The sequence below is a fragment of the Podarcis melisellensis genome (assembly GCF_964234715.1).
Source record: "Podarcis melisellensis genome assembly, chromosome: 13".
Classification (NCBI taxonomy): domain Eukaryota; kingdom Metazoa; phylum Chordata; class Lepidosauria; order Squamata; family Lacertidae; genus Podarcis; species Podarcis melisellensis.
In genome coordinates, this window is record NC_138545.1 from 23,820,534 (window position 1) to 23,939,698 (window position 119,165).

The following is a 119,165-nucleotide window of genomic DNA, read 5'->3' on the forward strand; positions in this document are numbered from 1 at the left end:
CAAACAGTGACTTATAATGTTGGTATTTTGGTTACTTTGCTTAAAGACTAAAACATAATTCCCTGGATGCTGGGATCAATTGGGGCATATACTCTTTGGTGAGAGAGCCCCAGCAGAGATTTAAAATTACAAAACATGCAGCAAAGTTAAGTGTGAAAATATAGGCTTTTAGAACTTTAAAATAGCCACTTCTGATTTTATTCCAAAGTTTCCCACTTTCCCTTACAGGTAGCATAGAAAGAGAACACACGTTAAAATATGTTTACTCAAAAACTTTTCAAAGGTCAGATAAGATTCATGTGTTTTTCCATACAGCAGCAAGACAAGACAAGCAGAAAAATAGGCCAAAAGGGTTCAGTAACAATCTGGAGCCTAGCATTCATAAAAGGAACCATCTTTGGGCTTATCCACGTTTACCTTTCCTCTGATTTTTCCATGCATGATCTGCGATTTAAAGCGCTTTGTCCCAGTGCTCTTTTCCTTTGCTCCGATTCAGCTTGAAAGAGCCGGTTTTCGGGGGGGGGGGAGCCCCTCTGACATGGAGTGTCTGTCTGGAAAGAGCGGGGCAAAAGAAAAGTGTGGCTAAAGCCCTTTATTATGTCTAAAATAGGACTACTAACCCTCAGTTAGTGCTAAAAGTGGTACGGCATGTGTGTGTGTTAATATCTATGTAATATTTCAGTTCATATTCCACCTGTACCCAAAGATGCAATGGAAAAATAGACTGAGGCACCAGTGTCGAGTAAGGAATTTGTGGACCCTCCCTGGCTGGAGGCGGGAGTAATGGGAAGTCCCTCTGCATTCTGCTCAAAAAGGTTCACTTTCGCTTTTGCTCCGCTGTTTGCAGAGCAAGGCGAGGGGGGAAGGACGTCGAGTTTGGGGGGCGCTTTGAGGTAAGAAAATGATCTACAGCAAATGATTTATGAGTGGGCAGAAGGAGAGGTCAAAGTTAGAAACAGAACTGTTAGAACCCAATACTAAGAATTTGTCTAGAATGTATAACTTGCTGTTGAAATGGAATACACAGGATGAAACGGTGAAATCAGCTATGATTAAATGGGCACAGGATATCGGTCATGACATTATGTTTGCTGACTGGGAACAGTTATGGACCACTGGTGTTAAGTTTACGGCATGTAATGCCTTAAAAGAGAACATAATGAAAATGATTTACAGGTGGTACATGACCCCAGTCAAGCTTGCAAAAATTTACCATTTGCCCAATAATAAATGCTGGAAATGTAATGAGACTGAAGGTACCTTTCACCACCTTTGGTGGACCTGCCCAAAGATTAAAGCCTTTTGGGAAATGATCTATAATGAAATTAAGAAAGTCCTTAAGTGGACGTTTCCTAAGAAACCAGAGGCTTTCCTCCTGGGCATGGTTGGCCAATTGGTGTCAAAGAAGGATAGGACATTTTTTTATGTATGCTACTACAGCAGCAAGAATTCTTCTGGCAAAGTATTGGAAGATGCAAGAACTACCTACTCTGGAAGAATGGCAGACAAAGGTGACAGACTTTATGGGATTGGCAGAGATGACCGGCAGAATCCGCGACCAGGGGAAAGAGACAGTGGAAGAGGACTGGAAGAAATTTAAAATATATCTTTAAAATTGTTGTAAAATTAAGGAGTGTTAAGATGTCAAGGGGTAAGAACTAGAGAATTACAGCTGTAACTAATAAGTTTAAGGAAAATTAATGGAAGGGAACTAGTAGATAAACTGACTAATGGGTTGCTAAAGAACTGTAAAACAAGGATGCAGCGAAAGGGAGGTATGGGGAAGTCGAAGGAAAGAAGGTGCATGAAAATAACATTATGATTTAAATATTTTGTATGTATTTGTTTTTTTTGTTTTTGTTTTTTGTCTGTGTGTTTTTATTATGTTTTTAAAAAATGAGTAAAAATTATTTATAAAAAAAAGAACCAACTGATATACCCAGGCAAGGTAATTCCAGTGACTACGGTCCTTTCACATGTACCATTGCCCATCTGATTGCTTCTGCTACCCAATTACAGTTCATACAAAAGGATATGGCTGCCATTAGACCCTGGATTGCAAAAGAAATAATACAGTACTGTGGGAAAACCTATTTTGAAGGTCAAGACAAATATTTTCAAGTGGAAATTGATGCTGTTCCTCCCAAGAAGAGACAAATCTTGAACAAGAGTTACATTACTGTGTCTCGATCATGCCCAGAGGGATGGAAGGATACACTAACCTATTGCTCAGATATTTTACCTTCCTTGTTTGAAGGCTGCTGGTCACTATATTTCTTGAAGGAAGGGTACAGGAGGCCCAGTGGTGACCTAACTATGGTTTACTGTGAAGGAAACTGCAAGGACTGGTACCACTGCTTTCGCATAGGCATTGATTCAAAAGATCTTCCAGAGGTTTTCGTGTCCAGACTGTCAATCTACTGTGGCCAAATAGATTTTGAAACTGCGAACTGTCATATTCCACAGGTTGGTATAATACAGCAAAATCCAAACATATAGTTTTCATCATTATGGCAGGGATGGTCCTTTTCCACAGAATTCTTATTTATGGAGTTAGTTTTTATATCCTGCTTTTCTCTACTTGAAGGAGTCTCAAAGTGGCTAAAAATCTCCTTTCCCTTCCACCCCCACAACAGACACCTTGTGAGGTGAGTGGGGCTGAGAGAGTTCAGAGAGAAGTGTGACTGGCCCAAGGTCACCCAGCAGCCTGCATGTGGAGGAGCAGGGAAGTGAATCCAGCTCACCAGATTAGAGTCTTAACCACTACACCACAGAAACGTATCTCTTAAAACTCTGGAGCAAGCTGTTCAGTTCAGCCTCATAGTGATACTGATTTGTGGAAGGAAGGTTGGTGATGAGCAAGATCTGTTCCCATTTCCCAGCACAGAGACCATAGAGCAGTTTCTTTTGGGGGCTGAACCTGCAGAGTGTTTCTGTTCAGAATTTCTGTGGCAGAAATTGGCTAAGTGCCTTTATAAACATTCAGCTTCTCAAATAGAACTCCATCATGAAACTTTCAGGTGTAGCTGTTGGAGGTGGAGGGCAGAGAAGGTCCTAGTGCTTATCTCCCTCCTCCCAGCCCCATGATCAGTTGCCCAATGGGCTGAATTTCAGGGCTTTTGCATGTAAAGGGCAAGCTTGTTCTTTACTTGTTTAGACTCTTTAAACTTGGGAACAGATATTTGGCTCCATGACCAAAATGACCAAAAGGGTCAGCTTCTAGAGGACTGGAAAGATCATGATTGTACTTCCCCTACCCTCAGCCCTAACCCTGTTGAGTATTTTTTGTTATGAGACTGAGTGTTTGGGGCTGATGCTGTAGCATTCTTGTCTGAGGGCTTGATGGAAAAACAGAAAAGTGTCCCTCACCTAACTCTCCAATGCCCTTCAACAAGAATGCTGTAGGAAATATTGCTAAGCCCAAAGGGAGGCAAGAATTTGCTTCAGCACACCTTGTTAATGGCAGAGCAAAAGCTATGCATGTGTCATTCTCAATCAATCTACTTTCAGGACTGATTTTAGAACCCCATCATGCAAACATGACTATCCACACAGGGACCATCTATTTTTATTTTTTTCTGATACTGGATTTTAAGTTACAGTTACATCTTTTAAAACAGCTGTCAGTATATCACACTGTATTCCACTTGCCTTCCAAAGGAACACGCGGCTCTCCCCACATAGTGGGTTAGGTTGAGACTGCTGATCCAAAGTGATCAGTAATTTTTACGGTAATTACAATCCTGCTTTCCCTTGTACCAGCTTACCTTGACTTCAGTAAGGCCTTTGAAAAGGTCCCCCATGATATTATTGCAAAAAAACTAGTAAAATGTGGGCTAGACAAAGTTACTGTTAGGTGGATTTGTAATTGGTTGATGGGCTGAACCCAAAGAGTGCTCATCAGTGGCTCACCTTCATCCTGGAAAAAAATGACTATTGGGGTTCCACAAGGTTCTGTCCTGGGCCTGGTGCTAGTAAATATTTTATAAATGATTTGGATGATGGAATAGAGGGCGTGCTAATCAAATTTGCAAATGACTGCAAACTGGGAGGGGTTGCTAATACACCAGAGGACAGGGTCAGAATTCAAAATGACCTGAATAGCCTAGAGAGCTGGGCCAAAACCAACAATATGGAGTTGAACAGGGAGAAATGTAAGGTACTGCACCTGGATAGAAAAAATGAAATGCACAGGTGGGGGACACTTGGCTTGACAACAGTACCAGTGAAAGGGATCTGGGAGTCTTAGGTGACCACAAGCTGAATATGAGTCAAAAGTGTGATGTGGCAGCTAAGAACAACAATGCAATTCTGGGCTGCATCAATAGGAGTATAGTGTCTAGATCAAGTGAAGGAATGCCACCACACTATTCTGGTTGGTCAGACCACACCTGAAATACTGTGTCCAGTTGAAGAAGGATATTGTCAAGTTGGAGCATGTCCATAGGAGGGTGATCAAAATGTAAAAGGTCTGGAATCCAAGCCCTATGAGGAGAGACTTAGGGAGCTGGATTTGTTTAATCTAGAGAAGAGAAGATTAAGGAGTGACATGATAGCCATGTTTAAATATTTGAAGGGATGTCATGTTGAAGAGGGAGCAAGCTTGTTTTCTGCTGTTCTAGAGACTTGGATGCAGAATAATGGATTCAAACTATGGGAAAAGAGATTCCACCTGGGCGCGGTAATCCAGTCAGGGAAAAAGGGAGGCATACTATGTTTAGGGCACCATTTCCAGCCCCTTCCCCTTTTCGGGGTGAGCATAGTGGATCCTAAAAAGGGCTGCTCAGTCATGGATACAGCTGCTGAGCTGCTCAACTGCCTCATTCCTTGAGTCAGAACGACTGACTGCCCATGTGTCGGTTCATGACTAGGGACTTCACATTCCCGCCCCTGTAGCCATTTAGTGATCGCCATGGAGGGAGGGTTTGGGGGGGTTGGGTTGGGTTTTTGGAAGACGCCTGTGCATGAATTTGTTTTATGTGTGTAGATCAGTGCACGCTGACCAACGCACAGCCTTCGCAGTAGGGCTCTGTTCTGATGGCATGAGTAGTCACAACGAACTGGTGGATCCTATCTGCTGCAGCCTTCATCCGCCTTCAGAGCTGTTGTGACACACTGCTTGTTATCACCCACCTGTTCTGCCGTTGAGGACTTCTTGGATCATTCTTTGTCTAGCTCCTTCCCTGTTATGTACTAAGCTTGGATCCTAGAACAATAGGCAAGTAGGATCCTAGAATGCAAGAACTGATTGGCTTGCAGGAAAAGACCAATCAGGATCCAGGAGAGAAGCAGAATCAGCCAGTCAGACGGGACTCATTGTGTAAATAATGTATATAAAAGCCTGAGGTTTGGGGGGAAATTCAGTCACTGTTTTACAAGCTGCGATAAAGAGCATGAAATCACTACAGGACTCGCTTCACTCACAAGGGTCATAGGAATGTGCAAGCCCATTCACCATGACAAGCGAGAGAACTGAGATAGATTGCACTGAGCCCTGGTCTCATTAGACAAAGTGTTCTACCAAAAAGGCTCTGGCTCTGGTTGAGGACAGCTGGATATGTTTTGGGCCAGGGACCACCAGTAGGTTGCTGTTAGATGAGCGTCACACTCATGGGGGGGTGTATTGGAAGATAATTCCCACAGATAAGAAAGGTCACAGACTGTTTAGGGCTTTAAAGATTAGCACCAAAACATTGAACCTGATTCGATACTCCGTCTGGAGCCAATTCAGCTGATGAACAACCAACTGAATGTGGGCTCTCCACAAAGTCCAAGTAAGAACTCATGCATCTGCATTTTAGACCATATGGAGTTTCTGGAGCAGTCTCAAGGGTAGCCCTGCATCTCTCTCTCTCTCTCTCTCTCTCTTTCTCTCTCTCTCTCTCTCACTCTTTAGCACATTTATACCCTGCACTCCCCGGCTCAGGTGTACAGCAAGTTAAAGTAGTCTAGTGTGCAGGTGACTACTGCATGGATCACCATGGCTAGGTTGGAAAGGGACAGGTACAGTACCGATTGCCTAACCTGACATAGATTCAAAAATTCCAGTTTGGCTGCATTTGTGACCAATGCCTCCATAGAGATAGAAGCATCCAGGATCACAAAGGGACTCCTAATGGCGGCTACAGGTGACTGTTTCACCCCATGAAGAGCTGGGAGCTGGCAAACCAAACTGAAATCATTCTGGCCCAGCCATTGGGCACCCATCTTTAATGGATAGAGATTCAGCTGACTCCGTTTCCTCCATCCAGACACACCCACCTAAAAATTGGCCAATATATCCAGGGTAGCATCTGGCCAGGGCCATGAAGCAGTAGATCCATGATGTTTGTGGTCAGATCTGTGGTTATGTACAAGATATTTGAATAAAGGGTGAATTTGGGGTTCCCTGTCCATGAGGATCCATGCTTCAAAACCACGTTTTTGGGCCATGGTATGGCCAGGAAGCCGTGGATCCGTGATTTTTGTGGTGGATGCTGTGCCCATGGCCATGATGTTGGATCTGATGGTGACTTTGGGCTGATCTTGTGCAAAAATCATGAGGATCCATGAGGATCCATGCTTCGGAACCACGTTTTTGGGCCACGGTATGGCCAGGCAGGCGTGGATCCGAGTTTTTTGTGGTGCCGGCTGTGCCCCAGGATATGATATGTGATTTGACAGTGAGTTTGGGTTAGCCCAATGCAAAAAGCGTGAGGATCCATGAGGATCCGTGCTTCAAAACCACATTTTGGGGCCATGGTGTGGCCAGGATGCTGTGGATCCGTGATTTTTGTGGTGCAGGCTGTGCCCCTGGCTACGACGTGTGATCTGACAGTGCGTTTGGGTTGGCCCAATGCGAAAAGCTTGAGGATCCATGAGGATCCGTGATTCAAAACCACGTTTCTGGGCCACGGTATGGCCAGGCAGGCGTGGATCCGAGTTTTTTTGTGGTGCAGGCTGTGCCCCTGGGTATGATATGTGATTTGACAGTGAGTTTGGGTTGGCCCAATGTAAAAAGCGTGAGGATCTATGAGGATCCGTGCTTCGAAACCACGTTTTTCGGCCATGGAGTGGCCAGGAAGCCGTGGATCTCAGTTTTTTGTGGTGCAGAATGTGCCCCTGGCCATGATGTCTGATTTGACATTGAGTTTGTGTTGGCCCAATGCGAAAAGCGTGAGGATCCATGAGGATACGTGATTCAAAACCACGTTTCTGGGCCACGGTATGGCCAGGCAGGCGTGGATCCGAGTTTTTTGTGGTGCAGGCTGTGCCCATGGACACAATGTGTGATTTGACAGTGAGTTTGGGGTGGCCCAATGCAAAAAGCATGAGGATCCATGAGGATCCGTGGTTCGGAACCACGTTTTTGGGCCACAGTTTCACCATGAAGCCATGGGTCCGTGATTTTTGTGGTAGATGCTGTGCCCCTGGCCATGATGTTTGATCTGATGGTGACTTTGAGCTGGTCTTGTGCAAAAATCATGAGGATCCATGAGGATGCGTGTTTTTTAACCATGTTTTTGCACCCCTGCGGCCCCACGAAATAGTGGATGCATGATTTTTTTGATGCTATCTACAGAGTAAGACATGGTCTACAGTATCATGGTGGTTTTGTTTAATTTGAATGAAAAAATCATATGAATTCACGAGGATCCGTCTAGATCCGCCTTTTACCTTTTTCCAACAAATATCCTTATAAGAGCAATTGTGTAATAATGTTGGGTAAACAGTATTATTTTAAATGGGAACAATATTCCATACAAATAAGTGGGGGTTACCATTTCCATTAAATCAAAGGAAAATAAAATACAGAGTTGTTGTACGTATGGTTCCCCTCTAGCCAAAAATTAATCTCTGTTTTCTGCAGTTGGGGTAAATCTCTGGGAAACCAATTCCTCCGCAAAGACTATTGCTGTTGGCCATGACTGTCTGTGGCCTTGTCACAAACTCTCGGGAACCTGGTAAGTTACCTGCATACGGTTATTCAGCTAAGTGAGTGCAAAATGGCAATAAGCCACATACTGCTATAAATTTCCAAAATATAGCTTTCTTGTTTATGGTATGTAACCGTGTAGGTTGGGGGGTCCTAAGTAACTGGCAGGCCTAGCAGTGGGGAGCCAAGATGACTGGAGAGGGTTTCTCCAAAGTGTACACAGGGCCACACACTGAGCCTTCCTTGTTCTCTCCTTGCCCCAGTGCCCTTGAAGAGCATCTCTGTGGATGTGGTGGTCCGAGGCTTTGTGGCTGACGTGGTGTCTGAACTTCGCTACCACAATGAGGAGAAGTCCCCAGTGGAGGTGGTGTTTGTCTTCCCTCTGGATGATGAAGCCGCCGTGTATGCCTTCGAGGGCCTGATTGGTGGGACGCGGATTGAGGCCCAGATCCGAGAGAAGAAACAGGTATGGAAGGTCTGAGGAGAATCAGGGCCTTTGGCATTGGGTGGCCAGTTTCAGAAGGGAAGCAGAGACTTCCCTAAATAGGGCTCTGTGCCTACAAGCAGATTTTGTGTTAAGAAGCTCACATGTTGTGCTTAAAAGAAAGAGTGCCTAACAACACCCAGTTGCTGTAGTGGGGAGCCTGGCTTCCTGGCCTCCTCTGCTGCAGCTTGGTGTAATTTTAACCTAATGCATGAATTCTAAAGCCACAGTGTAGATACTACAGTGCTTATAATTTACTTTCACAAGGTAAAATTACAAAAGCATGGAAGCTTCACTGGTAGGTAACCAATTGGTCGACAGCTGTTTTTAAAACGGGAATCCTTTCTTGGGACCACACCTGCCTGTGTCCTTGCCTTCCTCACTCCTGATGTTCTTCTCTCCTCTTCACCACCCAATGCAGGCAGAGCAGGAATATGAGGATGCCTTGAGTGAAGGCCGGCAGGCTTTCCTGCTTGGAAGAGAAGAAAAGACCAGTGACATTTTCACCTGCAGCCTGGGTAACCTCCCTCCCGATGGGGAGGCCACGCTGAAGCTCTCCTACGTCCAGGCCTTGGCTCCGGAGCCCGACGGGGCCATCCGCTTTGTCCTGCCCGCTGTCCTCAACCCCCGCTATGCACCTCAGGGTAAGCTCCTGCACCCCCAAACACACTAACCAGCCCCACATACAAGCCTCTTGCAATGCTGTTTTGTTATACCTAAGCTCTGTGGATTTAGAGCAACAGAAGCGTTAATGCATGCTCATTTCATATGTACAACCTTTACAGAGATGAGCAAAATAGATTATTTACTCCCATCCTACCAAATTGCCCAGGAAGGAGCTTTGAATTGGGTTTGTCCTACTTATCAACTAACACAAATAAAATACTAAAAGAAACGGTTCCTAGATTCCTCTTTTCTGCTGGAAAGGCCCAGGAAGGTATTTTGTTACATTAACTCAATTGGAGAAGTGCCATAAGTGTGTTTGTTAGAAGTGGTGATGTAAGTGAAAGGAGGGTTGGTTGCATTTTTTGGCAAGGGTTTCTGGTAAGATGGAGGGGGGCTGAAGCCATGTGGGCTGACATGAGGCAGCCTCAAGAAAGGACCCCGAGAGCAGGGCTGATTTCTCTTTGAATTGGCGGCTGCAGCAATGGAAGGAGCAGGACCCTCTTGGGATGTGAGCGCTGGGATTTTCCTCCGTCCAGACTCAGGTTGTATATATGTGTAAATAAAACCACATATCATAAAGACACGACAGTCCCCACTGTGTCTCATTTCCAACAGGAAACTCGAACCCTGGGTAATTGCCTGGGGATTGGGGGTGGCGTGTTGTACATTACTGTTTGATGGTGCCTTTGCCTCCGACAGCCTAATTCTTCCTCCCACATGGGGTTGTGTTACAGTGTCTTCCTCCTCATGAGAGCTTGCCCACTGTGTTCAATAACCATGGTGTGCTGGATAGCTTAGTTGGTTAGAGCATGGTGCTGATAACACCAAGGTTGCAGTTTCAATCCCCATATGGCACAGCTGAGCATTCCTGCATTGCAGGGAGTTGGATGAGATGATTCTCATGGTATTCTACAATTCTGTGGTTCTATGATTCTCTCGCTCTCCCATGTACAGGTTCAGAAGGGGGCAATGTCACCAAGAGCATACCACGAGTGCCCAAGGGGCAGCTTCCCTACACCCTCGGCCTCAGTGCTACGCTGGAGTCGCCTTACGGCATCAACCGTGTGGAGTCCAAATGCACCCTTGAGCCCTTGCGCTACAGGGCAGAAGACCGTACGATTGCCCAGGTACAATAGTGAAAGGAACAGCTTCTGAAAAGGGGTGTATTTGTCATTCTCCATTTGAAGTTGCACACACATCCCAAAATCTGTGCTTAGGTCTAATGGCCGACATAGACGTGCTATTTGCTTTCTTTTGTAAACAAATAACTGGAAAGGGAAGAGTAAGCTGGATTGGGGCCATGGCTTGGGAAGGGGAGCATTTGACTCTTGTGACCCCCTACAGCCCTGTTTGGAATCTCCCTCCCCATGCTTGCAGTTTGTGAGAGGGGAGCTGTCCTTCCACTGTGAATAGCCACCAGGTATTATATTTATTATTATTTATTGAACTTATATACCACCCTGTACACAGAGGTATATTGGCCTTGCTTGGCTGGTTGAACAAATAAGGTGAAGGGGGCAAGCTGGATCTTGGCTTTGGTGTGGGAGAGGAGAGTTTTAACTCTGTTGCCTCTACCAGAATCCCACTCCCATGCTGGGCATTACTGGTAACAAGGGCAGGTGGGAGCCTCCCTCCCACTACGAATAGGCAGCCTAGGGGCAGGATTTCTATTGAGACCACTGTTTGTTTGTTTATATTTCACAGAATTTATATGCCACTTGATTGTAAAATTAAAATAAATACACACACTCAAAGCGGTTTGCAAAAGGGAAAGCAGCGATAAAATTACCACCAGCAAAGTTTAAAAAACAGCTATTTAAAACATTCAGGAATAGTTAAAACCAGGGATTTAAAAATTGATTAAAACATATGTCAGTACTCTACATTCATGGATAGGCTTGCCTATGCAGAAATGTTTTCAGCAGGTGTCCTAAAGCATATGGCGAAGGAGCCTGCCTGATGTCAATACATAGGGAGTTCCAAAGTGTGGCTGCTACCCCACTAAAAGATGGACTATGGGGGGGCGGGAAGGTTTTTTAAAATCTTTTGCTACCCTGCAGCTTAAATATGACTCTTCGTCACATTTGGCTATTGGTTTACAAATAAAACCAGTCATGTAAAACCAAACAGTAGGGTTTGGTTTTGGCCTCAAATCCTTTCCTTTTGATCAGTAATAATGTGGATATGCTTACTCTAAGGGCACATTTTAATAATATCGACTAACTGTGAGCTATTGGGACCCAAGAGAGCTTCTCTCAGTATCTCAGGTTCTACATTTGGCAGGGGAGGTCCTGCAGTTGATCATTTATTTTGCTGCCTGTTATTGAATCAAATGGCACAACCTAGAATTCTCTCATTTTGCACAGTTTTGGAATAAATGGCCAAATTCCATAGCAACGTTTTCGAAAGTGTTACACACATAAACATCTTTGGGAGGAATAGGAACAGAGCTCCGCATTCAAACTCTGCTTTTCCTTCTAACACCAAAGGTCTCCTTGGCCGAAGGGCACCAGTTCGACCAAGACGTGGAGCTACTGATATATTACGAGGACATTCACAAGCCCAGCACCCTCCTAGAGGCTGGGAAGCCTGGGGCTGCCCCAGGTGAGGAAAGCCTAAGGCAATAGTGGACATGGGGGCAGAAACACAAAGGGTACTGGGAGGTGAAAGGGTGCTGCCTTGGGTGAAAATGCCTAATGGATCTCCTTTCCTCCCGCATTGCACAGGCTCTCTGATGGGGGACCTAGCACTCCTGCTCACTCTGTACCCCAGTGTCCCTGCCCCCAAACCAGGCCAGAAGGCGACAGGAGAATTTCTCTTCCTGCTGGACCGCTCTGGAAGCATGGGTTCCTGGACCGATCGGAACCCTGATTCCCCAACGCGGATTCAGAGTGCCAAGGTACCCAAGGGGCAAACCTGTTTTGAAGAATAGGATGGAGTGGTAGAAGGGAGGGTAATTGAAGACGGCAGATGAATGGTTCCTTGAAGGAGGCTGGGCCTGTAATGTTGAAATAAATGCTAGAGGTTGGGCTGGGGCACCTAGGGTGACTCCTGCTTTTCTCTCCCCCCTCCCCAACTCCACATTTCAGGAGACCCTGATTTTCTTGCTGAAGAGTCTCCCTCTGGGATGTTACTTCAACATCTATGGATTTGGATCGACCCATGACTCATTCTACCCGTGAGTGTCAAAAGAGTGTCCAGTATTGTCAGACTCGTTACTTCTCTGCTCCTCCATTTGCTCCTATGTTGTATCACTGGCAATGGTTGACACAGGAATCTGAACACACTTCTTTATCTTCAGATGTTGCTGAACTACAGCTCCATAATCCCTGGCTCTTGGATCATTGCCTGCTAGGGCTGTCAGGACTTGTAGTTCATCAACATCTGGAAGGCCAAAGGTTCCTCACCCTTGCTTTTATAGGTCAATGAAATGGAAGGGTTTTTAAAAGTGTCAAGAGATTTGACCCAAGGAGTTAGAAGATCTGTCCAAGCTAGATGGGGTATTTTCACAAGCTACCTTCCCAGCATCTCCTGCAAGGCACATTCTGGACCCCTAAACATTTTTCACCTCCTCTTCCCTATTTGTTCTGCTATTACCCTTTCCTCCTTGTTACCTGCACAGTAAACATAGGCTTTTTCTATCCTTGATGTGGCTTCACGCATTCTGAGCACTGAATGATGAGAAGAAGAGAAGTTTGAATCTGACTGGATGAGTTTTAGGGGAGCAATTAGACCATGTAACAAATAATAAAAGGGTGGTCCTAGTGGAAACGTGGAATGTTGTGGGAGGTTTACAAAATAGCCTGATGGGGAATTGGCTGAGCTTGGGAGGAAAATAGGTCCTTTACTTCCTTGACTCTCTGAAACTCTCTACAGGCAGAGTGTAGAATACACCCAGGAGACCATGTCCAAGGCCCTCCAACGGGTGAAGGAGCTGCAAGCTAATCTGGGGGGTACAGAGATTCTGCAGCCACTGAAGGCCATTTACAGCCAGCCGTGCCGGGAAGGATATCCTCGCCAGGTATCAAGAGTAGGGTTTTTAGTGACCTGCAAAGAGTGGTGGAACAAACATGAAGTTGGTGTTTTTTGTGAAGGTTTTAAGTTATGTGCATTGTGCTTTTTCTACATAACACCCTGATGTCCATGAGGATACAGAGCAGTCTAAAATTATTTTGAATAAATAGAAAAATGTACAACCTCATGGAAGATACTTGAGTTGAGACGAGACCTCCCTTTGGAAGTGGGAAGGGGAACAGTTATTGGGGCCAACTTCGTCTGTTTGCAGATGGACAGTGAATGCAATCTTTGCCTGCAAACGGATGTCAAAGAAGAGAGGCCCCCCACATGTCAATCACCTGCCATTTAAGTTAGCTTGTACGGTATGGAGGAATTAAAGAGTCAGTCTTCCACTCCCTCACACACTTTATACAATTGCACCACCACTAGGATAGGCATTTCCCCCATTTATATGTGGGGTTTGAATGCAATTAGGGCCTGCAAATGGACTTCAAAGGGGAAATAGGATAGGTTTTGATACCTCTCTGTTCTCCCTCCCTCTCTCTATCTAGCTCTTTGTGTTCACGGATGGAGAGGTGTCTAATACAGATAAGGTCATTGCTGAAGTTCAACATCACAGCAGCTCCCACAGGTAAGGCAAGGGAGAGGGAAACCTTAATCTCACAGCTTTCTGCACCTGGCCTAGGTTCACCTCCTCTTTCCATGACAGGTGCTTCTCCTTTGGCATTGGCGAAGGGGCCTCCACAGCCCTCATCAAAGGAATTGCCCGTGCGGCCGGAGGAAGTGCTGAATTCATCACAGGCAAGGAGCGCATGCAGGCCAAGGTGAGGCTCAGGAGCTCCACATTCCTCTTCTCCTGGTCTCCACCAGTTTCTCCTGAGCTGTGGGTAAACTGCCAGGTGCCCCCTGACAATCCATCAGAGCATGGAATCCCAGCTCTCCCACGCAGCACAACCACTAAGTTTTGGAAAAGATCCATGAAACCTTAATACATAAGGACTGCACCCTCAGAATGATCATTTGGCTCACCCTTCTACACTTCTCCTGAACTGCATATGGAAACTTTGCATTGCTAGTAGTGCCCAATAGCTATACTTTCTTTAAGGGACATTTTAAACCACTTCGCTGGAAAGAAACATTGGTTGCCTTCATGATTGCCTAGTTTATTGAGGATTCCTCCTCAGTTTATAGGGAGGTTAGATGACGTTGCATCAAGCAAGGGTTATTTCACACTTTCCGGTGCATTTTCCTGTTGCTTCCCATTCTGCAGAAAGTCTTATCCTTTGGGGAGGAAGCTTCAGTTGCACAATCTGAATCTTCCAGTGTCCTGTGGGATCCTACCTGGGAAGTAGCAAGTCTGGAAGTGCCTATATTTGCATGTTTCTGCTTGACCAAAAAAACACACCTCAGTTTCTCATAGCACCCGTCATCTGCTTATGAATTCGAATATTTTTAGTGCCCCCTATGTGGCACGCGGGTGGTACTGTGGGTTAAACCACAGAGCCTAGGGCTTGTCGATCAGAAGGTCGGCGGTTCGAATCCCCATGATGGGGTGAGCTCCCATTGCTCGGTCCCTGCTCCTGCCAACCTAGCAGTTCGAAAGCATGTAAAAGTGCAAGTAGATAAATAGGTACCGCTCCAGCGAGAAGGTAAACAGCATTTCCGTGCGCTGCTCTGGTTCGCCAGAAGCGGCTTAGTCATGCTGGCCACATGACCCAGAAGCTGTATGCCAGCTCCCTCAGCCAATAAAGTGAGATGAGCGCCGCAACCCCAGAGTCAGTCACGACTGGACCTAATGGTCAGGGGTCCCTTTACCTATGTGGCACAGTCATTGTGTTGCTCAGAGACTATCCAGCAAGCTTCTATTCTATATTCAGTGGCTTTTGGAGAAAACAAGATGGCATCTCCACCAGCCCCTCTCCTGACTCCTTTGCAAGCACTGTTCACACAGTTTCAAAACAATCTCACATAGAAACTTATTTTTAAGCGATAGTTGAACAGGAACTTTGATATTCTCTTGATGTCATTGCAAAATTCTTGCTTTCCCATAGGCCCTGCAGTCTTTGAAGAAGGCCCTGCAGCCAGCCGTGACCAGGATTTCTCTGAGCTGGGACTTGCCTCCTGGTCTGAAGGCTGAGCTTGTGGGGTCAGGCCCACAGGTCATCTTCCAGGGGCAGCGCTGCCTCATTTATGCCCAGATCCGTGGGCAGGACCAGGCAAGTAACCACCACCAAGACCTTAACCAATGAATAATCCCTCTCTCCTATCCTAGATACCAAAACCTGCCAGTCTTGGTGTTTTATAATACCAGAATGTATTGTTCCGAAGGCTTCTTACCCTTTCCCAGTTCTGATGCTTTCTCTTCTGCTGCAGTCTTCAGGCTCCACAGAAGGGACTGCTGTTCTTCAGTACCAGTTCCAAGACCAGACTTTCAAAGAAACAATGAAGTTCTCACTCCAGGCTCAGGATACTGACAGGTAGTACTGTCACATTTTGTAAGTCTTCTCCCCCCCCCCAACCTTGGACAAACGTGATACGATTTATTTAATTACAGATAGCATTTGGAAGCCATCAAGTTATAATCCAGATTTGCTAATAGTCAAGGAAGATTGGATTTGGATGGCCTATATTAAGGGGTTGACATTATTCCAAGTGGTCCCTGCATTTATCTCCCCGCTGCCCCCTTTTCCCCATACTGCAGGCTTCCTGTTCACCGTCTGGCAGCTCAGACCCTCCTAAAGGAACTGGAGGGGACTGGGGAGAAGGGAGGAGAAAAGCAGCACCTGGCACTGGAGACGAGCCTGAGCTCTGGGGTGGTGTGTTCACAGACGGCCTTTGTGGGAGTGAACATGGAGCTGGGCACAGCACTTCAAGGGCCCCTCAGCCGCCGAGACATTCCCCATGCATGTGAGTTCAAGGAGATGTGTTTGGCAATGACCATGGATTCCATGTTGGATTCAGTGTCACTGCATCTGCTCAGTACCTTCTAGAAAAGACTGTTGGAGTGACTTGGAGTTGGTTTTACTCAGCCTTCACTAAGATAATTTTGAGATATTCGGTATCCCACTCTAAGTGTGTGTGTGTTTCAAATCTGTTTCTGTCTAAATCTTAGCTTACTTCTACAACATTCCAACTTGAACTTTCAGATCCAATTGGCATATTTTTGGCTCTTTTAGGAAAGTTCCATCACTTGGTGTTCTCTAAATATTAGAGTTACAAGGTAATGAAGCAATATTAGCTATTCCATTAGGGAAGTACACCTGCCTGGTTAATTGTGGATTCTGGCAGCCTTTACACTGAAAAGAAATAGTTACGGCAAAATATTTCATAAAAGATCATTAGAAAAAGCTAATATGCTTCAAAATATCAAACAATATTTAAATAATAATATACATACAGAAGTGAATAGTGGAAGTTGAATGAGCATAAGAACATTTCAAATGGTTATCAAGAATTCTAAGGAGCCAGAACTCACCTTTTATTTAAAAAATAATTCATCCATAGAGTATCTTTCTGAGTTCTTCCAATGGAGAATAGAAGAAGCCGTGATGATATGATGAGCTGAACTTTAACCCTAAGGCATCAAAAGTCTCCTTAAAATATTTTCCTCAGCTGTGCTCAAACAATTATGTATAACTTTAAATTCATTAGCTTTGCTAATAATATGTAACTTGAAAAGGTTTTTGATAAGTACTCCTTAGCAATGGTGTTACTTAGGAAAAAACTGAGCTAAGAGTTCAGTGTTGAAAACTACCAGGTGTCTTGAGGTGAGAAGTTACCTATATCAAGCTATATCAAGAGTGAATATAACTCACATTTTCATTCTGTCTCAGTAGGTCTTCTAGATATTCTAGGTCTTAGGCAACAATCCATTCATGAAGCAAAGTTTAATAACAAAGTGTTAAGACCGCAAGAACTGACAAGTTTTGTTTAACCTAGGTAAAAGAATGCTTTAAGTGCCAGAGCAGAGTGATATGTGGTCACAATATCAATGCATTTCCCTCATATCAATGAGTTTCAATGTCACAACCCAAGAAAGCCAAGATGGTGCTTGGAGAAGGGTTTTCTATTATTTGTGCCCTTAACGTTTAGCATCTTGAGCAGGAGGAGGAGGGAGTAATAATCTTGGTCCAGGATGTGGCTTGTGCTTCCTTGAGATGGCTTGGCCCTAATTTATGTGAAGGAAGCCATTGAGAAGACTTCTCAGGGAACTTCCTTCAGCCCTGCTGATGTGTTTATCAGCCACTTAAAACTCTCTTCCCTTCTAAATCTCTCTCTCTCCCTCCCTCTGAATGTTGTTGGCCTACAACTTGAAAATGTGACGATTGTTGACTGAGGCAGATGGATGCTGGAGTCAAACAAAGTGGGAAAGCCACTTGCTCCCTGGCCGAGAAAGGACTACAGTATTTTTTAAACAATGGAGGTCCAGCCTTGGCTGCGGGAGCTGCAGTCCGAATGGGGAGCAGATAGCAAGGCGGCCATAGGAGCCCACTCCTAGGGGCTTTGGGGGGATTCACCCTGCCCCAATAAAATATCTGAAGGGTCTGGACCCCTGCAAAGTTGATGGGCATTGCCATTCAAATTGTTTGTGTGAACCATGTCATATGATCGATTAAGCGGGGTTGGGCTTACCTGGGCCCCCCATATATTTTATTCAAGTTGGCACCCCTGAAGGCGGCAGTTCTTTTGCTGTAGAGTCAATGGCTGCATACACGCCATTTGTCTAAAGCACATTTCCCTCCAAAGAATCCTGGGACCTGTAGCTTGTTCAAAATCTCATTAGATTTGTGTGTTTTTTCCTCCTTGGTCTAGTACAAGGTAGAATGGCATTGTGCTATGCACAATCTGCATCTCTAGGCTCATCATTTTCACCAATGCCGACGGTGGGTTGCAGCCCGATGGATTTCTGCTCTCCTGCTCATGGTAGAATGGCATTGTCCGATGCAGAACCTGTATTTTCATCAAGGCCGACAGCGTGTGGCAGCTCAATGGTTTCCTGCTCTCCTCCTCCCACACAACAGTCTCCCTTGGCTAAGTACTCAGGTAATAAAAACACTGCCACCATCTCAACTCTGTTCATGTTCTGCATAGAAGAGTTAAAACACTGAATGCATTCATTTTGTACATAGGCCTTATCTGCAATACTTGTTCCCTTAACTTTTAATCATCTGGGTTAATTTGAGACATGGCTTGGCCCTAATCTCTGTGAAAGGGAGCCATTTAGAAGACAATTCTAAACTTTTATAAACTACATAAAAACCTCTTCCCTTCAAAATCAGTCTCTCTGGCTCTCCAGATGTTGTTGGGCTACAACTTGTACATGTGACCATTGCTGACTGGGGCAGATGGAAGTTGGAGTCAAATCAATTGGGAAAGTCACTTAAAAGGACTACGGTCCTTAAAAAACATGGAGGTCCAGCCTAGGCTTTGAGAGCAGCAGTCCTAGGCAGGCATAGAATAGGGAGAAGACAGCAGGGCGGCAGCTCTTTGCTGTAGAGTCAATGGCTGCATAAACACCACATACCTAAAGCACATTTGCCACCAAAGAATCCTGGGACCTATACCTTATTCAAAATCACAATAGATTTCTGTGTCTTTTCCCCCTTGATCTAGCCGGTCTATTCAAGGCCAAACGAGCTATGAGAAAGATGTGTGGCTTCCCGCTGCAGTCATCACCTCCTCCTCCCATTCAAAATTCTTACTCTGCTAAGTCCTCAGGTAATAAAAACACTGCCACCATCTTGAATCTGTTTGTGTTCTGCATAGAAGAGTTAAAACACTGAATGCATTCATTTTGTACATAGGTCTTGCAATAAGTATGTAACTGAAATAATGTGAATGGGATATTGAATTGCATGCTTGGCTTGAGTTGCACTTTATTTTTTTAAAAATATATATATATTTTAATATCACCAGTCAACAGTAAAACAAATAACATATATAAAAGAATACAGTTCTATACTTAACAAATTCCTTCTACCTATTATGATTTCCAATCTCTCCATCATAGGTTCCAAGTTTTCTTTATCAACTGCATATTATTTATTACCTAACTTCAGTTTACCCAAAATATCTATGATTTGTATAACTTTGCAGGAGTCATTCAAAACATGCCAAAGATTTCATATGATTACAATGTTCTTTTAAGTATAACCTTATTTATCCCATTCTCTACTGAATTGGCAAAAATGACAGGGAGAATTTGAAATCAATCTGAGTTGCATTTGTCAGTTCTTCTGACTGGGAGATGGAGGCAGAAAGGGAGGTTGATTGAGGGGGAAATAGTAGAGACCAAAGTGGGCATGGATCCTAGGTAAGTCCCTCCCCCAATTACGTAGTGTTATTCAACCCCTTCTGTATTTCCAATCGGGTACCAGCAATTCAACTTTCAGTGTGTGTGGTATTGGTTTTTGGACCCTGTGAGGTCTAGAAGCTTGCACTTCAGGACTTCCGGGTCGGCGCCATCGCCAAATGGCGGGCTCCCTCCGAGCTCCGGAGGGAGCCTGCTCGGCAGGGGCTGGGTCCTACCGCACCGGCGATGCGGGGACCCTTAAAAACCACGGCCACGGAGGCCGTGGACATGGAGACTCGGCTGGCACCGTCAGCGCCCTCTCGATTCGTGAAGGAGCCTTTTTAAAGGCTACGGATCGGGTGCCGGGGAGGAGCGTGGTGCTTTGAGTCCTCTGCTATCCCTGCCGAGCGCAGCCGCATGCCATCCGGCGGAGAGCGCTGACTTCTTCTATTGAAAATTTGGACCCAAAAGAAGAACCCGTGAGTAATTGGAATATGGACTAAAAAGAGGGATAAATTTTTAGAATTTGGAGCGAACGGGGGAGGTGGAAAAAAGGAAGTCAGCCCCCCCCCCAAATTGTAGAAGAGCCAAAACAAAGGACTGGATAACTAAGATCGAGAGGAACCTTATCTTGCCGAACTAGCAACTTCGCGAGGGAAATTTATAAGATTGAGCTGGAGGAGAAAAGTGGAATTCGTATTAAAAAGCAACCCCCCCGGAATCCCTGGAGCGATTCGTGAAAATGCCTGGAGAAGAATAACGGAGGTTTTGACAGCTGTCAAAGAGCTGTCAAAACGGAAGAATGAAATTGAGACTTTGTTATGAGGACTTTGCCGGTTACATTTGTTATAAATTGGAGATAAATTGTTTCAAATAAGGATTTATAAGTTATTTGGACTGGCGGATGTGATCTGGAAGGGAACTTTGTTATTGTAATCCACCTAGAGGAGCTGAGGGACATTGCATGTGTTTTCGACGGGAAACTTGAACAGTTGGATAGAACCTTTAATCTCCTGGGAAACTGCAGAAATGGAACATTATTTTGTCTACAGAGGCCTACACTTTACTGGAAACAATGGATTATGTTTTGCTCCTGAATAACAAGCCTCTGTAGAGACACTAGAAGCCTTTGGAAAAAGAACATTTCTGTGAGGGAACAGGGAAGTAAAAAGGAGGAGAGTGATTGACAAGAACAAGGAAACAACAAGAACTGGACAGAACTGGAGTGGGAACATTTGGGATATCCAGATTTGACAAGCTTATGGATATAAAATTGGAGTTTATACTCCTGGATATAAAAATCTGGATAGAAGAAATGGGCCCCCTTTGATAGACTCCTTCTATGATTGGACATCTGTAATTTAAAAAAAAAAAAAAGACCGGTAAAGAACCAGAGGGATGTGGGTTTAGTGAAATGTGGGATCATCAGGAAGACATTAGAAGTGGAGGGATAGGAGGAACGCAACAGGGAAAGAGGGGAGGGAAATTTGGAATCCAAAGGTTGTAAAATTATTGTTTGTTTTTATTCTATTTTCATCTGTACCATATTTGAAAGGGGGGAACTCGTGGAAGGGAAGAGGTCGACCTTAGGGGATGGAAATTTGGATAAATTGAGTTATTGATGATGAGTGTATTTTGGGAATAAGAATTTGTTGAATATTATTGCTTTTTTGGGAAGATTTGGAACACAAGAGGGGGTGGGGAGGGGAAGTCCTGGATATTGGAAAAAGTTTATGAATTGGATTTTATTTGTTTTAATTTGGAAAACCTTAATAAAAATTATTTAAAAAAAAAATAGAAGCTTGCACTTCAAAACAGAACTTTAAACCTCTTGAATGTGCCATGTCAGTACTGGTGCTCACATGAAAACCAGGGAACAGGACTATGTTGCTGACCCCATCCTCAGATGCCAATGCTTTTTAGCATGGACGTCTATAAACACAATATTTAAGCTGCTGCTTCTGCCTGGGCTCAGGGCCATCTTAAGCATATGTGGCGCCGGGGTGCAAAGATCCGCCCAGCACCCCCAAAGTTGTTGACCTTTTTTGGGGGGAAATCTCTCTCTAGCAAACTTGTTGGTCATAAAACGTTGATCAATGTGGAAACGAATCAACCCACTAAAAGTCAATGTATATCAAACATTTTCTCAATTGGAGGCACGGTTAGTTTGCTTTTATCTCATTAACACATACTGTATGCTTCAAATACCAGTTAAGAGATTTTGGTACTACTGGTCAGATAAAGTTGTTAACATCAATAGAATTCACAACAAAAATGCTTGCCCCTAGAACATTTCACAGCTCTTCCCATTCCCAGATGACTCCAACTCAGCCCCGGACTCCCCAACCCGGCGCACTCAGGAGCATGGTGCCCGAGCGCCCCTTGCACCCCCTGCCTGGGCTCCCATCCTGATGATGTGGAAGTCTCCTTGTAAGAAGCTACTCATGCATAGGCTCAGTCAGCGTAAATGTTTGTTCCGGTGCAGTACCACCTCACCCACCATGTGTGGTGAATTTATGAAGGAGGCTTTGCTGCCAGGAGAGGGAGATCAAGTGAACTACAAGCCCATTGCCTTAATTACTGTCCTGTGTAAATTGACAGGGATAAACTTGCCCTACAAGCACTTTTCTCAGTAACCTTGAGCTTTAAGTTTGATGGGCACACTCTGAGGCTGAGAAGCATCGGCTGGTGCAGAGTGCCGCATCCTGATGGAAACTAGACATAACGATAACATAATGTACAGCAACTGCACTGGTTCCTGCAAGTAAACCAGGCCCAAGTATTTAACCCATCAAGCCCTTAGAATATATGAACTGCCCCTCTGTGTCAGACCAAAGTTCCAGCATTTTCCCTTGTGCAAAACTGGCAAGCAGAGTTTAAATTGCAATCACTCTCCCTTTTCCTTTGTTTCCTTGTGTCAGCTATTCAGGGCAGATTCCATTCAGCTGACACAACCACTGTACTTTTCCATGTGTAAGACGAGTATTTTTTACATGAAACTAATGTTTTAAAATCGGGGTTGTCTTATGCACGGGTAGTGTAGAGGGGGGACAGGTGATTGGTAGCTGCGGCAAGGTTTTTATTTGATTCACTGTTGCTGCGGCAATTGGGCAGGCGACAGGTGGCTGGTGGTCAGACGTTTGGTGTCTTCTCCATTGCATGTGATAGGAAGTGTTCAGGCAGGTGAGTGATTTTCAGCATCCCCCTCTCCAGAAAAACTCAACAAGTCTTCCCCCATTTTTTAAATTTTTAGTCCCCCAAAATAGGGGGTGTCTTATACACACAAAAATATGGTATATAGCTAGCTAATTCCTACATGGATTTGGGTCTTTATTGTTGTTTTTAAGCTATTGGGGGGAGGAATACTTTGGAAGAACTCACTGCAGAATCAAATAATATGAAAATACAGGAAGGGGGACTCTGTCACCGGATGGAAGATCTTGGGTTTCAACCCCCATCAGCCCCAGATAACATGCCTAAAGGACAGGGGTGATGGGAGCTGTAGTCTTTCTGGTTTTCTGGTTCAGCAATTTTTTTTTAAAAAAAAAAATTATAATCCACACAGTCATAAGATATATGAAGGCAGCTTACAACATACTAATTATAATAAAATCAGTGTTTAAAATATCCATAAACCATAACAAAAAAACACCAATAAAACTTCCTTTGATACTAGTTTGTTTAAACAAAGAGATTCATACATGAAGACTTGTCTGAACAGTACAGTTAACAGAAGATATCCAAAAAGATATCTTCTCCCTGCAAACTGGGAGGGAGTCCTGTGGGGCAGAGCATGCAACGCTGAAGGCCCAGTCTCTACGGAAGTCCAACCAAACCTCGGGGGCATGGGGAACTACCAGAAATGCCTCTTGAGAGGATCTCGGTGATCAAGGTGGAGGATATTAGGAAGTACCACTCTTTGTATCATCATGACTGTCTATTGAGAGCTTTGGAAAATCTAGCTAATAGTGTAGATGGGAGAGTTCTGAATGTGGTGTGGAGGCCATGAGCTGTCTTAATTTATCTTCTTTTTATTGCCCCTTGCAGAGCCCACTCCCAAGGAGAAGGAATCGCCTCTCTTGAGCTTGGTGTATCTGCAAAATGCTAATGGCTCTTGGCCACTTGATTCTGGTCTGGCCACCATCCTAGGCCTGAGTGAGGCTGAGATCTCAAGCAAATCACCTGCCCAGGTAAGGTCTGTGGCAGGATCGGTGGCATTGTCCATTGTAATAAAAGTTCTGTTAAAGCGATTGTTGGAAGCAATTAATTAAAAACTTCTCGTGCATCGGAGTTCCTTCTGTGGATATTTTCCCACTATGGCCATGTTTTATGCTTTCAACAAGACAGGGAGAGAAAGTAGATCTGCAAAAGCAGATGGTTCATCTGATTCATGTGTTTATTTCCCAGATTGTGGCCAAACTGTAACCAGGTACTGAAAGGTCACACTCAGCCTTTGTTTTGTTTTTCTTTAAGAACTGTCAAATGTAATTTCTGTACAGAGCCAGTGAGGGAGCAGGGCTCAGTGCATGTCTGTCTTTTGACTCCTGCTCCATATTGCCAGGTGACTCCAGATGCATGGGCAACTGTGCTGGCCCTTCTCTGGCTCCACTCCAGGGCCACAGACCAGAGGGATGAATGGGAATTACTGGAAACTAAAGCTCTCAGCTGGCTCCAGGCGACTGCAGGTGAAAAACTTGTTTGTTTGCTTAATGTATTTATACCCCATTTTTCTCCCAGACTGGGATAGAAGGTGGCTTATATTTCAAAACACTTTAAAACACCGAGCAATAAAACAAAAATAATTAAAATGCATTAAAAATGCCTTTGAAACCACCATGGAAGTTCAGCTTGTCCTAACCAACCCATTATTCCACATCACCTGCGCCTTAGTTTTCAAAGGCCTGTCTGAATAAAGGTAACAAAAGAGGGAGCTAGTTTAACTTCTCTTGGAAGGGAATTGCACAATATGCTTATTGTGCTTTTATTTATTTAGAGCATTTGTACTCCACTCTTTGAGGGACGCGGGTGGCGCTGTGCTCTAAACCACTGAGCCTAGGGCTTGCCAATCAGAAGGTTGCGATTCAAATCCCTGCGACGGGGTGAGCTCCTGTTGCTCGGTCCCTGCTCCTGCCCACCTAGCAGTTCGAAAGCACGTCAAGTGCAAGTGGATAAATAGGTACCGCTCTGGCAGGAAGGTAAACAACATTTCCGTGCGCTGCTCTGGTTCACCAGAAGTGGCTTAGTCATGCTGGCCACATGACCCGGAAGCTGTACGCCGGCTTCCTCGGCCAGTAAAGCAAGATGAGCACCGCAACCCTAGAGTCGTCTGCGACTGGACTTAACGGTCAGGGTTCCCTTTACCTTTACTCCACTCTTCAGTGAAAAGTGACTGTATATAAGTCACTCTTCAGCATGACTTAAATACAGTCAGCTAAAGCGAGATGCGGATGGCGCTGTGGGTAAAACCTCAGTGCCTAGGACTTGCCGATCGTATGGTCGGCAGTTCAAATCCCCACGGCGGGGTGAGCTCTCGTCGTTCGGTCCCAGCTCCTGCCCACCTAGCAGTTCGAAAGCAGCCTTAAGTGCAAGTAGATAAATAGGTACCGCTTTATAGCGGGAAGGTAACGGCGTTTCCGTGCGCTGTGCTGGTGCTGGCTCGCCAGAGCAGCTTCGTCACGCTGGCCACGTGACCCGGAAGTGTCTCCGGACAGCGCTGGCTCCCGGCCTCTTAAGCGAGATGAGCACACAACCCCAGAGTCGGTCACGACTGGCCCGTACGAGCAGGGGTACCTTTACCTTTACCTTTAAAGCGAGACAGTGCTTACCTACAGGCTTGCAACATCAACACAAGGGGGAAAAGGAAAGGGAGAGAAAAAGGGAGGAATCAAACTGGCACGATTTCCTAAACTGTTGTTCTGATAATGACCAGCTGGCACAGTTTAGGGGTCGAACATGCCTGATGGAGCAGGGCTTTCAGCAAAGCTGATAAGAGTGAACTCTGCTTCCCAGCTCTCTTGGAGGCAGAAAGTTTTAGGCAGCTGGATGACAGTAAGCTGAGGAAGAATGAAGGAGTGTAGACAGAGGCTGAAGTTTGAAGATGAGTCTCCAACAGGAGTCTAAACTATGCTGTATTTCATTTGAGGTGCTGGGGTTTTTCCACCCCTACTTGACCCCAGACCAATCAAATTTCCCAACAATTTACTGTGTACATTAAAAAAAAAAATCCTGGCTCACTACAGGGGTTCCAGTCTGTTAAACTGGGAGGTACAACTGTCTCCAGGTCCTGCATTAGAGATTTCTTCAGATTTTGGCTGAGGAAGATGGTGATTCCTCTATCATTCCAACTAGGAGAGCATAGAATGAGGATGACTTGCAGGGCAAAGAGCACACCTGTTTGGAACTTGCCTATCCAATTCAAAAAGCAGCGCTTCCTGCTTGCAGTCACTATGAGGAACATTTGTGCTTTGAAATAAGAGCAGTCCCCCCCCCCAAAAAAAATCATTTCTGCACCATCCAGTGGTCTCTGATTGCCTTTCTGCCATTCTGTTAATTGCACTTCAAAATGTTGCCCCTTTGTGTGCATTTGTGATTGGTTTCCCCTTCCAGGCCTTTGAAAAAAATGTGTTGCAGCACACTCAGACTTCGCTTTAAAAAATGAGTAAAAGATGGAATGAACAGCAGCCTTCTGTCTTCCTCCCCATCGCACATAGATGGAGTGATCAGTTATTGGCCCTGGAAAATAGTTGGGCGCAGGCTGAAAAGTGATATTTGGTGCTGGTAGATCCTAACTCTGCCTCTTTGTTTGTCTGCAGGGTCCCAGCTGGCTCAGTGCGTGAAGGCTGGCAATGAGATGCTGGGCAGCAACGTGAGCCCAGAGGCTTTTGGGATCTGAGTTTGGCTCTGTAGCCTTGTGCTTTTTAAAACAGGAGTTTCTGCTGCACTCTTCTTTTCTTCTCCTGCCAAAGTATAGCTGGCTGCCATCTCACAAGGCTCTTGTCAGTCCCTAAGCTGTGCAGATCCTTCTGATTCCTCCATGTCTTCACTGCAAGAAGTGCTGGAGTTTCCTCTCATATGGAGATGCCTTATATTGGTCTGCTGTGCTTTAAGCAAGCACTCTGTGCTAGTGAGGGTAAAAAAACAAAACTAAAAAAACCAATTACCGTACAAACTGCAAAATAAACAACCATTCAGTACTTAAATGAAATTTTATTACAAACCAGGTTTGACCACTTTTCTGCTTTAACCTGAAACCCAAATCACTACCTAAATTTTGAACACAATCTATACTGTTTGTTCCAGCAGATTAAAACAATAGTTTATAATCTACCTACATCCAAATGCATGCTGTCAGCAGAAAAGGGGAGCAAATAGTTTGAGAGTTAATACTGGACAGGTGGGTTCTGAATATGTCTTTTAGTGGAAAGCCACATTTCTCTTCAGGGTTCCAGACCTTTAAAAGCTCAGATGGATAAAAGCCTTTACAGCTCTGCAGTTCCAGTCTATGCACTCTGCCAAAGCTGAAGAATGCTATCACCCAATTCCTTATGAAGAGTTTGCCAATTTGCCTGAAGATTTATCCTACTGCCTACTTGTTTGTCCAATCTACAAGGACTTAAGATCAGTCTTGTTCAAAGATTTAAAACTCTCAGTTGAGAGATCTGTTGGGTATCCCATTAACTATTTTTTTAGGGGACAGGTCCCCCTACACCTTTGAAAAAAGTGGACTGTTTTGCCTTGAGAGCAGCAATCCTAAGAAGAAAAGTTTGTGCAAATGGCTGACACCATAATCATGTATTTTATATTATTTTATATAATTTTTATTTTCCATTTAATAATATACATTCACATCATTATTATCCACTTTACCTCCCTGGCTCTTTAGATTCTATAAACTTTTTCCCCTCCTGCCTCATGGTTTTCAAAATTAACCTTTGTATCATTGCATTTTGTATGTTTTCCAATTCTAATTACTCATCACAAAATAGCTCAAAATTTAAATAAATATAGAAAGGTAGAAAATTTCTCATTATAAGTCTTCAGACACCCCTGCTAGTGATGTTAATTGAATACAATAATCTTTCATATCATATAAATTTCATATATATCATATATATATCATATAAATTTACTCCAGTCCTTTTGGAATACTTGATCATGTATTCTCATTGTTCCCCTCTTAAGTTTGCATTTCAGCATCATGACAGAGATGGTACAAATCACAAACGGAGTAAAGGAAAAAACTGAAAGTGTCTAGCCATGACCTTTAAAAACAAGTGCAAAACAGGAAATGTATGCCTTGCGGGCAGGCTGACAGGTAGACCATAACAGGTTTCTGGTTGGTCTGACCTAGGTTTGACCTATCTTTGCAGCTTTATGGTTTATATTTGTGTAATTGGGGATCAGGGTTCAGCCTCTGATTGCCTTCTCTGATTGCTTGCTATATTCTGCTGGAGCAAGAAATAAAACTGCTTTAAAGAGAATTCTTGGGTGTCACTTGGTTCACTTTTGAATAAAAATATATATGAAATGGATTACAGAGTTGATTGGAGGTTGTGTGTATATATATACGGCACTTTATTTTAAATATTATAGTCACATCTTTTAAAAAGTAGTTAGCCTTGCCCAGCAATCAAAATAGCTTGGCCACCAACACTGCCTACATGCTCAAATGATAATCTCAAGAATGGTAGGACAAGAAAACACTAGCCACGTATTTCTCTGCTAGACCCATATTAAATTTGGTTTCCTGGGAATCACATAAAATAGATGGCCAGTGGGGTCATCAAGTGTTCCAACAGTGTTTATGAAAATGTTATAAGAATTTTAAGGTCTTATAAATATAAAATAGATGTTCATAAATGTACCAAGCAAGCACATACATAAATGTATAGACCACATGTCTTGAGACCCACAGACAAAGTCCTGAAACCATTTGTCTCTTCCAAATTGACCTCAAATATTTCTCTGCAAGGTCAAAGGAAATGGGGAGTCTCTCCATTGTCTCTCTGCTCACAAATCCTGTCTCAAGGGCACAGTTAAGATATGAATAGGATGAGCCTGTGACCTGTGAGCTGGATTCAGTAACTGAGTACAATAGTTATCATAACCTGGCAGACAGGATAAAAACAACGCACTCAGATTTCTGTTGTAGTCCTCCCCTTCTCTGATGTACGCATGATGTATTGGGGGGTGGTCTTGGGCTACACCCCTTCTGTGATGTATGTATGTATGTTTCTGGGGGTGGTCTTGACTCTCTGACTCCAGGGCGGGCAATTCAAAAGTCTATATAAGGGCTTAGAAAAACCACCCTGCCACATTCCACGATTACAACTGCAGAGAAGAATTTTGCACCAGGTTCCCAGCCATGGCATAAAGTCCATCTAGGTGCATGTCATACGGTTGGCTATCACTTGAAGCCCTGGACGGTTCCTGATATATTTCCTCCACTACCCTTGGGGCACCAGTTATTAATCCGTGGACCCTGGTGTCTTTTGCTAAGGCAATTGGGGGGTCTTCATCGAAGACAATTAGATCTGTCTCTGTTTGTCTGTGTGTCGCATTTCCCTTGGGAGGAGCGTCACTTGGCGATGGCTGATTGGGTTCCAGCCGGGGTAATGGATGGTGAATTTTGAGATCAAACAAGGGACTACTGGAGTATCCTGTCTTTGACTTATCTAGATTGGGCTGGCATTCTTTATGTAACTGGCCTTTTTGCTCTAAAGTTTTCCTCTCCAAGGGAGTGTTACAGCTGGGTGCACCACACATATCCATCCTTAACAGCCCTGCCGAATGAACCAAAGTGGGGCATTGATTGCCTGGGGTCAGTCTGGCAATACAGCAAATTTGGCAGTAGTTGTTTTCGTTCCGTGTCTTTAAAAACTCCCCTCAACTCAGTATTATAGTCCTGTAGGAGGGCCCTATATTTCAGGAGCTTTTTAGGAGTAGTTGAGTTGGAAAAGGTTAGCATGAGTCTGGTGTGTTGGAAATCCGTGCAAAGCAGGTTTATTGCAATCAGATTGTCGCGCTGGATATTTAGTAAAAGCTTAAGGTTTCTCTTCACACTAGCGATTGATTTCCAGTAAGGCAGCATACCGTTGAAAGGATATACTGTATATTGAGAGCTACTTGGGTGTTTTGTAGGATCCAGTCCCTACTTTCACTTTTGTTACTTTTGCTATTAGTAGTCTCTCGGTTGTCGGATCCAGACCGGTTACACCCCTGTGCACAGTGGTCTTGGAGGGCAACGCTACGGTCAGTCTCTTTAGTATTTCTGGCCGCCAAAAGCACCAACTCAGCCTTGAGTGATGTTACCTTTTCTAGTTTGGTGTTAATTTCCTCCACTGTTCTTGCAGTCAGCAGGCAGTGGTCCGCGAGTATTTCCACATAGAGTGGTTCATGGGTGCTCATCTCAGCGTTCTCCCCTGGGTGGTCTCCACCCATTAAGCATCCCCACATACCTGCGAATGAACTCTGTTTGATGTGGTAGGTTCTGGATTCTGGGCTCTTACGAAATCATCCAGTTTGCTCTGCTTGCACTTCTGCTATGGGCTCACTTTGTGGCAATGAAGCTGATCACTTCTTTTTCCTAGACATTTTCATGGAGATGCAGTTGCTACTATTTTCAGCTGTGAATCAGGAAACTCGATGTTCTTCCACGAGATTAGGGCGTTTGATATCCTCTCCTCCTGATAATTAGTTGGTAGATTGAGTCGAGCTGGAGCTAATTAAGGCTTTCTCCAAGACTTTCCAGGGCTTTCTCTAAAACTTTTAGCTTAAACTTGTGATTATAATAATTAAGAAAAAGATACAGAGCGATAAAATACTAGAACTGATAAAAGCTAATAAAAAGCTGCTAAAACTAGTGAAAAACTAATAAAAAACCACACAACTAACACAGAGCTCAAATCGATGCTTCCTCTAGCAACACCATCTTTAATCCACGTTCTAATATTGCAAGATGGTTGGATAGTGTTTTCGAGGCTACCAGCATGGGTTTGACTAAACTGCGGGAGGCAGTAGAGGACAGAGATGCCTGGCGTTCTCTGGTCCATGGGGTCACGAAGAGTCGGACACGACTAAACGACTAAACAACAACAAAATACTGCAAGTCCTCCTCCTCTCTCCTGCGTATGGGAGGAGCACCCTGTTGCAACAGCTTTAATAAAGATCAGGCTTACTAGCTGCTTTGCTTCTCAATATTCTCTGGTTGGCCTCTGTTATTTTCTCCTACCGATGGAGAACCTACAAAGGACAGGGCTCATGTGTACCCCATAAGGGAAAGGTAGCAGTTTTTGTTTACAACAAAAACAAGAGGACACCATGGCTTTAAGATTAATGGCCTAAAGATGGAATGGAAAAATTCGCACCAGTATCTAGTAAGGAATTTGTGGACACTCCCTGGCCGGGGGAGGGAGTAACGGGAAGTCCTCTGCATTCAGCTCAGAAAGGTTTACTTTCGGTTTAGCTCCGCTGTTTGCAGAGCAAGTCGAGGAGGAAGGACGTCGATCGAGGTCTGCTGGCGCTTTGAGGTAAGAAAATGATTTACTGCGTTTGATTTCCTCATAGCATCGCTCTCTCTTTCATGTAAACAAAAATTCAGCCCCGACTAGATTATCTAGATCCCCGTTACCTTAAGTATTTGCGTCTGGATCTGTTTGGGACTCAAATCCCCTTTTGCTTCCCCCTTCCCGCATCTTTGTTCCCTCCGAACAAACACTCACCCGCTCTTTAACCCTGGCGATCAATATTCTATCATATATTTACTGCTTCTTGAGCCTTTTTGCCTTATTACAGCCAGCGATTGCCTTCTGCCACTAGGAATCTCCCTTCCTGCAATACAGTGGTACCTCGGGTTACATACGCTTCAGGTTACATACGCTTCAGGTTACAGACTCCGCTAACCCAGAAATAGTGCTTCAGGTTAAGAACTTTGCTTCAGGATGAGAACAGAAATCGTGCTCTGGCGGCGCAGCAGCAGCAGGAGGCCCCATTAGCTAAAGGTTAAGAACAGTTTCAGGTTAAGTATGGACCTCCGGAACGAATTAAGTACTTAACCTGAGGTACCACTGTATTGAGAATGTGGTTGGTAGGTCTGATCTCTCTCCTCCTGTTTTATTTTCTAAGTGTAGCGTGTGTGGACAACTCTGCCTAGAACCCTGGAAATCTCATCCTAAAACTCTGCGTCCTAAGAAAGCTGGTTGCACCAACGGGCACTCTGCATGTGCTCAGAGGTGCATTCTGTGTTGCTGCTGCTGTGAAGAGATGTTTTGGGACTGTGATGTAGTCGAGTGAGACTTCAGAAGTTCTTCATGGCCTCTTCCTCTCCTGAGCTTGTGGATGTTTTTCCTGTGGTACAACCAGGGTTAGACACCTATGCCCTGCAGTGGCGGGGGGGGGGGGGGAGTTGCAGAGTGGCCCTACCTTTAGGCAGAGTGAGGCAGGCACCTCAGGCAGCTGGATTTGTGTGCCATAGAAAAACAGCAAGTTGTTAGCTTTAAAAAAAAATGGCCAGGGAGAGACTGCAGCTGCACCAATTTCTGCTTATGCGGTTTTCTCCTTTTGGGGCCACAGTACCTTACCTGGGCAATAGCACATCTTGACTAAGGGTGGGGAGTGTTTGTTGCAGCTCCACCCAGGAACCTAAACACTTTTGAACTAGCTCTTCTATGGAACAGTTAATTCTGTCGTATTGATCTCAAGGGTGACTCAGTAGTCATGAGGCGTGCCTGTGGTTTTGCATTATGGAGTAGTTATTTGGATTAGTGATTTGCATTGTTCCGTAGCTGACCCCAAGCCCTACCTTTCCTTGTGCATTGGAAATTGGAAGGCATTTCCCAACACTCGCTATAATCCAGTGCTAATGCTACTGGCCCCTCCAGGGAGCAGGCAAGAAATCTCAATAAACACAGAATCTCATTGTAACCCCTTGAGGTCCTTTACCCTCCCTAGACTCACAGTCCTGTGTTTAAAGAGAGGTAAATGAGAACGTGGGTGGCGCTGTGTCCAAACCACTGAGCGGTTCGAATCTCCACGATGGGGTGAGCTCCCGTTGCTCGATCCCTGCTCCTGCCAACCTAGCAGTTCGAAAGCACGTCAAAGTGCAAGTAGATAAATAGGTACCGCTCCGGCGGGAAGGTAAACGGCGTTTCCGTGCACTGCTGTGATTTACCAGAAGCGACTTAGTCATGCTGGCCACATGAGCTGCTTCAGCAAGTGGTACTATGATTGTATACATCATGTGAGTGTCTTAAGAGAACGTGAGAAAGGAAGTCTGTATTATATCTTTCTTCCTTCCTGAGTACTGTTGGAGGTTGGTTTCACTTCTGTGTGTGTCATAGGTTCTGTACTGGTGTTCAGAGAGCACAGACATACTGATGGAGTCTCTGTATATAAGACTGTAAATAAAGTAGTTTTAGAACTACGATTGAGTCTTTCTTCTGCTATGATATGCCAGAAGACTGGTGTGCTCTTTTCAGGAGAGAAGGGTTGCTTATTACCAGTCTCTCTGGACTGAAGAAGATTTACAACCAGAGAGGACCACTGGAGAGACACTCCGAAGACTTGGGAAGTTGGCAGCCTTCCCAGGACATTTTTCCAACAGAAGCTGTACGTCGGCTCCCTCGGCCAGTAAAGCGAGATGAGCGCTGCAACCCCAGAGTCATTCGCGACTAGACTTAACTGCCAGGGGTCCTTTACCTTTAAATGAGAACTGAGATGCACATTGCATAAAATGTGGCCTGCGATCTGTAAGTGAAATTGGCTGTAGAATGTTACAGAGTGTGGAATGCTGATCCTGGCTAACTGGTTGGAACTTAGTCCTCTTACAGGATTGAGAGCCACTCCAGTCTTTATTGGGTGGAAAGGGAGAGTCCTTCCCCTAAGCACTCTCTCCTCTAAAAAGCTTGGTGTTTTGAACTTCTGCAAACCTTGAGCTTCCCTTGCATCTGTTGACACCTCCCTTTTGAGCACAGAGGGTCCCATTTTGGATACATAAGGACCAGAGTCTTGAGAAACAAGATTAGTGTTAGGACAGATGATGATAGTGTTTGCAAGAACCAATAAGAGTGCTTATTCCCAAGTAATGAATTCACAACGAATGCCTTTTCTTATTTGTGTACCACTAAAGGCTAAACATTTGTACCATTTTTTCCAGAATTGTATACAGCATTCTCTTTCATCCAACAGCATTATAATGTTTTAAGTTTCCGTACAATTTTTGAGGTATTTTCTGCTGGTACAGTATAAAAATGGCCATATTGAAATAATAAGAGGGTCCAATTCGCTCACTTGAACCCTTTCCATTTTAGTTCCTCGGGATAAACTCCCACCCGCTCTTTAACCTTGGCAACCTGTATTCTATCATATCTTCATTGCTTATTAATCCTTTTTTCCTAATTACACCCAGCAATTTTCTGATAGAGGGTCAGCTTCGCTCACTTGAACTTTCCGTTGCTTTAGCCAAAAATGCTTTGTTTTCTACAGTTGCACTGAATTGTTGGGAAACCAATTCTTCCACAAAGATCATCGTCGTCATCAGTCATGATTATCTGTGGCCTTATCACAAAGTCTGAGGAACCTGGTAAGTTACCTTAATTTGGTTATTCAGCTAAGCAGGTGCAAAGCAGCCAGAAGTCTAAATTGACAATATATAGCTTTCTTGTTTATGGTATGTAACCGTGTAGGTTGGGGGGTCCTAAGTAACTGGCCGGCCTAGCAGTGGGGAGCCAAGATGACTGGAGATGGTTTCTCCAAAGTGTACACAGGGCCAGACATTGAGCCTTCCTTGTTCTCTCCTTGCCCCAGTGCCCTTGAAGAGCATCTCTGTGGATGTGGTGGTCCGAGGCTTTGTGGCTGACGTGGTGTCTGAGCTTCGCTACCACAATGAGGAGAAGTCCCCAGTGGAGGTGGTGTTTGTCTTCCCTCTGGATGATGAAGCCGCCGTGTATGCCTTCGAGGGTCTGATTGGTGGGACGCGGATTGAGGCCCAGATCCGAGAGAAGAAACAGGTATGGAAGGTCTGAGGAGAATCAGGACCTTTGGCATTGGGTGGCCAGTTTCAGAAGGGAGGCAGAGGCTTCCCTAGATAGGACTCTGTGCCTACAAGCAGATTTTGTGTCAAGCTCATATGTTGTGCTTAAAAGAAAGAGTGCCTAACAACACCCAGTTGCTGTAGTAAGGAGCCTGGCTTCCTGGCCTCTTCTGCTGCAGCTTGGTGTAATTTTAACCTAATGCATGAATTCTAAAGTCACAGTGTAGATACCACAGTGCTTATAATTTACTTTCACAAGGTAAAATTACAAAAGCATGGAAGCTTCGCTGGTAGGTAACCAATTGGTTGACAGCTGTTTTTAAATGGGAATCTTTTCTTGGGACCACACCTGCCTGTGTCCTTGCCTTCCTCACTCCTGATGTTCTTCTCTTCTCTTCACCACCCAATGCAGGCAGAACAGGAATATGAGGATGCCTTAAGTGAAGGCCGGCACGCTTTCCTGCTTGAAAGAGAAGAAAACACCAGTGACATTTTCACTTGCAGCCTGGGTAACCTCCCTCCCGATGGGGAGGCCACACTGAAGCTCTCCTACGTCCAGGCCTTGGCTCCGGAGCCCGACGGGGCCATCCGCTTTGTCCTGCCCGCTGTCCTCAACCCCCGCTATGCACCTCAGGGTAAGCTCCTGCACCCCCAAACACACTAACTAGCCCCACATACAAGCCTCTTGCAGTGCTGTTTTGTTAATCCTAAGCTCTGTTGATTTGGAACATTGGGAATACTAATATGCTCCTTTGTATGCAACTTATATAAGGATGAGACGAGTTATTTTTTACTCCCATCCTACCAAATTACCCAGGAAAGACCTTTGAATTGGGTTTGACCTCCTTATTGGCTGACACAAACAAAATAATAACAGAAACGTGCTAGATTCCTCTTTCCTGCTGTAAAGACCCATGAATGTGTTTTGTTACAATTACTTGTGGCATGGTTTATGGAGGTCACCATATATTAACACTGTGTTTTAGAAGCTGCATGATTTCGGTGTTTTAAGTTGTTTTACCAGGTCTTTGACTATATAGTAAAATTTGTACTTCATCCCCAGCTGGGCTTTATCTGCCAACCTTTCTCTTTCATGTACAAGCCTCTTAAAAATTATAATGATGGATGGATGGATGGATAGATAGATAAATAAATGGGGAAGAACATTCAGATTGGCTGCCTGAAGTTATACAGTACACACTCAGGATTCTGAATCTTCATTCTGCTGCATATGTAGACTAAGCCAAAGTGTAGTGTCACACTTATCCCGGCTGTGTTCCCACTTCATGGTGACACTTCTAGCAGCCTAATTCTTTCTCCCTTGTGTGCTATAGCACCATATCATGTAATGGTAGCTAATGTTGTTTTTGCAACATTTTCCTCATGAGAGCTTGACCACTGTGTTCCATAACCCATGACACTCTCGTTCTCTTGTCTGCAGGTTCAGAAGGGGGCAGTGTCACCAAGAGCATACCACGAGTGCCCAAGGGGACGCTTCCTTACACCCTCAGCCTCAGTGCTACGCTGGAGTCGCCTTACGGCATCAACCGTGTGGAGTCCAAATGCACCCTTGAGCCTTTGCACTACAGGGCAGAAGACCGTACGATTGCCCAGGTGCGATAGTGAATGGAACAGCTTCTGAAAAGGGGTGTATTTGTTCCCTTTCATTCTCCACTGGAAACTGTACACGAAATCTGTGGTTAGGTCTAATGGCTGACGTAAATGTGCCATTGTGCATATGCAGCCTCGCACGACAGGTTTTCTTTTGTAAACAAATAGCAGGAAAGGGAGGAGTAAGCTGGATTGGGGCCATGGCTTGGGAAGGGGAGTGTTTGACTCTTGCAACCACTGTTGCGAAGGGTTAAATGAATACCTGATACCTTCAAGGTGTGCTCAAAAATCACAGACACAGCAATGGAGAAAAAGAAAGTAAAGTTTTCTTGCTGGCAGCAATAAGACCCAGCGGAATGGTTTCCAAAGACTGGGTGTGGAGCTCTGGGGCTTTGGGTTTATATACCTTTTTCCAAACAGCATTAAGCATTACATATTCATAAACGGCAGCAAAATCAAACCAATTTGCTTGGTCACAACCCCTCCTAAATCCTCCTATGTCCATTTAAAGATCACTGCTTTTAAAGATCCATTTAAAGATCATTCTGCTTTTTCCATATATGTACTCAGGATATTACTAATTGCTTCTACCTTATTATCAGCAAGCAAGCTAAAAAATTCCCTTTTGGCAGGCAAAGCCAAAATCCCCCCTTTTGTTATCAGTCATCTGCGTAAAATGGAAAGTATCCAACTTCGGACATTCTGCTTTGTCAGGTCATGGTGACCATCGCATGAGCACGAGGAATGTTCTTTACAGATTGCAAACGCAGCTTTCTGCTTTCTGCAGGCACAGCAGCAAGAGAGAGACACAGCATTTGATTATTAGCATTTGAGCACTCAGCATTCACATTAAGCATTATTAAGGGACATGGTAGCATATGAGGCACAATGGTATACCTGTTATACCTTATTCAGGTGGCCTTGCCACACCACTACAAGCCCTCTTTGGAATCTCACTCCCCATCCTTGCAGTTTGTGAGGTGGGACCTGTGGGCAGGGGCCAATTTTGACTGAGACCACCATTTGGCAGGAAACAGTATTGTTTTTGTTTGTCTGAATATGACTTTCCTTCAACACCACTGGCTCTTTCTTTGGCCTTGCATGGCTGGTTTTATTTTTAAACAATGTGTATAATGCCATGTCTGGTGCGGCCTTGAATCCTGAATGAGCTCATGATGAACCTATAATCTGAATATATGTACTATTAAGTGCACCTTTTAATAATAATGTGTGAGTCACTGACTGCCAGTGAGCCCCTGAGCCTAATTCAAAGTGTCAGTATTAGCATACAAAGTTCTTCACAGCTTAGGACCCATGTACCTAAAAGAGCATCTTGCCCAATATGGACTACCTCAGGCGCTGCTGTTGGCCCTGTTGGTGACATCATCACCCTGACCCATGACAAAGTGTTTTGTGTGGTGGTTCCTCATTTATGGAATTTCCTCTCTGGTGAGGTGCATCAAGTCTTCCTTGCGATTAACATTTAGGGTTGCTTGCTACGGGGATATATAACTGTTTTTAGATGCTGTTAATGCTTTTAAGTGTTCTTTGTTTTTCTAATATTGCATTGTGGCTTCATTTCATGCCCTCAGCTCCTTTTCAGGGAAAGGGTAGGATAGAATTTTAATGAATAAAAACATGAAAATACATAACATGGATTGGTGCTCTTGAGGGCAGGATGAGGAGATCAGGTGGGGCATGCTATGGTGGGGTGTAGCCCTTTCTTTCATTGTCATGTGACAAGGCTAGCTCAGTAAGTCTGGCCACTTGTCTTTAAGCAGAAATTCCCACCCACACTTACTGTGTCGTGGGGTGATAACCTCAGTGGATGCAAGCGTTAACTTGCTATATGCATAAGCAAACTTTACTGTAGTGTAACCAAGGGATGGAACACAAGCCTTACAGTGCAAATAAAAGGGGGAGAGAAGGCCTGATCCTTGAGTGCATTCCTGTGGCTTAAGAACACAAGCTGCAGGCATCTTCCCCTGCAACCCATGTTTCAAGCTTGGAAAGCGGACTGGGAACTGCAGTTTGGTGCCCATTTTGTGTGCTTTTGCCTGGCTGAACTATGCCCTTGAACTGTGATGGATACATCTGTGTGCGTGTAATTCCAGAGATATACAGTACATTGATCAATCAAAAATGCAAAATACAAAATAATGACGATACAAAGAAAACAAATAATACACCCGTGTGACTTCCCTCCCCCAATACTCATCATCTCTTAATCTTTGAGTTCTTATTAACATTGCGTCTTTGGTGTTTCATCCTTAATATTCTTAATATATTACTTTTTTCTAGTTCTACTTCACAAATTTAATCTTACTTAAGTTTGTGATGGATACATCTTTGTGCACACATACGTGCATATATATTGTGAGATCTCTAGCTTTGGTGCCTAATGTACAAAGAGAAGTTGACAATGGCTGCCTTGGCCACTTTTGCCTGGTCTGCTATTCCCATGTTGTCTCCCAAACTTGAAGGAATACATCCTTCTGTATTCCCCACTTCCTCACAAGCTGGTCTTCCTCTTTAGCCTAGGTTCTGGCCTTCACTGTCAACCTGAAGAGCCAAACTCACCACAAACAACAAGTCTCAGCATTCCCCTTAGGATGGGAAAGTTTTTTTTACTCTGTGTCTATAGTGGGAGTCACTGAATGGTCTCTTTGAAACCAACATTGAGAGGAAGATTTGAAAGGAAAGGAAACAAGAGCTTTCCCTGCATGAGTAAAAGCAGGCAGCTGTCTCTACCAAATACTTACTCCACCATCTGTTCTTTAATAGATTATTGTAACCTCAGTGATCTCTCATGACACACTATTTTAGAATTAAAGATCTCAGTCGGTAACAATATTTTAAAATGTGTTGCACACATAAATATTTGTGAGAGCTCTTTAGAGGTGGGTGGCTTAAACTCTGCCCAGCATTCAAGCTCTGCTTCTTTTTGCCACCCCAAAGGTCTCCTTGGCTGAAGGGCACCAATTTGACAGAGATGTGGAGCTGCTGATATATTACGAGGATGTTCACAAGCCCAGCGCCCTCCTGGAGGCTGGGAAGCCTGGGGCTGCCCCAGGTGAGCAAAGCCTAAGGCAACAGAGGACGTGGGGGCAGAAACTCAAAAGGGTGCTGAGAGGTGAAAGGACCGGATGTGAGTCATAATATTAATTATGTGCTATGGGAGAATTTATGGACAGTAAATATGAACCGTACGCCGTGTTAAGCATTAAAAGAAAATACGACAAAAATGACCCATAGATGGTACTTAACACCTGCCAAACTAGCAAAAATGTTTTAAAAAGAAAATGGCAAATATTGGAAATGCAATGAAGTAGAGGGATCTTTTTTCCACATGTGGTTGTCCTGTAAAGTAATCAGGGAATTCTGGGAAGTAATTTACAATTAATTAAATAAGGTATTTTTTAAAAAAAAAACCTTCCCTAAAAAGCCTGAGACATTTCTCTTAGGAATTGTAACAACAGAAATCCCTAAAAAACAAAAGAATGTACAGTGGTGCCCCGCAAGACGAATGCCTCGCAAGACGAAAAATCCGCAAGACGAAAGGGTTTTTCGGTTTTTGCGACGCTTCGCTAGACGATTTTCCCTATGGGCTTGCATCGCAAGACGAAAGCCCATAGGGAAATCTCGGGGACCTTTTTTTAAATGCTGGCAGTGGGGAGCAAAGCCTTTCCCCCCCTCCGGACTTCAGAAGAGGTCCAGGAAGGCCGGCGGGGGCGAAAGGCTTTGCTCCCCACCGCCAGCATTTTAAAAGCGGTCCGGGATAGCAGGGAAGCGCTTCCCGCTATCCCGGACGGCTTTTGAAGGCAGGCAGCGCTGCCTTTTCCGCTCTCCCGGAAAGGCAGGCAGGGGGGAGCAAAGACTTTTGCCCCCCGCCCGCCTTCGGAAGAGGTCCAGGACCTCTTCCCAAGGCGGGCGGGGGGCAAAAGTCTTTGCCCCCCCTGCCTGCCTAACCGGGGGCTTTTAAATCGCCCCGGGACTGTCCGGGGTGATTTAAAAGCCCCCGGACGGCTTTTGAAGCCTCCCCCCGCCGCCCGGCTTCGGGGCATCGTCCCGATGCCGGGCGGCGGGGCGAGAAAGCCTCCCCCCGCCGCCCGGCATCGGGGCGGCAAAGCCTCCCCCCGAAGCCCGGCGGCGGGGCGGGAAAGCCTCCCCCCGCCGCCCGGCTTTGGGGCATTGTCCCGATGCCGGGCGGCGGGGCGAGAAAGCCTCCCCCCGCCGCCCGGCATCGGAACGATGTCCCGAAGCCGAGCGGCGGGGCGGGAAAGCCTGGGCGCGCTGGCAACTCTCCGCAAGGAGCGCTCCCGCTGCTTGCGGAGAGGTCCGCGCCTGTCCTGGACCTCTTCTGAAGGCAGGCGGGGGGCAAAAGTCTTTGTCCCCCCTGCCTGCCTTCCCAGGGGCTTTTAAATCGCCCCGGACAGCGGAGAAGTCCTCCGCTGTCCCGGGCGATTTTAAAATGCCGCCCGCCAGAAGAGGTCGGGGGAAGGCGGTTTCCATAGGAACGCATTAATTGATTTTCAATGCATTCCTATGGAAAACCGTGCATCGCAAGACGAAAAACTCGCAAGATGAAGAGACTTGCGGAACGAATTAATTTCGTCTTGCGAGGCACCACTGTATTACAATATGCCACCACTGCGGCTAGAATCTTATTGTTACAAAGGTGGAGAACGAGTACGGTACCCACTAGGGAAGAGTGGCAGATTAAAATGCTTGAATATGCTGAATTTGCAGATATAACTAATAGGATAGGATAAAAGGATGATAAATGAGGATTGGAAAATGTTTATTGAATATTTTAAGAAGCAGTATAAACAAGTAAATAACCTAGCAGGTTTTGAGTAAATCCAGCAGAATTAACAGAGAAAGAAATTTGAAGATTAAAAATTTGGAATAATACATGATTTAGTAAAAAAGTAAGTAAACCAGGAAAAGCATAGAAGAGGGAGTCATTAGGTATTTAGTTGTATGTTGTGATTTATATGAAAGTTGTATAATTGGTGGGTGGAAGGAAGGGGATGTAGGATGTGTGTTTTTTTGTTTATTAAAAATGCAAATAAAATTATATTAAAAAAAGAAAGAAAGAGGGGGTATTGCCAAATACCCATTGGATCTACTGTTTTCCAATGAACACAGCCTCGCTGATGGGGGACCCGGCTCTCCTGCTTACTCTGTACCCCAGCGTCCCTGCCCCAAAGCCAGGCCAGAAGGCAACTGGAGAATTCCTCTTCCTGCTGGATCGCTCTGGCAGCATGGAGTGCAACACCGAGTATAGCTCTGATTCACCTGATTCACCTACGCGCATTCAGAGCGCCAAGGTACCCATGTGTTTGGATGCATAGGGAGGGACAGTGCTGTGCTTTAGAGAAGACAGGGTAATGGAAGCCTGGAGGTGGGTGGATCCTTGTGGGAAGGCCTGTAATCATAGAATTATAAAGTTGGCATTTGACAGTGTCTCCTGGGATTTAAGGTTTAAAGATTTGGAATTCATGAGTTGTGGAAACACTCACATAACTGAAAACTATAAATAAAGATTATATAAAAAAATAGAATTGGAGAGTTGGCAGGGACCCTAAGGGTCATCTAGTCCAACCCTTTGCAAAGGGTGGGTTGGGATATCCATGGTAACTATATCTTTTATCTTATTTTAGGAGACCCTGATTCTCCTGCTGAAGAGTCTCCCTCTGGGATGTTACTTCAACATCTATGGCTTTGGATCTACCTATGACTCCTTCTACCCGTGAGTGTACTGTCACAGACCTTTTACTTTCCAACTTCTCCACCTGTTTATATGTTTGGCCACTAGTAAAGAATAAAGCAGGGTGTTAGATACATTACTTGATCTTTTGATGTCAATGAGAATGATTATTAATGTGTGCGTGCATGTGCACCCCAAGAGATTTAACCAAGGAATTGAAAAAAATTCTCCCAATCAGAAGGGATGTTTTCGCAAGCTGCCTTGTAAACGTCATCTGCAAAGCAGTACATCCTGGACCCCTAAAAATTCTGTCCTCCTCTCTGGCTACCTCAAATCTTCCTCTTCCCCAAGTCCTGCTGTTTCTCTTCCTCCTTGCTAGCTGCAGAGCAAACATAGCTTTTCTCTTATTTTGATGAGGCATAGCACAGTCTGAGTACTGACAGATGAGAGGAGGGGTATGCATCTGAGTGGGTGAGTTTTAGGGGAGCAATTAAACAGCTGGTTCTGGTGGAAACGTGGAGTGATGTGTGAGGTTAAAAAAAAAAAAGCCTGGTGGTGAACTGGCTGAGCTTGGGAGGAAAATAGGTCCTTTGCCTCCTTGACTCTCTGAAACTCTCTACAGGCAGAGTGTAGAATACACCCAGGAGACCATGTCCAAGTCCCTCCAACGGGTGAAGGAGCTGCAAGCCGATCTGGGGGGCACAGAGATTCTGCAGCCACTGAAGGCCATTTACAGCCAGCCATGCCGAGAAGGGTATCCTCGCCAGGTATTGAGTCCTGTAGTTATTGGCGTTGTTCTCCTGTATTCAGGGCTGGCCTGGGAATAGAGTTACTGAAATGAGCATTTTTTTTGCCTGATCTCAGAAGTTTCCTTTATGGCAGGGGTGAAGGAACCCTCAACCGGTGCATCTCATTCCACCCAGCATTGCCACAATTTGGCTCCCAATGCCATTTCACCCCCAATATCATGCCCAACTGCCCCATATCTGACATCATATAAGATGTAGCTACATAGAAGCTACCAGGAGCCCCTGATTGTTTCATTGCAAGCAGTTGATTGGCACCGATGGTGTGCGCTACTGGGGTCAGCTGCACTATGGAGGGGGTCACTGTTAGTGAGGCTGGTTTTCCCTGTTTAGGATTTGAATCCAGCCGGGCCCTGAAAATGGACTTCAAAGGGGGAATAGGATAGGTTCTAATACCTCTCTGTCCTCTCTCCCTCTCTCTCTCTAGCTCTTTGTGTTCACGGATGGAGAGGTGTCTAATACAGATGAGGTCATTGCAGAAGTTCGACGTCACAGCAGTTCCCACAGGTAAGGCAAGGGAGAGGGAAACCTTAATCTCACAGCTCTCTGCACCTGGCCCTAGGTTCACCTCCTCTTTCTCTGACAGGTGCTTCTCCTTTGGCATTGGCGAAGGGGCCTCCACAGCCCTCATCAAAGGAATTGCCCGTGCGGCCGAAGGCAGTGCTGAATTCATTGCAGGCAAGGAGCGCATGCAGGCCAAGGTGAGGCTCAGGAGCTCCACGTTCCTCTTCTGCCTGTCCTTACCAGGCAGGGACACTGCTAGATTCCTCCCTGCCATCAGAGCATGGAATCCCAGCTCCCTCCTCACCAAAATAGCACATTTTCTTACTTCTGCAAAGCATCCATGAAGCCCAAATTCATAAGGCGTTGTCATAAGGGCTGCACCTTGGATTGATCATTTGCTCAGCCTTCTACTCTCCTCCTAGACTGCATGTTGAAACCTTACACAGCTAGCAGTGCCCAGCTAGAGTTACAGCTGGAGTTTCTTTATGGGACATTTAGAAAACACATTGCGAAAAAGCAACATAGGTTGCCTCCAGATTCCTTTTTGGTTGAACCTTCCTTCTGCTTTGTTAATGGGGAGGTTGGATGACCGTTGCATCAAGCCATTACTACTTCACGCTTTCCAGTGCATTTTCCTGTTGTTTTCCTTATTGCAAGAAATCCAATCATTTAGGGAGGAAGTGAGTTTGTTACACAAATCAACCACAATTGTTCAACCTGAGTCTGCCAGTATGCTGTTGAATCTACCCACAAAATGGCGAGTGCAGAAGGGCCTAGTGGTTTCTATGCAAAGGGGATGTTATAGCTTAGTGGTTTCCTTTGCAAGGTACAATACTTTGTTTCAAAGATGGTTAATAACTGCCTTAACGCTTTCAATCTGTCACTGGACAGAGTAATCATTTCTAGGATGGCCATTGTTTTCCCCTATCCATAATAACAAGAATAATAATTTTATTATTTATACCCCGCCCATTATTTATACCCCGCCTCTGTCTGTGGGCAGAGAAGGTTCAACTGAAAGCTACTGAAAGCAATCTGTTCTCTCTAACAGATAAGCCCTATCGTGAGCCTGCTCAGAGAGCCAGAAACCCCTTCTGCCCACCCAGACAGAAAGCCCCTAATCTCTAAACCCAGGTCCCTATCTAACCCATAGGCAATCCCTGCCTGAGCAATTTCTGACAGTCCTGACAGTAACTGTCAGTTTCAAACTTAAATTCCATTCTTTCTCTCTCCCAATTGGCTGATCTACTCCCCAATTGACACTGGTCGTTGGGTCACAAGTAGAACCAATTCCTGTCCATCGCACCATCTCAATGCCATAGTTTCTGCTGGAATAAAGAAATTGGTTTCTCATAACATCTCTTGTCTCCTTATCAATTCCATTCTTTTTTAGCGTCCCCTATGTGGCAGGGTCATTGCATTGCTCAGAGTCTGTCCAGTGGGTTTCTATTCTATGTTCAGTGGCTTTTGGAGAAACCAAGATGGCATCTTCACCAGCCCCTCTCCTGACTCCTTTGCAAGCACTGTTCACACAGTTTCAAAACAATCTCACATAGAAACTTATTTTTAAGCGATAGTTGAACAGGAACTTTGATATTCTCTTAATGTCATATAAAATTCTTGCTTTCCCATAGGCCCTGCAGTCTTTGAAGAAGGCCCTGCAGCCAGCTGTGACCAGGATTTCTCTGAGCTGGGACTTGCCTCCTGGTCTGAAGGCTGAGCTTGTGGGGTCAGGCCCACAGGTCATCTTCCAGGGGCAGCGCTGCCTCATTTATGCCCAGATCCGTGGGCAGCATCAGGTAAGCAATGACCACCAGGACCTTAACTACTAAATAATGCCTCTCTCCTATCCTGAATACCAAAACTTGACTTTATTTGTGGTTTTTAATGTCAGAAGGTATTGTTCCGAAGGCTTCTTGCCCTTTCCTAGTTCTGATGCTTTCTCTTCTGCTGCAGTCTTCAGGCTCCAATGAAGGGACTGTTGTTCTTCAGTACCAGTTCCAAGACCAGACTTTCAAAGAAACAATGACGTTCTCACTCCAGGCTCAGGAGAGTGACAGGTAAGACTTCTCCTATTATATTGCCTCTGCCCTCCACCCCATAGCTTTTGAGAAACACGATGTGCTTTGTGTAATTACAGGCTGACTTGGAAAGCTCTCATCTTACTATTTGTCTGCTTGCTTAATTTAATTTATACACTACTTGATTGTAAAAAACAAAAACAACAGCAACCCTCCAAGCTGTTTACAAAAGATAAAACAAGAAAACCAAGAAAATTTCACAGCCCTTCTTTAAAACATACACAGTTTAAAAAATCAGCTAGTGCAGAATTCACCAGGGCAAGATGGTTTGAGCATATTACACCGATTCTGGTCTTCCTGCACTGGCTACCAATTTACTTCCCAGGCCCAATTCAAAGTGCTGATTTTGACCTATAAAGCTTTAAACAGCTCAGGACCACAATACCTCAAGGACCTCCGCTTTCCATATGAACCGGCCAGGACTCTGAGATTATCTTCTGACACCCTTTTTGTATGTGCCTCCTCCATGAGAGGTCCAGAAGGTGGCAGCACGAGAACAGACCTTTTCCTCTGTGGCCCCCAGTTTGTGGAATGCTCTCCTCTGATTCACAAGCGAGTTGGCCATCCAAATCCAGTCTTCCCTGTCCATTGGCAAATCTGGATTGTAGAATATATTAAGGGGTTTACAGCATGCCAAATGGTCCCAGCATTTCTCTCCATTCTCCCTGTTTTCCCTCTCTGCAGGCTCCCTGTTCACCGTCTGGCAGCTCAGGCCCTCCTGCAGGAACTGGAGGGGGTCGGGGAGAAGGAAAAGGAAAAACAACGCCTGGCTCTGGAGACGAGCCTGAGTTCAGGGGTGGTGTGTTCACAGACCGCCTATGTGGGAATTAACACAGAGCTGGGCACGCCACTTCAAGGGCCCCTCACCCGCCGAGACGTTCCCCATCCATGTAAGTTCAAGGAGATGTATTGTGGGAGAGCCCTGGTCACTAAGGGAGAGTTTGGTTGAATGTCATCACATCTATTTAGTGCCATCTAGCAGAACCTGTCCAGATGACCAGGAGCTGATTTGATTGTGCTTTCAGGGAGCTCATTTCAAATACAGTAGTACCTCGAGTTACAGACGCTTCAGGTTACAGACTCTTCTAACCCAGAAATAGTACCTCGGGTTAAGAGGTACTTCAGGATGAGAAAAGAAATCGCAGGGCGGCAGCGGGAGGCCCCATTAGCTAAAGTGGTACCTCAGGTTAAGAATAGTTTCAGGTTAAGAACGGACCTCCAGAACGAATTAAGTTCTTAACCCGAGGTACCACTGTACTGTGATCAGTTTCAAATCAGTTCCCTTTCAAATCATCAGTTGTTTAGCATTTTGCACACAAAATTATCATCGTTATTATCATTATTTATCAGCTGTTTTTCTCCAAACATGAAACTCAAAGCAATTTTAAAAACAAGAACAATACAGCTAAAAATTCACATCCAACTCTACCACACACCTCACTAAAATTAAGATCCATTGGCCTCAATGAATAAGAATGTTTTTCTCTGGCACCTACGAACAGCTAGTGATAGCTATGCCTCCCTGGGGAGAGCATTCAATAATAAGGGGGCCACCATTGAAAAGGCCACCACCCTTCATACCTCCCTTAGATGTTTGAGTAAAGCAGGGATGGAGGAGCACCGAGGGTTTTATTTTTTTAAGTTTTAACAAGAAGAAATAACAGATGGGTGCTATACAGAACAGAGCCTTTCCCTTCTCCCTTCTGCCCCTTCTCACTGTACTCAAACCTTGTTTTAGACTGCAGCTTACTCCCCTTCATTCTACTCAAACCTCTGCCATTGTTTAAAATAACATTTTTCCTTTCAGTTATTCTCCATCCCTGCTTTACTCAAACCTCTGTTACTTAGAACCACTTTCGCCCTGTTAGTATTCATGCCTTCTCGCCCCTGTGCAATAGCCACTGGTGTTGCTTCTCCTGTCTTCTCCTTTGCTCCCCTAACCCACCCTAACTCCATGCAAATCCAGGATTGTGATGAGGCACTGCAAATCCTCTAATGGGGACTGCATGGTGACAGCCTTACATTTTAATGCAGATAGTAAGATATAGATGTTCAAGAGATGGAGGAGTGTGCTCCTAGGCCAGTGTAAAGATGGGAGTAGATAGACAACAAATCTTTTGTTGTGAAGTCTGAACTATTCTTTTGGAACTTTTTCCAGCCTCCCCACCACACACTTGTTGTAAGAGAGGTGGGCTTTCATTGCAGTTGCTGTCAAGGTCTAGAAAACCCTGAGCTTGTTGGAGGACTGGGAGGATACAAATAAACTTGCTATATCCTGGAAGGTAGCAACCAAAAAAATCACATGAGCTATGTCTTTTCTCTTCCTGCTAGATCTATTGCGCTGTTCAGCACCTGGTGGACCTGCTGTGATGCATTCAGTTGGCATGAGCGGCATGAGCAGCAGACTAGTAGGAGGAGGAGCACCTATGTATATGATGTGCAGTATGCCAGGTCCTCTCCTCGCTTGCTCTGCTGTTTGCATAAATGAGGTTGAAGACACCTTATGTTCGGAGTCTCTTTGCGGTCAGTCTTGCAGGGCAGATACTGGAAACAGTGGAAACTGGAAACATCTGTCAAACTAATAGACCAGGGATGTCCAACAGATCGATCCCCGGGAGGTTGCAGCCGATGGCTGTTGATTGCGGGGTCATTTCCCTTTGCTTTTGCCTAAGAGCACCCAGCCCCGCCCCCTCTCCCCTGCCTGGATTTTCTCCTGATATCTGTAATGGAAAAGTGCTTTCATAGCGTTGTTTTGGTGAGCAACTAATCCCTTAAAAGTCCTTCCCCTCCCCAAAAAAAGCCCTATAAAATGGGCTATCTCATATTTCCAAAAAAAGCTCAACAACTTTGACCAGAGATCACTGTCAGGTTTTAATTCTGAAAGTAGATTGCAGTCCCTCGGGAGTTGGCCACCCCTGTAATAGACAAGCTGTGTTAGGGTTGCCATACATCTGGAATTTCCTGAACATTGCCAGGATTCGGCCGTCAAAAGCAGTGTCTGGATGGGAATCGCTTGAAAGTCAGGAAAATCCGGATATGTGGCAACACATATCGGAAGTGTCGATGTTGATGAATTTCCTTAAACACAGGACGAGGGCTTCTCTGCCAGGTGGTGATAAGGTGTCTAGTTAGGAGGGAGAGTCAGTGTTCATCCACACTCCTGCTTGCCCCGTGCCTGGAAAACATGAGTCTGAGCGGTTTTCTGCTTGTCCTGTGCTTCCTACAAAGGCAACAGTTCTGCCACTTTCCCCCGGAAAGCCCACTCTCTAGTGGTAAATCAGAACAAACAGCAATCCATGGAAAACTCAGTTTCCATTTGTTCTGATTCAGTACTAAGCCATGGGTTTTCCCAGAGGAAAGCAGCAAGGAGAACAAGGTGTGGATGAGCTCTCAGAAACAATATGCCTATTGGCTCAGCTATTGTCCTATGTACACTGATGGAAATGAATGCATTTGTCCTGCCAGTGCAATGAAGGAAGTACCATCCATGCTTTTCTAAGCAACCTTGAGATTGAAGCCTTCTCTACACACTGTGGGGCTGCCTTTTGTACAGGAGCTGAGAAGCTTCAGCTGGTACAGAATACCTCCTCCCATCTTTTGATAGAAACTGGACATAATGAGAACATAGTATACTGCAACTGTACTTGTTTCCAGCAAGCATGCAAGCCCAAGTGGTCAACCCATCAAGCCCTTAGAATATATGAAGTACACTTCTGTGTCAGATGAAAGGTCCAGCATTCTGCTTCCAGCCAGAGAGTTTCACAAAACCTTCAAACTGGGTACCAAGTGCAATGGAGCTCCCTTGTTCTTTATTCCTCAGTGTCAGCTGTTCAAGGGAGATTGCTTTCAGCTGACTCACTTTGAAACTAGCTGCCTTAAAGTTGATCATATTTTTAATGGCTCTTTTGCAGAGGACGTTGAGCCCATCCCCAAGAAAGAGGAATCTCCTTTCTTGAACCTGGTCTCTCTGCAGAATGCTGATGGCTCCTGGCCACTTGATTCTGACCTGGCCAGCATCCTAGGCCTGAGTGAGGCTGAGATCTCAAGCAAATCACCTGCCCAGGTAGGTTTTGTGGCAGAACCAGTGGCATCTACTGGGAGCAGAGTGGCAACAGCAATCTGACTGGATGTCTGTGGATATAAATGGCCACCCATGATTTTGGGGCGTATAACAAGGGGATGTGGTAGCACCAACCATAATTTTCTGCCATACATACATACATATGAAGCTATAGGGTTTAGATTGCCAGGCAAAAGCACCTCTATAGAGGTCATGTAGAATGAGATGCAGGAGAGGCTTTTTTCGCATCTTATAAGCAGAAAGGTTGGAGAAACTGCCTTAACTATGGCTTCCTCCATAGAAATAATGTTTGAATGAGCAGTATGGTAAACGATGGTTTTCAAACCTGCTTCAAACCATGGCTTCATATCCTGGGTTGTCACTAAATTGTAACCACAGTTCCAACATGTCACACTCAACCGTAGTTTTATTTTGCTTAAGCATTGCCATGCATGTGCAGGACCAGTGAGTGACCAGGGTCCAATGTTTCTTTCTCTTGACTCCTGATTCTTGCTACCAGGTGGCCCCGAACGCATGGGCGACAGTGCTGGGCATCCTTTGGCTCCACATCAATGCCATGGAACAGAAGGATGAGTGGGAGTTACTGGAAGCTAAAGCTCTCAGCTGGCTCCATGCAACCACAGGTGAGTTGTGGGCAGCGGGATGCGGGCAGGCTTAGGATGGTGTGAAGAAGAATGATGGAGAGGCTGAAGCTTGAAGATGAGACAGCACTTCTGTTCCCCAGTCCAACCAATGCTTCATTTAAACTTTTATTTGATCCCTACCTGGGTCCAGCCCGATCCTCTTTCCTGTGAATTTAGCATCCACACTAAAAAGAAAAAATCTTGCCCCACCACTAGAGCTCCAGTCTGGGCAGCACAGCTTGCTACTCCCTAGCTCCTGCCATAGAGATTTTCTCCAAACAAATGCTAATGCAGAAGGCAGTGATACCATTACCACGGCACACACTCTTCATCTCCAACTCGGAGGTGGATGTCCCCATTTTTCCATCATGGGGAGGGCATAGAATGGAGAGAAATGAACAGGCCTGTTTGAAAGCTACTTGTGCACAGGCTGCAGTGAGGTGAGTGGCACTGATAGATCCTAGCTAACTCTGCTTATTTGTTTGTCTGCAGGGCCTCAGCTGGCTGAGTGTGTAAAGGCCGGCAATGCAATGCTTGGAAGCGGTGTGAGCCCGGACGTTTTTGAAATCTGAGTTTCTCTCTGCAGTTTTCTCTCTGTGCCTTTTAAAACTGAAGTTTCTGCTTCACTCTTCTTTTTCCCCGCTCCAAGTGTGCCCAGCTGTATTCCCACTAGGGTGTCATCAATCCCAAGCTGTGTGCTTGCTTCTGAAGCTGCCATAGCTTCGCTGCAAAAAGCATTGGAGTTTCCTTCCTCTGGAGCTGCCTTACATTAATGTAATGTATTAATTAATTAAAGGTCTTGTTGCCTTAAGAAGGGGAGAGGGCCAAGTACACAGCAGAGGAGAGGGCCGGATGTGTTGAGAATGAATGCTGTATCCTGAAATGTTTTGTAATGTGAACATAAGGACCTGATTTACATACAGTGAGATGAAATGTTAACAGGAAGTCAGAAAGTAAAAAGGGGGTTATAGAGATGCTAAGAATTTAGTAAAGATATTCGGAAGTCAGAAAGAGGGAGGGAAGGAAGTCTGTGCTCATTTGAGCAATGTTTAAGGGTGTTGTGGTATGTAACCAAATGTGATTATGATAAATATGGAAAACTCAATAAAAAATAATTTTAAAAAAAGAGAATGAATGTTGTATAGGTAGATGCTGAAAGTCATTCATTGTGGAAGCAACAATTCTCTTCAACATGTGTAAAATTGAGGAGTGTTAAGATGTCAAGGGGTAAGAAGTAGAGAATTACAGCTGTAACTAATAAGTTTAAGGAAATTTAATGAAAGGGAATTAATAGATAAACTGACTAAAGGGTTGCTAAAGAATTTTGGAATAAGGATGCAGCGAAAGGGAGGTATGGGGAAGTCGGTATATGTTTAATGTTGTGTATGTTTTTGTTTTGTGTTGTGTTTGTCTTTTATTATGTGTTTGGAAAAATGAATAAAAAAATTAAAAAAAAAAACAATTCTCTTCAACATGTAAGTGGGAATGTGAGAGTTCCTGGAGAGGAAATTGTGGCTGCTGCACTCCTTCTGCTGCTGCTACACTGTTCCGAGTTCTGATTTGGCTTAGTGTGTTGTCCAAGCCCAAGCTCATCGTCTCACTTCTTCAAACAAACCACGAGCTATTAAGCTGAGATCAACCTTAGATTAACAGCTTGCTGTTGGTCTGGGGCTAGACAAAACATGGGGCCACATTTGAACAACCCACTGACCTAAACCATGGCTTAATTCACAGCAGCATGTTTGAATGACCAAACCATTACTTAGCTAACAGCAGCAGGACAGAGCAGCAGCTGCCATCTCCCCAGAAATCCTCATGGCCAGCCATAGTTTGACTTAGTGTTACAGTGGTACCTGGGGTTAAGTACTTAATTCGTTCCGGAGGTCCATTCTTAACCTGAAACTGTTCTTAACCTGAAGCACCACTTTAGCTAATGGAGCCTCCTGCTGCTGCCACGCTGCTGGAGCATGATTTCTGTTCTCATCCTGAAGCAAAGTTCTGAACCCCAGGTACTATTTCTGGGTTAGCGGGGTCTGTAACCTGAAGCATATGTAACCCGAAATACCACTGTACATATGAACCAGCTCAGTCAGTTTCCAAGCCCAATTAAAGTGCTGTCATTAACCTTTAAAGCCCCAAATGGATTTGGGCCAGGTTGCCTGAAGGACTGTCTTCTGTAGCTCTTATGTGCCTAGTCCTTAAGGTCGTCAGAGAACCCTTTCTCCAGGTTTCCCCACCTAATGAGGCAAGACAGATGATGGCCAGAGAGAGCCTTTTCAGTGGTGATGCCCTGATTATGAAGTGTCCTCCGAGCAATTTGCCTACCATGTGCATTATGGTCTTTTTGGCACCTATAATCTTTTATGCCAGTTTTCATATTACATTGTACTGATACAGTCTTTTGAGTTTTTGATCTTCATTTTGTAACCTTTCAATTTTAAGTTTGCAAATTGGGGAAAGGGTAATTGCCCAGTGATGCAGGCCATGTTCAATCTCTGCTGTCAACAAACAAAGCTTTCATTGAGGGAAAAGGGACTGATTGAAAGTACAGTGGTGCCTCGCAAGACGAAATTAATTCGTTCCGCAAGTCTCTTCGTCTTGCGAGTTTTTCGTCTTGCGATGCACGGTTTTCCATAGGAATGCATTGAAAATCAATTAATGCGTTCCTATGGAAACCGCCTTCCCCCGACCTCTTCTGGCGGGCGGCATTTTAAAATCGCCCGGGACAGCGGAGGACTTCTCCGCTGTCCGGGGCGATTTAAAAGCCCCTGGGAAGGCAGGCAGGGGGGACAAAGGCTTTCTCGCCCCGCCGCTCGGCTTCGGGACATCGTTCTGAAGCCGGGCGGCGGGGGGAGGCTTTCCCGCCCGGCCGCCCGGCTTCGGGACATCGTTCCGATGCCGGGCGGTGGGGGGAGGCGTTCCTGCCCCACCGCCCGGCATCGGGACGATGCCCCGAAGCCGGGCGGCTGGGGGAGGCGTTCCTGCCCCGCCGCCCGGCATCGGGACGATGCCCCGAAGCCGGGCGGCTGGGGGAGGCGTTCCTGCCCCGCCGCCCGGCATCGGGACGATGCCCCGAAGCCGGGCGGCTGGGGGAGGCGTTCCTGCCCCGCCGCCCGGCATCGGGACGATGCCCCGAAGCCGGGCGGCTGGGGGAGGCGTTCCTGCCCCGCCGCCCGGCATCGGGACGATGCCCCGAAGCCGGGCGGCGGGGGGAGGCTTTCCCGCCCGGCCGCCCGGCTTCGGGACATCGTTCCGATGCCGGGCGGCGGGGGGAGGCGTTCCTGCCCCACCGCCCGGCATCGGGACGATGCCCCGAAGCCGGACGGCTGGGAGAGGCGTTCCTGCCCCGCCGCCCGGCGGCGGGGGGAGGCTTCAAAAGTCGTCCGGGGGCTTTTAAATCGCCCCGGACAGTCCCGGGGCGATTTAAAAGCCCCCGGTTAGGCAGGCAGCCTTCAAAAGCCTGCCTTCAAAAGCCGTCCGGGATAGCGGGAAGCGCTTCCCTGCTATCCCGGACCGCTTTTAAAATGCTGGCGGTGGGGAGCAAAGCCTTTCGCCCCCGCTGGCCTTCCTGGACCTCTTCTGAAGTCCGGAGGGGGGGAAAAGGCTTTGCTCCCCACCGCCAGCATTTAAAAAAAGGTCCCCGAGATTTCCCTATGGGCTTTCGTCTTGCGATGCAAGCCCATAGGGAAAATCGTCTAGCGAAGCGTCGCAAAAACCGAAAAACCCTTTCGTCTTGCGGGTTTTTCGTCTTGCGAGGCATTCGTCTTGCGGGGCACCACTGTATCTGCAAGCAATTGACAAATCCTGTAGTGTGATTTACAGATAAGCAGATACTTTGTATCTTTCCAGCTGAGCAGAGCTGTTTTGCAGAATGGCGCTGGTTTGTAATAGATGCTGTAGCTGTAGCATGACCCTGTCTGTAAATCGAGATGGATTCAGACAGAGCAAAGTCTCGCCATCAACCTGTGATGGCATTTTGTTCTAATTTTACTCTTACCAAGGAATGGAACTGGCCTGGGTCATATTGAAAGGTATAACTTCCTCTTATCCTTTTTGTCAAGCAAACTTTTTCTGCACAGAGACCGCTGAATTGATCAGGCTAGAAGAAATTGTATGCCAAGCAGGCAAGCATTGCTTGGACCACCAGATGGCACTCTGTGCCTGGAGAACACGGGGATCACAAGTATTTGAAGATAGAAAGATGTAGCTGTTAGAGTGTCCTGGGCATGAACAGGAATACTTTGCATAACCAACTCTTGAGATACCAGAACCTAAGAGAAAAACAGGCCCAACCCTTTGTGCATACAGCCAGCATGCTCCAGTGCTCAGCAGGTTGAATGGGAAGTTTATGTGTTAGCTTTCCTTGCACCCCATTCCTCCCACCCTTCTCCGAGTTCCTTAAGATCTATATATTCTATATCCCCTTGTGTTCCCTCTTCTATTCCTCCACAATTAGCCTCTGCCGAAGAATTGATGCTTTGGAATTATGGTGCTGGAGGAGACTCTTGAGAGTCCCATGGACTGCAAGAAGATCAAACCTATCCATTCTTAAGGAAATCAGCCCTGAGTGCTCACTGGAAGGACAGGTCGTGAAGCTGAGGCTCCAATCCTTTGGCCACCTCATGAGAAGAGAAGGCTCCCTGGAAAAGACCCTGATGTTGGGAAAGATGGAGGCACAAGAAGGGGACGACAGAGGACGAGATGGTTGGATAGTGTTCTTGAGGCTACCAGCATGAGTTTGACCAAACTGCAGAAGGAAGTGGAAGACAGGAGTGCCTGGCGTGCTCTAGTCCATGGGGTCATGAAGAGTCGGACACGACTAAACGACTAAACAACAACAGCAAATCAAACAACTGTGAAGGCAACCAGAATGGGATTCCTACCCGATACTCCTACTGCAGTTGGGTGCCACATTTCACGGGCAGTTCCTCCACACAGCGGATAGGAGGCAAACTTTGCCAAAGCTCGCTTAAGCTGGTCAAAGAATTTGAGTGTGGGAGATCAAATAAAATGCCTTCCCTTAGGACAAGATAATTTCAGTAACTCGTGAGCCCACTTAATGTAGTTGTACCTTAAGGTGGTTAAATGCAGAAGGCAGGCCTCCTGCTCCTTTTATAGTGGGTAGGAGAGGGAATTTCAGCAAATGTAGTTTGTCATGCCAGCGACTCCTGCTTAAATCCCCTCTCCTACACAACTGTTATTAAGGTGTGGGAATTCTGTTCTCTGCTGTATGCAGCCAACCTACTAGGGTGGCCACTTGTCCCTCTTCAGAAAGTGAAAATGCATCAGTAATAAAAGGAATATATTTGCATAAAATTTGTACATGATGATTTATAGAGAAGGCAGATTTATAAATAATTACTATAATTCAAATAGACATACAGATGACTGACCAGGTGGCCTCGTTTCTGCTACTCAGGAGCTAATTGATGATTGGCAACTTCAAGATCCCCACATGGTTTGTGTATCTTTACACCAGAATTGGACCAGGCACCCTTTCAAATAGAGGATGGTCCTTTGTAAAGTAGGACCACATAGCTATCCTACATGGACCATCTGAGCTGCTCAGTGTCACAGGCAGAGTGATTTTCCTTGGCCTTATTTATGGCTCATGGCTGAAAGGCACAGTGCAAAACGGAGTTGGGCACCCTTCAAGGGCACACACCTAGAATATTTTATTAGTGAGGATGCCTCGTGAAAATCCTAAGCTGCCCAGTGGTTTCCTCAGTTCTGCATTCTGCTGAGCTTCCTTCAGCAGTCTTCAGTCCAGCTTTAACCACAACATACATATTGTATGGTCCCCCCCCCATATATTTATATGGTGATGTTGATGACTTTGGTACCGAGAAACACAGCAAGTTGTCTTGCACTGAGTCAGACCATTCGTCTGTCTAGCTCAGTACTGTAAGATCTACACTCCTGGTGGCTCTCTTGGGTTTCAGACAGGATTCTCCCAGCTCTCCCTGGAGATTGAATTTGGGACCTTCTGCAGGCAAAGCAGATGGTCTACCATTGAACTACAGCCTCTCCCCACCAGACTGCAGCCCAGTAGCAGATCTCAGCACATCAGTTGAAGGCTGAAGGCCTATCCAAAGCTCTTCACATGAAGTGACTGCTTTTGCTAGTTCCTAGAGAGGCCGGGGAGTTTTTTTGCAGAGGGATGTTACATGGCATGTTACAGACAATTGCTCGGAAGTCTCTGGCTCCTCTTGTCTTAAATACCAAGGCTCTATACTTTCAAGAGTTATCTGCTCCAAATGTATTCAATAATGAGCCTCCCCAGACTTCAGCCGTCCCAGTTTTCAAGGCCTGCGCCTATTCATGTTTCCTCAGAGTCTCACCCAGTTCCATGGGACCTCTTTACAAGTGAGTGTGACCCAACTTGCAGCCTAATGATCTACTTTCTTGTCAGTTGGACCGGCTGATCCTTGTTCTGTCTGTGACCCTGAGAAACCATTGCTCTTTTTATTTGCTGTTTTCAAAAACAGGTTTTCCCTCTCCCAAAAAAGAAAAAGAAAAAAAGACAAGTTTGTCTACTTTTATAAAAGCTGTGCGTAGACCAGGCCTGCAAGTCACATGAATCTGTTTGGCTCCTGGCCAGGCCACAGTATGCAGGTGGTGAACTTTGTCTTCGGTTTGAGGGGCAACAAGGTCAGTCATCACAGACATTGCTGGGGTCTCAACAGCACTCTGAGCCCAGCTCCCCTGTCAATAAAGTTTTTTTTATGTTTTAAAAAGAGAAGGAAAGCAGCAGAAAATCTAGGGCCCAGCTCAGAATACCTCTTGCTTGCCCTCCCCCAATCTGCTTCACAATGCCCCTGTCACTTTAATGGACTTTCTATCTCTATTCAGTGCTGTAGCAAACATACCCTCTTCATGACAGTCGTCTTTTTGTTGACTCTTTTTTTTCAAAGGCTGTGCTAAGAATGATCGGTGAGGGGAAATGTCCTACATTTCGTTTAATTGAGCTTTAATATGCAGCATGCGCTTTCTAGCTTAGTTTTCCTTGGCACATGATTTAGTCGTTCTTGGCATGCAAAGCTACACAACCTGCTTTTCAGATTCTTGAAAACTGCCGTCCTATCCCTGCTTCGTTTTCTTTTCTCTTTAAGCTAAATATGCCTGGTTCCTTTTAACCACTTTGTGTGTGCGTCAAACCCTGCACCATCCTTACCAGGGGTGCTTCCGGATAGGAATTTATTGTGGAATCAGTGCTGCTCATGCACAAATGTTTTTCACAGCAACCACACAATGTCATCATCAAATTTCTAGCATTCACTTTGTTTGCATTTAATCTTTGTTTCCCTTTAATGCAGAAAATCCAAAAATAAGCTGTTATACATCCAAAGATATCACTGGCGTAGGAGCTCATTAACACATATCTGGGGAGGGGCAGTTTGTCTCTCAAACCCTTACTTCTGTTTGCTCCTTGGTTTGATTCTGAGCGCAAGACACTTTATTTCCAGTGGCCCAAATGGTATACATGTATCAATCTACATTGACTGCAGCATGTTGAAGCCACATCCAAATTTCAACAACTCGGATTATAGAAACTGTTACCTCAAGCACATGTTAGGGATTACCTCAGAGACTGATTGTACGAACACAAGATCAGTTTTTTTTAAAAAAAAAATTAATACAGATGTCTTATGCAAGACATCTCTTGCACAAGTCTTGTATAATTCATGTAAATATAGCACTTGTGCAAACCTCAGAATTTTTTTTACAAAAAGGAAATGGATATTGTTCTCCTCAAAAACCACCAGCCTCCTTCTTGCCCACTGTGAACTTTGATAACTAAGGTAGGTAACATCTGCTTTTGTACACTTCCTGTGATATCTATATATAGATGAAGATATATATAGTGTGTGTAAGCATAGGTACATAAATACATGTGAACATGTTCAGCATGGGAAAAAGTAGCAGAGGGCAGGAAATGAGTGAATGAGAAGGACAAATGATACCACCCAGGTAACATTCTGTCATGGTTTGGCCACTGGTGTGGATGACAAGCAATGGAATAGCAATGAATATCCACGACTGTGGGGGGACGGGGGGACGACATCAAGTGTTTGTGGAAACTAAGGTTACTTCCAGACCTGTTGAATGAGCATTCATCCTGAATTGTTTGTAGACGGATTAGACAATGTTAGCTATTTAATGAGCACTCATCCTGATTTGTTTGAGGATAGATTAGACAATGCGGCAAGCAAGCGTGTTATCCCACACTTTCCAGTGCCTTTTTCCTGTCACTCTTCTCATTTCCCAATCTTTCAGGCAAGCAGGTTTCTTTCGCAAGAATTCCAGCTTTAACTGCCAGCCTGAGTTTGCTGGTCTGTGACTGAATCCCACCCCAAAATGCTGGCAGTCCGCAAGTGCTCTAACATACCAAGTGTGCACCCAGAAAAAAATAAATTATTAGGATCTTAGCTCTCGTAATATAAGGCTCTTGTTTGGAAACACTCTAGATCTTCACGTTGTCTGTGTCGTCCTTTACGGCAATCAAACTTAGCATCATATTCCAGTTTGTTCCAGTTAAGGCCTTGACAATGCAGAGTAGTCCATCCTGAAAGTTGCCACCCAGTCACATTTTGACCAGCCAAACAGCTTTTAAATACAGTGGTACCTCGGGTTACATACACTTCAGGTTACAGACTCCGCTAACCCAGAAATAGTACCTCGGGTTAAGAACTTTGCTTCAGGATGAGAACAGAAATCGTGCTCCAGCGGCGCGGCGGCAGCAGGAAGCCACATTAGCTAAAGTGGTGCTTCAGGTTAAGAACAATTTCAGGTTAAGAATGGACCTCCGGAACAAATTAAGTACTTAACCCGAGGTACCACTGTACACCAAGCCTTTTACATCCAATATGGCTGCTTGGCTTATCACATTAGTCACGTGGGAATTACCATTAGGCAACTGGGCCAGAAAGTTTGTGTCAGTTGGAAGGGGGACGGGGTCTTGTTTTGCTGTTTTCCCCTTTGAAAACATCAGTCCCACAAATAAATATAGATTTACTTATTCCATTTCTAGCCAGGCTTTCCTCCAAGGAGCATGTAGAGTTCTTACCCACACCCACAATTTTATCTACAGAGCGACCCCGTGAGATAGATTACAATGAGAGATAGTGCTTTTTGGCTTAAGGTCCCCCAGTGAACTTTGTAGTTGAGTGAGGATTTGAACCTGCGGGTCATAGGAACACAGGAAGCTGAACCAGACTGTTGCTCCATCTAGCTCTGACTGAGAGCAGCTCTCCAGGGTTGCAGGCATAGGTCTCTGCCTGCTGGGCCTGGAGATGTTGGGGATTGGACCTGGGGCAGATGCTCTAGCACTGAGCCACAGTCCATCACTCAAACCACCACACCTCCTTGGCTCTTGTTTTTTGTGTAGATATACTGAGGTGTAGCAGGTAGGGACCTGCTGAAGAATAGTCTCCTTTGAAACTTTTTTCTTTGGACGGTTAATTTACACAGTACACATAAACTTGGCTTCGACACATTGAGATTATCATCACATGCCTGGGCTCCTTGCCAATGCCAGTAAAATACAGCAGTAGAAAAGGCATGATTACAGGCACGCAGTCGAGTTGTTTAGGGAAGTATGCAAACAGTTACCAAAGGCTTATGTTTTCTTTCTGGCCTGGCCACCTATTAGTGTTACCTTGCCTTCGTCCTTTAGTTGCCCAGCCTTCACAGCCACTGGCCAAGAGTAAGAGCCTCAGCCCGGCATGAATGCAGTGGAGGAAGCTGCCTTATCTGAAGTCAGACTGCCACTCTGTCTAGCTGTTGACACTTGACTGGCAGCAGCTTCCCAGGCTCCAGATCTACCTGAGAAGCCAGGGGTTGAATCTGGGACCTTTCACATGCAGAGCACGTATTCCACCACTGGGCTATGGCACTTCCCCAAAAGCTGGTGGTGAGGTCGTCTTCAGCAGAATTAGGATGGCAGACACAGAATACCAGTGGGGCAGGACTGCTGTGGTGCCAGAGCATCCCCGCTTCTTGATGCCCACCAGAAATCAAGGCCTTGCAACTGCACTAATAGGAACGGAGTTGCCATTTAAGAATTCAGTTCATGCATCCGATGAAGTAGGCTTGAATCTCCTAAAGCTTATACCATAACAGACTTGCTAGTTTTTAAGGTACTGCGAGAGAAGTGAGCTTAATTTCTGAGCCATTTCAGTTGTATCCCATATCCTGCACCCAGCGTTGTTGACAGTAACCTGTCCCTTTCGCAACAGTGACATGTTGCTGCCTTATACCACTAATTCATTGTTATTAGCATTACCTGAAGATCCCATTGGCTGGGTCTTTAGACCTGTGGCCCTCCTGATTTTGTTAGTCTACAGCAGACATAGGCAAACTCGGCCCTCCAGATGTTTTGGGACTACAACTCCCACCATCCCTAGCTAACAGGACCAGTGGTCAGGGATGGTGGGAATTGTGGTCTGAAAACATCTGGAGGGCCGAGTTTGCCTATGCTTTGACTACAGCTCCCATCAGCACCTGCCAGCACTGCCAGTGGCCAGGGGTGATGGGGATAGTAGTCAAACGACATCTGGAGGACACAGGTTCTAGACAGTTTCATTTTGGCTTTGAAAAATATGTCCACTTATTGCAGTGTACTTCACTTTTAACTTCCATAAATTTCCCTTTATGATTTACTGCCCAAAGCTCTGGTTTAAGTGAGGTTGGTTTGAATTCTAATCCTGTCTTCTAAATGTTTACAGTTTTATGTCACATTCAATTGGGCGAGTAAATCCCTCCCAGTCTTTCAGAAGCTCATTATCAGTGGATATGTTGAAGGTCATTGAACTCAGGACCAGGTAACTCCTCCCAACCAGACGCTGATTCATTACCTGTTTGGGTGTGGCTTTCCAACCAGCTGAGGTGCATTATAACACCTTCCAAACCGTGTTCCTTTAGTTGACGCTTAAGTACATCAAGTGGAACCATGTAAACAGCTTGCTTTTCTCAAGATCTATTACATTATCCTTGCCCACACAGTTGTAGCAGACAGAAACTAGATTGGCTTTGCATAGTTGTTGTTTTTTGTCATATGAAGTGCATTTCCTGATGAAGATTTCTATGCATTTACCAGCTGCACGGTGGTGAGGAATTCAAGAAGTGCTGTTTTCCTAAGAAAAACCTGAATCTGTTGAACTTCTCAGTGCCAGGCAGGTATTAAAACCACCAAAAGGAAAAGAGGCAGTAACCCCCTTGCCAAAAGCAAATTAATGCTCAAGACTAGGGCAAGGATTTTCTCTCATTGTCTCTCCTGACATGCTTAATTGCTAGGAAGAGGAGCCTGTACTTGCTTTCTCTCTTGCTCTGGTTTTCTCATGCCCTACAATTCTTAAATGAGCAATGTTGGGCAACTGGATTTTTTCATTGCTGGGGGTTGGACTAGATGACCCTTGTGGTCTTCCAACTCTGCAATTCTGTGATTCTATGATTAAACCATAGCCATATACTTCAGTTTAAAGCTGTTCAACGATCAAAGTTCTGCTCTCCCCCCAAAATTCTGCAGACAATAGTTTTGTGAGAATACAGATAGGTTGTGAGTTCCCTAGCTGAGAGCCAGTGACTATGAAATTAGTTTAAATTTGGGCTCATTCACACAATCTTTGGAGCCTGTAGTAGCAGTGTTTTTATAGTCAGTGGCTGACTCAACCTCTATGTTCCCTCTGCTTGCTCTCTTAATGCCATTAGCTTACCTGCTGTGATGTCACAGAGATTCTGCAAAAACTTTGAATTGGGCAACAAGGTTTTAGAATTTGAAAGCTAAGGTCCACAAGCATCTTTTGCTAAGCTATACTGCTTGAGTACTGCTTAGCTGGCAGAGGTTCTCCAAGCACACGTTATTGGTATAAATTATATACTACACAGGCACAGGTAAGACACACAAGACATTTGCCACTTAGGGAATGTGGTAAGGTCACACAAACAATATCGCTAAGTGAGTATCTGGTTTGGCCTGGAAGAGCCTAATCAAGGCCCAGCTCTATTGCTGAATATGGTGTAGGACCTTTGCAAAGTTCCAAACTCTCAGCCTTATTCTCCATGTTTGTAAATTGGGAAAAAGGAGAGCAACTTACATACACGCATCATTTTTATTTGTATAATTAAAATCGTGCTAAAGGTGGCTTACAACATAAAAAAATACATAATAACAAATGTAACAAAAGTAATCATAAACAATAGACAAAATACCATAAGGACAAAACCAAACTGCTACATAAATCATAAGTTCTAAAATAAAGCTACAAAAAATTACAATAACAGCAAACAAAAAACAAAACACATGTCAACAAAACAACAGAAACAATACTCCAGCCCAACACCTTGCAATTAATTGCTTTTAGCACCCATATTACAGACAGGGCTGACAAGAGTAATATATGGTCTGAATATACACAATGCTCCCACCTAGTTGAATCTGGGCCTGGTCAATGCCTTGGAACCACATGTAAGCTGCTTTGATGGCAGAAATACAGCAAATAAAGACAAAAAACACAACACCCCTGCAGTGTAGTTCACTACTATAACCCTGCTGAACGTTAGAAGACTATGTTGAAATATAGTAGCCTTTATAAGCCCTGCAATGTGATTTTTCGGGCTAGAGGAGGGGTTACTTCAATTGCACCCTCAAATATCCTCCCCAGCAACCCAGCAGTCAGTTACATGGAAACTTCATAGACTTGCATACAAATTGCACCTGGGCATATTTCCAAAAAAGGTACCTCAAGTAAGACTCCAAGTTAGAGCAGGAATGCTATCTCGTATACTATTATTTTGCAAATCCCTCAGCTTCCGGGTGTGTTAACATACACACATCAGGGATACGCCACAACATTTTGTTGCAGGGCCCTGCTGGTATGATTGCTACTCTGTCAAAGCCCCGTTATGTATAAACAGGTTGTTCCATTTAAAAGCTGCCCGCTTTTAAAACGATTTAACTCTGACACTGATAATAAGCAAATAAATACACAACAATATTTGTAACCGTGCGACCTGAATCTTGCAGGAGGCTGGCAGCTTATGAGATTGGTACAGTTGGCAAGCCCCTCTGGCTTAGTGGTGAGTGACTCCGTGACCCCGAGTTGGGCAGCAGGAGTTAATTCCTCCCTCGTGCAAAAACGGATGTTTCGAGTGAGGGAGGATTTCATCCACCTCTGGCAAACGCTCCCACCTGGGCTTAAAAGTCTGGCAGGCACAGGAGGAAGCTGGTGAAGGAATGAAGCAACCACTGTGTGCATGCATGCACGTACACACACACACACACACAACCCTTCCCACCCCACGCCATCTGCCCGTTCCCAAATCGGAGCAAGGTGAGCACTCCAAGGGGCTTCCCCCCCCATCAGCTTTGATCCCAGGGCAGCCCGAGGGTGCAAGAGGAGTGGAATAGATCCGGCTGTGGTCTGCTGTTCCTGGCTGCTTGCCACTTGGTGCCAACACGTTTCCAGGCTCAAAGCCAGTTCCTTTTGGACTCATACACCACCACCCCCTTCCCCAAATTGCCATGGAAACCATCCCCACAGCGAGGCCTATCCAGATTCCCTTCCTCATCCACCCTTTCGAAAGGTTCTCTCTCCTCCACCCCACCCCCGCATGAGAGGCCTTCCCTCAGCGGAGGACCCCCTTGACAAGTCGCTGGGAAGCTCCAGGGCCAGACCTAAGCTGAGAAGAATAGGATAAGGGGGCTGCTGTTTGTCGAGCCTGCCAGCCCCACGCCTTGGCAGGCCAGCCCTGGCGCACAATAGGGCATTGAGAAGTCTTTTCGCTCGCTCTCCTGCGCACACACACACCCCTTCATAGCGCTTGGCATCAGATCTTTTGTTCTCTTCACTGGGAAAAGTCGCCTTACCCAGAGCCCTGGCTCGGTGACCAGCCAAAGCCTCACACGGGTGGGAGGTGGGAGGAAGTCAGGAACGGAGGATCTTTGCAAGGGCAGCTGCTAACTGTTCCCTCCGTTGAGAGCCAGCCCTTGCCTTGCTGTGCCTGTTGAGAGGGGTTCAAAAGAAGAAGCTCAACAGGTGAAGTTTTCCTCAAGAATACACCTGTTGAATTGCTACCTCTTAAGGGCTTGGCTGTTCAAGGCACAGAGAGATTTGCCTCCTCACACACACACCCCCCCCCCAAAGCATTACTCCTCAAAGAGATCTTTCCCGTGCCCAGCAAAAACAGAGGATCTCATAAGGATGCAGGCATAGGCAAACTCGGCCCTCCGGATGTTTTGGGACTGTATTTCCCATCATCCCTGACCACTGGTCCTATTAGCTAGGGATCATGGGAGTTGTAGTCCCAAAACATCTGGAGGGCCAAGTTTGCCTATGCCTGGGTTAGGGGAAAGGCCTCCACATTACCTGCACTGCATAAGGCAAGACTCTCTAAGTGCTTGTGCACTCTGTTAAATATTTGGATCTAGAATATCCCTTGGGGCACTCTGCTTCTTCAACATACTTTCACTCAAGGAAGCATGTCTGTTGTGGACGGAACACCAAGAGAGCAAGAATTATGTGTAAATAAGCACATTCCTGTACTCTGTGTTAGAGTACAGCTACCACTTGCCGGGTCTATGCTTCCAGTTATTAATAAGGATTAGAATTCACCTATGCAGGAGTTAATTGCCAAAGTTTGAAAAAGCTGCTTTCTATCCCTCTTTCACTATTAAAGAGTGCTTAAAAGGTATTCAGGAGTGGTTCATTGGGACGGGATCTTAAAATCACTTGACACGGAGTCCTGGCTCCCAGACAGTTTCACTCTTCAAATAATTAACGGGCATCTTGTAAATGCTTGTTGAGAACAGGGCACATGAGCTGCTGCATCTTATTCCCACCCCCTGGCAAAAGCTCCTCTTTCCCTCGCGATTGTTAAAAGCGTAGGAGCGCTGCTTTCCTTTGCGTCGGACTCGCCCAGGCTTAAATGGAGCTCAGGAGTGCCAAGTCAAAGACCTCGACCCTCCGCTGGGAATAGGGAGAAATTAAACTTAGTTCACATTTAAAGGAGGACCTCCTACCTCATTCTCTCTCCTCCCCAAAGAACGCATGAACACAAGAACAGCCATACACTTCTCCAAGTTTTGCAGTGCCGGCTAATAATATATACCAAAGAGGCATAGACCAGCTAGGACGAAGCGTGCATAAAAATGAATAGATCGGTGAAAACAACATATCAAAAATGCATTCGATTGGGGAAAACTGCTCTGCAATAATTGGCAAAATTGCACCCCAACATAATAACAACAATCATAATTTTATTATTTATACCCCTCCCATCTGGCTGGGTTTCCCCAGCCACTCTGTGTATATTAAGAAATGATTATATTAGGGTAAAAATTCATAGTAAAATGCTAGTGAATTTTCATGAGGAATTAAAAAAACAACCAACCTGATGTGGGAATGTGGGAGCACTGAACTTAAAGATTGCAAAAATGAAATACTGCCAGAAATCGAAATTGGCACATTTGCCCATCGCTGCCCTTCATTTCCTTCACTAAACCTTGTAGGCTAATGGACCTCAGTTATTTACTTATTTCATAAAATTTATACACCGCTTGGCTGTAAAAAGAGTCAAAGTGGTTTACAAAAGATAAAAGAGTAAAATCAAGAAAAATGGACAACATGCCCATTAATTTCAATGGGTCTCTTCTGATTATGCCTCACACTGAAATACAACCCAATGGGGCTTGATAGAAGGAGGATTTCCCACCCTTGCGATAGGTTCATACTTTCCAGCCTGCAGATGCTAAAATAATAAGCCCGTTATTTAATCTGGAACAATTTACTGTCACCTGTTGCCATATTCAAACCACGCACCCCTGTGTGGATATACGACCCTCACTTTATAGGAACACAGTGGAAGGGTTGGGGAAGAATACACCCACAGCAAAGTGATTAAGAGGAGCTGAAATCTAATCCATGTCCAGTATCTTGGTGTTACACTGTGTACCCCTTGGCTGCCAAACCACCCACCATGATGCATAGCTAAGCCCAACGTTACCAATCCAAGCCTGGAAGAGAGCCCTGGAGTCCGCACACACACAAAAACACCTGCACTACCCACTAGGTAACACTCTCCCATCCCAGGGAACTCAAGGGATGAATTTCCCATCTTTCCTTCTGTTGATCCCACTTCCTCCTGTTTCATCCAAGTGCCCAGGGGAGTTTCAAGCATCTCACTGCCTCCCACTCTTCCTCCAATAAAAATGCCCCTTTTTATGCCTTGGGAACAGATGGGCTCATGTAGACCAGAGGAGGGATTAGCTCTGCCCATTGCCCCGCGTGGGGGGTTATGTGTGTTTGGGGCCCCATTTTAAAGGGCTGGTGTCTCCCACGCCCCATGCCTGCTCTGGTGTCTCTTTAAATCAATCCTTGTTTGCCTCACATGCTCTGCCAAGTGTCCTATTTTTAGAGACGCTCCTTGTCTCCGATCCGACCCCCCTCGACTTGTTTTGCAGCTTCCCCTGCCAGCCTCTCTGAGCCTGAGCCAAGGGGGTGGGAGAGGCCAGTGCCAACCGCATTACCCACCTTAACGCTGCCCCCTCCGTCTCCATGTCTCTGCATCCCACCCTCCACGTGTCCCTGCCACACTGGCCAACTGCCAGGAAGTCCACCTTGAGGGCTGGGTCTATTGCACACACAGCCCGTTCCCCAGATAGCCCTTGGCTGCTCCCTCTTTTCCAAATGTAGCCCAAGCCACTCACTCTTTACTAAGGACTGCTTGCACGCCCCGCTTCCTTTCAAATCCGCCAGGGAGGAGGTTCCACCACAAACCATGTATTGTTGTGTGTCCTGTAGAAACCAGAGGCCTTCTCTTTTCTTCGGGTGCTCCCCTTTGGAGCTAAAGAGCAAGAGGAGGAGGAGGAGAGAAAAGAGCAGAGTCCAGCTGAGGCGGGCTTCTGTTGCATTGCAGGCCAGGAACAAAATGTCCCAGAAGCGAGTCCAAGAAGAAGAGAAAAAAGTGGGGTGGAAGGGTGCGAGGAAGAGAGAAAGAAGAGCGAGGAATTCTCTCCAAAGTCTAGGTTGGTGTTTCCGAGAAGAGACACGAAGGTCCAGATTCCAACTCCAAAATCAGATGTTGACAATGAGAAGCAGGGCCGCCCCTACTACTAGGCTTATCGGACACATGGCCAAGGATTTATTCCCCACTGGCTGGGTGATGCCATTTGGGTTTTCTAACTCAAGTGCCAAAATATCTAGATGGCCTCTAGTCCAGCGTTCAAATTACAGAAGGGATGGAGGGGTATTTTTGTGGTAGTCCCCTTAGTAACACTTCTGTAAAACTATGGGAGTGCTTGATTCAGATAAAATTAAAGGGAAATCAAAGGGTGGGCCTTGTGGATTTCATCAAGTCCAACCTCCCCACCACCAATAATTCCAGCCCTGCTCCCATTGCTAGGGGTGTTCATTTGCAAACCAACTTTTGTTTAAGTGCTTGACATGTTTTATATTGTTTTTTAGGTCTTATCTCATCCTGTGGTATTTTATATGAATGTGTCATTTACAAATATTCAAATAAATAAAAATAAACATCCACTTCCTTCAGAAAAAAAAATCCAAATATTGTGTGCGTTCACACCTCTCAGAATCATTCAGTGATGGACCGGGAGACATGAGGGTCACCTGCGTTTATACTTTGTTACTGAGTGAGCACTGAGAAACCAGTCGTGGCAACTCAGCAGCACAGTGCTGATTGTGTGAACTGCCTACACTGAAAAGTGTTTGGTTCAAAGAGTGTCTGGTGTAGGCAACCTCTTTCTGTAATGGAGAGACGATGAAGGCTTATTAATGAGGAATTTTTACATTGACTACTTCAGCTCATAGCGACTTACGGTGAAGAAAAATCCTCCTTAAAAATTATAGCACAAAATAAAACTTCAGAAGAATGATAATAAGCACAAACTCCCTGGCTTAACAACCAAGTTCCAACCCACCATAGCTTACTGGCTCAGTGTAGTAATTCACAGACTGTGTGCCATGAAACAACTGCCACAGTGATAATTATTAAATCATGAGGGACTTTTTATGAGCCTAAAACACCCATTCACAGGGGAGGCTGCCCACTGTCTCTCTGTATGATTTACTGCTCTGGCCTTGCCTTCTTTAAATCAGCTTCTCATGGAAAGGAGTCAGGGCTGGAACAATAAATTCTGCTGCACCTCTGCATCAGAAGGTGTACTCCCTTGTGGACAGATGCAACAAAATTAGAGGAAGCTGCCTGGTGTGTCTCTGTGTAACACAGTGCTCTGAGCCTTCCAATCAGAAAACTTGCTCATAAAAGGGACTGATACAGAATCACAGGGGTGCTCTCTGCTACGAGTAGTTCACTCTCCCTCTTAAAAACCAAACTTTTCTCAGGTACAATAGTGGAATGTGCTTATTTCAATTCAGGTAGAAAAGTGTTCTCCTCAGCTCTCAAGAAATTGCTGGCTTGCTAAAAAGCCTGCTGAAAGGTATAAAGCCTTACATTGTTTTCTGAGGAACAACAGTGAAGAGTATTTGCTCACCTCAGGAGGAGGTGAATTCCAGGAGGCCACTACTGTGATGTTCCAGTCCTCACTTCTTTCAGCCATGGGGCCTTCTGTTTGGTGGAGATATGGGCAAGAGAAAAAGAATGGGACCACATCCCAGGTGTTTTCATACCAGATACTGCATCCCTCAAGTGTAAAACAGCTCTTTGTGAACTTGCCCACTGCCAGATATATCTATATCCGTATTTGTGTGTTTCTAGATGCTTTGGTGCCAGAAGCAGGAAGCCCCCAAGATGGTAAAAATCTAAACTAAATAACTAACAATTCCCTGCCCTTTTATGGTACCCAGAACTCTGCTGCTAAAGTCAGGCTGTCTTGTCCCGGTGTCTGGTGTCCTCTGAGGCTGAGATCTGCATTGTTCCATAAACCTGACTGAAAGGAATATGAGGCTGAATCATTTGAATTCTAAACTTTTAAATACATAATTTGCACCGTGACGCCACTGCTACCAATCCTCAGAATGCTTCAAATGGGCTTTTAATATGGTTGCTTCATTGGACTTTTGTTCATGTCATCTTGATCTCTTTTTTGTGGTAATAAACCTTGCAAATAAAAAAAGAATGAAAAAATGAGGTATACGTTTGTTTTGTCTCGCTTTAAAAAGAATTCGCTACAGACGATACACTCTTTGTGCTAAGTTCCCAATGCGAGTGACGCTGAGGCTCCACAGCTGCCCTCAAAAACCGACTGCCTGAAATCTCAGATATGTGGCAGTAGGGGTGAAGAGGGAGCTGATCCTAGTTACTCACTAGTGAAGGGAAAGCATTTTTCGCATGCTCAGGGATAATGCATATACCTATGAAATCATGTAGGCCAGGCCTGATGCCATGCTACAGTCAAGATGTGGCATGATTTGGGGCTAAACTCCACTGGACTTTAAATGTGTCTTTGCAACAGCAGCCTTTGACACCATCGACCATAACATCCTTCTGGACTGTCTTGAGGGGCTGGGAGCTGGGGGCACTGTTATACAGTGGTTCCGCTCTTTTCTCCTGGGCCATGTCCAGAAAGTGGTGTTGGGGGATGAGTGTTCAGACCCCTGGGCTCTCACTTGTGGGGTGCCTCAGGGCTCCATCCTCTCCCCCATGCTTTTTAACATCTACATGAAGCCACTGGGAGAGATCATCAGGGGGTATGGGCTGGGTGTTCATCAAAATGCAAATGATACCCAGCTCTACCTCTCTTTCAAATCAGAACCAGTGAAGGCGATGAAGGTCCTGTTTGAGTGCCTGGAGGCAGCTGCAGGATGGATGGCGGATAACGGATTGAAGTTTAATCCTGACAAGACAGAAGTACTGTTTTGGGGGGATGGGGCAGGGGGGGGGACTCCCTGGTCCTGAATGGAGCAACTGTTCCCCTGAAGGATCAGGTGTGCAGCCTGGGAGTCATTTTGGACTCACAGCTGTCCATGGAGGAGCAGGTCAATTCTCAATTCTGTGTCCAGGGCAGCTGTCTACCAGCTCCATCTGGTACACAGGCTGAGACCCTACCTGCCCACGGACTGTCTCACCAGAGTGGTGCATGCTCCAGTTATCTCCTGCTTGGACTACTGCAACATGCTCTACATGGGGCTACCTTTGAAGGTGATCCGGAAACTACAACTAATCCAGAATGCGGCAGCCAGACTGGTGACTGGGAGCAGCTACCAAGACCAAGATCTTGAAAGATGTACATTGGCTCCCAGCACGTTTCTGAGCACAATTCAAATGTTGGTGCTGACCTTTAAAGCCCTAAACGGCCTTGGCCCAGTATACTTGAAGGAGCATCTCCACCCACATCGTTCAGCCTGGACACTGAGGTCTAGCACTGAGGGCCTTCTGCCGGTTCCCTCACTGCGAGAAGCCAAGTTACAGTGAACCAGGCAGAGGGCCTTCTCGGTAGTGGCACCCACCCTGTGGAACAACGTCCCATCAGATGTCAAAGAAATAAACAACTATCTGACGCTTAGAAGACATCTGAAGGCAGCCCTGTTTAGGGAAGTTTTTAATGATTGATGTTTTAATGTATTTTTAATCTCTTGTTGGAAGCTGCCCAGAGTGGCTGGGGAAACCCAACCAGATGGGTGGGGTATAAATACAGTGGTACCTCTGGTTACGAACTTAATTCGTTCCGGAGGTCCGTTCTTAACCTGAAACCATTCTTTACCTGAGGTACCACTTTAGCTAATGGGGCCTCCCGCTGCCGCCACGCAATTTCTGTTCTCATTCTGAGGTAAAATTCTTAACTCAATGTACTACTTCCGGGTTAGCGGAGTCTGTAACCTGAAGTGTTTGTAACCCAAGGTGTTTGTAACCCGAGGTACCACTGTAAAAAATTGTTGTTGTTGTTGTTGTTATTATTATTATTATGCCTTTAAGGTTTGTTTAAAAGGCAAATTGTATCAGCTCTGTGCACATGAGAATTACCTGGATCAGAGCAGGCATACGAGAAAGCAAATTTGACACTTTCCTTCCCTGCTAACACAACCCTGAAGAAAACCCATCCTCTGAAGGATCACCAAGGGTGCTTCGAGACAAGCTGTGTATTGAGAATTCACCCTGATATGTTTGCAGGGAGATTAGATGACATGTTGGCTATTCATCCTTTATGTGGAGAGAGTGGCTGACATTCTGTCAAAACAAGTGCGATCTCACACCCTTTTTTTGTCATTTTCCTTATTGCAAAGAAGCCTGATCTATGGGGGAAGTGACTTGGTTGTGCAGGAGTCCCAAATAAACTGTAATAGCACAACCTGAATTTGCCAGTGTAGGATGGAATCCCGCCCGAAAACAGCGACTAACTGGAAGCGCCCCAAAGCAAATATCAATGAATTGGAGGATTTGCCCCACTAATATCACCAAGAGGGGCTTCCAGTCACTATTTTCAAATGGTATCCCATCACATCCCAGCAAGCTGCCCAATTCTAGCTGATTTGGGGCTCTTGTGAAACAAACTCATTTCTCCCAAACAACTGACTTTTTTTGCAGAACAGAAGGGAAAATGCCCTGGAAAGTGTGATGCAACACTTTGCTTGATGATGCAAGGCTGCCTAATCTCTCCTAAAACAAATCAGGATGAAGGCTCATTAAAGAGGTTGTCTGGAAGCGACCCAAAGCAAGTATCAACTTTGGAAGAGGGGTGTTGCTTTAGACCACAGCAGGGGAGCCACTGGGTTCGGACACTGGAAGGAAGGGGAGAGAGAACTGGGGGGTTGGCACCCTCTGTCTTCTGAAGGTGTTAAAGGGTTAAAGGCCCTCCTCCATGCCTGTTCTGATTCCATTAATCTGAGTCGCTCTCCAGCTGATGTTATTTGCACTAGATAGATAGGATAGATGATAGATAGATAGATAGATAGATAGATAGATAGATAGATAGATAGATGATAGATAGATAGATAGATAGATGATAGATAGATAGATAGATAGATAGATAGATAGATAGATAGATAGATGATAGATAGATAGATAGATGATAGATGATAGATAGATAGATGATAGATAGATTAGATAGATAGATGATAGATAGATAGATAGATAGATAGATAGATATAGATAGATAGATAGATGATAGATAGATAGATGATAGATAGATAGATAGATAGATAGATAGATAGATAGATAGATAGATAGATGATAGATAGATGATAGATAGATAGATAGATGATAGATAGATAGATAGATAGATAGATAGATAGATAGATAGATAGATAGATGATAGATAGATAGATAGATAGATAGATAGATAGATAGATGATAGAGATAGATAGATAGATAGATAGATAGATAGATAGATAGATAGATAGATGATAGATAGATAGATAGATGATTGATTGATAGATAAGATAGATAGATAATAGATAGATAGATAGATGATAGATAGATAGATAGATAGATAGATGATAGATGATAGATAGATAGATAGATAGATAGATAGATAGATAGATAGATAGATGATAGACAGACAGACATATATGAGAGAACCCTGTATTTTGGATGCCCTGATGCGTTTAACTTCACATTGGAGTCACATCCATACATTGGAGTCACATCATTTAAAGCAAATGGCTTCTCCAAAAAAAACCCCTGAGAACTGTAGTTTACCCCTCACAGAGCTACAATATCCAGCACCCTTAACAAAGCCCAGTTCACAAGATTCTTTGGAGAAAGTCATGGGCTTTAAATGTCTGCTGTGGCTACAGTGTGGACCTCAATTCATATTTCAGCTCCACATTGATAGCAAGTTGGGGTGGTATGGGTTAGGGGCTCAATACCAACAGTCAACCAATGCCATTCTTAGGTTGCTAAGCAAAGTATTTCAGCAGGGAAAAGGAAAAGTTTGTAAAGGGTGCTGGATGTCGGGTTGCACCAACACCAGAGAGTTAGTAGCAGCTATGTATAGCAGCGCTCTCTCTCTCTCTCTCTCTCTCTCTCTCTCTCTCTCTCTCTCTCTCTGTGTGTGTATGTGTGTGTGTGTGTGTCTTGTGATCCTTCACTAGGATTAGTCCAGGATGCAAGCAGTACAGGGCCCAACTGGTTTGACCAGCTAGACTTGCCCAAAGAATGTGCCAGGCAAAACAGTCCCACCCAGCCCTGCCAGAAAAAGCAACATTTAAGTGGGTGGGTTAGGAACAGGACGCAGCCACTAGCTGTGAACTGAGAAAAGTTAGGAAGCTGGGAGAGAAGCAGCTCTCTGACACTCACGGCTGCGGAAAAGAGGTTATGCTTCGAAATGTAGTCACACAGAGTTCACTCTGTGGGCTGCTTTACGTGGGCACAAGAGAGGCACAGCGTCTCTCTTATCGTAACAACCGTGCACAGCCGTGCTGTAGTGGCAGCAACCTACTGGGGTAGTAAAAGATTCCAGCATCCTATTGTTTTCACTGCATTTGCAGGAGTGCAAAAACTGGGGCAGATGTCATCTAGCACCTGATAGATGACAATAAAGTGGGGCTCTATTGAGAGCAGTGACACGGATCACTGGGGAGACCCTGGCTATTGGCTTGAGTGTTTTATCCTAGGGCAGGATTGTGGAAAATGTGTGTACAAGGCCACATAGCAGTTTTTGTTTTGGTTACACGACACTCAAGGCAGTATGTGCAGTCCTGCCCCCATCTTCTGTCCTTACAATAGTCCTGTGAGTAAGGTTAAGTTGAAAGACAGTGACTGGCCCATGGCCCACCTGTGAGCTTTGCAAAAGAACAAGGAATTTCCTTCATAATATTTATTTATGGTATTTACATCCTGCTACTCAAGGTAGTTGTGTGTGTGTGTGTGCACGCGCGCACACACACACACGGAATACTCAAGGCGGAGACAAATAGAGACAGACAGACACATACACACACACACACAAACACACACACACACAAGACTAGTTTTGTATAGATAACACATACAAAACTACAGTTCAAAAGCAACCGCAACAAATCCATAGCAGTAATAAAACAGCACTAAAACAGAGGCTCTAATTTATAAAATAGAACAACCTCAAAAAGAGTCCCACTAAGCATCAAGAAAAGAAGGGTCCAAACAAACCTCCTTTGGAAAGCCAAAGAAAGGGATGGGTCTCCCCAGAGAACTGCCTCCCTGCCCAGGATATTCTGGGCCTTGGCTTTTCAGTTCTCTCCCTCAATCTCTGCCTCCTTCCCTAATTTGCAACAGAAAAGAGGAAGGAAAAATACAAGCTAATGTGAATAATTTTAAAAAGAGGGAGACCTTTGCCAGCTGATGTGGAAAATAAGAATATCCCATCAATTTAAACGTATACATTAATATAAGCAGTCCAAACAGGGGCCTAAATGAAACTGGGGTGATTGTAAGAAAGGGCGGTGAGATCTTCAAACCACCGGGTGATAGATGATGGGTGTTCATCCTTCCAGATAGCTGGTCCATCCATCCACTGCTTGGATGCAGCTTTTGCCTGCACTGCAACATTGTCCCTAAAATGCAGGTCTTTTCCCCACAGAGCTGAATGGAGCTCATAGATTTATGTGGTGCAAAATAAAGGAGACCCTTTGAGATGTGACTCCTTTGAGATATGAACTGAACCTACCCCATGCCTTTGGTGACTCCAGACATTAAAAATCAAGGCTGCATTCCAGGTTCTGTGTTTTGAGCATGACTTTTTGCAACCAAATGCTGGGAACTATCCGTCCCCGCCCCCCCCCCCCGGTAAGGTTAGTCAATCTGGCTCAGAAACGTGCTTAACCTCAAAATTATTGCAACAGAACTAACCAAGGTAGATAAGGGGAAAGATACAGGCACCCTGCTACACAGTTGCTCATTTTTTAAAATAAATAAATAAAACAAACCTGCTCCTATCTCCCAGTATTCTGGCCTGTGAATGTAACTACACTGGTGTAATTAATAATAATAATAATTTATTATTTATTATTTATATCCCGCCCATCTGGCTGGATTTCCCCAGCCACTCTGGGCGGCTTCCAACTGAAGATTAAAAACAGTACAGCATCAGACATTAAAAACTTCCCTAAAGAGGGCTGCCTTCAGTTGTCTTTTAAAAGTAAAATAGTTGTTTATTGCCTTGACATCTGCTGGGAGGGCGTTCCACAGGGCAGGTGCCACTACCGAGAAGCCCCTCTGCCTGGTTCCCTGTAACCTTACTTCTCGCAATGAGGGAACCGCCAGAAGGCCCTCGGAGCTGGATCTCAGCTGAACGATGGGGGTGGAGACGCTCCTTCAGGTATACAGGACCTTGGCACTTTTTTTAAAAAAAAGAGGGGGACCCTCAGTAAAATTATTGGTCTATCAAGCTGAACAATTTCTGCACTGACTAGCAAGGGATCTCCAAGATTCCAGACAGGGACATTCCCAGCCCTAAATGGAAAAGCCGGGGTTGAACCTGAGATCTTCTACATTCATAGCAGATGTTCTACCTCTGAGCTAATATCCTTCTCCATGAAACAGGAGAGTTTGCCTGAGAACCCCTTTGCATCTAACAGTAAGCAAAACCATGGTTTATTATTAAAAATAATTTGATTATTTCGTGCAAACAATGCACAGCTTACACCAGTGGTTTAACTTGGATAAAGGCAGCTTCCTAAATTCCTGTATTTGCTTTCAAAAATTAAAATGTATACTCTCCTGCTTTGAAAGGCTTTCGTCTTCCCAGTTATAGACATGGGCGCAGTGAGGAATTTTTTTTTTGGGGGGGAGGCTTTTGTTAGTGGGGCAGAACCTCAGATTTGCATTGATTTTGATTTGATTGCCCCCCCCCCCCAGCTATGTCCATGGTTATGGATGCTGTTGGATATATGGCTTGGGGGTGAACCCAGCAGGGTGGGGGAAGACCAACTGAATTTGGCAAGATGGTTGCTTTAAGACACAGTTAAATAATTTTAGGCTCTGGGTGTTGATGGTCTTATGGAGAAGAGTTCTATAGATCATAACGTATATTACTTCAACCCACTTCAACATGCGCAAAACAAGCTCTGTTGCATTTGGCCCCCCCACCCTTTTCAAAAGAAAAATTAAACACAGGTGTATTTTTTCCAAATGTTGAAACAGAACAACATTTCATTTCAAATCCATCTCTGATACCAACATCAGAATCCTAAAATGCTCAGGCTCAACATTTGGTGAACTTCCAAGAGGAAGAGAGTTTTAGAGCTGGGAATCGACCACCATGAAATCGCTGTTTGTTTGAAGGCACGTGTGGATTTTAAAGCTTCAAAATCCTTCACTGGGAGTCAGTAGTGGAACTTACCTCTGAATAAACATGCATTGCAAAGAGGGATTTTTCTTGTCTCATCTGACTGCAAGCTTTGATGGGCAGATTGAAGCTGCAGACCAGAGAGACATGCTTGGCAGCATTCAGCGAGTTGATGGTTAAGTTGAAATCTGACTCTGGATCTTTTATGTTGACCCAGGTTCATCATAGGGGGGGAGGATAATTGGTACCCTGTAGTTAACTTTAAAAAAGCAAGAGGAGGAAGAAGAGTTATACCAAGACGCCAAGCCTGCTAGGAAATCAAACCACCTCTCCTGGAACCCTTTTTCTTTGAGAGCACGTAAGAGCATGTGCAGAGTGTTTCCTGAAACCTAGAGAGGAATACTGGTCAGTCCCCCCCCCCCGCAAATAACATATATCTGACAAATGCAGGGGGTGCTACTTCAATATAGATTTTGAAGAATCACCTATTTTAAAGATCAAGCGCTGCCTGCTACCTAATCTCAAGATTTGTGAAGATGGGCTCCGGTTGCTAACAGCTGAGCGGACATGCATTTTGCACATGCTCGGCAGTGCCGCCTCTTCCACGTTTTCCGGGGCTCCCATTCCAAAATAGCTGCTGCTTCTGTGCCTGAGCTGAGCCTGGCGCTTAACTGGAGCTCTGTAATCCTCGCTGAGATTACTGCAAGGGGAGACGAGATCGGTTGTGTGACTGAGCGATTATTATTTTATTTCATTATTAGTTCCGGATTAACTACTACAGGTTTTGTTTTGGCTGTTCGCTGCTTTCGGGAACGCCCCCTAGGGTTGGCCATAGGTTGCGGTGGGGGAGGGATTCGAGGACCTTTGCCCTCTAGGGGGCGCAGGGTCTCCGCTCCCCACACATTGTTTCGCCCCATTTTGCATTTGCACGTACATTCTTTTTAAAAGTATACTGCGCTCGAACCGAATCTGGGTGTCTTCGGGGAGGGAGGCGCTCGGGACGGGTCACCCCGAGAGGAGAGGGGGGTCTTTCTCTGCCTTTGTAGGGATCCCCCTTTGTTACCAAGGATCTGGGGGAAAATGGTTGCCGGTTTCTCCTCCCCCTCCTTCCCCTCCCCTGATTTCCTCCCCCCACCCCTTTTCCCTTCCTTGTTGGCAATCTGGATTGGCAGAGGCGGAGCTGGGGGGAGGGGATCTGGGGGGAGGGGTCTCTCCCTGGGGGTGGGGGGAGGTGGTGTTTGCAGTCAGAGAGTCAAAGGCAAGTGAAGGTGGAAAGACAGACGGAGCGACCGAGCGCAGCCGCCGCGGACGAGAGGGAGGCAAGCAGACAGACAGACAGACAGACAGACAGACGCGCGGACAGTGGGTACCAGAAAAACAGGGGGTGACATTTTGTGGGTGGGAGGGGCTGCCAGTCTGCAAAGCGCGGCTGTCCTTTTTTCCTATCCCCTGCTCCTTCTTCTTCTTCGCCTCTGACCTCCCCCGATCCCTTGCGAGCACCCCGAAAGGGAGGGAGGAGAAATCTGTTGCCAGATGTTGCCTAGTTTTATAGGAGATTAAATGCCCCTGCATGCAGAATCTCCCGCTTCCCTCCCCCCGCGCACACCCCTAAATCGGGTGCCTAACCTCCCTAGAGCTAACTATACAAAAGCCGCCTCCCGCCCCCCGCCTCTTAAAAAAAACACACAACCAAAACAAGAAGAATCCTCTGTTGCTTTTCGTTGCTATTGCTGTGAGTATTTTCGGGGAAATGTCTTGTGTGTGTAGGAGCCCCCTCCCTTCTCATCCTCCTCCTCCTCGCCCGCGCCATCAGCTGCTTTGATTTGCTTTCCTGCCCGCTTCCTCGATTCGCTTTGCGATTGACACGATCAACAGACTCAAATGTCAAATGGAAAAACACTCCGGATGGGAGGCACCCCTCCCTCCCCCCCCCCAGATTGCTTCGAAGGGCCAGATTGCTTATGCGTATTGGGGAGGGGGGTAAAGAGAGAAGGAGAGGCGGGTTGCCCCCCCCCCCGGTCTCCATGTGAGAGGGGGGTCTGTCAGGATGGAATCGGGAAAGACGGAGGGGGTGGCTGAGGGATTTTTGCCTTCTGCTGGAGGGAGAAGGAAAGGGGGGGTCGCTGGGAGGATTAAGTGGGTTGCAACCAGAGGAGGATTTGCAAGCTGCAGGGTCCCTGAGCTCTGCTGGAAGCGAGGAGAGGTGAAACTGGCGTCTGTATGTGCGTGTCCCAGCTTGGTCCTATTTCTGGGAGTGAGCAATAAGCCCCAGTGGGTAGAAGGTCAAGCTTCCAGGTGAGGGGGCCAGGATGCTAGTGGGTCGCAAGAGGGATGGATCTTGGGAGGCAGGAGGCAGAGTGCAAGGAGCTCTGGGGCTCTCTCTGCAAGGCTTGGCAGGTTGGAGAGCAGTCGGTGGTGGAGTCAGCACTCCTGGGTTCTCTGGGAGGTGTGTCATCAGGTGAGGGCAGGTGGATGTTGCTGCCTTGGGCTCTCTGGGATCCAGGTGTTAAGGACCATAAAACCCAGGGTTGTCTGGGAGAGGAGGCAGTGGGACGAGCATCTGGATTCTGCCCTGACTGTGCAGAAGAAGACTTCCAGAGGCATACCGTGCTGTCAAATCAGTGTGCTGGGAGTTCAGCCGAGGCTCCTGGCTTGTTGGAGAGAAGAGTCAGAGGGTTTGAAGTCCAAGGCTGGGGTGCCTGGATTTTTTATTCCTGGCTCTGGGAACAGAGCCGGGTCTCACGGGGTTAGGGCTCAAAGAGATAGGAAGCCGGGTGACTGGGTTTGGGCTCCCCCCTTTTTTGCTGCATGTTCCCAGCCCCCAAGCCTGGTGGGGCTTCACGTGGCCTCAGCTGCAGGTGTGTGCCTGTGTTTCCAGCTCCTCTGGTGTGAGTGCCAAGGCCGCCTGGCACGTAGGCCTTCCCTGTGTTGGCACCTGTGGGCACCTGGAAGCTCTGTGGCAGCCTACATTACCTGGAGCTAACTTTCAGCTTTCCACAGTCTTCAGCAGAGCAGTAGCAGCAGCAGCACAGTCTCCCGCCCTCTTGCCATGTGCTTGGGTTCTACTACTGAAGACACCAGAGATCTTTCCCACATGTAGCACCTCCTCACACATAACCTCTTGACTGTACTAGATGTGAGCACATCTAGGAACCCCCATTGCCCACTTTCCAGACAGAAGGTCTGGGAGTAATTGGATTTATTTGGAGAAAGCAGTGAAGGGAAAACAAACCAGTTTTAGTCGAAACGTCTCACGTGCATGGACATTAAGACTCTCCACACACAAACACACATATCCTGGTATACACAAGTAGCTATTGTTGTTGTTGTTTTAAAATTGGAGCACCTGTTTGTTGGGGTCTGGGGATGATATGTGCACAGACTAGGCCTCTGAGCCACTAAACGAAGTACACAACCCACAATGGGCTCAGTAAACCTAGTTTTGCTGCTGTCTTGGGACCTCCAAAACGGGGAGGGGGTTGACAAGCACATGAGAAGGCTAAGTATACCTCCACCCCTTTGTAGCACTTCCTTTCTAAAATAGGTGTTGCCAGGGCTCAGATCTGCCTTGGGAGAAGTGGGGTAGGAAAATCACTGCGCGTGCTCAGAGGCACTCTTTACGTTTCAGAAAGGCTGGTTGTGAAAGCAGGGGTGGGGAGGGAGGTTCCCGGGCTTATTCAGCCCTGGATCAAACCTGGCTGTGTGAGTTGAGAGAGAGAGAAAGAGAAAAGGGGGAGAGAGGGGATACCCCCACCTAGCTAAGCAGCCTTTTAACCACAGCTTCTGAGGTTCTGTGCAGTATTGGCTTGGTGAATGGAAACCTTCCTGGCAGGGTTGTGTCTTTAACAGCTGTGCAGCAGGCATACATTCAACAGGTGGGGCTTTCCTTCCAGCAGAGCAGCTCTGTGCCAGGGAAACTGCACCTGTCCGATTTTTTGGCTTACCATTCAGCACCTGAAAACACTGGAGCCCTACCAAGGTGAAGAAGAATAGCAACAACAAAAAAACAGCGACTGTAGAAAGGACTATACAGCAAGTGAGACAAAATCTGTGAATGCAGCATACATCTAAAGCACCCACCCAAGAATCCTGGGAATGATAGTTCACCCCTTGCAGGGCTACAGTTCCCAGCACCCTTAACAAACTACAATTCCCAGGATCCTTGGGGGAAGGAGGATATGTTATTTAAATGTATGGCTTGTCAGGAGTAGAATACCTAGCCCCAAAAGTACTTTATTGCATTCTGCACCAGCCGATCAGCCGCCGTTCTCTCTGCAAACCTCATTCTCCCTTTTGTACCTTCCTAGCCAGGGACCGGGGAGATCCTGGCTTCCCCCACTTTGGCCTGGCCTTCTCTGCCCGTTGCCCTGGGAAGGTCTCTGTGTGCAGCTGCTGCGTCAGTGATTGGCTGGAAGAATTCTCTTCTGGATGCCTGTTCCTTCCAGGCCCCGTTAAGGGCCCCAGAGTGACAAGGAGCACCCCGGGGGAACTGGATCGCTGCCCGTGCCAGGGTGATCAAAACAGCTATTTATGGCCCAGGAGGGGGATCCTTGGATGGAGGCCAGAGTGGAAACCAGCCACAGCACCTGGGAGGGAGAAGAAGAGAGGGAAAGAGAGGAGGAGAAAAGGGGGGACCTCCTGCTTTTATGGGGCTCCTGGCAGCCCCTCTGCTTGTGCCAGCAATGGAGTGGCACCTGGTGGTGGGAAGGAGGGAGGTAAGGATGTTTCACAGCTCAGCAAGGGGAAAGTAGCCTAGTTTGAAAGAGCAAAAGAGGGCCGTGGAAGAGGATGCCTAGCCATCCTGCTCCCTCGTTGCTCCTCTCTTTTTTCTGTTCATAAAAATTTAACTCCAGTGCAAAATAAACAAAACAAACAAACCCTCAGTAGGTAAGGCTTGCTTGAAGGTATCTACCAGGGAGAAGAGAGGAGATAGATGTTGCCCCAGTTTGGATAAAAACCCTTAGTTTGCGTCACATGTTCCTGTGTCTTTGGTTAGCTGCCAGATAATGGCTCCTTCCATGGTTCTAGGGGGTCTATGTGTTTATGGTGGTTGTTTGGTGTGCTCTTGGACACACTCTCTCTCTGTATGTGTGTGAGAGGGCATGCACACACAGACACCCGCACACGTACTTTCCCCTTCTCCAGAGTGCCCTGGGGCAGGAGGGAGTACGGTTCCATTTTTCAGATGCATCGAAATATGTGAGTGTTGGCAGACTATATGCAGACACACCCCTTACAAGCACAGTTCATTACTGCATGTTCCAGAATGGTCCAAAGAGCTTCACAGTTCCTGCCTTTCTTCTTCTTCTTCTTTGTAATCCTCCCAACAGCCCCAGGAGCTACTCGTCAAAGGGATGCTTGCACCATCAAGGGATGACTTGCATGTTTGAATGAGCTGCCGTGGTTCTAACTCCCCTCAGATAGAACTTCCTTTAGGGGTTGTCCTCCACAGTACAGTGGTACCTCTGGTTACAAACTGAATTCGTTCTGGAGGTCCATTCTAAACCCGAAACCATTCTTAACTTGAGGCACACTTTCACTAACGGGGCCTTCTGATGCCGCCGTGCTGCCGGTGCACGATTTCCGTTCTCATCCTGGGGCAAGGTTCTCAACCCAAGGTACTACTTCCGGGTTAGCGGAGTTTGTAACCCGCAGTGTTTGTAACCCAAGGTACCACTGTAGTGTGTATGATCACATGACAGTCACCACATGAACAGTAATAAAGGCTGCAGTCCTCAACATGTACCATGATGGCCAATGTTGTTGGACTTCCAGCTCCTTTCAGTCCCAGCTGCCATGTCCATCAGGGATGATGGGAGCTGTAGTCTACCTTGGCTGTCCCTGTATTACTGAACTAGCCCCATAGTGGGACTAAAATGCATTATGTCGTGTTGCAGGCACAGAGAGAAATTCTGATACACCTGCATGTGTGAATCAGCCCTGGGAGAGAGATTTGCCCAAGACCACCCAGTGAACTTGGTAGTAGCTCTGGGCTATTTCCCATACAGCATTTTTTTCCTAGGCACGGCCAGGATGATTTAAATTATAAAGAAAAGAAGAAGACAGGCTTTTAGATCATTGACTTAAATAAATCAACTTCTACATTTTGAAATTCACATATTTCCTGAACAGGCATGAGCAAGCTGGCGAATTGCTGTAGCACAATTCAAACATTGGCTTGCATCCAGGCTCAAGTCAGTTGCACTCTGGGCACTTCCAGGCTGTTGCTATTCTCAAGTGGAATTCAATCGCGTACTGGCAAATTTGGGTAGTGCAATTAGAGTTGATTGGGAGAGCTTGCGCAACAAACACACTTCCTCCCCCAATGGTTGGACTTTCTGCAATTTTTAATAAAATGCACTGGGAAGTGTGGGATAAAGCTTTCTCTGCAAACAAATTAGCATGTACGAATGCTTATTAAATGGCCCACGTTGTCTGATTTTCCTGCAAATGAATCAGGAGGAATGCTCAAATAGGTTGCCATTTGGCACCCTTAATTCCCACTGAAATCAGTGAGGCTTAATTTAAGTCACAACTAACTTGTCCCATTGATTTCAGTGACAACTAACTCTGCAATCATATATGCATATTCCCAGAAGTAAGCCCTGCCGAAGTCAGTGAGACTTTCTCCCAAGTAAATGTGCATAAGGCTGCAGCCTGACTTCAGTCGACTTAGTCTGGATCTAACCTGCTGGTTTGAAACTAAATGAAGTCTTAATATCAGCTAGGAACATGATCCAAAATGTGTGGCCGTGGTATTCACATGCACAGCACAACTACATCTGTTAGAAGATAGATTTCTTTTGGGCTCTCTCTGTGCTATGTGAGAATACTAAGCAAGATCACTTACTTGGAAGTTAAGGTTGCAGTCATGTGCATATTTATTTGGAGCTAAGTCCTGTTAAACAAAGTGGGATATACTTCCAGTAAACAAGCATAGGACTGGGCTGTAAATGTCCAGAGCTTTCTGTAAACATAGGTTAGTCATTGCTGGGCAAAACACTGTTTGCCCATCAGATGGAAAATAAATCTCCACGTAGTTTGTTTAGTAGGTTCAAAAACAAGTGTCTTACTAGTCAACTATTATATGCAGTCACTACCTATTCCCTTCCTTGACTCCTCTGGCATGCACAGAGGGCTTTGGGAGAGGCAGGGTCACAGAATCATAGAATTGTAGAGTTGGAAGGGACCCCAAGGCTCATCTAGTCCAATGCAGGATCATCTGTTGTCTGTGCCTGGCACGGAGAGGACAGGAAACAGCTCAAGTCTCATGCTGATTGGAAGGTACTCCTGCTGTTTCTTACCTGCTCAAAAACTGCACCGGCAATTGAACCTCTGGCAGGTGCTGAATGTCCTGTTTGCTAGAGGACGGAGGGCGCGCGTCCCGGGTGAGCTGGCAAGTGGATTTGTGGAGGCCGATGCACAAATATTCATAATTTGAGAACTGGGACGCACTGAGGAGCTTCGATAGCGCACACTATAAAAGAGCCCAAGATCACCAATGTGGATGATCCTAGTGGCATGTAGGAGAGCACATCTGTATCCTAGTGTCTACAGGCACCAGGTGCATTAGGAAGCCCTTGGCAATAAAGAGGATACTCAAAACTTATGCATCGTTATGATGCTTAACCTCAGCAGTCAAGCGCCCTCTGCCCACCAGAGCTTTTTTTAAACAGACCAGACTTTAATTTGTACAGTAATCTGTTTGATAGATGTCTGTGATTCAGTTTTAAGAGTTTGGCAGTATGAACTGGAACCTGTCCCATTCAGGTGTTACTTTAGATGGGTTGCTTGGGGGTTGGGGGAGACCTATGATGTATTTTGAAATGTTTTGTTAAAAAGTCAATTTTAAAAACAATCACACTGATTTTTATTTATCCTGAAGGGGGGTAGCTTTCTGCATCAACTGAACAGGGCATAGTCTAGCCACTGAACATACCAGTCCAGAGAAGGGGGAAGGTAGGAATTGGGAAAAGGATGACATGGGCTTGAGGAAACCTCAGGATTTAGGGTGCGGATATGCATGGGGCTGGAGAGCTAATATTTCAGCTAGGCTTTTAAGTTTTTTACTTCTGGCCCCTCCAGGTAGTTACTAAAAAAGAAAATAAATTGTGAAATATAAGTATAGATTTCTTTTTTGTATGATTGGAAAGATCACAGTTGTGCTGTGTATAGAGATTTGGTTCCCTCGGTGCAGAATTTGGATTGGGGAGGATAGTACCATGGCGCATGCACCTTCAGTGTATGCATGCTTGTAACATCGGCTTTGCATGCAGAAGGTCACAGGTTCAATCCCTGCCATCTCCGTGTAGGGCTTTCCCAACACCCTGGGGAGCCTCTGCCAGTCAGTGCAGGTAATACTGAGCTGGGTGCACCAATGGTTTGATGCGGTGTCTCTGCTGGTGTACCACTCTGCTCCACATGTCATAGCGGCTCTCGTTAACTACTGTAGCGCTTGATCATGTATTGCACTCCCAGCAGGAATGAGCAGGGCTGGTGCTGTGCCAGCTGCAGGGCTTAGCCAAGGGGTTCCGCTGCCACAGGAAGCAACAGCATGGCACAGTTCAAGAAGTGCCTCCCCACAATCTCTTGCTCCTTTGCCAAGAATGATAGGGTGCAATGGCGTTCGTCGGAATTGCATCCTGACACCCATTGGGATATTGCAAAAGATTCTGGGGTACACGTCTCAGAGCACTATTTTTCAATTGGAACCCTTAAGCTGAGCGATACCACTTGGGTCGTTTTTGATGTCAGGCTGACCCTGGGCCCCTGCCAAGGAATGGTCCTTTATATAAAGTTACACTCCATTACATAACCAGAGGGTTTGGATCTAGGACAGCTGGGTTCACTTCTTCAGCTCTGTCCAGGACCCCCTGTGTACCCTTAGACAAGTCTCTCTCCCTCAGTTCCCCCAACCTGCAAAATGGGAGGTTTATTGCATTAGGCATAGGGCCTTTGGTCAAAATACAGTCACATAAATTCCACAGATTAAACAACAGCACGGTGCCGCAAAATATCACACATACCCGCAGACTTTTAAAAGATATTATTTCAACCACAACAACAAAACACAGAACACCATTTTAGGTATGATATTTTTACAACTTGTGTTATGTCCTCCGTTCTTACACTTTGCCTTTGCCGCTGCCTCTGTGATAGTTAAACCAAAATAATAGCATCCTTATAGGCTTCAGTTATTTTCACAAGTAATCAAGATTCAGAGTGTTTGAGATTTTAAAATTTATTTTGCATCACCTGCATCAGTAATTTTAAAGTGACACCTACCTCATATGTTCTCTGTTCCGCTTTCAATCCCACACTCACAACTTGGCACACATTTGTTTTCACTTATTTCTTATTTAAATTTGTATGCTGCCTTTCTGAGGAATGGTCTCAAAAGTGTCCAGCAGAAATAATACACATGCAATCAGTTGATATACAATAAAATCAATACAACCTGCCGGAGATCCACAGTATGGGCAGTTTTATGTGTGGTGTGCAAAAGCACTCTTTGATGGACAATGAGGCTCATCTCTTTGTTAAAGTAAGGCCAAGACAGATACATTTCTTGACCTCTTCACTTAATGGCCAGCAGATAAATGTGTCACTGTAAAGTGATGCCACATTGGAAAGCATCGCAATTGAGCTCACCCTGGATAATATTCTAGTTCCATTGGCTAGCATTTGGTCCAGGATGACTGATTCACATCTGCCATCCCTGCATGATAGAATAGCCATCAGATGAGGACTATTCCTGTGTGAGCCATCACTAAGATACAGCAGAAAGCCAGCTTTGAGGAAAACCATGAGCAGCGGTGTACTTTGGTAATACAGCGCCCTGAGCAAGGACAAAATCTGGCACACACACAGACCCTAAATATTTATTATTTTCACAATAATTCCTTTTGGTACTATTGTTTTTTCAATCTTCTCAGTAGGTATCCATATAAATATAGGTAGTTATTATCATCATTTTGTGCCCCTTTGGCTCTGCATTCTGTGCAGGGGAACTGCTTGTACCGCCCAAAATCTGGCTCTGCCATGACGCAGAGTCCTGACAGGAGCCCCATCCTCAACCAGTGACTTATCGGATGCATGTGGCTGTGCCCCAGCTAATACACTGCTTGATGCCTGTGTCTCTTATATTTTGCTTCAGGAGCCATGACGGAGCTTCAGGAAGTGCAGATAACTGAGGAGAAGCCGCTTCTGCGAGCTCCAGGAGCACCTGATCCGGGCAAGGTCAGCAAAAGGACAGGATTCCCCTGCCTCTCCCTTTCCCTGCCATCCCTCTTTCTCCTTCTCACCAGTGTACCCAAAGCTGTCCAGTCTTGCCTGTTTCTCTCCTTGCTCTTTTTCGTCTGAAGCAGATTGGCAAAGCAGACGCATAAAAATTCTCCCTTACGCTGAGCTCAGTAGTTAGTCCATCTGGCCCAATGGCGGAAGGGCCCAGTACTTCAGGCAGAAGTTTTGTTTGTTTTGTTTTCGTTTCCCCCCCCTCACACTGTTGCTATATCCTTGTAGCTGGAGAGGCTGGCAAATGAACTTGGGCTCTTTCATGTGCAAAATATGTGCTCTACCCATTGGAGGCTGGTCCCTTATCGCAAATGCCCCACCAACCTTACCTGCCTGCCTTCTTCCTTACATCCAGTCCAGGGGGCAGCTCTGGGTGTCAGTTTCTTCCCCCCTCAATCTCAAGTGTTGCCCTTGCAGAATGCAACAGGGAGCAGGAGGAGGACAAAACCAGAATTATGGTAGTTGGCTGTGCCTGGCTTTGGCTCCACCTACTGGTGGCCTCCCTGCCTTCCACCCTACCAATCCCAATGGGCAGCCACCGCCACTGACTTTACCACCAATCCATGGCCCCTCCAGATACCTAAAAATTGCAACCTCTGCCAATCCACCAATTCTGCTGGCCACATCCATAGAGGTGACAGAGCTCTACTGAGAGACGAAGCATGTCTCTTTCAAAGCACTGCAGGACAGGGATGCAACAGCTGGACCATCTCTAATGAGGGGGGGGGGATTCAGAAACTCATGCTCTACCACTGCGCTGCAGCCCTTCACTGGGAGTTGCTATTTGAGAGCTTTATGAATAGTGGTATAAACCTTTATCGTCCCTTGGTCTATGCAGAGGACTTGTTTTGCCTTCCATTGATGATGAAGTGAGACATTTATATAAACTGGTTGACCGGAGAATCACATACCAGGTCCAGGGCATTATCAGGATTGCCAAATCTGGCCTGTTCTTGGATACCCAGTAGAGCCTTGAGCTTCCAGATGTAAACGCTGAAATATGAATGAATGCAGTAAATAAAACAGCAAAAAACACTTGCAGAAATGTTGCACTTACAATCCTTTGTGGTCATGCTGCTGGGGGAGATTTAGGTCCAGACTTGTCCAGCCTGTTGTTGTGTTTCTGGAGCTGCACTGCAAATCCACAGACATTATGAACTGTACCCAGTGTTAGTCATACTCAGAGTAGACCCATTAAAATGGCTAACGTAGGTACATTAATTTCAGTGGGTCTCCTTTTGAGTAAAAGTTAGGTGACTGGAGCCCCTAGACTACTTATTTTAATTTTCGGAGGCAACAGAGTTTGACCTGACAGAAGAGATGATGTGGTATCTGTTTTAATAAACCACAGACTGTATTTGGATATAAATCAAACCATTGATTTATACGATCAACAGGTTGCTTTGTATCTAAATGCCTTGGCGCTATCTGCTTTGTTGTACTCAATACTTAGGGGTGCTGTCAACAAAGGATCTCCCCGCCCCCCAAGCTTGTGTTCCATGCGAAAGCAGCTCAGCCCTTGCAAGGGACAGTGCAGTCAAGTTAATTCCTTTTTACTCAGGTGCTAATCACTTCCCGGCAACTGATCTCAAAACTGTGAAATCGCCTGGGTTAAGTAAGGTGTGGGGGTGTGCAAATGTTCCCAGGTAGTCATATTCTTAATCATAGAAGTCCTAGGATATGTGGCAGGGAAAACATCTGGCACAGGTGTGCTTTTAGCCCAGTTGTCCTTACCATTGGACACAGGTTGCCGGGACTGCTCTGGTGAACTATACAGTCTAAATGGCTAGTTTCTTTGGGTATGGGTAGGGAGCATGGGTAGGGAGCAGGCCTTTGCCTTCCCCCAAAGACACAGTATGACCTCAGCTAAGCAATGCATCATTTAACAGAAAGCAGGTTGAACCTTTAGCGTTACAGCTCTAGAGTGCAGTTAGCTTTCTGGGGAGTCCAGTTTTGCTCAATGTCTGCTCATTGCCCGTGCTGGTAAAAAGGGCCCCTATCTATAGCAGGAAGTCTCTGCACCCCCTTGATTTCCGCTCCCCTTCCCTATTCCCATAACTCTGATTCTTTTTCCTCACTTACTTCCCACCCTGCATTCTCCGTCTGTCTGTCTGTCTGCCCCCCTCCTTTCTCTTTCTCTCTCTCTGTGTTCTAGGATGCTGAACTGATAGCAGCCAAACTTCTGCAGGAACAAGGCCAGGTAATCACCACCCCTTCCCCTCTTGTTCACGGGGACAGAACTGGTTCCCCGAACCCTCAGAATGCCCCGATGCCAAAAATGCCAAACAGAAAGAAGCTGTGTTAACCCCTCAATGTTCGTTCCTTCTCTCCTTGTTCCATCCACGCTGGGTATACTGTACATCCAAGCATTGCAGTTGCCGCCTGATTGATTGAGCAGAAATCTTGCAAGTGCACCTTTCCCTCAGCCTGGAGTTTCAGAGTTCTACCCAGGGGAGCCAACTTGGGCCTAAAGTTATGGGTGCCCATGACGTCATGACGTCACGTGTGCCCTGGCCTCGGAACCTGACTTCTGGTGGCAAGGCCTCAGGGATGCTGTCTGAGGACTTGCGAGGTCTCGGAACCCGACTTCCACTGCCACCAGAATTCAGGTACCAAGGTCTCGCAAGGCCTTGGACAGCATCACTGAGGTCTCACAAGACCTTGGACATGACTTCTGGTGCTTTCAAGGCACCAGAAGTTGCATTGGGGGCTCTGCAGTGTGGGTGCTGAGCACCCACAACAAAGTTTTTGTTGGCGCCCCTGGTTCTGCTCCTGTTGGATTCCTGCCAACAACTCCTGTTGATTTGCTACTCTGGGATAAGACACTGAGTCCTTCTTGAGGGAGAAGCAGCAACCCCAGTCTGTGAAGGAAGAGTGAGCTTTCAGCACAGGGATGGAGAGGCTGTGGCCTTCCAGTTGTTGTTGGACCCCCAACTCCCATCACCACTGGCCATGCTGGTCAGGGCTGGTGGGAGTTGGAGTCCTTCTGGAGGGTCCACATCCCCACGGTTTATTTATCAAGTCAGTGTTAGCCAGGTGTTGGGAACATTTGGCCCTCCAGATGTTTCAGAATTACAACTCCCATCAGCCCCAGCAAGCATAGCCAATGGCCAGAGAAGACAGGAGTTGTAGTTCCATAACATCTGGAGGGACAAAGTTTCCCCAAATCTAACATAAGCAGATAATAGAGTCATGACTTCTGTGTAACCAACTTAAGGCCTTGTGAGCAGGAGCTGAGGGCACTTCTAGGGTTGCCACCTTTCTCTGTATGCTGAGAAAAGATGCCTCTGTCAAACAGAAACAGAGCACTGCCTTAGAGTGTGTCAGACCACTGGTCTATCTAGCTTTCTTATTGCCTATGCTTGCTGACTATGCTCTTGTCTATACTCTGCAGGGTTTCAGGCAGGGGTCCTTCCTAGCCTTACTTGGAGATTCAAAAGACCTCTTGCACAAGATCTCGCAATGAGCCACCTTTAATTTCTCCATTGTATAATCATTAAAGGCACAACAGCTCTCCCATGGAATCTTGGCTCTGGCCCAGCCTGTTTCTTGTTTCTTGTCTTCGAGATATATAGGAGGCACCTTTGCCAACTCCAGCAGGCTGAAACTATTCTTCCTTGCCATCTACCAGTCAATTCCTTGGTCAGTGCCAGGACCTTGATGGGCTTGAATTAAAGCTTCTACCACCCTTGCTTCCACTCTCTGGCCTTAAATGGCTGTGGGATGTGCAGAACATCAACATCTGCAGCTTATTCCATCACTTGGGTTGCCAGGTCTTAGAAATATCCCTGCTCCTGTGCCTTTAACGAGCAAGTCCAGCCCTGCTCATCCCTTATGTTATGGAAAGCTTTTCCTGCTGACTTCTGTAAATCAAGCTGCTTTCAAAAATGCAGGAGCATCCAGGACAAGTTCTGTCACCACCACTATGTTGAGGAAAGCTGCACCTGTTGAAATCCCTGCTTGTCATCCGGCTAAAAAGGTGGCAACTCTTCTCTGTTTAGTCATGACCTCATTGACCAGCCTTTGGCAAGGCAAAGTTCCATTTGGTAAAATAGGACAATATAATTATAGGGTTGTTACAGCAGGTGTAAACGGAAAGAGGCAACCCTTTATATAATGGAAATACCAAATAATAGCTGCTCTTCCTGATTGCAAAAATCTTATTGCACCAGTCCACCCACACACAAGGTAAGTCATTCTTGTGCCCATTTTCCAAACGAGGAACTAAAGATCAGGAAATGTAGGTCTCTCCAAGACCACCCAGCATGACAGGGATCTGTCCAGGTCAAGCCCTGGACAGGTCAAATTCTTAAACTATATTTGCATTTCATCCCAGAGCTAGAGGCAGACTCCTGGAGGCTTGGCTTCCAGACCTTACCAGCTGTTAGGATTCTGAGCTGCACTTGGTGGGTGACAAGTTTAGCTTTATTTATTGCTCCCTCTAAGAGCGAACGGAGGTGGGGTGTGCCAAGAAAAATGGAGCCAAAATGAGGTTGCTGAGTAACAGGAGGGGCAGTATTGGTAGCCCTGATGTTTTCCCAAGTCCAAAAATATATTTTAAAGGAATGAAACAAAACCCAGTTGGACCAAACAGAGAGAGAAAAAGACAACCTAGATGGACCAAAAACACACCACAAAAAACCACCAGCCCAAGCAGTCTGGGGGAGGATGTACTGCAAAAAAAATTTGCAGTTCCACTTTGTTTATTCATTTGATCATTCATTCAGTGGTGTAGTGGGTAAATGCTGATGTTCGTGCCCTCTTCATGACAGGCCTGATAGTCAAGCCCCTCGTAAGCCTATACAAAAGAAGAAGAAAAACCTTTGACAGCATTTTTTCCCTTCAACCCATCCCCCACTTTGAACAGTTTGGGTGGGCTCAAAGTCTTGGTCAGTATTTTGTGACATTTTGGTTGGTCATGATGTAGGGATCTGGGATTTTTTTCAGAAAGGAAAGTGCCGGTTTTAGCCTCTTAGCTATGCTTGCTAAGGCTACCTCCCTCTTCCTCTGTTTAGTTTATTTGGTTGGTTTCTCTTTGAGTTAAGCTTAATTATTTGGCACATAAAGAATTGGCAAGTAATGCCCCCCCCCCGAAATGATGCCAACATCCCTGCCCCTCCCTGTTCCACCACAGTGCTACATTAATCACAATATTTCTATTGAAATGTTTTTGGGAACACAAACATGCACACAGGTGCCAAATCATCCAAAGTCAACACAAAAGCAATAAAACTACAACCCATAAAACAAATCAGAATGCAGGAGAGTAGATAAGAAAACGTAAGATTAGATTAGGCTGCAATAAACAACAGTAGCTGGTGTGCCGACAGGGATGAAGCAAAAACCTCCCAAGGGGTTTATGGCTAGTTGAATGACCAGATGCAAAAAGGGAGAGGCCTCTGTGTATGGTCAGCTGGTACCATGTTGCGCACTCCTGCACTGGCATTATTCGCCACCCCTACACAGCTGTTAAAGACACAAGTGTCTGCCTTTGTACCATGACTGAAAACCCACCAAGCCAAACACAGCCCAACACTTTTCTGCAGCAGCAGCAGCAGCCCACAAGGGATTTCCTCTTTTGACTTCCTGCCTGGGTTTGCAAAACTACAGAAGCTGCCAAGTATGTTGTGTTTAGGCACAGTCCATTCTCTACAAGTTGTACCCTTAAGTATAAGCCAGACTTCCATTATGCCATGTTCCCTTGGCATAGGACAGGAATGGGAAGCCTCAGGTCCAGGAACCACCTCCAAGCCTTTCTGTTTGACTTTTGGGACTCTTGTTCCTCACAGGCCATGTTTCACTGGCTCCTTTACTAGAACGTGTCCCTAAACTCTTAGAATCCTCCTTTCCCATGCCTGGGTGGAGGGATGGAGAGGGGTGTGAGGGTAAGTTAACATTTGTCATCCTGCCCACTTTTGCCTGCACTGCCACAACCACCTGATGTTTCCTAGAATGGAATAAAATAAGTTCCTTACCCCTGGCTTAGTAGAAACCCTGCTGCAGGACTGTATTAAGAGTCCTACCAGGGAGCTGTATATAACCCCATTAGACATGCCTGTTAGTTGCCTCCCATAGTTTGTAACACCAACAGGGGCTTCATTCAGGCATTCTCCTGTTGTGTTTAATTGTTGTGTGAGAGGGGGGAGGCAAGGACAGCTCCTCCACCCCACCCCCCATTGCCATCCCTGTCATTCTCCATGAGTTAGAGGGATAGCTTCTCTTCGGGATGCAGAACCTGATGTCATGGGCTGTATGCCAGGAATGGTGCATGAGCAGAGAAGAGTTCCTGCTTCAAAAGTTAACCCTCCAACTAACTCTTTGCTTCTGTCTCACTTGACCCCTGTGGGACGGGTTGAGGGAACTAGCACTCTTCTTGCCCTGTGCATGTGGGCTCAGGACAAGGAGAACGCCTGAATAGGGCTTGTGTAGGACCTGAATACAGTACTCAGGGTTCAGCAAACAACCTTCCTGGCAAGCCACAATGCCTGGCTGGTGGCCTCTGTTTGGCTCAGTGGGTGCTGTCCCGGACTATCATCTGTAACCATTAGTCACTGCTTCCCACTTTGGGCTGGTGGCAGCCTTGCCAGCAAGTCTTAAATCTAGGCTCGAGGTCGCTTGCCTCTCTTCTGAACTGTTTCTTTCATCTCCACCTTTTACCCTTTTCACGCCTGTGTTATTGCCTTTCTGGAAAGGAGTATCTGCCGGTGCCAAATCACTCAACCTTTCTCTGAGTGTCCAATTGCTTTTGAATACATTGAGTTCCCTTGTGTGCTATAAGAGAAAGCCTTAGCAGGAAGGGCTTGTAGAATAAACAAGGAACTTTAAAAAGAGAGAGGGAGAGAGAAGAAATGTGATTGTTTTGAATATTGGCCCAGGTTTCTCCCAGTGTATCATGGGAATGATAAGGTGGAGACGATCAGTCCTCTGACACTGAATTCTGCACTTGTTCTGGAATGTTGTGGGCAGTGTTTCGTTTTTAAGGCAGCGAGTGCCAGCATAGTCTTCACTTATGAGTCATACCGCCTGACCTTGCACACGCTTCAGATGTATTTCAAGATTACAACATGGCTTGAGGATGATTTGTACATTAGGAAAAAGCACAGAGGAAAGCGGATTATAATATATGCCCTTTCATAAATTTCCAAATTGGGATGAGAAGAAAATGAACCCTGTATACTCAAAGCTAATCTATCTTACTTGACATATTCCTGGACTGGACTTTACCATATAAACAACATGTTCTGGGTTTGATTCCTAACTCATATTTAAACCATGGTTTGGCTACTATTCTCAATTTTATCCTGAGAGCCTTGGAAGGGATGCTGATTTTAATCTACAGGTCAAAAAACATAGAGTTGTCTTGAAGTAGTTGTAGGGACAAAGTAAGCAACTAGTGATCTTGATGGTCTTGGCGGGTACTCGGGCAGGGGAACAAAAGTGAGCATCCCATGAATCAGAGTCTTCTTTAAAACAAAACACCAAGGTTCTAGTCCTCAAGGCTTTGGAGATGGGCATGAAAATAGAAGGGTCAGAAAATCAGAAGCTGAGGGTGGTGGAATATAAGAGAAGAATATTATCAATTTTTAATCGCACTGGTAACTGGGCCTTTAACAGTATCATGATGTGCAAATAATAGAAGGGGGATAATATTTTATCTCCGTGCTGTGATAAGTGATTATGTATTGCTGATAAGTGATTATGTATTGCTGTGCATTGTTGGCAATGCTGGGGACTCAAGTTCTGAGCAGAAGTTCTAGCAGCCATGATGGGCCCATGGTACATGCATAGTAGTTTTCACCACCCCATAACCAGCATAAGTAGAATAAACTGTGCAAAATAAGTGAAAATATCCAGTTTTGTGTGCGCGCATGCAATTTTCATTTCCCACTCCTTGTTTTTAACCACACACCACACACAGCCTGTATGGGAAAGCAACAACTGACTGGGCCCTGAGTGGTCTTTTGACTTGGCCCATTTCTCTGCCGTCTCTGAACCATTCTCAGCCCTGTCCCTTGAGGTACCCTAATTTAAAAAGTGCAAACAAACTAGGATTGAACCTACGTCTTTACTCATGCACTGTATGTTTTCTGTGCAGACAGCTGCTATGATCAGCATACACTGGAAGCCTGGAAGGGGAGGGGGACTAGGATCACAGCAACCAGCTCCTTCCCCATCCCCATGTTGATTGTGCCTTGTACATAGAATCTATGCATGCAAAATCTTTATGACCATGTGATGTGCAACACCTGCATTTAGCTGGATCCCAGATTTCACAGAGGAAGCCCACACATATACAATCAGTTTACGGGTTACAAGGAACCATCTAAGCACAGAAGTCAGAGATGGGGCCACCACCACTTATGACCCGACTTCTCCCTCCATGCCCTCAGCATAAGTCTGGTTATAGCTGTCTGCACTGGGTTATGGTCTAGCCCTGTGATGTCACATTTGCTCACCCTTCTTTCTTTCTACCTCTCTCTCTTTTCCCCCTTCCACAGAAACACACAGTGGAGACACCTTATGGGGTTGTGACAATCACCATCCATGGGACACCCAAGCCCAAACGTCCAGCCATCCTCACCTACCATGATGTGGGACAAAACCGTAAGACTGGAGCACCCACTTGGTTGGGGCAGGAGGGAGGGGAGGTTGGGGGTTTTCCAAACACTGCAACCCCAAGAGAGAACTTGGCCATTTGCCCTACAGTCCAGTTCGTAGAACGTTTGCGTCAAGGATCTTGCCATTCTGGAAGAACCATTCTGGAAGAACTCCAAGAACTTTTTGTTTTGGTGGGGTCAAGAAGTCCCAACACATATTCACACCTATGCAACACACACACACACACACACACACACACACACACGGTCTCCTATTGTGTGGAGGTTCCTGATACTATACCACTGGTGGGGGCAAAATTCAGGCTACAACCCCAAGATCCACCAATCGGGTGCAAAATACAAGGGCCTCTTTGGCGAATACCATAAACAGATGTCAAGGCCTATTTGGAGGCTGGAGCCAGGTACCTGCTGCCCCCCGTGAACAAAACATTGGGAAGACCTGCATGTACGATCACAAACCTACATCTAAGTTCGTGTGGATCAGAAATTCTAACAGATTAATGTAGGAAAGGAGAGCCATTTGTGGACACTATTCTTGAACAATGGAGAATCAAAAGCCTTTGCTTTATGATTGCAAATCATCCTGCGATCTACTGGTGGATCCTAATTTGCCTTGATCTGCCCGCCCCCTGGGGATGCACTCTACCCCACCCATCACAATCAATCCTACCATAGCTGCTTGAGGACGAAGAACCAACACTTCCTAACAATGTAGAGGAGGGAGGGGGACACTCAGGCCCAATGGGGGAGGGGCAAATACAGCCCCTCAGGACCACACCTCTCTTTGGCCACTCCCCTCACCACTGTCCTTGAGAGCTGTTGCCTGGCTGGAATATGTCCCTGAACTCTGATCATGCCTGTGGGTTGCTTGAAGGCGGGGGTGTGGGGAGAGGCGTCTGTGAGCATGTTTCCACTCTCCTGTTCTAGAATACCAGATCTTTGTGGCCTTTGAGGATGCTCAAGTTTACATTGTGGGCTTGCTCGGTGGTTGACTCTCAAGCAAGTCGGTCGCTCTGCCTCAGAGTCTGTCTGCAGGCATCTGACTGCTGCTGCCTCTGAAGCTTCCCACCCACCCGCCTGCCTGCCTTCTGCCTTCTGCAACAGGCATTGAAAGCTGGAGGAGACAGAAAACACTCATCCAGGGGAGGAGGAACTGCTGGCTTTCGTTCTTACTTGGTTGTTTATCTCAACCTTATCTTTAGCAGCTAATTTCCCCCACTACTCTCCCTTCCAACTCCTAGAGAAAAATAGCCACCAAGCAGGGGAGATAAACAAGGGGCAGAGAAATGCAGGCACAGCGCCTCCTCCAGCACGTGTGACATTTTTATTCCCTCTAGCCATTTATGCTGGTCTGTGAGGGAGTCTTCAAAATTCCCCATGGAATGGTGGAGTCTGCTCTCTCAGGGTGAGTGTAATGTCTAGCCAAGTCCTTAGTTCCCGTCCTAGAAAACAGGAATGATAGCGGTCTTCCTCACTGGGTTGTGAATGTGAACGAAACATGGGTTGTCTTGCATTCTTTCCACAGCCAAGGGACCATTTAAACTATCACTGCTAAGAAGAAGAAGAAAACTCGAGGAAAGCTTTCAGTCATGCAACTTTGCATTTTGGTGCACTCTGGTCTACTTTCTCATACCCCCAAAAGGCCTGCTTTTTATTCCCTAACTCTTTTTTTTAAAAAAAGGGATTCATACCTTGACGTTAGAATCACCAGATTCCATTCTAAAATTTAATTTGAAATTTTAAACATTGTCCTATTTATCGTTAATGTTTCCCAAGTGATCTGCGCTCTGTTCCAGAATTCCCCACCATCCCTTGAGGCCAATCATCTCCTGGTTTTGAAAGCATCTAGACCATCCTTGCCCATCATGGTGCCTTCCTGCAACTCCCATCAGCCCCAGCCAGCATGGCTGTGCTTCCATGGCTGTGCTGATGGGAGTTGTAGTCCAAAACATCTGGAGGACACCAGGTTGGAGAAGCCTGGCCTAGAAGGCTCTTCTTCTCTTCAAAAGCTTTCACCCTTGTTAAGGAGAACATAGGAGCTCTCTCCTATTCAAGGTTGCTTGCTTGTCTGAATGCCCCCATCTCTTGCTCTTTTGCCAGGCCAGCTAAAGACATTTTGATCCCTTAGACTGCAGTCGTTAGGATACTTACCTGGGGAAAAAGCCTCATTGAACACAGTAGATTTTACTTCTGAGTACAGTGGTACCTTGGTTGTCTAACTTAATCCATTCCGGGAGTCCATTCGACTCCCGGAACGGTTCGAAAACCAAGGCGCAGCTTTTGATTGGCTGCAGGAGCTTCCTGCACTCAATCGGAAGCCACTTCAGACATTCAGCTTCCAAAAAAAGTTCGCAAACCGGAACACTCACTTCCGGGTTTGCGACATTCGGGAGCCAAAACGTCCCGAGTACCAAGACGTTCGACAACCAAGGTACGACTGTAAACTTGCATAGGCTTGCATGGTAAGGCGAGGAATCCAAAATAGCACCTTCCAGTGTCAAAAAACAACAACAGTCAGTTTGCTGCCCTGTTTACTGACTCCTGGAGCAAGACGGCAGCCGCTGTCTTGATTTGCAGCTCGCCAGTCTCGACGGCACTACCGCTTGGCCTTCTGCAGCCTGACACCCACTTCTTCTGTCTCCCCACCCCCACCCCAGATCTTTCGTGCTTCGACACCCTCTTCCACTTTGAGGACATGCAAGAGATCATAAAGAACTTCGTGGTGATACATGTGGACGCGCCTGGCATGGAGGAGGGGGCCCCGGCCTTCCCTCTGGGGTGAGCCTTGCAGCCTCCATTCCTGCCCCACCCGCATCGTTGGGTGTGATGGGGACAACAGCCTAGCAGTCTAACACAGCCCCTGCTCTCTGCTCTCTTCCTAGGTATCAGTATCCCTCGCTGGACCAGCTGGCTGACATGATCCCCTGCATCTTGCAATATGTGAAGTGAGTCGGGGCGAGATCACACGGGTGGGTGGGTTGCGACAACAACCTGTGACGGGGTCACCTGTCAGCCTTCTCAAACAAGGGTTTGAGAACCTACCAAAGTAAGATTCCTTCTTGGGTATTTCCCATTATTATCATTCTTCCAGTGGGATAGCCAGCTGTGTGTGTCTGTTACAGGAAATGCAAGTGTCTTTTAGCATCTTAAACACTAACAGAGTGATTGTGGCCTAGGCTTCCCGCCTTTTCATCATGAAGTGTTATATTCGGTTTGGCAGATTTTTAATATATATATATATATATATATATATATATATATATATATATATGCTTTCGTAGATTTTCACGGGTACAGGAATGCAGGTTTTGGTGTCCTCGGGTGTCTTCCCGTGTAAAAGTTGGGGTGTCTAGGCGACGTTATATATATACACACAGAGAGAGAGAGAGAGAGAGATAAATAAATATAGATAGATAGCTGAACACACACTTAACACGTGGGAGAAAGAGAAAGAGAGGGGGAAGGGAATTGGAGCCGGGGGGGGGCATGAAAACATGAGGCACTCAGTCTGTGCCATTTCGAAGTGTTCACTTTAGAGAAAATTCCAAAGGCACAAGATAAGTAAATGGCCGGAGCCCACTTCTGCTCCCAAGTGCCAAAAAAGTGCCCAGCAGCTCCTGCTCCTTTGCCTATTTTGAAACTGGCCTCTTTCTTCCTCCTTTAGCTTCACCAGCATCATCGGAATTGGAGTCGGAGCCGGCGCCTACATCCTGGCACGCTACAGCGTAAGTGGGTGGGGGACCCATGAGTGGTGGTCGGATTAAGTAAATGTTCTCCATGCCCAGTTTGAACCTCTCCAAAAGCAGCAGGGCTGCAGAGTAGCTGACATCTGTGTTCCTATTAACAACCACAGAGCAGCGTTTCAGTTGTTTCCTGAGCTGAAGTACAGAGGAAGGATGGGCCCAACATTTGATTCCAGCAAGTGTGATGTGCTGTAGTAATTAAGAGAATTAGTTGAGAGACAGGAAATTCCTGTTTCAAATCTCAGGGGAGGCATGAACGCGTGTGGTGAAATTATATAAGTGGCTCTCTCTTAGAGGCCAAGATTTTGCCACAGGATGAATGGAGAAATTTCGTTCTGATGCTATCGATTGATTTGTTTCAGAAACGCAGATCTGCATGTGTGCTCCCTGCTCCCTTTTTTAAAAAAAAATATATTTTTATCTTCACACCAACCTGTGAGTTAGATTAGACTGAGAGGGAGTACATGTCCCAAAGTCACCCAGTGAACTTCATGGCTGAGCAGGGATTTGAACCTCAGGCTTAGCTTGATGCTCCAAATGCACCACCCTATCTCTCTGGTTTCAGTAGGGATTGCTGCAATAATGTACACAGAGCAACTTGAATATGTGTCAAAAGCTATTTATGAGAGCTAGTGTGACAACGAGGAGGAGAGGACAAGCAATGCTCTGGTTCAGATCTCACTTCAGCCAGAACTAGAAGGGGGGGGGGAAAGTTTAGCATAAGCAGAGCCTGTTGGATCAGGCCAAGGATTCTGCAATTGCCACATCTTATTTCCTTCCCTGGCCAGCCAGCTGCCTATGAGGCACTGAGAAGCCTCTGTTTTATGTCCCTGAAATTATACATAAGCAGTATGGTGAGCGCCATGCAAACATTTTATCCACTAGTCATGAGTGTTATTATGATTTTCCACAGCTCTCTCATGCAGACACCGTGGAGGGGTTGGTTCTGGTCAACATTGACCCCAATGCCAAGGGCTGGATGGACTGGGCTGCTCACAAGGTGAGACTGGGAAAGTGAAGGGGCTTACCACTGTCTAATGCGCCTAGTAATCAATTGCAGATGAAGTGAAGGGGTCTGATGCTGCCTTTGCTCACTTGGTGTCCTCCAGATATTTTGGATTGCAGCTCCCATCATTCCTGACCATTGCCATGCTGGCTGGGATGATGGGAGTTGTAGTCTAAACATTCGGAAAGCTCACAGTTGTGGCAGGCTGCTCCAATGGGCGCTTGAATCGTTGTTCTTATTTCTACAAATTTAAACAGCTAACACAACCTATTCTTTGCCTGTTTATAATGACAAATAAACAAAAAAAGCCCATAAACTTTGGTGTTGGTGCCAGTTACCCATCACTATCGAGATAGCAGAAATTCCTTTCAGTCTATCAACCTCTCAGCTGCAGGCACTTCTAGACTGTTGCACTTTTGCGAATGGGATTCAACCACATACCAGCAAATTGAGGTCATACAATTAAAGTGGCACATCTGCACAACAAGCCCATTTCCAGGGGGGAGGGGGGGAGATAAATTTTGTGCTAAAGAAAGTGATGAGAGGCTTAATTCATTGTTATAATTTGGCTATTATTGGGGTATACTGGAAAACTAATTTGAATTTTTTTAAAAAAGAAAGTGACGAGATGTTGTAACTGAAAGTGGAGGATAACAGTTACTAGATGGGGTGTATAATCTCCCCACAAACAAATGAATGCTCAGTAGTTGCTTGACATCTAATCTCTTCCCCACAAACCTTGTTCAAAGAAACCAAGATGAGTGCTCCATAAACAGGTTGTCTGAAAGCAACCTCCATTTTACTCTTCTTCCTCTGTCTGCTGCCCTGTTTCATCTGCTTACATTTCTGTCTCCCTCTTTTCCCCCCTCTGGTTTCTCTTCAACTTTTTCTTCACCCACTTTCACCAAACGCTTTATTCCCCCCCCCCCGACTTTTCCTCCATATTCTTCCCAAGTTTATCGAAGACTCAGATGTGCAACCTACTCCCCCAAACAACCTAAAGGGCAGGATGCTTAGACAATTGTGGCCAGGTAGCACCACCTGGCTAAGCTTTCTAGTGAGCCTCCTCTATCCCAATTTTTGGCTCTGGGAACTTAGGAGATAGGAAGGGTAAAGGCCAATTTCTGAAGGAAAAAAATTCAAGGGCTGTGACTTACATAAAAGTTATCCTTCTTGATGTGTAGGTGGGTTCCCACGAGGCAAGACACAGCGAAAACAGCAAGAACCTTTATTGAACTACATAACTGGGAAACGGGCAAAGCAACTGCTTATGTACATTCCTGATAGTCTGGGCCACTTCCACTCCCAACGTGATTGGCTATCTAAACTTCCAAGCTGCAAATCATGACTCAGAGTTCAAGGGCCAATGGCAGAGGCCCAAATCCTGAAATATTCTATGATTAGACATCATGTATCGAATCAAAACACAGGAGCTCAGAATCCTTAGTCCAGACTCAAGCTCAGGCAAACACAGACCACGGAATACATAACACATCTCACATTATCTTGATGTCTTTTAGAGGTGGGATACAGTAATTCAGCAGTGGAATAAAATGCATTCTGCATATTCTCAGAAGCACTTAATTCTGATTTCTTTGCATGTTCCAGGATGAAGCCCTGGTACTGAAAAGAGATTTTAGCGTTTGAGTACAGGCTGTGCTCTGGAAGGCAATAGATTCTCAGAGATCTCTGCTTTCCCTCTGGGGAATAAGCCAATCCCCATAATCCTCATGCAGGTGCCAATCTGGCCCATTCAAACCAGTGTCTTTTCCATCTCCTCTGATCTCATTCTGTTTCTCTCTTCAGCTGACTGGCCTCACATCCTCCAACTCTGAGATGATTCTGCAACATCTCTTCAGCCAGGTAAGCATGTGCAGGAGGGGAGAAGGGCGACAGTAGTTGGTGCATGGAGCAGTGTGTCGGAGATAGAATGGACCAGGGATACCCCCCCCCCCATCTGAGAAGGTGCTCTCTAGTGATGTGAGAGCCTTCGCCAACCTGGTACCGTCCAGATTATTTGAACTGCAAGTCCTATCAGCCTCAGTCAGCATAATCATGCTGACTGGAGTGGGTTGGACCTGTAACCCAAAACCTTTGGAGCTCAGCAGATTGGTGAAAGTTGGTGTGGGACCAAGCTGAAACCATTCTTTAAAATTCATGGATTTAGAACTTTATGGATTTATTATTATTATTGATTTAAAAAAACACTGTCTTTTTTATCTTTACTTCATACTTCCCCACCCCCACTTTTTGCTATATGTACATTACCACGTATTTGTATAGATAGCTCTTTATCAGTATATAATAAGCATGGTTAAAATTGGCTACCTTTATAACATAAATAAAACAACAAGACATCTTCATGGAGTCAGTATAGAAGCAGCTAAAACAATAAGGCAGACTAATCAATGAGAACTGTTAAAATGGCTTGGTAAATACAGTAAAATAAAATTTCAACCTGGCACTGCAAATCATGTCAGCAACAGTCACACATCAGTACAGAAGGTATTCCATCATCAATGTTCCAACATTCTCTATCCAACTATTTTCTCTCCCTTTTGCAAAATTACCAGGAAATTATATGGTTGTGCTTTACCCTACATCTTATTCCAAACTATGTAATTTTTCTATAGTGCTTGCATTTCCCCAATTACCCTCACTGACTGTAATATTTGTGAGTTTTATGCAGGTGTGTTTATTTTAATAACAAAAGTAATTGCACGTATAACTGTTGTGCATGTCACTTTACAGAGTAATAAAACAAAAGAAGAAATCCCCATCTTTTTTAAAAAAAAAAGCCTTGCCAGACCTATTCAGTGAACCTAAGGCCAACATATATTTATTTTGTTCCAACATGTAAATGTTGGGTACCACCACCACTCCATTTGTATTCAGGTTGACTGGTATATTGGTAATAATTCTACAGTTAGGGGTGGGGAATCAATGCTATCAAACTGGGGTTTTTTTAAAGCATTATGACCAAAAACCTGGAACTAAGTAAAATCTAAATTTCTAAAATATGGAGAAAACAACAGAGGAAAGAAAGATGGAAAGGGTACACAGAACTGTAGAAAGAGAATAGCTTCTGCCTGGACATAAGTGTGCAGAAGGGATAGAAAATATGGAATGTCCTCTGTTCTTTTGAAAAAGATCCATTCAAATGAAGGGTGGGCACTCTTGGGTAGCCCTCACTCTTCTCAATAGGGCTTGCTCAGGAGAACTTCCCACTTGACCCTGCCTCAGTGGATAAGCTGTCTCCAAAAGCCATCTGCCTACCACTTCACTTTACCTCATGATTTCTTAAGATGCTTTTAAAGACATTTTTCTTGTTTTGTCACTTATTGTTTGCCACCCTGGGCTCCTTCGGGAAAGAGGGCAGGATTTAAATATAATAGAGAATAATAATATTGAGCCACTATGTGGGGAAATGCCAGTATAGTTCCCTTGTTTGAGTGAAGTACTCAGGGACTCTGTGTTATCCATGTCACAGCAGTCCCAACTGAACTGGGATTCAGCATTGGCTAGCCCTGTGAGTGAGACACACACATTTCTCAGTTTTGCCAGGATTAGCAACCTTGGATGTTCAGAATCATGACTGGAGAACAAGGGGAAGAAGAGAGACACATCACAATGTCAGCTTCGGTTACCTCAACAATCACCATCTAAACTCGAGGGCCAGAGCACGGCCTGTTTTGCAAATTTGATGAAAATGAATGAAGATGGTTTTGCTTTCTCTAAACAAGGGATGGCTGGAGTTGGTATCCAATTATGCATCTTAAAAAAAAATAGTGGGGATTTGATGACAGGCCAGTGTATTTTTAGGGGGAGGGGATGTTTGGCATTCTTTGCATTTTTGCAAAATAATAATAATGTAATTTACATTTGAGAGAAGTGATTGGGGTTGCCAAACTTGCCGAAGAAAATATCTTGGCCTGTTCTTGTTACTGTTCGGATCAGATAGCAGAGCTTTTCATAGCACAGAAATAAGCATTTCCATGTACTAATTACGGCATGTCTTAATTGAGTGGGATTAGGATATTGCATTAACGCCCCGTTTATGTTCTTCCACAGGAGGAACTGTCCAAGAACACTGAGCTGGTGCAACAACAGCGGCATGTCCTGAGTCATGCAACCAATTTGCCCAATATCCAGCTCTACTGGAGCAGCTACAACAGGTGGGTGTGTGGGCAGGACTTACCTGGGTGGGGACACAGCATCAAAGACCAGCGTGAGGGCATGTCACGGTTGTGTTGGCAGCAGCAAGCCAGAGCAAGAAAGATAGTTGTTGTGCAAGAAACAGATCCAGACTAAGCAGGAAGTCTTTTATTAGACCTCTTCCTGCCTAGGTACATCCAGTGGCCAGCCTGGGTAGGCAGGGCTAGTCCAGACACCAATAAGATTTTACTGCGCAGGAATATGTTCCCTCTGTAGTGTCTTCTTTTGAATTTTAAGAGACATTTTATTTTCTTGTCAATTATGTTGCTTTGAACATCTATTCTATATTTTATCTTCTTATGCAATGCTTGATTTTGGAATGTTTCATGCGATGTTTTAATTTGGGTTGTAAAGCGCTTTGTGGTGTTTTTCTTAAAAATATAAAGTAGCATAGAAATGAAATGAACAACAACAACAACAAAGTTGTAGATGATAATAATAACAATAATAACATAGGTGCAGGTTCCCTGCTCAAGCCCTGGTGGCCTCTAGTTCTCCAGCAGACTAGAGTTTAGCAATGTTAGGTAGTTGGCAGGGATATAAATATTAAGGTATCTAAATAAATAACTGGAACCAGGACTGGCACAAGACATTTGCATGCACACACAATTCCACATACAGAGGTTAACTGGGCTGGCTGTTCAATTTTGCTTAGCACTTCTAACTGTGCTAAGGACTGAGGACAGCAGGCTCATTGTGGCTGCACAGCACTGGCTGCATAGCAAGTGACAGAAGGGTACAACCAGGGGGTGCTCAGAATGATAATTCTCCCCCACCAGCACTTACCGCCTGAAGCAATTGCCTCATTCTGCCTAATGGCAAGGCCCCCTGTGACTGAAATGCTCTTTGATTCCCACACAGGCTTTCCTCGGACTTCTGACAGCTACGGGTTTTCTGTTCTGTATTAACTGCTTGCTTTTTCTATTGAAAGAACTACTTGCCTTTAGAGAAGCACACCCTGTGTGTTACCACACGGCTCACTGCTCTGAGGATGTCTCCTGACTGGAAGGCAGCAAGCCCAGGGCAGTGTGACTCATGCAAGGATGAAATGGGTGGTTCTGCTGCATCTCTCCTTTGGGGAATAGCCGAACATCCATTCAGACTCAATGCAGAATCACAATAGATTCGCCTGTCTCCAGCTGAAATGGATTGGAACAGGGTGGCTGTTTCCAAAGTTGAATGAGCCCTTGGAGAAGTGCCCTCTGGACCCGTTCCACTCCTACAGGGTCTTGGGGATAGGCCCTCTGTATGGCTAATTTTGTAGTTCTGGATAACGACCCTGTTTTTTATTTCACCATAACTTAAGTTCCAGGGCACTGTAAAAAGAGTTTGGAAAAAACACAGCCACCGTCTGGTGTCAATATGAGTGTTAGTCTAAAGAGGGCTAAAAACAGGCACCCACAGTGATGTTGTGTACACACCATACACTTAACAGCATATATCAAGCATGTGGTTTTACCCAAAGAATCCTGCAAACTGTAATTTACCCTGCACAGAACTACAGTTCCCAGCACCCTCAAAAAACTATAGTTCTCAGGGTTCTTTGAGGGAACTCACATGTTTTAATTTAAATGTAAGTTGTGTTCTGCTGGTGTACCAGAGCTGAAAGGAGCCACTTGCTGAACCTGGGCCTGGGTAGATGGTTTAGGTTCACGGAAACCCTTATTAATGTCCTTCAATCCTCATTTCCTCTCATGGAACACAGTTTAAGGAGTTGCCATACTAATGAATTTGCTGCTTTTTTGTGTGTGTGTGTGTGTTTTTTGCTCACTCATAAATTTAACCTCATGCTTCTCAGAAAGGCTGCTCTGATTAAAGGTTTTGACAATATGCTGGTGTGTATTATTTAAACGTAAATCAATGAACTGATGGACTCTTCAAGTTAAAAGGCAGATGACTGAAGCCTTTGTATTATTTCATACGTAAGCTGCCTTGTGCATGGTTGTGAAAAGATGGGATAATGATAAATAATAACTGCAGTTGTTTAGTCACTGCACCATTTGGTTGGCCCAGAGAAAGGGATGAGACACAGGGAGGAATGTGTGTGTGTGTGTGTGTGTGTGTGTATGTGTGTGTGTGTGTGTGTGTGTGTGTGTGTGTGTGTGTGCTGGGATTCTGCAGCACTTCCAAGGGGGGGAAATGCAGGATGTTATATTGGTGGTAGAATTCAATATTCAGAGAATCTTAACTTTATTTATAAAAAGAAAAAGGAAGAAGCATGTTTCCAGGCCTCATGGCTGCAAGAAAATGTTGGAAGGTCTGTTGGCAATGCCAAAGACAAATCTCAGGTGCAGGATGAGTGGCAGAATAAGATTTCCAGACATTAGGGTATGGCTTGCATACTTCTTTGCTTCGCCATATGACTAGTAAAAACAGAAAGGCAAAGCAATCCCACTTCTAAAGCCCTGCAAGCCAGGATATAAGGTGGGAATTATGTGTTGTTTTTTTCTTTCCCCTGGGCTAGCTCCAGGCAAATGCAGCTGAGGGGTCCAATATAGTATATATTAGGGATGGCATATTTTGAAGAGCAAAAAAGAGGATCCTATGACAGACATTCAAAGCAAATGAATGCAATTTGCCCCAAATCTTACCCCTGAAAAAGAAGGTGTGTCCTGGGAAAAGAGGACACTGTTTTAAAACACATGGCTTCCACTAAAGAATCGTGGGAACTGTAGATGGTTAAGGGTGCTGGAAATTGTATCTTTGAGAGATGTGAACTAAAGTTTCCAGGATTCTTTGGGGGGAACCATTCACTTTAAATGTATTTTGAATGCATGATGTGAATGTGACAAGAGAGTCAAGGCTTCAGCATGCCACCCCAAAATGCCCCAGTGGCAACTTCCCACCCGTTGAGCAAAGCTCAGGGCTTCTACTGAGAGCAGTGTTCCTCTCCACTGGCAGAAGGAGATGGAAAAGGCAAGTAGTTGTGATTCTCCTTGCCCCTTCCTCCCCAGGAGTAAACATCAGGATCATATCCTCAATGATGCAAACTTTTTAAAAGAGTTGTGACTGAACAATGCAAAATAAGAGGATGATGCAAATTGTCATCAGGTTAGAGAATTATGCTCTGCTTGGTGTAGGATGTATATTGGCTGCAGAATTCAGACTGATTGTGCTGGGATTGTTTTGTTTTCTTTGTATTTGACCAGTACGCTTGGTCCTGAAAGTTGGCAAGGTTGCCAACCTCTGGGTTAGAAGGATATTTATGTGCCTTCAACAATTGTATGGAGAGGATATGTTTGGAGTGGCCACAGTGATCAAGACAGAGGAGCACTTTTTTGAAGTGTTAGGGGTTGGCAACTCTTAGACCTAGAGTTATATAACAAGGGAGACCAGCATATGGAGAGTCTAGTGATGGTATTGGTATGCAGGGGCAGGGAGCGGGTTGCATAAGGAGGTCTTTGTTTAGGAGGCTGGAAAAAATAAGCTTACAATTCCCTTCTTTCCCCCCTTACAGCCGCAGAGACCTGAGCTTGGAGCGCGGAGGAGACATCACTTTCAAGTGAGTGCCAGCCAGCCCCTGCATTTTCTTTCACACATTTGTGTCCTCAAGTTGCCACCTTTGCTTCTGGGAGGGATCACATGCTGTCAGTAGCAAACTGGTTTTTTAAAATTGGTTTTTTAAAAACAGATTAGGGGCTCGGGTTGACACTTGATGCACAGTTCGTCCTAACACAGCACTGAAAAAGATGCACATTAAGAGGGTTGCCAGCCGAACAGGAAAACTGGTCTGGCCTGCTCTTGTGCCTTTGAACAGCGGCTTGGGGTGCTAGCAGTGCAGCTATTCATGAAACTGGATATGAAATTTATTACCTAAAGCCTGCAGATTAAGCATTGCTTAAAGGCATAGGAACAGTGGCAAGTTGAAAATTAGCAATTATTTATATACAGTAATACCTCCGTGAACATCCGCCTCGTCTAGCGTCCATTCCAGCAAATGTCTGCTGCAAACCCGGAAGTACCGGAACGGGTTACTTCCGGGTTTGCTGCTCGTGCATGCACAGAAGCGATAAATTGCACTTCACGCATGCGCAGAAGCCCAAACCGCTCCGTGTACGCGCGTAGACACGGCGCTTTGCCCTGCGTCCTTTTCGGCTAGCGACCGGGGCTCCAGAATGGATCCCGATCGCAAAACAAGGTATGACTGTGCTTTTAAAGCACTTCTGCATTCAAACATATATAAGTACTTTAGAATCTCTAGGAGGAAAAGCTGGAAGAGCAGAATTTTTTAAGATGCGTCAGTGCCTTCCAACCTATTCCTACATTGCTTCTCATCCTCATTAATCTTATTTTAGATTAATTAGTGACAAGCTTGCTCTGTTTTCCCAGCAATTCTTTTATTTTCTTCACTCTGAAACTTCAGGGACCGGCTTGCATGATTAATTAATCGAAAATAAAAGGTGTGACCTTGTGAATAACTCCCAGGGGTGGCAAGAGGGATGTGGAAAGAGAGATGCTAAAAATATCAATTTCTTACGTTGTGTCTGAACGAAGGCAATCTTTGCATTGCAGTTTTTGTTCCTTCTTGTTTTCACTGATCCCAACTTAGTGGGTCAGTGTCCATGGGCATCTGTCAAGACCCCAGTAACAGCCACCCCAAAAATCCTCGCTACTGTCACGTGCTCACTTGCCAGCTTTCTGGGCACACCAGTGAGGAAAATGGAGCCAATTCTGCAGGCATCAAGCAGGGGCTACACAGAAGGGCCACTGGGGGGCGCCTCCAGATTCCCCAAGGTGCATTTTGCCACTGGGAAGGGCTATAACTCAGTGGTAAAGTCTTGCATGCATAAAATCCTAAGTTCAGTCCCTGGCATCTCCTGGTAGGGCTAGACAGGCACTGCCAGTCAGTGTAGACAGGATTGAACTAGATGGGTCAATGGTCTGACTCAGTACAAGGAAGCTTCCTAAATGTCTGTATGTCATTGGCACAATAATAGTGCAATAGTGGTGAATATATACCAGAGGTCCACACATTGATAAGTTATTCTGCAGTGCATTCCCGATGTTATGGCATTGCTGTTTGGTGGGGCACTCTTATGCTATAGGGCAGTGAAAGGGGGGGAGAATAAAGTGGAAAATCTGAGTATAAAGAGTTAAAGGATTTCAGCAGGAAGTCACAGGGCATGCACCAATTGGAAATGAAGCAGTATGTCCACCTTGCAACTTGTAGGCACAAACAGTAATGAAAATGGAATCACATATAACTTCCCCACCATCATCATGAATTCACAATAAAAAGGAGGGTCCCTGACTATGTTCTTCTGAGGGACCCAGAAAAAGCTGTTTATAACCCTGATTTTTTGTGTGTGTGCTCATCTTCATGAGTTTCCCATTCTTGTACACTTGCTCCTTTGAGGAACCACGAGCTGTTCTTTTGGTTGAGCTATTTTATTTTCAAAAAGAAACCAACGCCCTGAATTGACACAAAATTCAGCTGCACACCCTTTTATAACAGCAAAACTCTGCTGGAATGGGAAGTTAATGGGAAGGAGGACTTCCATCTCTGTGGAATTTGGATATAGGCCTTGGTTCTTGTGCCAGGTTTCATGAGGGGCCTGGGCTGGCTCAAGCTATATTGCTTCTCCAGGCAAAAGAAAAATTCACACACAGCCTTATTGCAGTCTGTAGACCCAAAATACATAGTACAACAATAATGAATAATAATCAGTAATTATAATTTTGCTGTTCTCAATATTGACACCTTATATGCAGGGAGATTACGGTCCTTCCTTAAGGGTCTTCCCAATTGCAGTCTTGTACCCCTGGTTCACAATTGGATGGAGTGAGGAGATGGAGCTGCTACTGGGAAAATGGCGGCTGCCCTGCTTCCTCAAATGTTTGCAGGGTGGCGGGTAGTGTGCTCCTCCCTTGAGGGTTTTTGACAGTAAAACTGTGGCTCTCGAAGTTTGACACCACTCTCCACCCACCCAAAATGGTCTGTATGGCCTCTAGGGCTGAGCTGACCCTGAGACAGGAGGGTATCAGTAGTGTACTGTGGTTGCTAAGCAACCTTAGGAAGCACCTCTGCACCCCAAACAAAATGGCTGGGTCTGAGCTGATGCAGTGTGCAAGAGTGTGTAGCTGATTGCCAGGTCCCCTTTTCCACAAACTTCCAGGATAGACATGCCCTGGATTGACACCGAGGCAAGGATTCCTGCTGTCCCCACCACCCAGAAAGGCCTGACATATCACCAGCAGTACCTGAGAGCATAACTACATGTTACATTGACCACATGAGAGATCTGTTTGTTGTGATTTCTAATGGCTCCTGCACCAAGAGTCAGAGAGAGTGGGAAGTGATAGAGATCAATTGGAGTGGAGGAGGAATCATTGGCTGTCCCCCCCCCCCTCTTGTTTATCTCCTCTTATTTGTTTTTCTTTCTTAACAGCAAATTTCCCCGACTTCTCTTCCTCTGAGTGCCTGGGAAAAATTAGTCACTTGGGGCAAGGGCGGGGGCGGGGGCGGAGGCAGCCAACAGCTACTCCTTCACTCTGCAGTTTCTGTCCTCTGCCTTTTTCTGCCTGTGTGGAAGAGAGGAGTTTTCAGAGTTCTCCGGCAGTACAGCTGCTCTCCTGTGGTCAGTATAACACAGCCCTTCCCAACCCAGAGACCTCAGGAGCCCTTCAGATGTTTTGGACTACAATTCCCATCAGCCCCAGCCAGCGCAGCCATCCAAGACATCTGGAGAGTACTAGGCTGCAGGAGGCTGTTGTAGCCTGTAGGCCGCTTCCGGGCAGCCTGCTTAATGACCATCCGTTTTTATTTGTTTGTGGGGACATCATGGGGTGTGGTGTTGCAGGAAGCAAATGTGATCTGATACTTCAAGTCTATTTTCCCATCCCAGAGTTCGTTGTGCAAAAAAAGTGCCCTATCGGCTTTGATTGCACAACCTGAATTTGCCACTCTGTGACTGCATCCCACCTGAAAATAGCAGGAGTCTGCAAGGGCCCAGACTCCTGGATTCCCATCTTCAGACTGTTTCAACCTGCAAACATTTCTTCTCTTCTTTGCTCCCCCATCCTGCTTAGCTTGCTCAAGATTGGTGGAAAACTCAAAAGCTTGCTTGCTATTTTTTTGACATTTTCTTGGTCCTAATAAAAGTACTACCATACTGTGGTTTGCCCCCCCCCCCGAATCACCATGGCTGTCTAGCTTTTCATGAAACATAGAGTAGGGCTCTTGATGCCCCAACTCACCTGTTTGCAAGACCCAAGTAAGCTGAGTTGCAACCTTTACAGCAGCTTTAACTTTCTGACACATTTTTCTTCTTCTTCACATTGCCAGGTGTCCTGTGATGCTGGTGGTGGGAGACCAGGCCCCTCATGAAGATGCAGTGGTGAGTGATAGTGCCATATATCTTCTCAAAAATTCCACAGCAAAAGACTATGGAGCCATTGGACCTTCCACCCATCCTCTACTTTCTGGTTTTGACAGGAACTAAGATACCTATTGTCTCACTTTGGCTCTGCTCTTTATGCTCACTCTGCCATTATCTCTCCTGCCAGGTGGAGTGCAATTCCAAACTGGACCCTACCCAGACCTCTTTCCTTAAGGTAAGCAATGCCTCTCAAGGCTACTGCAGAGAATGCCAGTCTAGCTTTCGGCTTCCATTAACTTTGCTGCTGTACCTTTGTTATTTCGTAGACCTGAACAAAATTAAGCCAACAGCGATACATAGCATAACATTCAAAATACATTACAATGGGTTGCAATGCATAAAGGATATAAAATAGCAGGAATGTCTAAAATGAGATCTACAACATGATACCTTAAAATATGGAGCTTAAACGTGAGCCGAACAAAATAAATAACATAACCAGATTAAAAACTGTAACGCATGAGAACAGCAGCCATACAGGATAGGTTTGATCAGGAAAGATTTCTTTTCATGCTTTGTAGTCAGAAAGAGAAAGCTAGCCACAATCTCTGTTAATAACTTGTTTGAATCTGCCAAAAGGTAGGCCAGTTACCATTCAGAAGTCCTGCCTGGAAATTTTCAGATAATACAAGTCACCAATCCGATTTGGTCATCTTCATAGATTTTACAGGCAAGAAGTGCAGAAATCAAATATTCTATCATCCCTTCTCCCATTTGTTATTTTATTAGGCTAGACTTATATACAATCACCAACACAAACCTCTAAGCACCTTACATAAAGCAATATAATCTATTAAGAATACCCATGAAATTCAGTGCTAAAAACCTGGTTGCTCCATGTTTCTTCTATGACCATTTTGTCTCCCCACACCTCCCACTTCCTCTACCTCTGTCTTTTCAGGGCTGGTCTACCATCCCCATAACATCACTTTTGAGATTCCTAAAGTTTGCCTAAATCTTTTTTGCTGCCTCCCACACACCACACACCACAGCTACTTCTTTGTTTATATAACTTTAAAACTTTGAAGGATGAATGCATAAATGCTTTCTTAAGGTTTCCTTTTGGGGAGGGGCAGGATTTTTCTGAACACAGATTCTCTGTGCTAGGAGGCAGGGCACAGGTAGATTGCGACTGAGGTTCCACTGGTGTCAAAGCTTTGGTGTGTCTATTCATGTTTATACAGAAATCAGCTCAGGTTCCCACGCACACATACAAATCAAATTCAACTTTTCCTCATCCTCTGCTGTCACTGAACAACAACCTGTGCTTTGCAGAGAATCGTTGAGAGTGGGAGGCGGCCACTTAAGAGAGATGGCCAGGTCTTCCTCCTTAGTCTTGCATATTCTCCAGCCTGTAGACAGTTGCTCCCCATTTAGGTTTCTCTTTGTTTCTTTCAGATGGCAGATTCTGGAGGACAACCACAGTTGACCCAGGTGAGACAGGCTGGCACGACTGGTGGGAGGGTTGGGGGCAGGACTGGATTCTGTCCATTCTGCTGCACTTAGTTAAACCATCCCTCATGTTCCTCAGTGCATTGTACCTTCTGCTAGGACATGCTTCAAAAGTTTGTGCACGCTTCTTTGATTTAAATAGAAAAGTCACTTTGGGAAGGGGTGGTTTAGAGTTAGGAAAGCAAGCACTTACTTTCTCCTTCCCTGCTGCTGTTTCTCCAGTTCCAAATGCATCTCACAAAAGTTTTCAAGGTCCCAATAATTTGCAAATATATACCTGTGGGTGCTTCTGGACTGTTGCTGTTTTCTAGTAGGATCAATCAATTACAATTGATTGGCAGATCTTGTACAAGAAACCTGCTTCCACAGAATATCAGACTTTTGGGGATAAGAAAAAATAAAATTCAACATTCATAGAAAAATTGTCTTTGTCCTGAAACTGGGCATAGACCCCTTCCCAAAATGTGACTAAACTTATGTCCAATTTTTGCTTTTAACTTGAAGAGGTTAACATGCCAGACATTTTCCAACTTATTGTGGGTTCTTCTGCCTCCAACCCCAAGCATTGGTGTGGAGTGGTTACCTTATAAAGAAGGAGGCAAGATTACAAATATGATGCAAAAAAGGATTGGCTGGCTATGTTTCCACCTTGATGTTAGCACACCTCTGATGTTTTCCTTGGCGCTCTCTCTCTTCCCTCTCTTCCGTCCTTCAGCCTGGTAAACTGACTGAGGCTTTCAAGTACTTCGTACAAGGCATGGGATACAGTGAGTATTGGATCCTAGACCTTCTGCCCCCTCCCCCATACATCCCTCAGAGGGCATGCATTACTGGGAATGTTTGAGCCAGAGCAGAGATTTCTCAGAATTCCTTTGTGAGCATCTGAAGACCCTGTTCACTGTCTCCACCTTGACTGGGCCCTGCACCCAGTTACAGTGCTCCCCATAGCCCCTTGCAACAATGAAGGGATCTGTATCTTTCCAAGCACCATGTTCCCTCCATCCTTCCCCAGCTGACATTCTCCTTCTTGTGACATTCCTGGGGGCCTCTTAGATTAAGTTGCCTGGGAACTAGGGGTGTCCGGAAACTGAAGCCAGTGCCAGTTCTGACCAAAACCCTTGAAAAGTAGCCAGCGGTGAATTCTTGTCCCGGGGGGGGGAGGTTCTTTTCTTTGTAGACTGAGGTATATTTTCCTGTTTCTCCTCAGTCCCTTATGTACTGGACAAGAAACTGAGTCAGGGGTCAGGTACCTTCTATGGTATTTCCACCCAACCACCTATAACCCTTTGACACACTCTATCCCCAACTTGCCTGCACACCTTCCCTTGTGACTTCCTCACTCCTGTGTTCTCTAAAACTCACACTTACACCACCTCCAGTTAGGACACACTGTTTGCTGTGACGATGAGAAAGCAAAATTTAGTTTATTTAGATTTCTGTCATGCACCTAAGTCAATAAGGCTGGTGATGTGCCTTTGTATAATGTCGTACGCTGTATGACACTATCAGACAACAAGGACTGCCGCAGTTCTGCACCATGCAAACCCTAAGTTTGCATTCCAAAACAAAATTGCTCACATTATCAGCATGTTATGCAAATGACCTAATTATGTACAAATTCAATCAATTTGCACCCCAATCTGGGCTTTGACTGTGCAAAATATTTGGGGGTGGGGGAAAGAAAGTGGTGATGATGCATGGCTTTGTTTTGGAGAAGGGATAAAATGCAAAATGGCAATAAGTGATGGAGGGAGCAGGACCACAGGCCTTGTTGATGACTTATGCAAGTTATTCACATGATCTGAAATCTGCTGCATGAGCCTTCTCCAGAGGAGTCTGCCTTAAGGTCCTTCTCCCTTCCCCCGCCCAGTTGCAGTGGGTTCTGCCTCACATTGGGGGTGCCTGGTGTGCGTGCGTGATGTCACGTGTGTGACATCACACATTGTGAGGCGTACATGACTCAACGGGCCCCATCACACCCTCCTGTGGCTGCGATAGGCCCCAAAAGACCCAACGGGCAACCACAGTGAAAATTTTGTGGGTGCCCCAGAACCCAGGGTCCCCCAGAGATGGTGCCTATGCTTCTCACTTCCCACTGCCCTAGTCAGCCCTTAACTTGCTCTGTGGGTCTCAGTGCACACAGGTGCTGGGAATTTGAAGAAAGCTGAGCTTGTACACATATATAAAACCAGCAAGTATTGCACAATTCCCTGGTAGTTCCAGATCCGTATTTCACACCCAAAGGTGCTCAGTCCCAAATGTGTCTTAGAAGCTGCAGTGGCCATGTGAAGACTATGCTGACCTTGCACTGATTGCTCACTCTGCCTTGGAGGAGCAAGACATGGGAGGAGCGACCTATGTCTGGCTACGTGCAGGAGCTTTGTCTGACTCTGCCCGTTTCTCTTTTCTCCTCCCCACAGTGGCTTCGTCCTGCATGACGCGCCTCTCCCGCTCGCGCACCGCCTCTCTGTCCAGTGCCGCCTCAGGGGACGGGAACCGCTCCCGCTCGCGCACGCTGTCCCAGAGCAGCGAGGCGGGGGCACCTCAGCCACCAGCCCCCACCATGGAGGTGTCCTGCTGAGCGCCAGGCCAGGGGACGAGGCCGCCTCCCACCTCTAAACAGGACTTCTTCTGCTATCCCACAATGCACTCCGGCCACTGGGCCATGTGACGATCTCCCCTAACGGTACTAAACGTCCAGGGAGGCCCAGATGGGATGCAATTGTACTCTTTTTAAAACAAACATTAACTCCCCTTGACCCTTCCTTCTCACCCAACACATACACACCCTCCCTCGCCAACCCTGCCCTCTTCTCTCCCGTAACCTCAAGACTAGTGTCGGCCCCCCCACCCCGGTTCCCTTAGTGACCCCCCCCTCGGCACCTAGGGAGGTATGGATGGAATACTATACATTTTCTAAACTGTTAGATCATCCTGCACCTGTTCTGAATTTCTCCTCGATCCTCCCTCCTTTTGCACACTTAGGTTCCTTAATAAGGGAAGTCTGGATTAGCGTTGGGTTTCTTTTTTTCTTTCCTTCTCTCCTGTCTAGATCATAACTAACCATGGTTCCTCCTCCCCCTGATTTCTGAGTGATTCGTTCTTGGAGTAGCCTGGATGGGCAACAGATTGCCTTGCTAGCTCTCTCTCTCTTTGTCCCCTCCGGAGTGTACGTAGGCAAAAAAAGCAGGACCTCACAAGAGAGACGCACAAGCCCCCTTAGAAGGACTTGTCATGCTCCTGTCATGCTGACGTAGTGCCCCCCAGCGTGGCAATTGCTTCACCCCACCCCCATCATCCCTCTGCCCTCCTTACCCGCCTCATCTCCTGAGATTTCTGTCCATTCCGTCTGTCTTGGGAGGTTAGAGCTCCTTCTCCAGGGCCTAGACAACTTCTATTCTTCCCCATTCTCACTTCAATAGAAACGGAGCCCTCAGCCGCTCCTCCTCACCTGTCATCTCTCGCGCTTTCGTTTCTCATCTTCCCCTTGCCCGTCCCATGCAGACACCTCACCTTAGCCATTCTCTTTCCCACCTGAAACCCCTTGTAGATGGTAGCTGCGTTGTGATGTGCATGTACGGTTCCTGCTAAGACAGCGAGTGATTTGGGCAGTTTGGGGCATTTTGGGAGGCTGGGCAAAGCTAAAATTAGGGGTTGGGGAGGGTGGGGTTGTTCCTTTTCAGGATGTTTCAGGGGGGATGCTGGGAGGGGAGACTTGCTGGAGGCTTGAGCCGGATTGCTTTGTTGTGACTGTGCCAGGCACAGATGTCAACAGGCTACAGTTATACTGGCTTTGTGTAATGAGATGAGTGGAGGAGACTCCCGACTGTTAACGGCTGTGATTATTATTATTATTATTATTATTGCAACAAGGGCTGACTGTAGTGGGTTCTGGGTGCTGGCTTTGAGCAGGGCTCTTGTGGTGCCGTGGAGAGCAAACTTTGCGTCAGCTTAACTCTGTAACGGGATTCCAACTGTATCAGTTCTCTGAAAGTTATCAGCTGTATTAAAAAAAAAAAAAACCTAAATGTATCGATAGTGTTTGCCATGTTGATCTCACAGAATAAGGAATCCAAAACAAATAAGGTAAAATATTTTCTTGGAATCAGCTGTAGGTGAGGGTATCCAGTATGTAAACTTCTGAGTGGCACAGAACGCTTCGTCGAAACCCAGAATAAAGAGTTGTTTGTGAACCCAAAAGACAATGGTCCAGTTAGAAAGTCACCTTACCTATTCTGCAAACCTGAATAGGCACTGGGGGTTAACGGTTCAGCTGCCTGTATATACGGGCATTGTTTGAAATGGATTCCAACTGGAATTTAAACTCCATCATGTAATGGGATCCTGTTGTATTTGAGAATGTGTGGGCTCTGTGTGTTTTTTTTTCTCCCCCAGAGCCATTGATGGTGAATTCTGACTCTTAACAATAAAGTCTCTAGACGAATGAGTTTTTGCTTCTTTTCTTATGGCCAAGGTGGCCCATTCATGCAACAAGCCAGGGCCATTTTCTGCAGAACAGGGAAGTTCACAGCACACTGTGATGAAAATGAAACACCAAAGTTGCCAGGTAGGGTGGGTCGGAGACAGAGACTGAGGCTCAGCCTCACCATGCCGCCATCTTGCACTGGCCAATCGGATGCCTCGGGGAAATGCACAAGCAATTCACATCTCCTAGTAGTGAAGCTGGTGGTAAGTGCTACTGGGTTTGTAGTCCCAAACAAGCATGCTTCCTGAGGTTTGCAGAAGTACACTATAAACAAAACCCCATTAGCAGGCAACCCAGCCCACTGAAGATTGAGGATGCTTGGAAATATTGAATGTCAAATGGAAAAGGGAAATTGGATGGAAGCATGGAGCCCCTTAAAGTTTACCATATCCTAAAGGAATACTTAATTGACCTGAACCTTGAACAGGAGCTCTTGGGCTGGGAGGTAAGGATGCACACTCTAACATTTCATTGCAGGTGCCACCTATGAGACTTAGCTTGTACACATTCAGTTACCTTCACAACAGTCTCTAAGGTAGTTCTTATATATTATTACCTCCATATTGTGGGAGGGAGGCAGAGAGGTAAGGCCATGTAGGAAACTGATGTGTAGGGTAAGACTTGCCTGCCCACATTTACCCATGACTCTATAGAAACCCCAGATCCTTTTTTCTTTCCACAGAACTCAAAAAGTTTCTGCTGCCCTCCTTATGGCTTTGAGAACATATGCTGGGAGGGGGCAGTAAATACTTTGGTCCCAGACCAAATAATCTAAAACTGATCATTGCTCACAACCCTCAGTGGTGATTAGAACCTCCACTTTGCCTTGAAAGGCTGGGGAAATCCACTCCCCTATGTTTTCCCATCAAAACTGAAGCTCATCTTCACAGTCTGCATCATGGGTGAGGAACCAATGGCCCTTCAGGTCTGTTGGACTACAGTTCCCATCATCTTTGGCCATTGGTATTGCTAGCTGGGGCTGATGGGATTTGTAGTTCCAGCAACATCTGGAGGGCAAAAGGCTCCCTGTGCCTGGTGTACATGCTACATAGAATTGGTGGCCAAGCCAGATGTGATGCATCAAGGAAGACCACAAGCCAATGATCTGCATGTCATGCTTAGCTAATTCTTTTTATTTTGCTTTCAGCACTGGCATCTGGTGCTCTGAAAGGCAGTATGTAACCTTTAACACCATGCCCTTCTCCAAATCTTTTCCCCACCACCTCAGCCCCACAGCTGCTATTTAAGCAATGGAATTGCGGGGAGAGACATGTACAGGTGCAGATTTCAGGTGAGGGAATCATCTGAATAGCCAGTTCATTTGATGAGAGTGTTAAGTTTAGGGAACTTAACTTGCTGATCTTCAAATCATTTATTACGGGTCTAATAACAAGCAAACAAAAACTTTGCCAATATTCCTGTAGGAGATCCCAAAGCTCTCTTTTAATGTATCTGGCCTTGGAAGAGGTAAGGCTCATCCACACTCCTGTTTGTGTCATGATTTCCAGTCACGGGTTCTATAGGTTTTTGTTTTTCCCCAGGGAAACCCGCTGTTTACTTGTAAATCAGAACAAACGACAATCCCCAGAAAACTTGATTGACATTTGTTCTGATTCAGTAGTAAACAGCAAGTTTTCCCAGGAAAAGCAGCAGGACAAAAGAAGAACTTCTTGGACTAGAAATCACAGGGAAACAGAAGCATGGATGAGCCTGTAGAGCAATATGATACTGTCCTGCTTGGACTGAACCATGCAGGTGGGCGGGGTGTTTAATGCTCCCCCCTACTAAAACGCTCCCTGCAGATAGCAAATTTGGACCCAGATACCTGAGCTAATAATTTACTACACATGTTTTTATTATGTAGGTAAGCATTCAAAGAACCCGCACCCATGGAAGGGATTTTAGAGACTCCCTTGCAGCAGAATTCCCCATTGCAGATCTGTTTTCCATCCAAGCCTTCCTCCCAGTGG

The 119,165-nt window shown here is 45.6% G+C and overlaps 3 protein-coding genes and 1 long non-coding RNA gene across 10 annotated transcripts; 3 read left to right on the forward strand and 1 right to left on the reverse strand.

Moving 5' to 3' along the window:
- Positions 1 to 755: 755 nt before the first annotated feature.
- LOC309355045 (von Willebrand factor A domain-containing protein 5A-like) lies at positions 756 to 27,854 on the forward strand. Its single transcript, XM_081885428.1, has 19 exons — positions 756 to 893; positions 7,850 to 7,943; positions 8,179 to 8,381; positions 8,821 to 9,043; positions 10,020 to 10,192; positions 11,555 to 11,669; positions 11,792 to 11,964; positions 12,155 to 12,243; positions 12,942 to 13,086; positions 13,634 to 13,713; positions 13,792 to 13,906; positions 15,134 to 15,298; positions 15,456 to 15,559; positions 15,784 to 15,989; positions 17,895 to 18,125; positions 18,696 to 18,800; positions 23,422 to 23,564; positions 23,936 to 24,059; positions 26,187 to 27,854. Exons 2-19 carry the CDS (start codon positions 7,904 to 7,906, stop codon positions 26,264 to 26,266), a joined length of 2,514 nt encoding a protein of 837 aa, XP_081741554.1. The 5' UTR covers positions 756 to 893; positions 7,850 to 7,903; the 3' UTR covers positions 26,267 to 27,854.
- Positions 27,855 to 30,760: 2,906 nt separating this feature from the next.
- LOC309355046 (von Willebrand factor A domain-containing protein 5A-like) lies at positions 30,761 to 50,952 on the forward strand. 2 transcript variants are annotated; one of them, XM_081885429.1, is made up of 18 exons: positions 30,761 to 30,902; positions 33,856 to 33,952; positions 34,177 to 34,379; positions 34,815 to 35,037; positions 35,844 to 36,016; positions 38,972 to 39,161; positions 41,165 to 41,346; positions 41,680 to 41,768; positions 42,349 to 42,493; positions 42,960 to 43,039; positions 43,119 to 43,233; positions 44,671 to 44,835; positions 44,993 to 45,096; positions 45,802 to 46,007; positions 47,449 to 47,640; positions 49,029 to 49,180; positions 49,698 to 49,821; positions 50,314 to 50,952. In XM_081885429.1, the coding sequence occupies exons 2-18, from the start codon at positions 33,913 to 33,915 to the stop codon at positions 50,391 to 50,393; spliced, it is 2,463 nt and encodes an 820-aa protein (XP_081741555.1). In that variant the 5' UTR covers positions 30,761 to 30,902; positions 33,856 to 33,912; the 3' UTR covers positions 50,394 to 50,952. The 2 variants fall into 2 exon arrangements, with proteins under 2 accessions (XP_081741555.1, XP_081741556.1); XM_081885430.1 differs by having other exon boundaries at positions 38,972 to 39,086.
- An 11,154-nt stretch (positions 50,953 to 62,106) lies between these two features.
- Positions 62,107 to 76,849, reverse strand: LOC309355976. The gene is made up of 3 exons (XR_014162675.1): positions 76,058 to 76,849; positions 65,212 to 68,895; positions 62,107 to 63,822 (listed from the first exon to the last, which is right to left on the reverse strand). It is a non-coding gene; the product is annotated as an uncharacterized lncRNA (long non-coding RNA).
- A 367-nt stretch (positions 76,850 to 77,216) lies between these two features.
- On the forward strand, positions 77,217 to 117,156 carry NDRG2 (NDRG family member 2). Of its 6 annotated transcripts, none has more exons than XM_081885495.1 (17): positions 77,217 to 77,365; positions 86,160 to 86,242; positions 88,452 to 88,496; positions 94,795 to 94,900; positions 97,572 to 97,692; positions 97,797 to 97,859; positions 98,579 to 98,639; positions 99,571 to 99,657; positions 101,470 to 101,526; positions 103,735 to 103,838; positions 107,336 to 107,380; positions 111,164 to 111,215; positions 111,385 to 111,432; positions 112,656 to 112,691; positions 113,425 to 113,476; positions 113,917 to 113,950; positions 115,130 to 117,156. In XM_081885495.1, the coding sequence occupies exons 2-17, from the start codon at positions 86,165 to 86,167 to the stop codon at positions 115,326 to 115,328; spliced, it is 1,188 nt and encodes a 395-aa protein (XP_081741621.1). In that variant the 5' UTR covers positions 77,217 to 77,365; positions 86,160 to 86,164; the 3' UTR covers positions 115,329 to 117,156. The 6 variants fall into 6 exon arrangements, with proteins under 6 accessions (XP_081741621.1, XP_081741625.1, XP_081741623.1 ...); XM_081885496.1 differs by having other exon boundaries at positions 77,228 to 77,369; XM_081885499.1 differs by lacking the exon at positions 113,917 to 113,950.
- Positions 117,157 to 119,165: the final 2,009 nt, after the last annotated feature.

Coding starts and splice junctions, on each gene's coding strand:
- LOC309355045 (XM_081885428.1), top strand. CDS start 7,904: ATGACTGTCTGTGGCCTTGTCACAAACTCTCGGGAACCTG. Junction 12,244..12,941: donor ACCCATGACTCATTCTACCC/GTGAGTGTCAAA, acceptor AACTCTCTACAG/GCAGAGTGTAGAATACACCC. Junction 18,126..18,695: donor TCCCTTGGCTAAGTACTCAG/GTAATAAAAACA, acceptor CCCTTGATCTAG/CCGGTCTATTCAAGGCCAAA.
- LOC309355046 (XM_081885429.1), top strand. CDS start 33,913: ATGATTATCTGTGGCCTTATCACAAAGTCTGAGGAACCTG. Junction 36,017..38,971: donor AAGACCGTACGATTGCCCAG/GTGCGATAGTGA, acceptor GCCACCCCAAAG/GTCTCCTTGGCTGAAGGGCA. Junction 44,836..44,992: donor AGATCCGTGGGCAGCATCAG/GTAAGCAATGAC, acceptor CTTCTGCTGCAG/TCTTCAGGCTCCAATGAAGG.
- NDRG2 (XM_081885495.1), top strand. CDS start 86,165: ATGACGGAGCTTCAGGAAGTGCAGATAACTGAGGAGAAGCCGCTTCTG. Junction 112,692..113,424: donor GACAACCACAGTTGACCCAG/GTGAGACAGGCT, acceptor TCCGTCCTTCAG/CCTGGTAAACTGACTGAGGC. Junction 113,951..115,129: donor GACAAGAAACTGAGTCAGGG/GTCAGGTACCTT, acceptor TCCTCCCCACAG/TGGCTTCGTCCTGCATGACG.